Source organism: Eublepharis macularius, chromosome 12 (assembly GCF_028583425.1).
Source record: "Eublepharis macularius isolate TG4126 chromosome 12, MPM_Emac_v1.0, whole genome shotgun sequence".
Lineage (NCBI taxonomy): Eukaryota > Metazoa > Chordata > Lepidosauria > Squamata > Eublepharidae > Eublepharis > Eublepharis macularius.
In genome coordinates, this window is record NC_072801.1 from 38,377,211 (window position 1) to 38,479,955 (window position 102,745).

General features: G+C 45.0%; 3 protein-coding genes across 4 annotated transcripts; all 3 read right to left on the reverse strand.

The window, feature by feature from the left end:
* Positions 1 to 812: 812 nt before the first annotated feature.
* Positions 813 to 5,707, reverse strand: GJD3 (gap junction protein delta 3). The gene is made up of 2 exons (XM_054995388.1): positions 5,627 to 5,707; positions 813 to 1,729 (listed from the first exon to the last, which is right to left on the reverse strand). Exon 2 carries the CDS (start codon positions 1,722 to 1,724, stop codon positions 813 to 815), a length of 912 nt encoding a protein of 303 aa, XP_054851363.1. The 5' UTR covers positions 1,725 to 1,729; positions 5,627 to 5,707.
* A 5,939-nt stretch (positions 5,708 to 11,646) lies between these two features.
* TOP2A (DNA topoisomerase II alpha) lies at positions 11,647 to 46,106 on the reverse strand. 2 transcript variants are annotated; one of them, XM_054994812.1, is made up of 35 exons: positions 45,905 to 46,106; positions 42,872 to 43,021; positions 41,968 to 42,058; positions 41,350 to 41,413; positions 39,340 to 39,485; positions 38,492 to 38,589; positions 38,038 to 38,250; positions 37,731 to 37,904; positions 36,792 to 36,893; positions 36,030 to 36,167; positions 35,729 to 35,867; positions 35,245 to 35,402; positions 34,535 to 34,660; positions 31,974 to 32,084; positions 31,751 to 31,856; positions 29,254 to 29,363; positions 28,594 to 28,686; positions 28,091 to 28,205; positions 27,247 to 27,368; positions 25,376 to 25,524; positions 24,897 to 25,128; positions 23,898 to 24,032; positions 23,594 to 23,794; positions 21,911 to 22,106; positions 21,378 to 21,469; positions 20,647 to 20,802; positions 19,726 to 19,809; positions 17,655 to 17,852; positions 17,302 to 17,404; positions 16,973 to 17,110; positions 16,739 to 16,880; positions 16,069 to 16,133; positions 13,944 to 14,054; positions 12,978 to 13,177; positions 11,647 to 12,255 (listed from the first exon to the last, which is right to left on the reverse strand). In XM_054994812.1, the coding sequence occupies exons 1-35, from the start codon at positions 45,935 to 45,937 to the stop codon at positions 12,115 to 12,117; spliced, it is 4,632 nt and encodes a 1,543-aa protein (XP_054850787.1). In that variant the 5' UTR covers positions 45,938 to 46,106; the 3' UTR covers positions 11,647 to 12,114. The 2 variants fall into 2 exon arrangements, with proteins under 2 accessions (XP_054850787.1, XP_054850786.1); XM_054994811.1 differs by having other exon boundaries at positions 13,938 to 14,054.
* Positions 46,107 to 47,507: 1,401 nt separating this feature from the next.
* LOC129338268 (collagen alpha-1(XV) chain-like) lies at positions 47,508 to 91,621 on the reverse strand. The gene is made up of 24 exons (XM_054992345.1): positions 91,453 to 91,621; positions 90,604 to 90,716; positions 82,374 to 82,484; positions 80,562 to 80,630; positions 72,034 to 72,102; positions 68,797 to 68,853; positions 67,797 to 68,024; positions 66,407 to 66,757; positions 64,733 to 64,825; positions 63,574 to 63,615; positions 61,667 to 61,693; positions 61,423 to 61,518; positions 60,745 to 60,789; positions 60,191 to 60,271; positions 58,165 to 58,206; positions 58,025 to 58,052; positions 56,697 to 56,749; positions 55,134 to 55,268; positions 54,670 to 54,732; positions 53,238 to 53,300; positions 52,531 to 52,599; positions 51,210 to 51,404; positions 49,696 to 49,817; positions 47,508 to 48,438 (listed from the first exon to the last, which is right to left on the reverse strand). Exons 1-24 carry the CDS (start codon positions 91,607 to 91,609, stop codon positions 48,225 to 48,227), a joined length of 2,523 nt encoding a protein of 840 aa, XP_054848320.1. The 5' UTR covers positions 91,610 to 91,621; the 3' UTR covers positions 47,508 to 48,224.
* Positions 91,622 to 102,745: the final 11,124 nt, after the last annotated feature.

Sequence of the window (102,745 nt, forward strand, 5' to 3'; positions counted from 1 at the left end):
TGTGAATGCTCCAAAACCCCTTTACATGGAAGCCACAAACATGTACATCTAACTGCAGAAAAGCACCTTGAAAACAAGCACAGGCTCAAGTATGAAGGAGTAAGGGTTCTCAGTTACACCATTTGTTTTGCTGCACCGAGGTCCAGCAATAACTGCATTGCCAATTCTCTCTTCCTCTCTGGAAGGTCCAATGCTATGGCACCATAATTTGATCATCTACCCAAATCAGCAAGACAGCAACAGCAAACGTTTCAGAGGAGCTTTTCTTTGTCTTCCATAACATTGTGATGCCTTGGTTTCACCTCTGCTCAAAAACAAAGCAAATTCCTTTTTATTGCATGCTTTCTGTTCTCAAAACAAAATTTAATCAGCACCAGCCCAAGTCAAAGAAATTAAACTACCCCTCTGCTTGCTTTCCTCCCAGCTTTCTTACTTCTGGAGATGAGCAGCCTCCAAAGTTTTTGCTCATCCAAGGAATTTGCAGATCCAACGGGAATCTTGTGCACTGTCCGAAGAAGTCACTTCTGCGTTTTTTACTGGTTTTATCCCCAGCAATAGCCCAGCACTAGCATCTTGTAGCTTACCAACCCAACTTCTTACAGGCTCCATCCTTTGAAATGCACCTATAACAGATTTGTCAGTTGTTCTTGAAATGAAATGGATGCAAAATGCTGAACTACAAAGGACTGGAGCCTTTCTCATTATACACCGGAATGGACCAGATATAGCATGCTCAGTTCATATGCATGATTATTCCAGCCTCAGAAATTTCCAGCTCATCCAACAGGCAAAGTGGCAGCAGTTCCCATATCTTACACTGTCAAGTCGGCTCTGGCACAAGAGCGAGAAGATCTGCTGCTCTTGGTGGAGCTTTTGTGATGGAAGTGGGCTGGGGGCTCATAGCGGTTGGGAATCCCATCATGAGCTGGCATACCATTGGCTCCGTCGTCGGTCGTGCCAAGAAAGTGCTGAGATTTTTCATGTTTCTGGTTGGACCAATTGTCCTGCTGTTCATAAGAGGCAGAGGCAGGAGGGGCGATAGTGCGGCGTCTCCTGCACCGGTCCTTGAAGAAGAGATGCGCCAACTCCACCAAGCTGAGCAAAGCTGAAACCAGCCCCACCATGAAGTAGAACTGGATGAAGATGGTCTTCTCAGTTGGCCGAGAGACAAAGCAGTCAATCAAATGAGGGCACATAGGATGCTTACAGATGTACTGGTATCCCACCTGGAAGCCATAAAGCATCCACTGCCCTATAAGGAAGCCGATCTCTGCCAAGATCCTCACCACGACATTAACCATATAAAAGGTTTGGATGTTTTGGCTGCGTTGACTGGGCTGGAGCTTGAAGCATGCTTGGCCCTTCTGTCCAGCCTTGTTAGTCTCTCCCTCTTCAACTTCTTCCTGGCTACGGTTAATCTTTGTGGTCTGGTGCATGGAGTAGATGACGAAGAGGACGGCTGGGGCAGAGAGCACCACAATGTGAAAGACCCAGAAGCGGTAGTGGGAGATGGGAAAAGCCAGGTCGTAGCAAATCTGCTTGCACCCTACCTGCCGCGTGTTACAGTCAAATTCTTCCTGCTCATCGTCAAAGACATCGCTGCCCACTGTGGCCAGGATTAGGATGCGGAAGATGAGCATCACCACCAGCCAGAAACGTCCTACCATGGGCGAGTGCTCCTGCACCGCATCCAGAAGGGAGCTCAAGAACCCCCACTCTCCCATGGCTGCTGCAAGGAGAAAATGCCCATGAATACAGAGGCTATTTTGCCCACATCTGCGCTGCTGTTAGAAAGTTCTCATGTTTGTTAGTGGACTGCACAAAGACTGCACCAGATGTTCAGTGGGAGTTTTATGTCTCCTGGACCCACACATGCCCTTTTCTCCTCATAAGTGGTAACGTACCCTCCCCTCCAAACAGGGCCATTTTAGGAGGAGAAAATGTCATAGAGGGGAAGGCTGAAGCCACTTCTGTGTGCTGCAGTCACAAGGAGAAAAGGCTTGTGTGAGACTGGGAGGCAAAAAACTCTCACCTAATGTCTGATGCAAAGACCCCATGAACACGAGGAACAATCACACCATACATGCAAACATGGAATAACATTGAGGACTTTAACAAAGATTTTGCAAATAATGGTTAAGCACGAGGACTGCCTTGGGCTAGTTGTTTTTAAGGTGTGCCACAACTCTCTGTGGAAGCAGGAATTTCTGGTATGTCTGGCTGTTGCATAGACAGGAATCCAGCCTGAAGTGCTAGCCCCTCCATGGCTCAGCTCATTGCAATCAATACAAAACCCTACCAAAGCTTGGGGGTGGGGGGAAGAGTGGCATATGTATTGCAAGGTGACAGGAGCCTCTCTGCTTTGGACTATAATTGAGCCAACCTAGCAAATCTGATCAGCCACCAGTTAGCAAGTTTTGTGTTGGATCCAGCCAGAATTTTGTGCTCAATCTCGCCCAACTGTCTTGCTTAATACAGCCCCCCTCCCCAGTCCACAGGGCTTGCGTCCATGCAGGTTCCATGATCCCTAGCGTAGGCTTTTTCACAATCCAAAGGGACCCTTGTCCCTGGTCTTTATCTCCAGCAGAAATGTCAGATGGACCCAACGTGCTAGGAGAGGTAGCCCATCAAAGGCCAGTCATGAAGAAGCTGAAAGTTGGCAGTCTTGCCCAATAACTGTTACAGGAACTACATGGAAGGAGCTTTCCTTTCTCTCTCTCTCTCCAAGAAGCTCAAAGCATCAACCGGCAAGCAACGCCTGAATGTCTGTCCTGGAGAGGGCTTTCCACCCTCCCCACACCCATTCTTCTTCCAAGGCCATTTTAACTGAACAGCCACTGAAAGGGGCATGACCTTGGCAACACTAAAAGAGGAGAGTGTGTGTGTGCGTGTGCGCCCTGCTAGTGAATGTTTTGTGTCTGTTGCCAAGTTATCTGGAGAGGGGGCATGATAACATCAAATAGCTTGATCCAGCGCAGACCTGCTGAATGTGAAATGCTGCTGCGGGCCAACTGGGACAGGACAAGGGACTCTCAGCTGGAGACTGGGTGGGCGCACGAAGACGATCAGTACAGATGTATCCTGTTCTACGAAGGATTCCTTAGCGAAACTGGGCTATTCATATCGATATTTACGCCCAGCATTTCTCCTCAATGGGAACCCACAATGACTTACAACATTTTCCCATCTTCCATTTTATCCTCGCAAAACCTACCCTGTGAGGTAGGTCAGGTCGAGACAGAATGACCAGACCATGGTTACCCTGTGAGCTGCCCTGACAAAGGGAGGATTTTTACTGGGGTGCTTGGATCCTAGCCTAAAAATTGCAACAACTAAATTTATTTTTAAATTATTTTATTTCATTTATACTTTTGTCTTTCTCCCCAATGGAAACCCAAAGCAGCTTACGCCATTCTCCTCTCCTCCATTTTATTCTCACAACTCTGCGAGGTAGGTGTGGCTGGGAGTGTGTGGCTGGCTCAAGGGCACCCAGTGAGCTACCGAAGCAGAGTGGAGTTTCAACCTGGGTCTCCCAGATCCTAGTCCAACATTCTTACTACTGTCCCAGACTGGCTCTCCACATTTCTACACACACTGGAAGCTGAGATACAGGCAATTTTAGAGTTAAAGCTAGAGACACATGTCATCCTTGCACCTAAGAAGTTTTACTGAGTCTTTGGACTGGGTAGGTCTCCTGGATGGAGGAAGGCTGTCTTAGAACAGTAACTCATGGGGAGATGCAACAGGAAACCTCCTCCAACAGCAGCTCCTTTTGCCCCTAGATGGGACTGAATGTTGCACCTGTTGTTGTGCTCCAGGAAAATTATAACCCATCTTCTGCAGAGGTTGTTTGGAATGGGACAAAGCTATAGCAGTAGATCCTAGAGAAAGACACAGCAGGTGAGTTTTGTGTTTAGACGGGCACTTTGGGGCACAGGAGCCCTGACTGGCTTTGTTCCATTCTTAAGGCACACTGCCAGCTCCCGTGCTGCAGACTAGCGTTCCTTAGCCCACCCTTTGGGAATTACTGATACTGTGCTAAGTATAGCACAGTACTTAAGTAAGCCAGACAAGAAATGGGGGAGGGCCCATAGATGGGGAGGGATTTGGGATGGTGGAGGCCTTGCCATGATCCTTCTGGGAACGCTGCTTGGCCTAACCAGTCTGCCACACAGAAACTCAACAGGCTTTGTTTTATGGGGGGCGGGGGTGATGCAAAGAATAGCTTTACTGATTGAATTGCTGCCTCTCGTTCCATGGTTGAAGTATAGACTGAAATGTTTTAAAAGTGTTTGAAGTTCTTCCCCTTCTTCTCTTTTTCAGTTTTGATAGAAAATTAACACAACATTAAAGTGTTCTCTTATGACACAGTGAAAATGCACACGTTACACTTTATAATGGTTTCGGCCTGCTCTCTTTTATTCCTTTGGCAGCTACAGCAACAAAATGTTCAGTTGCAAATTAAAGACCAATCTCCACCCACCTGTGGGACGGAGATTCAAGGCCAGGCTACTCTGAAACATGCACGCACGGTCCCACCTCCCTGAGTCATTTCTTTGACATCCCCTCAACCCTTCAATATAGTTCATCTTTCCATTTTACACCCGAAGCTGGGAAACAATTCTCATTTCAGGGTGGCACCCACTTCTGCTTTCCTTCCTTGTAGCAAAGGAAACAGAACAGATGACTGGTTGAAATAAGCGTAAATCCACTTTTTAATTCTGCATATTTAGCATTTCACAATACTGAAAGATTAGAAAATTTAAAATAAACTATATTGGGCTCTGGCTGCTGCCCTAGTAGAACATTTTATATTCAACGTTCTCAACGTGATGAAAAAGACTATTAAAAGCAAGTAATTCCCTCTGTTGGTTTTTATTAATTAAACTGTATACTCATATTTGAGAGAACTTTCAGTATTAAAAAAACCCCACCCGTTTGATGCATAATTGCATTATCTGGCATTTACTAAAAGAAGATTAACAGTCTAAGGTTGGAATCATAAAAACACTTTGCTGAGAGTAAGCCCAAGCCAATAAAATGAAATTTACTTCCAAGAAGATCTACTTAGGATTGTTTCCACATTAATTGACAATATCAATGCACATGTTGCATATCAGTAGCCATTTAGCTAGTTCATAGCACAATAAAATTATAGTTGTTTGCATACAGTTTCATTTTCTTAGCCTAGGACAACTCTCTCGAACCATTGGGGCAATTACATATCTGTAATTATATTTCTTTTAAAAAGAAAAATAAAGATTGTTTTTAAAGTGAGGCTTTTACCAGTATTTATTTTGAACAAAACTAATCACTTCTCAGTTCAGCTGCTCCTTTCAATTATGTTTGATGCTTCATTCTCCTGTATTTCTCTTGCTTCTAAAAAACGTACAGAATACTTGGCAGGTTTTTTCCCCTTCACGTTTCACTGTCGCCCTGTTCACTCGTCTGGAGTGCTACGAGCACCTTTGGGCAGAAGTTTTCCTCCAGCCCTGGTTCTTTCCCCTTAGACCTCAGCATCCTTCCCTCCATCAAGTGTCCCTCTCCCTCACCTTGACAAAAGAGGGAATCCTATAGGATGAACAATGCCTGGAATCACTGAGTAATTTTTTAAAAGTTCACTCACCCTCTGCCAGTTGAGGGCCACAGCCTGATCCTTATGGGCACTTCTCTCCAGCTCTTCTTTTCCAAGAGGAGATGCAAGCGGGTGTCCAAAAGTTAATGTTGGATGTGCAAAAATCCATTTCCCCAAATGTTATCACTTTTGCTATGCACCATTGATCTACCCAGAATGTGGCTGCAGTTTTCTGCAGCACCCAGAGGAAGCAGGGTCCCAGTGCCTGCTGATCTCTCTCCTCTCTGCTCTACACCAGCAGCTCCAGTTCTGTGGGCATCTTTTGTTCTCTCTTACTAGGACAGTTGCATGCAGTGGGGGGGGCAGGACCTTCCCTCTAACTCTGCCTGTGCACTTTTAAAGTGACAGGCCTGTCACTGACTGCTGTGTGGCACACCTCCAGGCTAAGAGGATAAGCCACAAATCTTTGTGGAGAGGGGAGACCCAGTCTTATTTCTTTGGGGACCACAGGCATGAGTTATGACTATCAAGCCCTATCCTTTAAAAAAAAGTAATCCACCATTAAAACTACAGCACAGCATAACAACTATGGAAAAAATAGTTCTAATGCCTTGTAGTTGTATTCCTCTTTTTCTTTCTGTTCTGAAGCTCTTCTTACCATTATTTAGACCAGGAAGTGTCTCAGAAGGCAACTGAGGACTTCCCACTGTTCCAAGTTATCCAACTTTCCCCCTTCCTTCCCTTAACTGAAGATGGATTATAATCAAAGTACACCACTGGTCCAGCTAGCAGAAACATCTTTCCCAATCTAGGTTTTTTTCCAGTGGGGATCTTGGGGGACGAGCATTTCTATGCCACCTTTCCTCTCAAATAGAGTCCCCAAGCCAGCAAACATCAAAACATCTCAACATTTAAAATAAAGTGTGTGTTCACACACACACATACACACAGAGTACAATCATATAAACACATGCAGTGTGATCTTTTAAGCTCCTGGCCTCTGAGTCACCACACAAACCACCCTGAGAATCTATTAAATCGCTGATGAAAGATTTACAAAGGAAGGGAGTTCAGAGAGCACAAAGGTTTACAAGAACTTCTGAAGAAGTCTATCAAAGGGCAGGAAATGGAATTCTTCTGGAAGTGAATTCTCTTGATTTACTGTCAAGGATATCCATTTCTGCTATGGATTTTTTTAAAAAGGAATGATTGTATTTACAGTGAAATGGTAAATAATCTCATTGACTTCAATGGATTTAAAAGGGAATAACGGTGTTCAGGAGAGGACCACCAGTCGAACAGCAGTTTATGTCATAACCAAACACATTGACTTCAATATGCTTACACTGGAGGAGTAACCCTGTATTAGAGAGCACTATAAATCAGCCAGATTAGTTAAAACCCTTGGATTGCCTAAGAAAGTGGTATTAATTTGGCATCCCCTAAAATGTTATTTTATAAGGTAAGTACTTCGAAAAACTGCAGATTACAAATACCTGTTTAGAACAGCTCCTTGCCCTCCCAATACAGGAAGGAATTTCTGTTCCAAAGAAAATTCCTGCTGTGAGAAATAGAAATTTAAATCCAAAATGAAAGGCCCCTTTTATTTCAAAATTTGTTCATATAAGGAGCTATGCAGATGTAATCACTTGATTAACCACTAAATTAAAACATACATTATTTAGTAGGATTCTGCTAATGTATTATTTTTGCCTTCTGTTTGTAAGCCAGTCATAATGTATTGTATGAATTATACTCTCCCTCTTACATTGTTTTGCTAAATTTTGTAATCCACTTTGAGTGTTGGGGAGAAAGGTGGACTACAAATGAAATAAGACATAAGCTATAAATATTTGTATAATAGTTTGAAAAAATCACATCCAAGCCCTGGCTGGCATAACTGGACTATGATGGGAGTGGCTAAGCCTTGACCTGGCTTTCCAACTAATTATTGGGTCAGGGTTCTTCAGCCCACAGGTTGGAGCCTTCAGATGGGCTATGACCTATGAGTCCCTGTACAGCAGCTTTGTGAACCTGTGCAAGGGCCAACCACTTCCCACCCCACCTGTTGGTCCTCCAGTGCTCCAAGTGTGCTTGAAGTGCAGAACTCTCATTCCCCCATATGTGAGGTCACAACCCTGGCTCCTCCTCTTCCTATCACATGACTCTGCTGACCTGTCATGTACTTACAGCTCCTCATCTCTAGCATGCACAACTAACAAGCCAGGAGCCAGACTTGTAACTCAAAAGTTTACTCCATTTTATTTAAAGAGCGGTCCCTTGAAAGTCCTCCTTGAGATCACAGAATTTTCAGCACACATTTGATGGGATCAGTTAATTCTCAGTACCTTAACTCCTTCTATGTCCCCAAACCCCTGATTAATAATTCCCAAGTGTGGAGACTCTCTTAAGAACTAGTGCGTGTGCGTATTGCCACCCCCCGCCCTGCAGTACACCCTTCAGCACAAACAAGCTTGATTTACAAGCCAGGTAGCCTTTTCCATCCACCCTATAGCATAACTTTTGGGAGCTCACATGCCCTGACTGGGAGGGAAGGCATCTGCTTCCTTCCATAAACATGCTCATTCCCTGTTTAAACTTGTTTCCACCCATCCCCCCCTTTCTTTCCTGCAGCTGGAAAAAAAAAGAAGGCAAAAAAAAGGGGAGATTGAGAACCAGGCTGGGTTCTCCCCAAAGTTGGCAATGCAAAGGGAGGAAACATGGTTGACTGGTTGTAGCAAATAAACCTGGGATCCTCAACATGGGGAAACTGCTCCCATTTAGTGGCATGGAATTGGCAGTGCCCTCAGTTCTTCCGCAATTTCTGTCTAGCCTCTGCCCAGCTTTTGTTGTTCACTGTAGCTGCCAGCATATAGATTAATAGGAACCGTGGCAAACAGTGCAGCAGCACAGGTACACGTCCCGCCACCCCCCCCCCCCCAATTGCCACATTGGCAGCTAGGCCATAGAGGGTCAGAGGGTCTTTCTGGGTAGTAGGTCAGCAGACAGGTTGGCTAGTTGCCCACTTACCTGAGTAATGGTTAACTAGCGGCCTATATTTCTGGCTTCAGTGCCATGGCTGAATAGTTGTTCTTCTGCTGGCAGGGCCTTGCCATATGGTGGTCTTCTGAAACCTTGTTGCTATCTGAAAAAGGCAGCTTCGATGCTTGCACCTCCTTGGCAGAATGAATCTGAAAGCTGTTTCTGCTCCAATTTGCAGCCAGCACTGGGCTCTTTTCCATGCAGAATAAGGCTTCCTACCAGGAGACAGCTGCCATAGCACATGGAGGTGCTCAGCCAAAATAGCTGTCAGCAGCTGTTTGTGCCACCGTCTAGTGGGCAGTTCTGCCATCTAAAAAGAGGGGAGCGGTTGGTGACTTGAGTCGTTAGTGTGTCAGCTGGGACCATTTAAGAGGTCATGCTAGGCCTCCCTCCCATCAGTTCAGAAGTGCACCTCAGGGAGTTATGGCTATTTGCCAGCTATCTGCTGTGCCCTGGCTTGGATGGCCCAGAGCAGCCTGATCTTGGCAGATCCTGTAAGCTACAGGGTTGGCCTGGTTAGTACCTGGGTGGGACATCTCTCTTGCCTTGAAAACCCCATAGGGTTGCTATAAGTCAGCTGCAATTTGATGACACTTTCTTCCAGCACTGTCTATACTGCAAACTTGATACATACTAGAAGCAAGTGCCTGGTTAGCAGGGAAAGGTACTGAACTTCACAGCCTGCTGAATTTGAACACTGGATACCTAAAGAATCTGATGTAACTTGAAAGCTTGCTTCCAGCATTTTGATTAGCTGGCCCAGTAAAGGATACCAGTCCACTAAACTGCTATAGCCCACCCCCAAAATTGCTTTATAAGAATCACTGGCAGCTGCATGGAGCCAGTGACTTACAGTGTCATCCTAAGCAGATCTATTAAATCCCACCCTAGTCCTATTCCATAAGGCTTGCCCCCCAGAAACATTCTTAGGATTGCACACTTGCCAACAGCTGGCTCATTCAGCACTTTTTTTGAGGCATCCAGAGATTCTTGTGTCTTGTATCTGAGAGGCTAAGATAGCTTGCTCAGATCCATTGAGGGAATTCCCCTTCAAGAAACACTGCCAACTGTATGTACATGCCATCATCGCACAACTTCCAGAACCATACATTGCTTTAAAAATCTGGGTGGGTTTTTTGGGGGGAAGCAACTCAGAAGCCTTTAAATAGTATGGCACAGGGAGGCAGAAAAGTGTTAGTTGACTCTATGAACTTATCCCTTTCCGCCCCCACCCCAGTGGAAAATCTGACAGCTCTTACCACACTTGACAGCTTTCCAATAAACACTTTGGTCTAACTGATACAGCCTTCTGGAATGCCATTTTGATGAGCATGAGGGAAGGAGCTACATTAGTACCACAACCTAGACGCTGAATATCATGTCAGGTCTTTGCATGCAAGATGATTGGATCATTCAAGTCATTTCTAAGAGGGGAAAAAAGAATGTACCTGTCTTGTGAGTTCCCTGTAGCATTCCATACCAGGTCTCTGAGCCTGGAGTTCTTGCACACCTATAAAAGGTCTGAGTGTACTCTGCCTCAGCTCTCAAAAATCCAGAGATCTGTTCAAGGATGATGTGTGGCTACAGCACAGAATTTGTAGCATAGATTTTCAGCCACAAGGAAATGCGGGGATAGTTCCCTGCTTTGGTCTGAAAGGATCTCAACCCTTGTTTGAAGTAGGGACTCAGGGGAATCTCATCCCACTCCCTCCACCCAGTGCCCCACCCACCAAACAACAATTCAATTCTGTGCCTTGCCTCTTTTGTTCCCTTCTACTTTAGCACCTGGGACAACATCCCACTCTTAAGTCACTACAGGATGAGCAACTGTAAAAGCTTTGTTAACTGGAAAGATTGGTTAACCAGCATGCCATCGGAGCAACTATGGGAAGGTGCTGGTCAAGAGTCACCCAAGTCCCTTGCCCTCACACTGGCCAAGTGAATTAGGCAGCTTCCAGGAAAAAAAACTGTTAAATAGCAGCTAGAAGGAATGAAGAAATGCATATATGAACACATTTTAAATTGAGCAGAACAACAATTTATCCTGAATGAAAGAAAAACTGATCCTGAACGAAAGAAAAACCAGTTCTTATCTAGTGAACTGCTGTTCTGATGGGACAGTTCATTCTCAGTTGAGTTAGGTTCTGCCTCCTGGGATCAGGAGGTAAGAAAAGCAGTTTTGCTTTGTATTTGGGGGCCTCTCTTTAAACATTCTGAACCTCTAAAAACTTTTTTTTCTTATTCCATCATCCTTCCAGGATTTTTTCTCTCAAGGGCTTGTAATGGACATTAATGAGATAAGTTCAAGCTCCCCGGGGGCAGCAGGCTTGCATACACACTCGTTTAACTCCAGACAGAAAACATGAGTGGAAAGTTAAGAAAAGCCTTTCTATTGCAGAAGACAAGAAAGTCAAGGGCAGCTGCATAGCAGGCCTTCAATGCTCTTTCAAACGCTCCCACAGGAAGCTAGACTTCAGAGCACTTCCTGCACATGAACGAAGTTGAAAGACTTGTGCAAGCCACCATCGTACATCTTCATTGCCTGAACATATGAAAAGCCTCAAGAAGACCACTAGTCCGTTTAGGGAACCCTGGCTTTAGGAAAATAATTAAGCCTTGAAGCAGGAGGTCCAGGAACCTTGGAAATTTCCCAGGTGGGAGAATATAGCCCAAAGCCCAGACAACAACCACAAGGGATAGTTGGGTGCCACCTGGACAGCTCCTGTTTACTTCCCTTCAAATCTACTATAACAACCTTGGAATTAGCAGGACCACTGAAATATGCAAAAAGAGTATCCTTGTGCAAAATGTCACAGAAAACTAGTTTCCGGCAGCAATTGTTTGGTGTTAATTTCCAACAGACAAGAACTCTACAGATTTTGTGCATCTCCTCCCTTCCCCAAATACCAGTCTGCCAATGAAACCTGTAAATGAGACGGGCTTGCCTTTTAGTTCACAACTATGTAAGAAACCTCATTTCAGGAGGCACAGAAGTGAACACATATTTATAAGTGAGCAGAATTCCCAAGTATAGTCCTCCAGCAGAAAATAAGTTTATTAAACTAGTATAAAAGCAGTGGCTGGAACAGTGTACAAAACCTTGCAGAAAATACTTACACAGAAAGACAAAGAACAACACAGAAAGACAAACAACAGTGGCAAAACTTTGTGTTGGCTATTGCAAACTCTTGGCATATTGCTTGAAAAGCAGACACCACCTTTCAAATAAAATTAAAGGAGAGAGACATTTCCCTTTCCTTCACGCATGGTCACCCTACTGTGTTTTTATCACTGAAGTCAAGTACCATGTTTTGATGCCTCTTGCCAGAACAGCTTGCATTTTTTTAAGGAAAGGGATAAAAGGGAGGCAAGCTCTTGGCCCCCTGCATCTGCTAAAGAAGAGTTTTAGAAAGCCATGTTCATATTCACATACGATTGTGCAGTCTCCTAGTTTCCTTCATGCAAGCAATGCTGAAAGATGTATATATGTTTTATTTTCACATTTCATCCTCTGATTCTTCCAGATACTGAACGGGCTTCCTGGCCCGCCCTGGCCTTTCACGGGCTACAGGTGCAGAAGGCAAATCGTCATCAGAACACAAATCAATAGAGAATGATTCATCCACTGCCTTGGACTTCTGAAAAGAAAATGAGGCGGGGGGAGAGAGAAGAGAGTAAGTTCTCCAGTGATGGTAGAACGTGAACACACAGACTTAGGGTAAGCGTAACTCCTCATATAGGGCACAAAGGGTCACCATTTAATCTAGGCAAATGTAATTAGGGATTAACGCATAGTTCCCTAAAAAAGAAAATGTAATGATCTCTCCTTGGCCTATAAGCAGTCTATAAGGTGGTCAAGCATTACGCATGAGAAAGAGCTAGACAGGATGAGGAGGTACCCTGTAACTTCATAACTCAGATGAAAGCTGAACTTCCATATTTTATGAGCATCTTGAATTCCTTACAGCAGTGATACCTGGTAGCTCTTTTGAGCAACAGCTTAACACTTGCCCCATGTTTCAGGAAAGCAGGAAAGAAAAGGCCCCTATAAGTGGAATCTTTAACCTGGTCTAAACTCGAGCAAGTTCTTTTTCTTTATATCTTGGTTTTCGTCCCAAGGGGATCTAAAATGGCTTACAGAATGAAAAATACAATGGAAACAGGCCGGAGAAGAGGGTAAAAGGCTTCTGAATGTAGACAGATACCCCACACACATGCACATTTTTTCTTGGGGATCCCAGAGACAGGCAAAACTCCAAAGTTATACATGATAAAAGGCAGTACAGTGACCAAAAAACTCCCAATCTTGCAATATGGGGGTGGGGGGGGGGGGGAGTAACATGATGTGAAGCAAACAAACCTTAAGTGCTGTTGACTTTTTAACGACTTCAAGGTCAGCATCAGAATCCTCAGAAGAAGAAAAGGCAGGCTTCCTTTTGGTGGCCGTCTTGGCCCTGGAAAGCCCAGGCTTTTTGGAGGCTGCTTTATCTGCTGTTGCCTTCTTGGGTTTCAGAGCTGCCTTTTCCTTGGTGAAAGCATCCACAATTGTAGGCTGATTATCTAATACAGCAAAAAAAATTGTTAGATATTTGCTCTTTGTAGCTTTCTAGCAAGACATGCCACAGAAATCTTTTTGAAGCTACATCTCCCTAACAAATTCTGGGGAAGTATCAGGACAGTATTTATGACTTGAAGAGTTCAACATTACAAGCACTCCCACTAAAGCATAATTTATGTGGCAAAGGATTTTGTGGGAGGGAGCAGCACAACTGTTTAGAGGGAGGTACTGCCCTTCCCTTTGTATTGCTGTTGAATGACAGCTGTAATTCCACACTTTTCAACTGTGGAAATGCAGTAAGCAGCAGTCACACAAAATGGTTACTGTAATCAGTGACAAACTTGACACTAAAATAACTATCCTGCAAGATGCAACTGCCAAAAAAGTTTCCCCCATAAAGCCTTAGTTTCTACCTGTTGAACAAAAAGCACCTATTCACTTTCTCCAAGGCAAACCAACCAACTACAATATAATCAGCTTATGAACACTGAAGGCTCCAGTTAGATGTGGCCTTTTAAAGAAAGCAAGTTTCTAGGCCATATCATTAACACTGGTATTAAAGGCTAAAGTTACAAAATTGAGCTGGCTGCAAGCTTCTTGTTCCCTCTCTTGCCAAAAAGTCATGCAAAACCACACCAACTTAATTTATTGTAAGGCATGTTGGAAACAGGGAAAGCAATTATTCTCTGGCCACCAAGGCCAGAATTAGCAATTTATTCAAGTGACAGAAAACATATACGAGAACTTCAGCAACAGTCCTACCGTCACCTTTTACTTTCTTGGTTGGACCTCTTTTTCTTGGTGCAGGTTTTCCTGCCGTACTAGTAGAAGGCAAGGAAGAGGCTGATGTAGCTGGCTTATCAGAGTCCAGGATGTCAACTTGAATAAAGAAAATCTTCAGTAATTAAAGAATTCTAACATTTAAAACTATGCAATCAGATCAAGCCAAGCAATTGTACACAAAAGTGCACAATGAACATGGAAAGGGTTATCTTTTTTCCTGAATTTAGGAGAGCCGTGGTGGTGGTGATTATGACACATCCCTACAGTAAGCCTGTAGGGGGTGATGTCTGCCAGCTCACTGCAGACTCCTTCCTTTTCATTTGCAGCTTCTGAGGGAAATGCTAAACATCCAGTTCCCAATACAGAAAGACTAGAGACTGAAAGTGGAGAGAGGGGGACACAGATGAAGTATAGAGAGAAGTGTGCTCTACAGAATGGAGAATAGTGGAGGGAGGGTTAACGGAGAGGTGTTTGGAGAAACCTGAAAATGCAGGCAAGACACATACAAGTACTTAACTGAGTTCTTTAGTCTACAGACCAGACTTCCTGGCTATCTTTGAAACTTTGGCTAACAGCAGTGTTTTGGCAGCACCCCAGTAAAAAGTCAGAATTCAACTGGGTGGTGCTCAACCGCTCCTGCTGAACACCCTTTCAGTGCAAGATAGTGAAAACATCGTCAGCCCAGTACTTCCTGCTTGGCACCACAGCCTAGCTGAGAGCCTTGTTATTCCAATATACATACACCTCCTGACTAAGAACCACATTTTTGAAGCTCCCTTAGATCCTTGGGCCTTGCACAGCCAGAGATGAGAGAATCAACATTTAATATCAAACCAGAGCATCATGTGATGAAATGGGATTGCTAGAGGAAGCAGTGTGACTCCTGTGAGAACTCCTGATGCTCCAAGCCCCACTGTACACCAAGTCCATGATCAGTAACTAATCCTTGCGGGACAATAACTCAGCCTCCTAGGCCACTCAAAAATATCCTTCACATTGTAAACTTATCAAACTCAAAAAGGTAAGGCAGCCTCATCTCCTGACTCATCAGCATCTTCCCAGGCTGAACTCTAGTCATCCTGAGCCCTGCCATTTTGAATTGGTTTCCACCCCTGAACCTTTTTTCATAACTAACATGAAAACAACAGAACCCCTTTTTTATTCAGTATAGGTAGAACATGATCTAATTTCTCCCTTCAACGTCTACCTCGATGTTCTACCACCCCTCCCCTCTTCTCAGCTCCAACCTCCTCACTTACCTTCGGATGGCTGGCCCTACAAGTCCTCTGAGCTCCCTAGTTCGCACTCCCACCCTCCCGGGGCTCCTTCCTCTCTGCTCCTACCTCCTTTCCCTCCACATTTTTGCACACCTCCCCCAAACCTTGGCCGTTTTAACACACCTGTAACCCTCCGGAAAATCGTGCACAACTCACAGCATGATGGCTTCTTCATAGCGTGATTTCCTGTCATGACATCATTTAATGGTGTGATTTCTGACATCATCACACCACTAAACAGGGTCATGATGGGAAATTGCACTATGAAGATGCTGTTGTGCCGTGAGTTTTGCGTGACTTTCTGGAGGGTTATAGGCGTGTGAAAACAGTTCTTCTCCATACACAGGTGGTTTTTCTTTGACAAACCACATGGGAAGAACACATTCAGTTAGGTGAAAATTAATTCTAATTGGACACTAGGATTCTTGGGAAAATGAACACTTCCATTAGGCTAAGTCAATTGTTAGGCCTATTAACTGCTGAGAAGTGCCATCTGTGCTTACCACTTAGGACTGATCTGTGCCTGAAGGCAATTTTTCTTCCTTTTCTTTCACTACTCTGAAGCTCAGTTAACACTTTGTTTAAAGCATTCTCCCCCCCCCCTCCCCATTTTCTTCTAGGCTTTGCCAAGTTTCTCTTGGAGCCATTGATTCAGAGCTACATATGTAGTAACACTTACAACAGCATACCCTGACGCTGGTCTCCATTTGGTTACAGGAAGTGCCCAGGTCCAGGGCATTGCTCTTAGACACTCAAGCCAAGCTAATGGGACCTGACAGATTCTTGCTTTGACACACTGAACTGAGATGATGTCAGTGGGGTGATATGCTTACTTGAGATGGAACTCTGGACTGTGGGTGCTTTCCTTTGTTCTTTGACTTCCTGTTTGTTGGCTTCCCTAGAACACAGATTCAACAACACATTTAATCTCCATTCCCCCCATCATTTTATGTGCTTCAGAAAGCACTCAGTACCTACTCCACACCCAAATTAGGATTATCTATAATACAATGATTGAACACTGGATCTCAGAGGAACACTAGGATAGAAAGAATTGGCTTTTCTATAAGACACAAAAGAAAACATACTAATGACTTCCATACAACTTTCGTTTGGGAGATTGGGATAGCTCAACATCACGCTGTTGAGTATACTTAAATCAAAACAAGGCAGCCAATTAACTTTTTCAGGACCAACCAATATTTGTAAGATTCATGTGTAAGATTCAGAGTTCCACAGAATTTGTCATCATACTTTAACAGCAACGGGTGGGGGTGGGGAAGAAAGCTGTTTCTGGAGGGCCAGCGCTAACTGGAGATATATTTTTATCCCTTGTGATTTCCTTTGTGTACCATACAACTCAATGAAAATTCTGCGCAACATAAAAGCCTGTACACTGCTCTGTAAATACTGGCTGGGCCTCAGAAAAATTTCTAACTGTATTTGAGTCTTTTTCTAATGGGCTAAAACAATGATCCCTTTTTATATACTCAAGACACTCACTTAGAATCAGCCTTTAGCTTTGCAGCAGGAAACTTCAAGTTTTCTTCAGAGACATCCTCATCCATCTCCTGAACCTCAGGTTTACAATCCACATCACTGAAGTCTTCTCCTGAACTGGAATTGAATGCGTGCAATGCTTTTTCTATTGATGCAGAACATTTAGAAAAGAATGTTAACAGTCAAGATAGCACGTTCTTGGCCTCTTTCCCCAAATCTAACACTTTATAATCTTACCTGCTGCTTGGCGACGTGGTAGGTTTTTAGAAGGCAGAAGCTCTATGTTATCCTCTTCTGATTCTGAATCAGACCATGGGTTTCTTTTTTTCTCTTTTTTTAGTGGCTTGAATGGCAGAATGGATTGTTTCTTTGTATCTGGAAATAAAAGACGTAGATCCGAACGCAGGGAAAAAACCCTGAGAAGAATTGGACATAGTGCATGTATTTCAGCTTCTCCTGTCCTTTGCAGTTATACAGGACATATCAATATCTTTGGAACAAACTAAAACCAAGTTCTAAGGAAGCAACAGCGAAAAAAAGTAAAGACTCCCGTGAATAGGCCTTACCCAGCTCTGTTTTAAATTTCTTTGTTAATCTTTGTTTAAGATCTGTTGGTTCTTTTTCAGACTCTGGTGACTCTCCTGGATCCCCATGCTCAGTTTTTTCACTCTAAAAAAAAATTAAGCAATCATCAGAATGAAAGGGCTAAAAAGAAGAAACAAAACAAACTTCCGGTGTTTTGGTCACTTTAAAAACTACTGCAGGAACAAATCAACTCCTTTTGCTTACTTGTCTTCCCCTCACTTGGCATTCCCATTTTTGCTGTTCCCATAACATTTTTTGTACAACCAGAACACGACTGTTCCTATACATCCACACACCCCAATGCATTCTAGAGGCCAACACTTCAAAGTTATACCTTGATTTTTCTTTTTAATTTCTTAGTTGCATCCATTTTCATTTCCTCAGTCACGCGGGGGACAACCCTCCTGCCATGTGGCGAAGGCATGACTTCTTCCAAATGCAGTTTCTTTACTTTCACCTTCCCTCCTTTCCCTTTGATGGGCTTGCCTGTGGCTCCAAGCATCTCCTCCTGTTTTTCCTTGGCTTCTAGGTCCTAAAGAGAACAACAGATACGAAACATTAATTGTGAGCTGAAACAGAAAAAGGCACCAAGTGTCTACACCATGGCTCATTTTTAGAAGGGGCAGTACACCTCAAGATAATTGTAGCTATATTTTTTTTTAGCCTGCCTACCAATCTGTTGATTCTCAAGGCAGTTTACAATAGTTTAAACACACACACGCTGCAACAAATAACAACAGAGTTACACTTCTCTAAGTCCATTTAAGCCAACTGTAAGAGTCAACAAAAGCAGCATGAATGAACAGAAGATGATCTCACATGTCAGCAAAGGCAACTGAAAACAACAATAAAACATTTCTACCTGGCCTTTAAAGGTCAACAGTGTAGAATTCAAGCATATAACAGTAGGGAGGAAGCTCCAAAGACAAGGCATCACTGCAGTGCAAGCCTTGCTGCCTCCTGCAGCTGCCCAGCACTCTGGATCTATTGCACTTGCCCATCAGGCTTTGGAGGCAGCATCACAGAAGTTTCATTTGGGTGGCCTAACTTTGCTGTGACCAGTATGTAGATGACTGTGGCCAGATCACTCCTTCCAGAAAGAGCTGCTGCTGCAAACTAGCTGAAGTTGATAAAAAAAACTGGTGCCATGTACAACATCCTGTGGATCTACCTAGTGTGTGGGATCTAACACAGCTTCCACATTACAAGCTTGTCCCTTTGAGTACAACACAACTCCATTTACAAGATTCTCAGCCCGTGGTTACACAACCAACAACCCATCCTGTCAGAACTAGAGTTTCAATTGAGTTCCCCTTCCCTGCTCCAGCCCATTTTCAATGCCAGGCAGCTGTTTTGAATCCCACAGCCCCATCTGAACCTGATGAGTTAAGTTGCAGGTCATCCAGGCAAGGAAGCGTTCTTTGTCTCTGTCATCTGAGGTGATACAATAAAACCCTGCAGGACCACATGACAAATACCATAGGGGCCAAACTGCTGCCTCTCAGCATAACCTTCTGGAGAGGTCAGCTAGGTAGTAACAGAACTACCAAAACACAAAGCACCCATTTCCTATGCTAGTCAGTTGTCCCGGCAGATGTCCCACAATGACATAAGTTGTTCAGAAGTCTGGGGGGGGGGTGATGGCTATAAGCAGAGTTGTGCCCCCCTCATTCTCTCAATAAGTTATCCATTAAAGCTAACCAAGGAAGTTGAAGCAAATTTAAAAAATTAACACTAGACCATTCATATTTCATGCAGAAAGCCTGGAGTTGCAAACCACCACCCATTTGAGGACTTTGTCACCCAAAGATGATATTGGCAACAGGCAGATAGACCTTAACATCATTTGAATCCAAAGAAACCAGTATGTGTAGTTGAAAGCAGCCCTTCCCTTAACAGAGCATTAGCTATCATCTGGACCAAACCTTCCCTGTCTGTTGATGGAACAATCGAAGCTGGACATGAGTTGAGCATGCAGGCAAGACACCCCCACCCCAAGCAGTCTGTCAACACTCTCAGGCCACAGCAACTGAAATGTGTCTAATTTCCAGCTCCAAGACTGACCTCTGCTGACATCCTATTGTACTGCAAACATGGCAGTTCTTAAGGTTCAAGTCGATCTGAACAATTTTATTCTTAAACTGTCTTGCATTTAGGACTGGTTCCTATGCTCTTCCTGCAGACTTTTCTGCTTTATGCCAACTTAAAGCCTTTTGCTTCAGATGGTTCTCTCCAGTCTTCCTACTAAAGCTTTGGACCCAATGGGGCCACAGAACCTTGTGCTGAACATACATGTAGATACTATGCCCAACGTAAGTATGAAGAATGATCAGGAACCAATAGATACAAGGTAGAACTTGACCCATCACTTAGAAACCAAGAATCTTCCCCAAAGAGTCACATACATCAAGAGCCTCAACAAAGGCTGCAAGGTCTTCTTTCCATAAGTCGTCAGGATTCTTCCTTTTCAGATTTTCCAGCTCAGCTTCCTAACAAAGACCAATGAGAAACAGCTGAATGTACACTCAAGAGTAGAGGTGGGCCCAGACTGGGAAAACCCACTGGTACGCCCCTTCACACCCAGAGCCCAAACTTGCAGAGAATCGTCAGCAACCTCTCCTCCAGCCACCCTCCCAGTTTGGTCAAGATTGCATTTCGGACATCCGAGTTACAGACCTCCAAAGTGGCCGCCCTCAGGAAACTCCTGTAGATACTGGAGTCGCAAATGCCAATTGACTTGCATTGGCTAGGAGCACCAAAAAATTGCAATGATCAAAATCAAACAGAAAAGGTGAGGGAAGAGCTCCCTCACTCACCACACAGACACCTTCCCAGCTGTTGCCTAGGAAATTAATTCTTGCTTCTTGCTCACATAGAGAAGAATGGGAGCTCTCTGGTTGGCAGGCAGAGCTGCCTATCAAGATGTTGAGGACTAAGATTGGTGTTGCCATGGCTGCAGTACGCCCACCCCTCCGCTGCCTAGGGAATTCATTCCTGCTCCTTGCTCCATAGAGCAGAATGGGAGCTCTCTGCTTGGCAGACGAAACTGCCTATTAAGCTTTTAAGGGCTGCAAAAGGTCTGCGGACATCCTCTCCATTGCCTAGGGAATGGATAGATCGATGCTAGGATGTCTGGCCTTACAGACTGGCCCAAACGGACCAAAATTCATGAAAAGCGTGAGTCCCACGAACTGTGTGTTTACAAACCATGAACCAGGCTGGGCTGTGCAAAATTTTGGCCCATTTTCCGGACTGTGCCCACATCTACTCGAGAGTCTTTAATTCTAGTGCCTCTCAAGCTTTTGCCAAACAGCCACTTCACCTACTTTGTCATCCCGCTGCTTGCACAGTTCGTCCTTTTTTTCCTTAGTTAGGTACCAGAGAGGCATGTTGAGGAGATAGTTAAAATCTGGCCCAGTGGCTGCACCTGATTCGTTTTCCTTCCCACTCTCTCCATCTTCTTCTGTCTCCTCATTCATATCCTGGAGTTGGGGGGGGGGGGGGAGAAGAGTGATGAAAATGAAGCCATTTATTAAAATTGAGGAAGGTTATGCTAAAATAGTTGCTGAAGCTGCTCACTATTGGCAGCCCTCTCCTAGTCTTGTGAATTATTGAGGCAGTTGCGCACTCCACTTGTCCCTTTAACTATTTCCACTTCAAGTCAGGAAACAGGGGTCACAGCAGATTTCTCAGCTCTTCGTTCCAAGCCTCTCAGCCACAACTCTTGAGCCCAGAGGTGAGGCAAAGCAGAGACAGCAACACCACCACTGTATTAGCTGCCCAGGCAGCAATGAGACTGCCCTGTCTTCAGTGGTTAAGATGAGATTCATGATATTAACTGGAGAAGAGGCTTGCAGCTCGCCAACTGCAGATCCAGAAGTACTGCTAGCAGTCCAAGTGACTGATTAAGTTCTACCTCCTCAAGGACTGAGCTTCCCTCTGAGATCCAAGCTTTCCCCCAGCCTCCAAGAATTTTGATGACAGAGACTTTAAAAGACAGAAATAGTTGTAAGCAGCTAGACTAGTTAAGAGACAGAGGCAGAGATCTCTCCAGTACCTTCTGCTGGGACTCTTTCCATCTCTTCAATGGATCAGAATCATAACCCCTCTCAACAAGGATCTTTATTATTTCTTTCTTGGGCTTGTTTTCTAGGAACAAAGTCATTTAAAGATCACCATGTGGAATCAGTCCACATGAACAAGCTCACACAGAACCAATGTTTGTCATGAGCCAAAATTAAAGCAAACATCAATATAGTAAGGATAGCGAGTTAGGGACAACATTGATGACCCACTCACATTCCGTGAACAGAAAAGCAAAATCCTATATGCTTAAGTTTCCCACCTCTTGCCATCAACTGCCTCCCTCTCAGGACACAGTATACAATATAGCATGTAACATAGCAGATTTCAGAGTTGCATATGTTTCTTCTTTCTGAGTCCCACTTTTATGAGGTGGGAAGTGGATGGGTGCTCTGGAGCCTGCCCATTGGGCCTCAACGGAAGGGATCTTTCCCAATGTCAATTGCCTTCAAGGAAAGACATGAAGCTTTACTCTGAAATATTACTTAAGAGTGAATTTTGACTTACCAATCACTATAATGCCCTTTATTTTCTCCAGGATGAAGCGAGCCTGATTGCTTAGCTTTGCAGATTCTGCACCGAGCATTCCAGCAAGCCAATCTTTTCTTAAGACATAATAGCGCAGCCTGAGCTCATAGAATTCCCGCAGAATATCTTCTGCAGTATTGTATTTCTTCAGGCAGCCAACGTGGTCAAATAGTACCTAAAACAAAGAGCAATATGCCATATGTTTAAAACTAGGAGCTCAGACATGTCTTGTAGTGTGGCCTGTTCATGCATTTGATCAAATAAAAAGATCTTCATCACAGCTATGAGCTTCTCTGTGGATGGCTGTCAAAGGGCATACCTGGGATAATGTACTTGATGTAACCACCTTTCTGCAATAGGACGAAGACTTCCTAATTTCACCCTCAAGTCTACATACAAGCATTTGTCTGTACTCTATTCTCTGAGCTTGAAGAAAATTAAAGATTTTTCTTCTAGTTTGCATTGAAGCAGCTAGTAAGTTTGCCTGTAGATTTCTCTTCTTGCAATGATTGTCCTATACATGCTTGTTTGGTAGCAAACCCCAGTGATTTCAACCAAAAGCAAAATTGCATAAAGTGGCATGCTTGAAGATGAAAATTTAAGAGATCTTAATCTGGAGGAGGAACAGGGCAGATAGAATATGTGTTCAGCCATTCTAAAGTTAATGGAAATAAAGCATTATACGCAAAGAATTTTTAACAGAAAAAGTCATCCTCCTAGGGGGTGTTAAAATTATATATATAATGCAGAAAAAGCCATCCTCCAGTACCTGAATCTGACATCCCTTCCACCAGTCACAAGGATAAGTTAATAACAACAACAACATTTGATTTATATACCACCCTTCAGGACAATGCCCACTCAGACTGGTTTACAAAGTATGTTACTATTATTATCCCTACAACAAACACCCTGTGAGATAGGTGGGGCTGAGAGAGCTCCTAGAAGCTGTGACTGACCCAAGGTCACCCAGCCAGCTTCAAGCGGAGGAGTGGGGAATCAAATCTGGTTCTCCAGATTACAGTCCCGTGCTCTTAACCAGTACACCAATCTGGTTCTCAGGTCATCCCTTTTTTTGTATTCACTGGAAAAATCTAAGCAGCAAAACCACAGAAAGTCTTTGAAATCCAGCTCCATCCTGGCTTATTAAGTAATCACATCTACAGTATTTTAAATATTTCGCTGAGCACCCAAATTTTATACATTACGTAAATGCTCACTGATCTATGTATGCCTATTTTGAATGCCACTGATTATTATTATTAATTTTTCCTTCAGTCGTTAACTGTTTTATTCATGTTCTTTGTAATGTGTTACTACTATTACTGTTATTACTATTATTCATAAATAGTGCTAATAAATAGTGTTACACATAGTTTTGGATAATGTCAAAAATTAACCAACTTAAAATTGATTTCGATTCAAACTGGGAGAAAACAGTCATAAATCTGACCATAGAAAGAGCTTGTATAATTTAGATGCGTAATGGATTTTACCACCAAAATACCAGACACAAAAACTTGATAGCAACAGCAGAAAGATGGATATATAAACTAATGCATACAACACTTACAAACAAATCGACACTTAAATTACGGTTTATGAAACAGGATTATGCCAGCCCTCCTTGTGGCTGCACAAGGGTTGCTTCTGCCTTCTTACCATGTTGGTACAGGCAAGAGAGGTCTGTAACTTGAAGACTTTGTGGACACCAGCTGCTTCCACTTCTGCCAGCTTTTGCTCACTCAGTTTTACTATGAATTTAACTGTGGTGTCTGTGTGGTATTCTTTGTAGTCCGTTATTAATGGGGGAGTCTTCTCTGTGCCATTCAGCATAGGCTCCAGAACCTGTTCTTTATACACCTGGGTGAAAAAAGAAATCACTACATGTCAGATCAGAGGCCCTGAAATGTATGAGTCTAAATAGTTTCAAGACAATAATGTGAAAATGAGAGCAATATCTTACCTGTGTCCATGTCCGAACAGGAAGCTCAGAAATTTCAATGGTGGTAGAATCAAGAATAGATACTTCCCCGTTGACAAGGTACTGTTGCTGACCTAGTTCGTCGATTGTCCCTTTAAAATTCTTGTAACTAGGATGCTAAAACATGAACGTTTTAACATGAGTAACGCAAGCAAAAAATACAAACAGAGCATTAACTTAGTACAGCGTGATCTCACTCCAAATTCAGCAAGACAATCCCAACCCCTTGCCATTTTGGTCACAGATAAGAGCAGGGTTCCTCAGTTTTGTGTCTGCTAGTACTTCCTCTGCTGCCCACTGAGCTTTTCAAAAAGTGGGCAAGACCACTGTAAGGCACAGCTTGTTATTGGCTGCTGCAAGTCAAATGAAAGTGTTTCCGGTTAGCTGCAACAGTAGCTGCAGCAACAGTAGGATTAGCAGGAGTAATAAACACTCAGGATTATGGTTCCATCCCCCCCTCCATGCTTTCCTCCCCCCCTTTCCCCTTCTTATCCTCCCCCCAGGCTCTTCATTTCTTTTTATTCCCCTTATTTTACAAAGCAAGAAGGAAGGCATTGTATTTGGCTTCACCTCCCATGGCAGCCATTTTGGGGTGGCATTCACCACCCCCTCTCAAAAGTTTAAAGTTGCCTGCAGGATCAAAAAGCATAGGTAGTCTTGGATCAGAGAAAGAGGAGAATGACAACAGAAAGGTTGTTTGGGATTTATAGAGAAGGGATGAGGATAAGGGACCATGGGGAAAGCTTCATGATACTTCATGTCACTGACCGAGTTTTGCATTTACAAACCTGCATACCATTTAAAACTGCTACTTCATGAGGATTAAACATACATGGTTTACTGTTTTTTAGAATGGGAAGAAATGTCTCATGGCCTTGGAAAAAAGCCACTGAAGATCCCTCTTTGGCTCCTACCCCTTTATTTTCCTTCTCCCATTACTCTTTTTAGTATGATATGGATGACTATTGCTTTTTTCATTACCATTGGTAGCGGATCCTCTCCATCCAGCAAGCGTCGAATGTTGTTCACCACTTCTCGGATGTTATAGTTGGGAACCTTGCACGACCAGCCTGTCCCAATGCCCTCGGCTCCATTGATTAGAACCAGGGGGATTATTGGAATGTACCACTCAGGCTCAACACGACGGTTGTCATCAAATAGGAAGTTCACCACATTGTCATCAACTGCGGGGAATACCAGCCGTGCTAAAGGACTAGAAGAGTGGTTTCTGGTTAAGCTGCTTGCTTGAATCAATCAATCCTTGTACAGGACCACAGCTGAACTGAGATTTTAAGGACAACTTTGCCAGGCTTCCTGTTCCACTCCCAGAGTGGAAACACAGGCCCAGCAGGCTCATTTTAAACCACTTCTGTAGCTTTTCAGTAACATTACCAATACCGTCTCCCTACACCCTCTGCAGTCCAAAAAAGATGCTCTTTGGACAGGGGGGTGCTACTAACCTGAGCATTGTGAAGATGTATCGAGGACTGGCAGAGTCTTTTCCACCATGCAGCCTGGTGCCAAACTGACCAATGGGTTGAAGCAGATTAAGGTTGTTGCTTCCCACAAAGTTTTGAGCCAAGTTGATAATGGTCATCATCAGGGAGACCTGAAACAAACCCCACACAAAACCTGAAAGCACAGCCAGATCTGCAATGGAAGTGATGCTCTCAAAATAATGGCACTGGAATATGAGGCAACCTTTGAAGATGTGGCAGAAGCAGGAAACTAAGTCAAAGAAAGCAGTAAGAAAGTACCACAAAGGAAGATTAGCCTGGCCAAGATGACCAATAGCTGCTGGAAGCCTGTTTGCCCATCTCTTCCAGGAAAAACAACCAGTTCCATACAGGAATGGTAATCCACCTTCAGTAACTGCTCACAGGATTACTAATAGATAAGAAGGTAATACTCTCACAGCAAGGAGGAAAGACCATTGCTTTGTTCTTAAATGTGAGGTTTCAAACTGTACACACAACTAGGGGTGTGTGCTTCGGGTTTCCGATTCAGGTTCTTGCAAACAGCAAGAAAGGTTTCAAACATCCCACCTCGCCACTTTTTCCACCTGATAGGAGGGGGAGGAGGGAACCCCCTCTTCCCCCTCCCATTGAGTGAAAAAAGCAGGGCAGGAAGTTTGAAAGCAACACTTTTCTTGCCATTTGCAAATGGCAAGAAAAGTGCTGCTTTGAGCTTTGGTGTGCTCCATAAAGATTCCCGAATCTTTTGGGCATTTAAACACCCCAATCCCAAAGTAGGAAACTTGAATATTTTTCGAGTGCACACCTCTACACACAACATAACACTTCTGGAATAGAGATCATAACATTTATCAATATATCTCATTCCCAATGTGGCCTATCCGCAGATAATTTAAATCCAGAGATTGGGGTGTGGACAGACAAGAAAAACCCCAGGTGTGCAGAAAAGACTGAAATCTTAAAAATACATTGTGGGGGTTAAAATCCCTTAAAATGATTAAAAGGAGCCCATGTAGCTTTAAGGAACTGATGTCCTCCGTGGCCGTTGGTAGGTAACCGCAACAGTATTGCCAGCCTTCAAGCCTTCATTTCTGCCAGTAAAAAGCAAGGGGAGGAGGTCAGGGCCTTTTCTGAGGCTGTTTTGATCTTTGAGGGAAGACTCATCAGGGTGAGGCCTGGAAGCAACCACTAGGTGATTTGCTACCAGCTAACTTGCATAACTCACCCAGGCTCAGGTACTTGCTACTGTTCAACAGCAGCCACCTGGTGATAGCCAATGTTGTGCAGTGGTCAAAGTTTCTGACTAAGATCTGGGAGGTCCAGGTTCAAATACCCATTCTGCCATGTAATTTCACTGGATGACTTTTGGCCAGTCACACACTCTCAGCCTAACTTACCACACAGGGTTGTTTGAGGATAAAATGAAGAAACAAATGATGTATGTAGCTTTAGGTCCCCATTGTGGAGAAAGGCAAGACATAAACAAAGTAAATAAATAATAAACAGAGCTGAAGATAAGGAGGGCAGATAAAAGGTAGGTTGGTTGATGGGTGTGAAGGAAAGAAGGAAGCAGGGAAAGGGGTAGAAACTATGGGGGCTGCCAGGGAACGGAAAGAGGAAATAGTGAGGATGGGGAAAATGAAATGCCACTAGCAAGTCCTTGTGCACCCCTTGCTTGTTATAACATTAACATTGTAGAGAAGATAAGGCAGTCTTGCTTGGGATCATGCGAACACACTAAGTGCAGTAAGACTAGAATAAAGTTGGTTCAGTCAGCTTGTACTAGCCCCACCTGGAAGCTTTGCTGGTATTACTTGCTGCTCTGGGGTCTCTGTCTCCACCCTTGTTTTACTTACCTCTCCATGATGATAAGCAGACATCTCTGCTACTGATCCAGCCAACTGAGCAACCTTCACCTCCCGTTTGTCATTTCTTTTGAAGCAAGTGAACAGAACTTTCCTCTGACCTGGTTTCAGTCCTGATGGGAATGATCAACAGGTTGCATTAAATCAGCCATTAACTTCTTTCTTTCCTTAGTCTGCCCCACTTGGCCATGCCTACTGAAACTACTATACATTAAAGGAATAGGTGGGATCCCTGCAGGCTTAACTGGTAAACTGGGTTATCATCTTGGCAGCCTAGGTAGCCAATCGACTTCAACCTGAATGTGTTCAGAAACCCACCACCACCAAGACACTACACTCATGGCATTGACAGGAAACAACGGGTTAAGCCCTCCTCCTGGAAAAGAAAAAGAATCTTCACTGAGCACATTGCTCCTTGGCGAGGAGCCAAAATGCCAGAGACGCCTGTGGACCCAAGGAGAATAGTATTGGGGGCCAGAAGAGTCAGCAGAAGAAAAATCATGATGAATAGGGCACCCATGCTCAAAATCCATTATAAGAAGTCATCCCCAGCCCATTATACAGCACGCATTATAGCAACCAAGTATTACTGAACCTGTAATTGGCTAAATGCCAATAACTTTCTACCTTTTATCAGAATAACTGATTTTTCTGTTAGAAGCTTTCTAATGCACTGTTTCTGTTTTGGGCAGAAGTGTTTAGCTATTAGATCATTTTATTCTAATGTCAGTTACTTTCCTTTTTGAACGGGTCCATCAAGAATATAAGATACACAAAATTTACAATGCAAGCAAGGTTGATTTAGAGTAAGGAATCTACATAACAGAAAACTCACCATCAACCAAGGAAGGAATGGATCGCTCATTGTCCATGTTGGAGAACAGAATAAGTTCTTTGTTGATGAAGCTATTGTAAGTCAAACAACTGGTCATTTTTCCATATAAATAATCCTGCATGGCAAAACAGTTTAAGTTACTATGCTTTCTTCTGCCATTTCCCAGTTTGCTCCCTCTTGTCTGCCTTGATCTACCAGTGTGACTGCTCATAAATCCCCTTGTGAGTGCCATCAGCCCATTCTTGCATCAAGTCCTACAGTTAATGCACGTTCACAAACTACTGTCACACAAGCTTACCACAGAACCTATACTGATTACTGGAAAGGCCATGAGAAGGCTGTTTTTTAATTTTGTAAGGGTGTTACTTTCTAGCCAAACAAGATGGACCTTCACATTTACACATACAGCTCACACATATTCTTATTTGAACATAAACCTGGCCTTTTTGTAACTGTTCTGCAAGAAGCCTATGCTGTTCCACAGGCACTGAAAGGTCACGTACTTCTGGTAGGCCTTGTAGTTTCCGTTGCCTTCGATCCTCCATGAAGTTTGTCAACCATTCCTTTCGGTCCTCCACCTTCTTTTTGCTAAAGGCCTAGGATATCACAAAGCAAGCAGCCATTTTTAGAGACCAGTTTGAACTTTTCTTCATGTCCTCACTTTACCTGGATGACCACAGGCATAAAATCAACAAAGTAAAATATCTCTCCAGTTCAAGAGACGCTTGTTGCATGTCACCTACAAAGTCAATTGGGAGCAATTTCAACTAATTTGTGATCCCTAAATTTTCCATGGACTTAGGTTGCCTTAAAACTAGAGAACTTGTTACAGAGCCAGGCACAGCTATTAGGTGCACCCCACAGCACGCAGGGAACTTATACAAAGTAGTACTGAGGATTCCATTCTGGAAGGTCCTGGACCCACTGGGCTTGTTTATACTGCAGCCAAACAACACACAAATAGGCAGCTATGGATTGCACAGCTTGTACAACGTTTCATATCTACATATTAGAGGCTATACCATGCCAGAACATTTCCCCCCAAGTTGTGCCAAGGCACCTCCCCCTGAAATGTGAGCCTGGGTAGGACAGTTTAAATTCACGCACAAGCACTTTGCAAGAGAAATCCCCAAGCAAAAGAGAACTAGGAGCTGTTACTCTACCAGGGAGATAGCAACATCATCTTCAGGGCCAGAGTATTTGAAAGGTATTCGGTGCCTTGCCATCTCTGCAAAGTACTCTTTTGCCTCTTTTGATGTGCTGGTACCCAGACCTATGGAAATGATGACAGATACCCCAATGAGACATCTAGATAAACCAACACAACCTGCTTATCAAGCTTTTCATCAATTTTTTCATGGGCTTTCCACAGAAATGCAAATTCCTCTTACATGGAGAAAGAATTAACCCAAACACAGCACAAAGGGGGAAAGGAGTATTTGTTTCATCTGCATTATGAATTCTTCGGCACAATCGTCTTAATTTACTAAATACCATGGAGCTCATACTCAGATTCCAAATCCAGCTATTAAGACAGTGCCATAGACTAGTGTGATGGAAACAACCTTCACCATGCATACTGAAAGGCAATCCATCAAATCATTTCGCTTGGCACAGCTGCAAATTTGCTCTACCTCAAAAAAAGGAGCCAGATTACTGCTCCAAAATACAGGCTGGGACTAGAGGTGTGCCAAAAAATAAAAAAATCGGGTTTCCTACTTTGGGAAACCCGAAGCAGAAAAAAAGTCAGAAATAAGGGATTCCCCAAGCGGCAAGCTGCTTGGGGAATCCCTTGTTTGACCCGCTTTGGTGTGCTCTGTAAAGATTTGGAGCACACCAACAAACTACCCCTCCCTGCTTATTTCACCCGATGGGAGAGGGAGGAGGGAACCCCCTCCTTCCCCTCCCCTCCAATTGAGTGAAATAAGCTGGGGGAGGGGGGGAAGAGTTCAAACCCAACCGAGAAGATCAGCTGCTTGGTGGTTGTGGCCGGCTTCAAACTCCATCTGGGTCCCGGGGAAACCCCCCATGACCCAGGTGAAGCACGGAAGGGCCCTTTCTAGCTGGCTGGAGGAAGGGGAGGGGGAGAGAGTCTGAATGGAAGAAGGTTGCAAACGGCATGGGGAACCGCTTGCAAACGGCGTGGGGAACCTTCTTCCCTTCAAACTCTCCCCCTTTCCAGCTGGATGGAGGAATGGGGAGAGAGTTTGAAGAATACTCCCCAGCAGGCTGCACTCAGCCGCTTGTCCAGGAAACCCTTGACAAGTGGCTGAGTCGGGGGTGAAATGTTCCTCTCTCTGCCACTGCGCAGCAGCAGGGAGAAGGGCATTTTACCCCGGCAGGCTGCACTAAGCCGCTTGTCAGGGAAACCTCAGCACAGCAGCATGGAGAGGGAAATTTAAACCCTGGCAGGCTGCACTCAGCTGCTTGTCGGGAAACCCCCGACAGACAGCTGATCAGCAGTTTAAATGTCCCTCTCCCTCCTGTTGTGCAGGGGGCATGGAGAGGGACATTTAGCCCCTTGACCTGAAACTTCCCGAAGCTACACAAATAGCTTCAGGAATCTTTGATTCGGGGTTCCCAAAACAGCCCCGGTATGCTGGGGCCATTTCGGAAATCCTGAATCTTTGCGAATCAGTTCCGATTGGGGTATTTTTCCTGAATCGGAAACCCGAAGCGCACACCCCTACTGGGGACAAGTTCAGTTCCAAGACATTTTATGGACTTGGAGTGATGATGATGATGTCATTCATCAGAATTCCTTCTGACTTTGCCTCCAGTAAGTGCTGACAAACCGAGAGTATTACGGATCCAATGGTAAAGCAATGCTTTCCCAGTAAGTGCCAGCAGCCCCTGTAGTGCTGCTGCTTCTGTCTGGTGGAACTGCCTTTGTAAACACAACAGTCACCTTAACCCCCTGCCCCCTAAATTTGCCAGTAAACAAACATCTTCAGAGGTAACAGTGTTTCATTCAGCACTCCAGTCAAAAAGGTTGCTGAGCCTTAGACTCATATGATGCTGTAGACAGAGGGAGGGGGAAAGTCCCCCAGTTCCACAGAAGCTTCAGTATTGGTAACAGTACTTGTCAACAGAGTGGCTAGAAAACCTGTCAATGATAAGTGCAACAGCAGAAGACACTGAGTTGTAGCCATCTGGACCAGGCCACCCAAAAGCCTACTCATATCTAAAGGGTGTGTAAGATTTCTACAACATGCTCAAATTGGGTCTCTAGTGCTAATTCCCTCAGAACAAGAAAGTTTCAAAGAAGACAGAACAGCTTCTGAGTAAAGCTCTCTGCATACCTTTGACATTTTAGATGGGGTACCAGAAGGCTAATGATGATACTTTGAGCTGACCCTTGGGGTTGTTTAGGCTAAGTTAAGTGTCCTAAGATCCCCCTTTTACAGTTCCCTTCCATTTTAAATACAACACAGTAACTGAGATAGACGGTATCTTCACATTCTCTTTATATTCCAGAATTTATAAGGAACAGTATTTGTTTCCTAAACAAAAACCATTTATAAATCTTATATAACTAGTTGACATCCATCAGTCTCCCAAGTGGGATATGTTAAAAACAGTCTATTCCAGTCTATTTTAAACAATGAATTGGCTCTTATTTGGCTCATTTGGTACTACTCCACAGATTTTTAGACAAACCTTTGTAGTACTTGATTTTCCAGCTTTTGTGGCTAGGAACGTTGGTTTTCCACTCTTCAAATTCTGGAATACTATAGAAAGCAAGCTCTTCTTTATTCTTGGAAGCCTATGATGTAGATCAAAGTCAGACTAAAGCATTTGAGCAGGTAAGCATTAAACAAATGAAACTGAAGCAGTGTGTTCACACTTGCTCAACATTACTTGAGAAAGGAAAAAGGCTCACCTTTACAATGGGAGTAATGAATTCTTCTAAGAAGCAATGCTTTAGTAGAGAAGGCCAGTTATGGTGTATGAAGTTAATCAACAAGCCTTTGATATGAGAGCCGTCTTGATCCTAAAATATTTTCAGAAGAGAGATATGACCCACTGCTTCTCAGAAGAGAATAGCAAGCTTGCCTAACAAAAGCAGAGAGGTCACAGCCATTTAGAAACCAAGCTTATAAAAGCTGAAAAACTACCCAGTGTCTACTCTTATACCACCTTATCACCCTTACCTTAGTTGCCGTAAGTTACCTTAGTTGCATCATGCTGTGTAACAGTAAGGTAGTTTGATAGGGACTGTCAGTATGCCCTAGTGATAGCCTTGGTCCCAAGTTCAGCTGCTAATTCATTGGAGTGGCTTGGACAAGGGACTCCCCCTGCCACAACCTCAGATGGAGTAGGCAACCTTTAAAAACCTATTTGCCTCGTTACTATACAGTGCAGAACAGCATCCAGGGAGCAGCATCAGCAGAATCACAGGGTGGCCTAAACCTTTTTTACTTTAACTTTCTAGCCCGTATCTAGAGAAGATGTTCAGCTCCATTGGCAGTTTTTGAAACAAGCAGGAAGTCCCTTCTTTCAGTTAACATTGTCGCATGCATTCATTTCAAGGTCTATCAGTTATCCTCGCCTGGAGGGAATGTGGTCTTGCCCTCATGAAGAAACCCAATAACACAGAATCTAATCCTTTGTTCCTTAACTAATACACAGATAGAACGTCCTGCTTTCAACAGAGGAGGCAGGCTCTTGGTAGGTGCTCTTCTTGCAACCCCACCCCCATTAAGAGAACTACCTGCATAAAGAATGGGAGCAGACAGTGAGAAATCAGACAGACTGGGCAGCCCATTCTTAAGCCTTGGGCCAAATCCACCCAGCATCCTCTAGCAAGTAAAGGTAAAGGAAGCATGCAACAGCACATAGTCGAGCACAAGCTGTGCACTGCTGTGAAACTTTCTCACTTCTAGCAGGGCTGCAAATGACATGGACCATTCACTCCTTAGCCAAACCCATCTCCAACAGTCAGGGTCAGAAAATAACCCCAAGAACTTCCAGGTTTAGATCCACTGCTCTGCTCTTTACAGGCTGTTTCCTTAGAGCCAGCGATGGCTCAAAGAGGTCTAGAGCATGGGTGTGCACTTGTAAGATTGCCATTTTAATCAGAAAATTGCTAAATGCATTATTATTATTTTCATTAAATATCAGAAGTATAATAATCATTCCAGAAATATCACAATACTCCCAATATTTCCCTTCTTGATATCCCATATGAAACAAAATTTTTGTAAGGACCCACCAAGTAGCAAGAGTGGGGAAAAAGGGAGGGAGAGAGAAGAAAGCCCACCACCACCCCATTAAACTTTAAAAGAGCCATTATTTTCAGTGGAAACAACTGGCCTCCTAACATCAATCCAACGAAGGCAGCATTGACTCTCGAAAGTTTACACTCTGAAAATCTTGTTGGTCTATAAGGTTCTACTGGACTCAAATCCTGTTCTACTGCAAAGCAACATTGCTTCCCACCCAAAACTATTTCTAAACTCCAGTTGTTGAAAACAATGTCCCTTTAAAGAACTATTATTTTCAATGGTGGTCGTGGTGTGTGTGTGGGGGAAATAGATCTGAGGCCAAGTCTACCTGCCACTCAAAATACCTGGCAGTAGACTGGGCCTCCATCTTCAGATGCCAGGTCTACCACCCACTGAAACTTATGTCCCTTTAAAAGTTAAAGGGGCATTGTTTTCAATAGCCAGGGCAGCAGCAAGCTGGACTGCAAGTCCCCCCCCCACCTCCATTAGTAGAAGCAGCAGCTATTTTGGCTGCCATTAATAGGCAGCAGACCTGTCTCACCAAGAAGCCAGGTCTACTGTCCATTATTTAGAATTATCCCCAGCTGGTCAGAAGCAGTACATCTACCATTTAAGCTTAATTTTCAATTGGAAGATCTGGACTCTGGAGACCAGGTCTACCCCACCATTGAAAATAATGCCCATCAGGAATGCCACCCACAGTATTGGATATTGCTGATCAAGTACAGGAACTATTGGACATTGTATGGGATCAGCAATATCCGATTGCATACTCCGAGTGCATAGTCCTAGTTTACAGGTGATCCCATTCTGCCAGTATACAGGGCAAAAGCTTCCATCCTGCCTTTGTAGCAAGAGACCAAGGCAAGTACTAGTTACAAGTCGGGCCTCTTTTTGTAACATCTTTTCCCACTCCACCACTCCCCCTTCTAATGAAATATTAAAAGCATTGATGTGATACAGGGGTTCCCAATCTGGCACCAATGGTCACCATGGCACCCACTGACACCTTTCCTAGTGCCCACTAAGTGTTTTTAGAAAGCAGATATTATATTATCTTCATTGTAGTCTTCTATTCCAAGAATAATTTGGACCATGACAATATTTAATCAGGAAGCCCTGGAAGGACCCACCAGCTAGTGCTATTAGGTGACTAGCAGTGCTGTTGTCAATACAGAGTGCAAGGAGAGCTGTTTCCCTGTAAGAAGTGACTAACCTGATCTGTCATGATCATTATCTTTCCATATCGCAGGGTCTTAAGTGATTCTGCATCATCATAATTCTTCTTATACTGCAGACCAACAATCTTGATAAGGTTGTTAATTTCAGCATTCTCCATTATCTGAAACGACAGGAATTTCCCTCTCAGATTTGTACACTGAATGTACCCTGGATTCTCTCACTTCTTTTCACACAGTTAACCATTAGCAGCTAGTTTTAAAGCTCCTGTCTCCTCATATTTGTGTCTTGCTTGGAATATGTATTACTACTTGCATTGCTTAATGCCCCTGTGGACTTGAGGTGCTGACATGTAGGGTGCAGTATGTTTAATGTTGTATTTATACAATTGCTAACAATGTTTTAAATTGTTTTTATGTATTTATGTTGTAAATCTGCTCTGAGCCCACTTGTGGAGAGAGTGGAATATAAATTAAATAAATAAACTCATTCTATAGTGTTCCAAAATAAATGTTGCACCTCACAATCCTGATTGAACCCCTTAAGCTGAACGTAACAGTTACTAGGGCTGGCTCTAGAGGTTTCAGGCCGAATTGCCAAGGGCCTCATTTTCACCACATGTAACTGCTGCAAAATGCATAACACACGTTCACTTCCCAGTTACTTTAAACAGGCTTCTGAAGCACCTAAAGCCAAGTCCTAGTCAAGTTGCAGCCACAATGTTTTTCCCAATTACTTCCAACTGACCTGTTTATGAGAAGCATCCCGGACATTGAGAAGCTTTCCACGCAAGGGAAATACTCCATATTTGTCCCTGCCCACAATTCCAAGGCCAGAAACTGCAAGCGTTTTGGCCGAATCTCCTTCCGTCAGAATAAGTGTACAGTTGATGGAGTTCTTACCCCCTGGAAAGAAAAAATGTACCTTCAACATCAGCTGCTCCGTTTAGCAGAACACATCAAGACTGGTCACACCAAGATTAGAATGCCAAAAGCACATCTTTCCTTCACGTTCTGCTGGGGCATAATTAGCAAGGTGTAGGCTTCAAGAGAGCAGAACTTGGCTGCTCTCTGCCCTTCTTCATATGTGCTGCTGCCTTTCTGAGGCCAGTGTGCAGTCTACATGAAGCAACAATGCCAACTCTGTAAAGTCACCCAACAGGGCAGCCTACAGCTAGAATCTGGAGTTTGGGGCTAAGTACTGTGGTTTGTAACAGCCTTGGAAAACATACCAGCATCGTTGGCATCATCCAGTTTAGGAATTCCTTTAATCCTAGTATGTTTCACCGCAGAACACTTCTTGTTGAGTTGTGTCTGAGCTTTGAAGTTCACCCAGTTCAAGATGTTCTCTACTATGCCGCAACCAACTACCTAGAATGCAAAGTGTTGTGTTTGGGAAGAAGTCTAAAACATACTGTCCTGTTGGATTTTCTGCTACTTCAGTCAGAATTTACTCTGCATCCAAACTAGAGGTGCAAGTCATACCCACTCCCTGATTAAGGAACACCTGACAATGCACCTCACAGCACTTACCCCTTTGATAAACTTTTCACTCAGCTTGCACGTGGAGCCAAAGCTCTTTGCTTGAAGTGTCATATTTTCCTTTGTCTGAGAATCGAAAGTTGGATTTTCAACCAAGGCGTTTATGAAGATCCAGATATGATTCTTCACCTAGAATTCAAATGTAGGAGTCATTGCAGACTGTATAACATTAACTTATTTGACAATCTCATCCCTCCCCAACCGCAAGGTAATATAAGCCTGCCCTCTCAAACAGACACATTTACAATTTGGTGGGCTACTAACCATTAATAAATAATCAATACCAAGATTACAAAGTATGTCTACCAAGACCATGCTTCAGCTTAAAAGCATGTGCATGTCTTGCAAAACCTGACTGGGTGGAAGGTAACAAACAAGATGTGTTAGAACAAAATATTGATGAAGCTGTGTTATACAAACTCAGAAAGCCATTGGTCCATCTAGTTTAGAACCATGTATTATGACTGGCAGCAGCCTACCATGATTTTAGACACAGAAAAGTGTTTCCAAACATCTACTACCCAAGATCTTTTAGCTGAAACTGTCTGAGACCTCAAGCATGCATTTGCTCTACTCCAGTGAACCTCTAACATATGAAGTGGCAGTTATATCATGGCTCCATCTAGCTCATAATCACAGTCTATCCTGACTACCAATCATCTGGTTGACCACCGAGCAACATCCTTCTTCTTCTATAGAGATGCAAAGGAAAGTAGGACTCCTGTTGCAAACAAGCAGATTTGGGCCTTGCACCTGAAAGGGCTTCACTCCAACGCCAGCTTTGTTCTTCTTCTTCACCACCTCAATGAGCTTACTGACAACCTGGTCAGCGACGTAGTCCACATGTCTACCACCCTGTAAAAAGAAAGCCAAGGATTAGCATAGCTTCTTTGACAGCTCACATTAGAGCAACGCAAGGGGTTTTGACTAGAATCCAATACAAGACCATGGTGCGACTAGTCTAAAATGTTTTTAGATTTCGACCCCAAGCTATTTTATGAGCGGAGAAGGTTCAGTGTTGAACCTTTATTGAAAAGGTAAGCCTATTTCATGACTTCCGATGCAATCCTATACAACAGTTACATGATACAAGACCACTGAATTCAATGGGCGTAGTGTAATTCTGCATAGGATTGCACTATTTTGATTAACGTGGTTAAATAGGAAAAGGTACAGTCAAAAAGTCAAAAGAGTTTATTGTCTATAGCCATAAGCCGTCACAATTCACCAAACATTGACTAATAAACAATTAAGAGGAAAAGGTACAGGGCAATGGGATCTTTCGTCAGTGCTATTTCTTGTAATATGTATTTAATTGGTTTCTGTTATATTAAAAGATGAAATTCTGAGTGAACAAACATGTCATTTTCCTTGCACCACACCATGAATTGTTTTTATTTACACACACACACACACACACACACACACACACACACACACACACACAGAGTAAAATGTTGCTAATTTTATGCCCCATGCGTAAGCAGAGACTCCCCCACATCATCCCATCAGTGGGTATCCAGTTTTGTAGTTTTTTGTCACCCACACAGGGGTGAGCTAGTTTACAATTACATAACAAGGATGCAGATAATACAATTCAAGGTCAGATGGGGGCATGGGAGAACTCACTGGGAAGGAGATCACCAGTAAATACAGTTTACATTGTGTAAGCACCACCCTCCAACTAGTTACCTTTGTTGTAGCAATGCTATTGACAAAGCTAACTTGCTGAAAGCCCCTTTCACTCTGTGTCAGGCACACTTCCCACCGGTTGTTCACTTCCTCATGGATAACTTTCAGCGGGTTGCCTGTTTCATCCATCTTGTCCTTTAGATATAGATCTACATAGCTACGGAATCCTTTGACCTGTGGAGGCAATAAGTCGTTAACTCTCTCCATATCAAAAGTTTAGTTCTACCAAACATATCCACACAGAGAGCAGCATCTCTACCCTCCTGGATGAAAAGAGAAAGGATAATATTAGAATCTATTCACTCACTGGTAGTTTCTTTCCGTTCAAGAAGACTTTGACATCTTTAGCAGCTCCTGCCACGTCATAGGCTCTACGAGTCATGAGGGCCACAATGTCTTTGTCCAGGACCGTCATTTTAAATTTTGACAGATCTGGCTGGAAAGTGATGCATGTAAAGTCCTCCTCATCAAAAAATTTCAGTGTCATCTGCCCTGCCTTAGTCATGTTGTCAGTCCACGTCTAAGGAAAGAAACCAAGAGCATTTAAAATTTTCAAAGACAGAAAGAGCCAGATGAATTTCTTTAGCTATAGATTAGTCACTAGAAAGGGAAGAAATACAGCACGAAGCTTGCTGCTTTGACTCCCTGAAGTTATCCACTCCATGCTTTTCAGTAAATATATTTAAGCACGGCCATCGACCAGTCATAGTTGAAACAGAACATGCTTCAAGGTGTATTTGTCTTTACAAGGCCTCCCATACCTGCTTAAAGAGCTTGTGGTATTCTTTGCATGCAGTTTCCACTGTAAATCTGGTACTGAAGATGTTGCAGAGTTTAGCTCCATAACCATTTCGCCCACCTGAATAAACACCACCTTATGTTAATTCCACATAATAAAATGTTGTAGAGCTTAGGTTTTATGAAGAATCTGTTTCTGCTTCAAGTAGGATTAATACCCAAACAGTCAAATCTTCAATCTACTGCACAAAATCAACTTTTGACAATGTTTTGTGGGAATGCCCAGTTTGTATAAGATAATCTGTCCTGTATCACAAAGCAATTTATGAACTATGTTTGACCACCTTCTTTGAAGGGGAAAACATTATCTCTTGCCTACTTCAGTTCTCTCTCCTACTCATTTACCTCAGTTTTGGGCCAACAGACAGAAGTTAGCACACTATATAGAGCAATATATATTAGCAAAATATTTGTAGTGCTTTCAGCAAATAAGGTAGCTGGTGTAATTTTGATTGCATATCTTAATGACAGTCCTTAGTATTTCATTTATTTAGATCTGCATTTTGCTTGTGTACACAATGAAAGAAAGATTAAACTGTAGCAAAAGGGTGCAATTTGCTCCCTTAAGTGCATCCCTATGAATAAACGAGAGTGCCTAGAGCACATTAATGAATAGTGCACAGAACAAGGGCAGTGTTAATTATTCTGGAACAATGTTTGAACGTGCTCACCCATGTTTGCAGTAGGAATGCTAACTGGCTAAAACTTCCTGCAAAGACAGAGTTACAATTTTTCAAAGAGCTGGTCTCTTAAGCCTTCTGTTCAGAGCCATTTTTGGATTGATTAGCAACTTCTATTAGTGTTCTTCTACCTGTGACTTTCTTTTCATCGTCGTCATAGTTGCTGGAGGTTAACAGCTGTCCAAAAATAAGAGCCGGCACATAGACTTTTTCTATTTTGTGCTCTACAACAGGAATCCCTTTTCCATTGTTCCACACAGAAATCATATTATTTTCCCTAAAAAGAGAACCAAACTCCTTATGAATTTCTTATTCAATTGATAATACTTTTTTCTAGAGACTTAAAATCCCAGGAAATTTTGAAACTATGGGAAACCCCATCTCCACCCCCCCGAAAAAACACAAAAACCAGAAATATATGCAATACTTCCTGTTAAACCTAAACACCAAACCAAATATTTTTGCTATGAAACCTTTATAGTAATACTTTAACACCACAAAATACATCTTGTATAACTTAGCATATAAAATTGTTTTAATTTCATTTATAGAATACAACTGTATAAATGCTTAGAATTCTATAAGCAATTATAAATATACTCGATACTAAAGCAGGAGAAGGTGCAAACTACTGCACTATGCTATCATAATACATTTTATTCATTTCAAAAGGGGAGGGGGGAGAAATTTCATAAACTTTTTCAATGCTTCCCCAGATTTCCCAGTTTTTCATTGGAAAGATTGAATGCTATACATTTTGAATGATAAAACTTTGTCTTAAAAGCATTCTAAAAGTTAAAATAATATTCATAGATGGTTTTCCACACCCTCCCCATAAATTCCCAGAACAAAAAAAATCCTCAGACTTTTTCATGCTACGCATGTTGATTGAGAAAAATCGTCTTAAAAAGCATTTCACTCATTCCAAAAGAAAAAAGTTTCAAAGTTTTCAGTGCTCCCCAAAACTTCCACTGTAAAAATGGAAAAAGTCCTCAGATATTCATGCTACACATTTTATTAATAATAATGATGATGATGATGATGATAGATTTATATATCGCCCTTCAGAACAACTTAATGCCCACCCAGAGCGGTTTACAAAGTATGTTATTATTATCCCCACAACAATCACCCTGTGAGGTGGGTGGGGCTGAGAGAGCTCCAGAGGTCACCCAGCTGGCTACAAGTGGAGGAGTGAGGAATCAAACCCAGTTCTCTAGATTAGAGTCCCGCTGCTCTTAATTACTACACCAAACTGGCTTTGAATAAGTAAAACCTTGCATTTTAAAGCCTTGAATTCACTTCGAAGAAAAAATATTTCACAACAATGAAAAGTCCTCAAAATGGAAAGGAAGTCCTCAGGGGAACCCTGCCTTTACACCTCTACTTGATCCTGTTGCCCATGAAATGCACAGGTCCTTTGTAAGGCAGAGAGCAGCAGGAAAATAGGATACCTTGGCCTTATAAGGAATCTATGAGTTCCACACTGGGCTGGGAAAACTCTGAAGAACTACAGGCATTCAATGTTTTCAAGGCAGAGACTCCCATTTTTGCTTTCTCTCAGAAGTTCTGGTATAATTTAAAATCTGATTTGTACCTATTACTATGTAAGTCAATTAAGTCTGCAATACCTCCTACTCTCCAGTTTAATGAAGTCACAAACTGAAGACAGACTTTGGACTCTTACATTATGCTCAAAACATACTCCCCATATCTTTTTGAAATAAAACATCCAGCATGATGAATGGAACTTGAAAGATTGCTCTAATTTGTGATAATTTGGTTGGTGATAATAAACAGATATTGCACCGCTTGGAATGTGTAAAAGACATGAAAAACACTTTCAAGGGCAAAGTTCTTATGCAGAATGTCTGACAGACAGTAGGGGGAGCTCATATTATCCAAGCCTGCAATTCTTAAATAGTTCTAAGGGACTCTATCACCCCACAAACACGTTTCTGACCTAGAAGAATTACATTATACAGATTACATATGCTTGAATTGAGAAACACACAACAGTCTTCATAATGAGCTACTACATAAAGTTTGAGTTAGGGCTGGATGAACTTGTAGATCCCACAGCCCATACCTATGTCCCAAGAAGCGGAGAAGTAGCAAAAGGAAAACAGAACACTACTTACGGATTAATCGTAATTTTGATACATGACATGCTCTTATCTCTTTGCTTGTTATCGGCAGCATTAACTAAAAGAGAAAAGTAATATATACTGAATTATCAAGAAATCAGTTCTTATTACATTTTTATACTACCCTTCCTCCAAAGAGAACCCCCCTCCTCCACTTTATTATCACAGCCACCCTGTGAAGTAGGGGAGGCTAAAAAAGAATGACTAGCCCACGGTCATCCAGTGAGCTCTGCAGCAAGTGGCAATTTGAATTCAGGGTTCCCAGATTCTAATCCAACACGCTTAATTAGCACACTACTGCTGGCTCGCAGAATACTTTGACCAAACACTGCAACCCAATCTCAACAGACCCTATCATTCAGTTAGCCTTCCGAGATTGTGCTGTTTGTTATTGTAATTCACATTTTATAAACAGGGAACAAAGCTGAGCTAGGAACTTTTCCAGCCAGCAAGTTTATGACCCAATTGAGGGATTTCTCTTCAAGTCAACCTTGAGACCAAATTGCAAACCCTCTACATTTTGTTCTGCTCATCAATAACTGAAACCAGAAGCCCAATCTACAATGTTTATCTCATCATGATTTTTTCCCTATTTGCAGCATCTCAACATACCTAGGATTTCATCAAAAATTTTATAGAGACCAGGTACAAAGGTAACATCCCTGAAGTTCAGTCCAACGCCTTCATCAAACACCCACATTTGCTGAAAAGGTAATTACAAATAGTAACTTGTTTAAGATGGAGAGAAGAGGAAGAAAGTCAGAAACACAACTGCAAGACAGCTAACAAAACGTCAGCTATTACATTTGTTAACTCAACAGCATCTTCCTGACTACAAGACTTTGTGCCACAATGAGTTACCTGTGCTTCATGTTTTCTAATGTCAGTCTTAGAATTACTTATGCTCTGTTTCAGCATTTCTGTTTTGGATTTTGGTAATGCTATGTCTTGGTAAACTTGCATTTATTAACCCTATGGCATTGTTTATGGAAATGTCCTTGATATTGACTGTACTAATCTCACACTGTGTAATCCGCCTTGAATCTCAGTGAGAAAGGTGGACTATAAATGACAAACAAAAGTCTGAAGTACTCTTAACTGGCTTTCTTGTATGAAGATTTTTTACAGTTACTTCTATAAATAATCTCAACAGTTGCCATTAATTCAAAATGATTTTGCATGCTTTGAACTGCCACCGTAGCACATGGCTTGGAAGCTCAAGAAATTTCTCAGGAAAAAATGTGTGTATTAACTCTGCCACGGAGTCCCATACAGAAAGCACTGGAAAGCAGCATCTCACAGTTGTGCCCATCAGTCATGGATTCCATACGTTCCATGGACAGACTTGCAGGGATCAATAGAGGCCACCCTCTTGAACTTCCCAAATGAGAACTATATAGTCAATCCTACATGTAAGGTGCAGAAAGGCTAACCAAACTGAGGAAAAGCTTTCTTCTATACTGCGCAACAAACCCCAGTATCTTCCCTCAACACCAGCCACAAAAACTTTACTTACCTGTGTTACTTGTTCCACAGAGCCAATGTATGTATCAGGCCGGAGCAATATATGCTCCAGCTGTGTTTTCTTCTGGTAGATTCTTTCAACAGAAAGCCTTTTGGCATTCTTATTCTTGATCTTATCCACATTGGGATTTCCATCCACTGGCTAAATTGAAGCAGAATACAAACTTTAAAATGAGTCTGAGAAATTACAGCAAGAGTGGAAGTGTAAACACCTACAGCACAACTCAAGAAAAAGAGGTTTTGTTTGAGAACTATTCCATAAACCAGGAGTTCCATGGCACTTTAAATATTGTAGTGTAAGCAATGGCTTTAAAAAGAAATTATATTTATGAAGGTGAAATCCATCAATGGCTATTACCCATGGTGACTGAAGGGAGCCTCTGTACACTGGAAGCATCTTTCTGAATACCAGTGTCAAGAGGCAGCAGCAGGAGAGGGTCTTGGCCTATGGGCATTGTTTGGCCCTCCAGGACAACTGATTGGCCAGTGTATGAAACAGCATGCTGGATTAGATGGACCACTGGTCAGAGTCAACTGAAATTGAATCCCATGAAGATGGAGGTCCTGTACTTGGGCCATGGGCTGTTGGGTTTGGGAATCCAGCTCCCAGCCCTTGATGGTGTGCCACTCATGCCCATTCTGACAGTCAGGAGACTGGGGGTGGTTTGGAATGCCTCCTTATCAACGGAGGCACAGATCACTGTGCTGCCAGATTTGCCTTCTTCCACCTGCTTTGTTCCTTATCTCATGACCCATGACTTAATGACAGTGATCCAAGCAACGGTCACCTCCACAGTCACCATGGGTAATTCGCTCTATGCAGTGCTTCCATTGGATCTGGTCTGGAAATTGCAATGGGTCCAGAACGGGGATGTCATACAGGGCGCATATAACACCTGTCAGCTGCACTGGCTCCCAGTGGAGTTCCAGATTAGGTTCAAGGGGTTGATTTTAACCTATAAAGCCCTTAGTAGACTGGGACCAACGTATCTGCAGGACTGGCTCTTACCATACATTCTCCAGAGGGTGCTTAGGTCAGCTGATGAACAACTGCTGGTGGTCCCTGGCCCCAAGGATACTCATCTGGCCTCGCCCAGTGCCAGGGCCTTTTTGGTCCTGGCACCAACCTAGTGGAACTCTCTGTGGAAACTAGGGCCCAGCATAATTTATTATCCTTTTGCTGGGCCTGTAAAACAGGTATGCTGAGGTTGGAGCATGGGCAAGCTTCTTTGCTGGCCTCCTGTTGAAGGGGGGGGGGGATTGTAACCTCCCCTCCCCCGGCTGCCTGCTGACTAGCCATCTCCCACCTCATAGGAAGTATTGGGTTGAGTTTGGCAATATGAGCTGCTGTGTAGAGTTGCTGCCTTCTTGTACTGCATTATATATTTTAATGTGGTTTTATTACTTAATGTTACTCCCTCTGAGCCTGCTTGCAGGGAGAGCTGCTTATAAATCTAATAAATAAAATAAATAGATCAGTAGGCTTTACTTATGTGGGCATTTGTGAGCTTATGCTCACTTTGTCAAATGCAGTATTCATTTTGGTGGGCTGAAGCTCAAAGTTTATACCACAGCCAATCAGTTTGACCTTAAGGTGCCACAGGACTCTAGTTTTTCACTTGTTACAGACTAACAAGTTGCTCAGTTAGAACTTCCTAACAGATAAATGAAAGGTTCAAAAGCCTTGTGTGAATACTAGTTATTGGGGAACAGGCGTTTGCTTTCATCTCGTTTATAAAGCTTTCCACTCAGTCACTGTTAGAAACAATGTAAAAAATTTGACAGACTTTTGATTGGATGCCATAAGGCTCTTCTTCTGTTTTAGATAGTTAATTCATCCAGGCTAGAAACAGCGGTGAGAGACAGAGTGTGTGACAGAGAGATGCGAAAAAATAAAGGCTCAATACAAAGTTGCAGAGGAGTTAGCCGTGTTAGTCTATGGTAGCAAAATCAAAAAGAGTCCAGTAGCATCTTTAAGACTAACCAATTTTATTGTAGCATAAGCTTTCAAGAATCAAGTTCTCTTCGTCAGTCCAGGATCACAGAGGCCCAGTTCAGATATAATATTGCTCAGGGGCCAAGTCATAACCTCTTGCTCCATCCTGCCCTCATATGAGAGCCTATAGATTCAAGGATAAGAAATCCTGTGTTTGGGGAAGGGGGAGCAAGATCTAGAACAGAAAGAAAACCCGGACTACCAATGTGGTATAGTAGCTGGGAGTGTTAAGCTAGAATCTGGGAAAACCCAAGTTTAAACCCCCGCATTGGGACAGCCATTTTCTCTCTAACCTTAACACCCCTCAGAGTTGCTACAAGGATAAAATGAACAAAGAACTATCACATACACTGCCCTAAACTCCTTGAAGGAAGGCAGGCAGGATAAGAAGAAAAATGTACAAGATGGTTTAGAATAATTGGTGTCTTTTTTCTTTTTCTCCCAGTTTGGGAGTGGACAGGAGAAAAGCCAGAGATCACAAAGGCTTGTTTAACAAATGTGTGGCAGGAGAGTTAAGGACAACAGTGGCCACATTTTACTTCATTTATACCTGGCTCAATACCCAATGGGGACTCAAAGCAACTTACAGACTAGAGAAGGGAGGGTTGGGGAGTGAGCTCAGTGGGGTATAATGCCATAGTCCACCTCCAAAGCAGCTGTTTTCTCCAGGGGGACTGATCTCTGTAGTCTGGAGATCAGCTATAATTTCGGGAGATTTCCAGGCCCCACCTAGATCCTAACCCGACACTAGATCACTTCGGGAAGCCTCTACTTGAGTATGAAACTTTAATTGGAAGAACTAAACGAAAGGAGGAAATTACAGCGGAATGGTACGGTGAATAAGAAAGTATATATTAAATAAACAAGGAAAGAGATTAGTGATGGAAACAGAAACGAGGGGAGAAGCGGGAGCAAATCAGAAGATAATAGGGAGTAGGGTATTAAATGTTAGATTTTCCTTAACAGGAGTGGGGGAAACGATGGGGGAGGTGAAGGGAGAGCCCAAGGGGCGGTTTGGAGGCGACTCACCTTTAGCGGGGGAAGGGGGCTGTCCAGATCCATGACGGGGTTCTGAGAATGGTGGGTGGAGGAAATGAGGGTTCCCTGAGGAGAACTGATAATGCGGCGGGGTGGGGAAGACAATAAGGACTTAATGAGTACAAAAGTGCTCAACAGCGGCTTGACGAACTGTCTTTCTGAGCCAGACCAGACCCGCCGGCTAACAAAGCGGCGGCGGCGGGAAGAAAGCTTGCTACCAAGACGACTTAAAAGAATCGCTTCAGCCCGCTCAAACGCACCGGCCAATCGACGTCGAGCTGCCTGACAGACGAGCCAATCGCAAGTCCGGATGGGAATGTGGGCGGGAAGAAGTGGAATAATTCAGCCAATTCCGACGAAGTAGGCGGGAGAAACATAGGTGGGCATAGTCAACCAATCTGAGCAACAATCGAGTGTTCAAAAAAGCTTATTGGCCAATCATTTATTTCTGTTAAAAGCAGCCTGTATAAGATCGTGTTTCGCTGCTCGGTAGAGTGATGACGGGCGGCATGATGAGCCAATGTGCTTCGAAGCCAGTGCCATTCTTTAGGTGATGCTACACATGCGCACGTTGCTGTTTCAAAAGTTCCAATATTTCATAACAGAAAATAGGGGCTTCTTTGTATACTGCTCACTTTTTGTAACTGGTCCCCCTACCCTTCACCAGTTCATAATTCCATATTTGCTTGCTAAGGCGGAGCTTGTTCTTTAGGTTAATGATATGTTACTACAAACGCACAATTATACTAGAATTTTTTTTAAAAAATATCGAGGTCCTTCATTCACAGCCCTTCTGTCTCCTTCCCCCCCCCCACCTTTCCTCAAAGGAGCTCAAAGTAACATACGTGTTTGTTTTTGCTCCTCTTCCATTTTATCCTCAAAACAACCTTGTGAACAGAGTGGGGTAAGGTACTGGAGATTTTCAGCATGCGCAGCGAAGCAATTGTTAGGAGGAGACCTTCTAGCGTTCAAATACAGTAGAGGAAAGCTGAACAGGCTCAGAGACGCTGGCTTTTGCGATGATGCTCATGAGTGATTCCCTGATTCAGCAGAGAATCTAGATTTGAGCATGGCAACAATTAAACCTTGTCTAGCTGCCATAGCAGATTTGAGGCCTGGGGTGTGTGTTGTCCTTTTTCTCTATGCTTTCTTTGTCGAGCCTCAGACTGCCAAAAGAAGAAGGTAGTGCAATCCGATTGCCGCCGCAAACCCCCCCACCCCGCACCTTCTGCTTTTACATGCTGCCTGAGCAAGGATACTCCCTCCTCTGCAAATCCTCCTTAAATAGACTGCCCTTCCAATCTCCTCCCATGACTGGCTCCTCCCCTCCACTTTTTCACCTGACCAGAAGCCCTGTTTCAGCTGCAGCTGTCTCCTGGGTTGCACCCTTGCCTTTCCTGCAGCCCCTGTGACAAATTATCTGATAGGTGCTTGACCAGCATAGCTGTACCCATAATGCAATGATGTTATCACCTGAATTCATCATTAAAACCAATTAAGGGAACAAATCATGGGAACTGTAACCCACTAAGGAGCACCAAAATAATATATATCCTCTACAGAAAGGTGAAGGTTTGTTTCATTTTTTAATTTTTAGTCCTGAGATATTTTATTACAAAAAAGGCGGCTAATGCAAAAAAAAAATTGCAAAACAAATCAATTGAATGAAACTCATGGGAATGTGGCCTCATTGCTGGGACAACGGGAATGAATTTCCCTGTGTTGGCAACATTGTGCTCACGGACTCATTGCCCATAAGTGCTGTGCGGCAAGGCAGTTAAAACTTGGTGGCAATGGAAATGTGACTAGCAGTGCCATCCTAAGCAGAGTTACACCTTTCTAATTCAATTGAAGTTAATGGTCTTACAAAGGGTATAAATGTTGCATAGTGCATAAGAATTCACCATTCCCTTGAAAATACTATCAGTATATCAACATCTGCATTCAGAAGCACCTCCTTGTAGGCATTCTTTCGCAAGCAGTTAAGGATGAACAACTGGACAGTGGTAAAGGAGCATCAGTCTGGTTGATTTCTCACAGGAGAACAATATATATGCTGAAGCAGTAGAGAACATAAACATCTTTTGTACTCGGGTAGTGTGAGATGCTTCTGCTAGACAGACTGGACAGGGGACATTGCTGTGATGCAGGCCACGCACAGCTTTGTTTCCTCAGGAACTTTTTTTTCTGACGTGGTGTGGAAAAGTAACTTCCTCAACATTTGAGGAACCAGGGCCTCTCTCGCTTGTCTCAGTCATGGCTTGGAAACAACCAGATCCTTCCAATGTTTCTTATCAACCTGATACCACGTTCACCACATGTGCAGGTATCGGGAGGCGTTCTCCATACACAGGACGATCAAGGCATCTGAGCATCTGTATGTGCCCTCTGTGAGGAAAGTGCCCCTAGCTGGTGATGAGGCAAAGCCTTCTGACTGGTTGGATGCTGACCGCCAATTCTGACAGTTTTGATGTTGCGAATGGCCTCCCCGTTGCTTCATGCCATGCCAGGCTTCCTTCTGGGGCCTGAAGGTTAAAAAAAAAAAAAGCATAGCAGGCAGAGGAGGTCAACCACATTGCATAAGAAGGCATCCAGATAACCTGAACACCCTTAGTTTCTCCTGCCTACATCAACCAACTAGATTATGATAGCAATTCTGTTCCGTGCTGAGGTCCTGAACTATGTCAAGTTTAAGAACAAAATGATAATTTCATATTTTGGTAAATTTTTTTGCAAAAAGAGGTGCCTTATACTCTGAAGTTCAAAACTGTAGCTAATTTAATTAGCTCATACATAAATCCGGCTCTGATAAACGGTGCTGAACGCTTTTCACCCTTACTCTTTACCATCTTACCAAAAAAAAATTATTTTTGCCTAGATGGTTACTTATGGGAAATCAAGCTATGGAGAGCTAGGCTGGAGACAGGGGAAGGTTTTCTACTTTATACTCAATTGCCACGGGGACTGTTAAAAGGAGATCCTAGATTCCCTCTTTCTATACCAGTGATCCTCAGCATGGCTCACAGGTGCCATTAAGGCTGCCAAGTTTCTCAATGTAGTCCAGCAGAGGGAGATCTCTTCCCCAAAACAAATCATTAGTCCTGGCATTCCTCTACCTCATTGGAGCACAAGGTGCTTCAAAAGTTTGGCATCACCTTTCTTCTTGTACTGAAAGCACCCACTGAGAAACAGTTGTCTCCTTATAGGAGGATACTTGTCTTCCTATTTCTGGTTGGCTGCCTCCATGGCTGCCTCCATGGCAGCCATTTTGTGATTGGCCCCAGCATCCCATGGCAGCCATTTCGAGGTGATTCCCACTCTCCATTCTCAAAATTCTGAAAGTGTACACAGGCTCATCATAAATAGGGACCCCTGTTCTATGTGATCGGGCCAGTTTTTATTCACCACACATGGGAGTTACAGCCATTGTGTCTTGTTTAATCATATGCCGTGATGGTAATACATATAGTATCTTTGCTGTAAGCACATAAACAATATCTAGTCTCCCAATATTTCTTACAATGATCCTGTAAGATCATCACCATAGGTGGCTGTGACTGCAATGGCTGCCTGACTAAAGATTCCCAGAGAATTCAATAGTGGAATTGAGTGCTGAGCACCAGGCATTTGCTGGCTCATGCTATTATACGTTCCTGCCTGCTCCCTCCTGATGCTCCTTGTTAACCCCCTGCTTAATGGGGCAGCTGGTTAATGTATTTAGGGATGATCTGTCTATACCTGTGATATAGTCTCAAACTTTTCTTCTCCCTGGCTGTGCTTACCACATAGGATCTGTCATGACATTATGCCGGCTGAAGGTGTAGATAGGAACATTCAGGGAATTGAAGTAGGAAGCACCATTGTTACTGAAGAGGGAACTCCAGCTCTTAGCCAACAGCTCACCCTGGAGTAGAAATAGTATCAAGTTGGTACATGATCAGTGGAATCTATAGGTCACACACTAATGTTTCACAGCCCCATGCCATAGAAATTCAGTAGCCTGGCCCTCAGAAGTAGCATTCAGGCCCCACTCCCTCTTGGCTAGAGTCCTCATGTGTCAACATGGTGGCTTTTCTTATAGAACAGACAAAAAGGAAGCCTAGCAACTGCCCATCAGAATCTCAGCCTCCAAGTCGGCAACTGACTCAGAGTTTTAACTGATGAAGATCATACATCTCCTATCTGTCCATAAAATACAAGTTACGGGGTTGTGCAGAGAAGGAAGTGAGGGTTTCACCATTTCCCTTCTGCTCTGTTGCCATAAACATAACCAACTTCCTTGCTCTTAGCATCTTCAAGGAACATGTCCTCCAAAAACACATCTCCTCCCCTCTCCCCAAATGCTAACAATCGGGTCACTTTGTAGAAAAAGAGCTGGAGGAACTCATTAGCATAACTCATTAGCATATGCCACGCCTCTTACCATTAGCAGAAGTGTGTCATTAGTATAACTGATTTGCATATGCCACACCCCCTGATATCACCTATTCTAGCTGTTTTGGACCCAATCTTGCCCATTCAGGGCCAAAATTGGGCCCAAAATGGTCAGGATCAGGCTGCTGATGAGCAGGAGAGTGGGCGGGGCTACCTGACACCTCACCTCTTTGGGGAACTGCCGGAACTGTGTTCCAGCACGTTCCCCCTCGAAATGAGCCCTGCTAACAATGAAGTGAGGAACCCAGTTTTGATTAGTGAAACCAAGTGGAGATTGGAGGAATAAGCACATGGCCCTGAGGCAACTGAAGCGTTCATGTACCTGCAATGCACAATCTTTGACATGTCTGTTGTTTCCCCTTAAAGTTAGTTGTGCAATTGCTAGGCAACCCCCAGGTACCTCTTCCACTACCAGTGATCAGGAAGTAGGGTTCTCAGGTCCCCCTATCCTCCTGGTGGGAGGGGGGGACTCAGCACTCACCTTTCTTCTTTCCTCACATGTTCATGCTCTTGGTGAGGCATGATGATGTCACTTCTGTGAGTGACATCATCGTGCAGGCCTCGGGAGTGTGCCCGTACTTTGCACTGGGTCAATTTGGGACACAAACAGGGCATTTGGGGCCCAAATTGTCCCAGTGCGAAGTGTGGGAGAGCTCCCAAGGCCTGCATGATGATGTTACTCCCATAAATGATGTTGTCATGCTGCACTGAGAGCAAGCCTGGGAGACCTGTTCCCTCGCCTTTCCCCCCGGCCATCCAGGTGAGTGGTGATAAGGAGCAGAGGGTGGGGGTGGAAGACCTGGTAATCCTATCAGGAAGGATCTCTTTATCAAAAAGACGACCACGGAATTTTGTCACTAGCCTTCAGGTTGACAACAGGCCGATCTCTGTCGGTTCTTTTCACAATTGAGATGAGATCCTGAGTGGGTGTTGCTAGAAGGGCCCGGAAAGTTCCATACAGCCCTGCCTCTTGTGCTTGCCGATAGCACTGCAAGTCAGCGCCGCGGATCCCATTCATGTTGCCAGTCAGAGGGATGTTGAGTGCCACTAGGCGGAGCTAGAAAAAGGACGGGTTCGGGATAAATATGTCACAGGCAAAGAGGATTCCATTTATTAGAGGGCAGAAATCAGCGCAGCTCCTCAGTCAATTGGAGGGGTATACAGACATTGGCAACCTCCATTCCTGCAAAGTCCTCATCAGGACCTTGAAAAGACGAATCCACACTACAAATTAAAACTACCTTCACTTAGCTATCACAGCTCCATGCGAAAGAACTATGGAAATTACAGTTCTACATCACATGGAGAATCATGAGGAATCTTGGGGTTCAGGGTGGCATTAGGAAATCCCCATTCCCATCATAATTGCACAAAAGGGTCAAGATCCAGGTCTTCTTTGTTGGTTCCATCTTGTACGACGTGAGGTCTGCTATTCTCTATTCACACCTTTCTCAGTAGAGGCCCCTGTTTTATAGAATGACCTTCCTGAGTCAGTCGGTTAGGAAGGTCTACACTTGGTTAGCTTTCTGGAAATTCTATAAAGCCAACTTGTTTAAAGAGGGCTTTTCATAAAGGACCAGGCACTTTGATGGCTTGTTTTAAGAACTGGGTTTTCAGTGAGATTTAAGAGATTTATGGCTAATGAGAGACTGCTCTCTGTTTTAATGAACATTGTTTGGCCTAATGAACATTTCTTCAGATCTTAATGCAAACTATAATCTAACTTGAGTCTCTGCAGGAAGAAAGATGGACTAGACATTGCAACAAATAAAACAGACAAGTAGCTTGTTGCTACCCTACTGATAGGATCACCCAGTTAATATTATACTAGCAACTAGGCCCATTGTAAAAACAATGGGGTCTTGAAAATGGCCTCTGGAGGACCAGGCTGCCCCGCCTGGTCTTCCCACCGCCTTGCCTTCCTGGGTCTCCGGATGGCTGCACTGCCGCACTGGGCCTCCCAGCTGCCTCTGTGGCCATGAAGGTGGCCAGGAGGCCCAGCGCCACATCCCTCTCAAGGTCCCGCAGTGATGGAGAAGGCCACCATGCCTAGATCCTATTCTGGTATTCTAACCATGACATCACACTGGCTCTTAAGATTCCTCAGAATTCTTCCTCCTTAACAAAAATTACAGTTCCTAAGGTTTTATGGGAGAAAGTGTTATTGCTCCTATTGAACTCACAGAAGGAATCCCCTTGGAGATGCTAGTTGGTGCAATTTGAGTTGTCGCTTGAGCTTCATTCTTTTTAACCTAGAAAGACAGAGAGTCAATGATGCTTCTTAATGCACAATACCCACCTAGCCTGAAAAATTTCCCAGAAGCATTGCAAAACTTCCTTTGAGCTACCCTATTACCGATCAGAATTAACTTGGCGTGGTAAAACTGAAATCATGAATTGTATATTTCAGTAAGTATATTATTTAAGGCTATGTGTATATTGCACAAATAAGGCATTTGGTATTATTCAGCATCCCAAGGATTTCTATTTTCCTCTTTTTAAAGCCTACCAAGTTTCTAGTCCTTATGAAGATGGACTATCTGCTTAGTTCAAATCCATATATCAGATCCCCTTTTCTCACCTTATCCCATCTCCAACCAACAGCCCAGAGCTTCTCTTGTCTCTTGAATTTCTCTTTCTCATCCCAGACCTTTGACCTGATCCAGCAAACCTATCCTTCCTCCACACCATCCCTCCTCCACACTCAAACTAAGAAAACTTGGAGGGAGGAGATGGCGCTGGTTTAAAAGGCATAACAAAGGTTGGGGTGGAGATTTGTTGGAGATTTAAAAAAAGAAAGCCGTGGAGGATGTGTCTTTGTGGCACACATCACTCCTATTCTATTAGAGCAGAGTGACAACACACACACTGGCCTAGCTGCAGCTCTTACCCGAGGGGTCACATGAGGAGTTGTGGCTGGTGTAGAGCCCTGGCGTTTCTGCTGTATATGTTCCTCAGGGAGAATATGAAAGAAACAGTTTTTATTAGATTCAGAAAAACAAACCCAAACCCGTGCAGTATTCACTGATTATCTGGCAAACTAGGAGAATCAGGTTAACTGTAGGATAAAGGAAGTGTCAGAGTTTTGTTCCATTCTTTGCATTAAGAGAATCTGACAGGCTTCACCACGCGACTTATACTGCTTAACAAAAAGGGCTAAATGATGCAACATGTTGTGCAAGTGTGCCTTTTTGTTTTGCTTTATTTGTTCTACTAGGAGCATACAGGACCACTGGATCCCCACTGTCAGGATGGATTCTTGTTTTGCCCCCCTCTGGCAAGACCAAGTATTGCCGACATTTTTTCCAGCTTTTTTCTGCAATCGTGTGTTGCATGCTGTCAAATCACTTGACTTATGCAGTCATAAAAGTAGAAGCTTTTGTTTCATTTTGCACAACAGACTCATGCAAGGCTAAGATAAACGTCTCCAATAAATTACCTCTAGCAACATGCATGTTATTACAAAGGGCAATGTATGCGTATAAGAAAGGCTACATACAGAAAGAACTGTTGCAGGAAAGGCAGAGTGCCCGCACTGTGTTCACTGCAACACTGTTGGATCTCTGCCAGTTCCTGATGTCATGAACTGGGTGGGGGAACAAATAGTGCCCCCAGTTACAGAAGAGAGTAGCAGTTCTTTATGTATACAGAAGAATCTGATGGGAGATATTTAGGAATACCAATGAGATGGGGGGGCATGTTAAGTCTGCTATCTGCTCTTGGTGACTCCAGCTATAGAGAAACAAGCCTGCTCTTACCTGCAGAGTTCTCTCTATGGGTTACTTAAACCACTTTTTCCTGACTCAAAATTGTAACTCCTGCTTCCTGTATGCATAAGCTGCTTTCCCACCCATGAGTGAAGAGATGCAAGATCTCTGTCACTTTTCCCTCTGCTGGGAGAAAAGCATCTTAGGAGAGGAAAAGTGTAACACACACTTGCCTGACCTGCCTGCCCTTCTTCTGCAGCATATCAAGGCTTTTATGGCTGCAAAAGACCCCCAAAAACCCTGCAGAGGAAAGTAACACAAAGCATTGTGCAGTATCTCTTTTGCTCCCAAGGCAGTTTACAGAAAGGCAATACTTGCTAATCTCTATAGAACTACTTGTTCCTGAAGCTAATGCCAGCAAGGTCCTGAAAGATACCATTATGCTTTTGTTTTGCAAAGGGTGCAAGTTCTCATTCCTGTGTCCTGCTCTTCATGCAAAAGACATAAACCAGTTCTTGCTATTGTTATCAGTGATCTTTCCTGCTGCAGTAAGAAATGTCACACCTGAGCAACAGGACTCATGAACATGCATTGAGGCAATCTCAGAAGCCTTACCTCGTTTCTTTCCGTAGACACTGACGGGTCATCTGCAGCCAACAGAGGGTCAGAATCCTCGAGCTGACCAAGAGACAAGAACAGATAGTTTAGAGTTGAACTGAATCAACATTGCAACAATCATTTGCTCTCATATATTAAACACTTAAATAGATTTGCCCTCAGAATTGTTATAGCCAGATAACTCAAGCAAGTGAGCCAAGCTACACAATTAAAGCCCCTCCCCAAGAGGGAAATGGGAAATACTCCTTCTTGACCTGAAATCTGTTTATTTTTAATTTCATTTTATTTTACATCATTTATACCCTGCCTTTCCTTGTAATCAGGCATAAAATGAATCCGAGCAATGCACATCTACAGAGTCAGTAAACAAAATGCTTTACATTATTGTACATCATTAGAACCTCCCCCCACCCCCCCCCACACACACCATATACTCATTCCTAGTTTTAAGCAAATCCTACCAGAATCCTGCTCCATCCTTTGGGGGTCCGGAAGAAAGCTTCATTCCCTTCACTGACGTAGACCAAGCTGCCTTCAGGAACGGAAGAGGTGGATTTGAACATCAGCTCTTTAGATTTGAAGACCAAGGTGGAGCGCTGAAAGGTAAGGCAGAGGAGACACATTCAGCAGAAACTTCTCTAAAACTTACCTAACCTGAATTAGGACTGTCGTCCTTGTGTTAATAACTAGCTATTTTATTCTACAATAGCAACACATGTAGAAATATTCTTAGCGCAAGGTACACAGTTACACGAACAGTTTTTGTTCTTATAAAAGATGGCCACTGAGATTTTCCAGTAGGGCCAACAGCATCACCCCATCTGACCCCACGGAGTTTTAGGTTGCGAAAATGGTCCAGGGGAGTCACCTTTCCATGTGCCCTGTGTTGCCATAAAGAACACCTGCACACGTGGGAACTGAGTTCCCAGCAGGGAATTCACAGTGAATGTCCAAGTGAAAGCCCTAGTGGAAGACCTGGACATGAACTGAGGTCTGTGTAATGTGTAGCTTGGCTGTGTCACGTACTAAAGAAATGCTAAGCAGACATGCCCCATAAGTCAGAGCCAGGACACATGAGAGCATGGGCCCTGTTTTTTTCTGACAGCAATATCCACAATTAATATGGGCCTCTTTCTTTTTGACTTTAAGATGAGGGCTTAATACAAGGTTATGACAGACATGATGGAAACCATAGGAGGTGCATCTGTCTGAAAAAATTAAATGCCATAAGTACAACTGTTTCTGTACCATGCATCTGACCATGCATCTGACTAAGAGAACTTGATTCTCGAAAGCTTATGCTACAATAAAATTGGTTAGTCTTAAAGGTGCTACTGGACTCTTTTTGATAAGTACAACTGCAATTCACACTAACAGTGGGCTTTTCCATACTAAGTTTTTTCTACAGCTCAGCTTCTTAACTGCATTTGTTTCCCCTCTCCCTTACACAAAGGATTGTTTGCCTGGTGTGTCTGAAAAAAACAGGAAAAACTCAAGGGAGAATCAGGAGAGCAATGACCAAATGCTACTGTGTAAGCATGTGAAGCTGCTTTATAGTGAATCAGACCATTTGTCCATCAAGGTCAGTATTGCCTACTCAGACTGGCAGCAGCTCTCCAGAGTTTTACGTAGAGGCCTTTCACACCCTCTGCTACCTGACCCTTTCAACTGAAGATGCCAGGGATTGAACTTGGAACCTTCTGCATGCCAAGCAGATGCTCTACCTCTAAACCACAAAAGAGGGGGAAACCAAAGCAGTTAAGAAGTTGTGCTGCAGCAAAAACTCAGCGCAGAAAAGGCCAAAGATCCCTGGCCTTCATCACTTGTGTTTTGGCCCTTATAAGTAGGAGGTCAGGTTAGCCAGGAAGCCTACATCACCTTCTGACCTGGAACACCCCCCCCCCCATTCCTAATGTTTGGGACCTGACAGTAGTTACAAGGGGAAGAGTGCTAGGCAAGTGGTCAGCTCTTTACCCCAAACTTGCTCATAAAGGCGATAACCACAATGCAAACCAATGACACACCTTTAATCCATTCTGATTCCCATCAGAAGAGTCTTTTGGAGGCAAGTCAGCATCTGCAAGGAAGGAGCAGGCCAGAATTACCATGTGCTCTTCTCCTTCCCTTCCATTGTACCATGCAAATATCTGGGCCAATACAGAAGGATGAGGAGCTTGTCCAGTGGAGAGACTTCAAAGTCCTTCACGTATTCCTGTCACTTTCCATTGGTATCGACTGCATTAAGATGCTGTTTGCAATGAGAGCTATTCAGACTCATTGCAAATAGCATCTTGATGTGCTTGATAACAGTGGAAAGCAACAGTGTTTGGTGGAGGGGAGTTCCTCCTTACTAACTCTTCCCAGCATTTTGATAGCTCAGCAGCGCAGGAACCATGGCCTCCTTAGCTTCAGCCTAATTGCCAAGCTTGTACTGGGGAGGATGACGAAAGAGTGGCCTTGGAGTTCTTTGCTACATAAGCCAAGCAAGCATTGTCTCCTCGACTTAATCTCTCCTTCCTTCCAAGTCTGATAGTTGTTCATTCATTTAGAGCAGGGGTGATCTTTGCCAATGAGCAACAGGGGCAGCTTCCCTGGGCTTCACACTGGTAGGGGCCCCTACCTCCCACAGAAGGATGGGAAAGAATACAAAGAGCAGGTTCCTGCTGCCATTTGTGTTTGCCATGTCTAAGGCTCAAGCAACCAGCTGCAGAGGAAGTGGCAGCTCCTGCCACATAACATGTGCAGCAAACATGTTTGTATTTGTTATCCACCCTGAGCCTGCGAAAGAGGGGAGGGCGGAATATAAATATAATAAATTAAATTAAATTAAATTAAATTAAATCTTATAGGGTGAGGGTCTCTTGCTTTGCTCCAGCAGGGTGGCAGTGATTACTGGACTTTTGTCCAGGGCTCCAGAGTCTCTAAGGCCACACCTTACATAGAGTAGAGAACACCACATATGGGTGGAAGAGGAACCCATAACACTTCCAATTGTACATTGTCCCATACATCCAATTTAAAAAAGCATGTGCTAGAGCAGATCTGATCTACAAACTGTTGGTTTGCTACCTCCTATATATGGGAGCAGGGATCAGCAGGCAATGGGGTGGATCTTACCGACTTTTCTGCTGATGTAAAAGTGAGGAGGAGTCATTTAACCACCAAACAGGTTATGCTGGCAATCCTGAGATGCGCATGGACAAAAAACATATGCATGGAAGCTGTAGTAAGGAGGAGAACTGGCTGAAAAAGCTGTCTGGATCCAAACCAATACTTGGAAAGCCACACAAAACAGACACTGATGAAAGTTTCAAACATAAACATCACCATCTGCAGAGAGGAGAGGTCATACCTGAATCCCAAGATGAACCCAGGATCAGCTGGTAGGAAAGAAGTAAAGAATGCTACATTAGCCAAGTCATATCAATCACACATAACATGTGCAGCAAACAACACCAGATAAGAGTCACTGATAAAGTGAGACGAACTTACTGGGTACTTGCAATGTGGCCTTGCTCGGATGGGATACGCTCTCTGGAAAGAAAAAGAAGAAGCTGGTGCCAAGCAGTCCTGAAAAAGGTGGGAGAGGGGGGGGATACAGGCTAAAGTACAAGGTAGATTAGGTGCCCATAACTTTCTCAGGATCCCTGTGTTGGAAGTGAAAGACAACATGACGTCTCTTTGCACCAAGTACCCCAGTACTGTAGAGGGTTCCTGTAGAGCCAGTAGGTAGAAAGGTCAGATGATCCTTCTGTATCCTTTCCTTTGTTCTGCTGTTGTCTCTTTGATCTTAGATAGCTAATCTCAGGTTCCTTCCTTCCATCTTTCTCCTCCTTTGATCTTTCTCTCCAACCTCCAGGACAACAACATGTGCTCTCTTAATCTCTTTACATCCTATCTTTAGATTAATAGGTAGAATGCATCTCTTCTTTCCTATCACAGAAGGGATTGCTTTAACAATGAATAATATCAATCTATTTCCTAAAGCAATAAGCTTCATGTGGACTTTATTCTAAAGCAGCTTGCAAACAGCCAGCGCATGCTCTTAACGTTACACAGCACACACAACTCCTGCCAAATTACTGAGCTTTTCATAAACAGTTTTAGGGAGCTTTGACTCTGGAAAGTTCATACCTTTGAAATCTAGTTGGTCTTTAAGGTGCTATTGGACCCAGATCTTGCTCTTTGATTGTAGACCTACATGGCTACCCACCTGAAATTGGTTTGGACAGTGGTTGTCAAAACTTCTTTCTTTCCACATTGATTGTCCATAACTGGATTCAGGTGACTGAACACCAACCTTCTAGCTCATATGCTACCCTCTGTCCCCTCTTTCCACTCACATGTAGCAATGCGTTTGGGCTTCTGGATTCCTGAGAAACCAGTTTGTTGTCACACCCAAATCGGGCAAAATGGCAAATCTGTGGTTTATTTTTTCACCTAATCCAGGTGACATGGCAGATAGTTCCTCAGGAATCAGGAAAACTTCAACCACTCTGTTACATGGCTTCTCAAGGCTCATTCTCAGACCAGAGGTTAGTTGGTTTGCCTGAATACAGCCTGAATGTTGGAGGTTCTAGGGCATGTTCCAGGGTACACCCTGAGTTCACAAGGGGCACCAGTCAAGCTTATTTGGTCTTACTAAGGAAATGGATAGTATGGCCCATGCAAACTGACAGCTTGAACTTGAACACATATAACAGCCACATCTAGCCACACATTCCAGGGAAGGTTGGTTGGTAGTAGTGATCAAGTTGTCTTTCAAGAATAGGTCATTAATGATCCTCTCATGATAAGCACCCAAGGACCAAAGATGTTCCTTGGACTAGTTTGAGATCCACTGATTTAGGTGGAAGCAACCAATGTCAGAACTTGTAACCCAAAATGACAAGAACCCACTGTCAGCCCCCATTAACTTTCTGGGATTATTACTGGATTCTTATCATGACAAATTTGCTGAGATACTGAGCAAAGCAAAAAGCTTTCAAAGTTTCTCCCCAAGGGAATTTCACTAGGATGCAAGTTCACATCTCCCCAGCTTGTTTGGATCCTAGGAACAAAGGAGCTCACTGGCTGTCCCCAATCATCTCCTAGTACAGGGTTAACCTCCAGCCAAAATATGGCCAGTATTAGCTGATAGTAAGGAGAAGAGACCAAGCCTGGTACCAAGGAATCTGCCTCTGAGGGCTTAACTAAGATAAACATGCTTCTTGCTAATCATAGGGGTAAAAGAGATGTAAGGATTGGGAAACTGCAGAAAAGAAAAAAATGGCCAGTGGGAAAAGGGTTCAGCACAAAATTTGTCCAATGACTGACATTTTTCCTTCCTAAAAGCAGCTGTTGGGGTTTAAATACACAGACATGTTTGCAAATTCAAGTTAAGCCCTTCAAATGGCAGAAGAGCTAGGTCCCTGGAGTTTCCTAGAGCTTTTTGGAGCCCTCTGCAAAAGCCATGCAGCCATACATACAGCCCTCTACAACAGCTGCAGTCCTACACACTGGCAAAACTAACACTTACGTTGAGATAAAAAACACCTGGTGGTCCAGGAGGGCCTGGGGGACCTGGCAGCCCAGGATTTCCGGGTGGGCCGGGAGGACCCTAGAAGGGAAAGGGGAATGGTTAGGTTCATAAAGCACATCTTGAAATGAAACCATTGCAGGCAAACAGCTTGCCTGTGCAAAAAACTTAAGCCTCCCTTAACAGATCCGTCAAGTCTGTTGCTCAGAAAGTCCCACAGATTGGAGACCCAGTTAAGGAGCTTGGTGTCATGCATTTGGACAAGATGCAGAGCCCCAAGCGGGAACTAGAACCTAGAAGGTCAAAGTGGCACAAAAGTATAAAATAAAATGGGTTGGATCTAGCCAGTTTCTTCAAATCTCACTCACTTCCCCCTCCTTATTGCATTCTCCTTCACATATCGCTTTGGTCCCTTTAAGCACAACTTTTTTGGAGGTCAAAGTGGATTCCCTCCTCATTTTTCACTGGCAGAAAAGTTGGTTGGATCTAACCCAATATATATTGAAAAACAAACCAACCACCCAGGATCTTGCAGAAGGCTGGAATTGGCTTACATGGGTGACAAGCGCACTGTAGAGCTCCGGGCTACCTTTGCCATTCTGAAAAAGAGAGAAAGGCAAGACTCAGTATCCAGAAATTGTCCCTGGCTGGTTTTGTCCAATAATCTTTTTATGTCATACATTTCCTTAATTGTATGTTTAATATTGCGAGGCCAGTTCTTTAATTCAGTTATCCCATGCATAGGACCATAAGAATTAGCCTCATGCAGATGGAGAAATTGAGACCAGCAGTCTATATAAATGGCAGCTCACATGGTAAAACGCTGCAAACTGGGCAGCTTTAGCCTGCAGGTGGATGCAGAAGATCTGTTGTGTAAATGCCCTGAAACTGAATACCTTTTAGTTTCAGCAAGGATGCCTTTCTATCTTTAAGGGTTTTGTTTTTTTTAAAAAAAGGGGACATTCAGACCTATAATAAACCTATGTCCACAACTGTCTGAAATGCTACATGCCGTATCAAGTGACCTACTGTTTTGCATATGGAGTGGTTCTAACTGACCATCCCAAGGCCATGCCCAAAATATTTGCCAGTACTAGAAGCCAGAGAGAACACTCGTAGTGCAGTCCTGTGCAGAGTTACTCTAGTCTAAGTCCATGAACATCAATAGGCTTGATGTCCTCCTAGTGTCAGACTATCTATCCTGAAAGGGACACAAACTTCTCCAGATGTACCTCTTGGTAGGTAAGAGGCACCCAGGAGTCAGGTGGGCCCTTGAAGTCTGGGAAACGCATCTCAGTGCTCGTTCCCCCACAGCAGCTGCGGCAATCCTGTGTGAGAAAGCAGCATTTTTTGGTGGGAGAGGGAGAGCACAGAAGCCGAAGAAGGGGATTAAAAGCAAAAGCAATTTATCATTTCTCCACCACAGTGCCTTGAAGGCTAGGGGTGGGTTGGTGGTATTTTCTCCCCGGTACGCACCAAATCTCCAGGGTCTCCCTTTTCACCCTGCAAGAAAAGAAAAAAACTGGTTGTCAAATTGCAAATCTTGTTTTTACTCTCCATTACTAAGTAAGCTTCAATACAGGCAGTTCCAGAAAGGGTATGCAAAGCCTACCTTAAATGGGAAAACTATAGAACCACATTAGCAGGGACTGTCATGGTGCATCCAGGGCTCAGCGACAGTAAGGACTCCTCAGAGGATGAGGTGCCCTGTGTAACCAGCCCAGAGTCGACGGGAGCTAACCGGCAGGAGGTGGCGGCGCAGGCATGCCAGGGCCTACAGCCAGAAGCTGGGTCAGAAGCACCCCCATCCTCCAGTTCTAACCCAGCAGATGAAGGCCAGCTGGCTGCTCCCAGTCCTCCAGGATCATCACCACCCTCTGGTGTGCCATAGGAGAAGACTAAATGCAGAATTACAAGCAAGGAGGTGCAGTGCACGCCTTTTGGCTCGACGCCAGTTGCTTGCCAACAGTGGAGGTGAGTCTTTACAGGGACTGTGCCTGAGAAGTTAGCTGGGTGCGTGACAGGTGGACCTGCAGACTATAAAGCCTCCAGAGAGGCGCTTCAGGACATGGACGCAACATGTATGTTGAGATGCTGATCTGCCGACACAACCAGCATTGATTACTGGAAGAGCTGCCCTCAGCCTGAACGACTCTGAATTTTGGATATCCCCTCTCCAGCTTGTTATCTTAAGAGACTAATTGCTGAAAAACCTGACCTCAGCCTGAACAACCTGGCTTTGGAACTTCCCCTGGCCTTGTTATTACGAGTAACTGGAAGAGATATTGTAACCTGATACCAGAGCCCAGCAAGCCAGTACAGGGACAAAGTTCACAGGCCACCATGCTGTTCTACCGACAAACTCCAAAAACAAAGGTGGTATAAGTGTAAGGCTTTTTAAAAATTAGGACCAACTTCCCTAAATTGCAGCTTGAGGTGGGGGGGAGGGGATTTGACTAAAGACTGCAGCTAGGGTTGCTAACTCTGGATTGGGAAATTCCTGGAATCTAGGAGCAGAATTTGGGAGGAGAGAGTTCAGTAGGGATGTGATGCCATGGAGGGCTGCTCTCCAAAGCTGCCATTTCCTCCAGGGGAAATGACCTCTGTAGTCTGGAGATCAGCTATAATTCTGCGAGAAATCCAGGCCCCACCTGGAGATTGGCAACCCTACCTGCAGCACTATGACCCAGGAAGTTAACCCTTTCCCTCAGAGGCGCTGTTTGCCCTGTAGGTAAAGTGTCTCCATCTTTAAAAGAAAACAAAAGGCAGTGTAAACAATTCTGCCTTTCCCCCTTCCCAACTCAGGAGGGAAGAGTAGTTCCTTTGTCTTTAGTTCCTACCTCCCTGGTCCTAGCACCCACCCAGCCACACGGATCAGGAGGAGGATTTCATTTCAAATGGTTTGAGGTATGTTAATTTCTTGAGAAATGAGCATTGCCTTGCAGAAAGACCGACAACTGGATAGTGTGCACCAAAGAACAAATTGCTAGAAGAGAAGAGTGGACCCATTGGTCAGACTTTTCTCACAGCCTGTGCACCTATTAGAGAGGATATACTGGGGAAAAGGGCAGAGGGTAAAAAAAAAGGGACAGCTTATAAGGATATGGGTGCCTTGGGTGGCAGACCCAGAGTCAGCTGAATCTCACCAAGATGGTGCCACACATGTGTCTTTTGCTCAGGTATCATCTGAAATGCATGTACTGCTGACTTGGAGGAATTTCCTGCACTACTTTACTACTGCTGCTGCTGCTGCAGGAGGAGACCAACCAAATGGGGAAGCATATGTGATAACCAGTGGTGGAGGGCTCTTCTTTCTTCCCATCCGTTGTTGTTGTAGAATGCTGACACTTGGCCCTACAGTATGGTGTTGTGTTCATACTCACCTTGGGACCTGGAGAACCAAGTAGTCTTGGGTCAGTAGTACACTATTAAGAGAAAAGAGAGACAGCATCACTGCAAAACATTCAGAATCACCTACATGCCTTGAGAACTGGGCTGTGAATTCTATGCAAAACAAATTGGCTACAGAGAGATACAAACAGCCAGTTTGTAGATTTATATTTCACACAATTTTGTTTTGCTTCCAGGTTCTATATTACCCCCGTCCCTTTAAGAAATGGGATACTCTCTTTTGGCAATTATAAGCCTGCAGAAGAAAGGGAAGATGGAGACTGTTTGCAGATAAGATATCGGTCAGGAAAAAAATAGAAAACAGCTGTGAGGTAATTAAAGAGCCCACAAAGAGCTGCAGATCAACCAAGAGTCTCTCTACACAAGACATCTGGCATCTGTTATTCGAGTGTTGGGTGATGCAATGTTTCCTGGGAATTGTAGTTTTAAAAGAGTCAGGATCGCTGTGGAGAGGAAGGTTAAAAATACAAGCATAATTAGATTAGAAGCATTTTTATAGCGTAGTTTATCAGCACAAGCCTTTAGGGCCCCACCCTCTCACTCTGGGTGGAATCTGCCAGGTCTTAAAATAAAAGTTTTCAAAGACAGAGCAGGGTGAGATTGTGGGGGTAGAGGAACTTGCAGTTCCACCCAGAGTGTGGGGGGTGGGGCTTTTATTTTAAGACCTGGCAGATTCCACCCAGAGTGTGTGTGTGGGGGGGGGAACTAAAGGTTTGTAACCATAAACGACGCTAGAAAAATGCTTCGAACCTGATTTTGCTTGTACTTTCAACCACAGCGATCCCAAGCAACTCTTTTAAAACTACAGTTCCCAGGAAACATTGCATCACCCAACACTCGAAGAACACATGCCAGATGTCTTGTATAGAGAGACGCCAAGTCTCATTCTTGTAGCTGAAATGTAACCAGAATGTTCTCATGTGTTTTCATGCACATATCTGCAATCATGAGGGCTAGAAAGTTGCTTTTTTAAAAGCAAAGGAAAGACAACACATACAATCCTGCTTTCCCCCCTGCCTTGCCTCCTTTGTTGCATAAGGTGTTAGTATGTATACAGGCAACCAATCCCAGAGGGGTATGGGGGGGAATTGATTCATATGCAGGCTCAGGATTGGCTTGGTTCCCCCTTACCTTATTCTCACCAGATGTGCTGGGGGACCCTGGGGGGCCAGGCAGACCCTGGGATCCCTTTTCTCCCATCAGGCCTCTGTCACCTTTCTGGCCCTGAAAAGATAACACATGTGCAGATTGTTGTGCTAAGTATTCAGAGAGCAAGCTGTATCAACATTTGAAAATAAAAACTCTAACGAAAGACCTAGACTAGCAGCTGCTGTAGGCTTCTGGTGATAACATTCCCCACCTCCCAGCCTTTGACTCAAGGTGTACTCAGTAAACATTCTGCATCACTGCAATGTAGCTGCACAGTTGCCACCAAATAGAACAAAATGGGAATCAAATAGCATTTCTATAAACAATGGCTCTAAAGCATTAAATAAAACTATTTGTAAAACTCATACACTGGGCAGAGGAAGAGGAAGAGTATGATGTGGCCCAGCTTCATTCAATACTTAACACGCTAATGTCACCACCCTTGTTAGGATGGGGGGGAGGGCATGATTCCATGGCACAGAACCATAAGGATCTGCAACACACTTTCTGCAGACAGAAATCAAGGGCTAAACATGCCCTTATGACACCCCTATATGACCCCCCCTACCCAAACAGGGCAATAGCAGGATTTGAGATGGAAATTGGGATCAACAGTGCAAGAAGGGGAAATTAACCCCCCCTTCCCCCCACACACACTTCACTTAGCACCATGGTTCTGGTCGGACACCCCCTGACCTAGCTTTTAGTCTTTTCAAATGCCATGAGAGATCCTAATCATAGTTTTTTCATGTCATGTCTCATTTGACAGGGGGACACACATTGCAATCCTTCCATCCCCTCTGGGGCCTTCTCAATGGAGTCAGGGTCAGCCAGTGTAAACAGCAGGTTTTGCTTCCTGAACAAAGGGACTGAGGCAACTGAACCCCCATCTGCATCGCCCCATCTGCATAGATCTGTGGTGGATTCTCTTATTTGGTGGAATGCTGAAGTGTGACAGAATGGGAGGAACTAATTTTTATGCAGTCCAACTGCAAGCAAAATGCCTGTAAGTATAGTGGAAGTGTATGCTGAATAAGAATATATATATAAGAAGAGGTCCACAGTATTACATATCCGTGCATATGCAAGATGAGGTATAATGCACAATATATATCTCATTAGCCTCTTCTTGCCCATTGTATTAAGTTAGCTTTCTTACCATCCCATTTTCCCAGTGCTGGCTTCCCATCTCTCTCTAACGTTGACAATTATGGGTATATTTATTTATCTTTTGGGGAGGAAGTCATTACTCATATTAACTTTGTGTTAGAATATTCACTGGTTTTTGAGGATTCTTATCTACTTTTAAACTATTTTAAACTATTTGTTTCTTGGAGGTTAAGCATTAGTTATTGAAAATGGACCTTCCATGCCCTTCCTACAGCCAAAAGATATATACTACAACACTGGAGAAATAAATGCCCACCTTCTGTAAATTAATGAATCAAGGACCTTACAACTCTATCAGTATTTGAATGTATGGTGTATAGATGACAATTGCATATGGACTTAATTTTTGATATTTTGACACCTTTTACACATACCTATGACTATCGTCATATTTTTATTTCAATTTTGCATGAAGATTGATTTTTAAAATAAAAATAATTTAGATAGACAGAGACAGAGATATATTTAAAATACAGGAGTTGTTACCTTGGGCCCATCTTTTCCTGGAAGCCCTTCAGCTCCTGGAGACCCTGCCTTCCCAGGGAAGCCTGGAGATCCTGGTAGCCCCACATGGCCTGGAAGCCCCGGAAGTCCATCAGGGCCTTCAGGTCCCTCTGCTCCTGGTGGCCCTGGGATACCTGGTGGCCCAGTTGATCCTGGTGGGCCAGGCTGGCCTGGTGCACCAGGGAGGCCTGGAACACCTTGTGGACCTTCATGCCCTGGGGCCCCCGGAGGTCCATGGGGGCCTTCATGCCCAGGGTATCCTGGCAGCCCAGGGGTACCAGTGTGTCCAGGCAAACCCTGAGGTCCGGGAGGGCCCTGCAGGATGGCGTCTCCCTAGAAAAATCATGAAATGACAAAAGATACTTTCAGAAGTTGAGGACAAACAGACCCAGCACACCTGGGAGGCTGGTAGCTCATGTGCCAAGTTCTCTACCACTCACAAAGATTAGAGTCAGATTCACAGGAAGAGATGAAACAGAAACATCTGCTGTGGATAACTAACTATACAAACACTTCCTAACCTGTACTATATAATAAATAATAATGAACAACAAAATATCAAAATGGATTTTTTAAATATTTTTCAGTGCAAAATAAGGAATTCATAAAGTGCAATAGTGTCCAAAAGTCCAAAGAACATTTCCAGCTCAAACAGTTACAGAGGCTCCCAATCACTTATAAGTTGTTATCTAGACAGCTCCTTTAAATCCACACTTGATAACTATGTAACCAAAATTAAACTAGGCCATCTGGACTTAGTCCGTGAATATTTGGCTATGAACTCCACCAAAATTAAAGTCCACAAAAATTAAGAATGGGAGACAAATGTAGCTCTGGAGAAAAACTGTAGTTGGAATGCAGGGCTGCTCCGTGGCCCTACAGGCAGCCAGTTTGCGAGCCTGTTTCAGTAGATGTCTTTTTCAAGGAATTTGCAGAGCCATCAGTAATTCTTGCCATGTAATTCCTATGTCAGTTACATTCAATCAGCCCTTGGGATATGGTAGATCACCCCAGCATCTCCAATCCTAAAAAGACCCTTTGTGGCCTTAGCAGGTGTTGACCTATGCCAGCTCCCGATTCCAGCCCTGAAGGTGTCTGTTTTTGGCTTGGTAAGTCAAATTGTTTATTACTGAGATAAAGCTGGCCCAAACGCATAGTAGAATAATGCATGCAAACTGAGTTTGGGAAAAGCCAATCTGTTTAGCAAAAATATTTGAAATTTCTTGGAGCAGAATTTGAAGGGTTTTAAAAATGTGTGCTAGTAAAGCACAACCACTTTTAATCAAGAATTTGGTAATATTCCCACCTACTGAAAATAGATTGCACAATCCACCCCCACCTCCACCCATTCTCACTTCCCCCAAAATCTCACCTTTTCAGATACATTGTTTCCATTCATGGTACCAGTACAGCCTGGGCTTCCTGGAATGGACAGGCCTCGTTGTTCCAGAGGGCCTGGTTGTCCTGGAGACCCTGGTTGTCCAGGAGACCCTGGTTGTCCGGGAGGCCCTGGAGGTCCAGGAAGGCCTGTACTGCCTACTTGCCCTCTTTCCCCAGGCAGTCCTCTCTGCCCTGGAAGACCTTGATCACCCTTCTCTCCCTGTCACAGAAAGAGGCTATGATGAGAAGACTCAGGGACTTATGAGGAGTATCTTGTGATGAGATTCTTTCTTCTAGGAACAAAGAACGTGGGGTAGAGTTCTACGTATCAGGGCATTGCTTGATTGCTTAGACAATAACCAACTGACTATATCAGGAGTCCTCAACCTTACTGAGCCTATAGGTAGGAGTGGGAGTAAGCTTGACAGAGATCTCAGGATGTTGTGACATCACTTCCAGTGCCATCACCCAAGTGGCCTACTGTAAGATTCACTCCAAACTCTATGGTGAAAACTACAAAGTTTTGGGTGAATCCTAGACCAATGCATCTGGAAGTGATGTAGCAGCATCACAAGATCAGTGTTTTGTCCCCCCCATTCCCCCCATTGCCCTATTGAGTGTTGGGAGGGGACAGGGGAGCACCAGGGGAGTTCCCCCACTGGTGATGGGACAATGGCAACCCTACCTGTGGGTTTTTGTGGAATTTGTAGACAGGGAGTGGTCACTAACACAAAGTGGCTGGTCTTTCACATGGGGGTAATCACGAAATGGCTTCCAAAGGATACTATGGCTGATCACAAAATGTTGGGAGGTTTCAAGCCAAGCATCCTCTGAAGATGAAGGCTGCTGTTTTCAAATGGGTGTTCCCTCCAGACACAAAGGTGATGCCTCCTGGCCTCTTCTGAAGCCCCCCCGGCTCCACTGACAAGGTCCCCTAAGGCAACATTTGAAGTACAACAACCCAAGAGAGTGAGAAGAGACTGGAAGGGTACCTTTGAACCTGGAGGGCCTCGCACTGCTGGACAGATGCACTGTGACAGGTTTTTCATCTAAGAAAGAAACGGCAGAGTCACTGGGTGTTGGTGGTAGGGGAAGGATGTGAGCCCAAACTAAGATACTTAAAAGATATTTTTATATCCAGTTTATTCAGTCAATCAAGTAAATATCACCCCAAAATCCAAACTAAACAGAAATAGGACAAACACAAAGCAACATTTGCGTTGGAAATAGCAGCATCTTTGTCCTGGCCCATATGCATTTTAGAATTGGTATTCCAGCACAGAAATGTGGTTTTCATACCATCTCAGATGGCAGCAAATTAGTCCTAAAGCATCTTCTCGAAGAAAGATCAGACTTTCAAATCTTAGAGCCAAGCTACAAGTGACGAATTACACTTGCCTGGCAAGTGAACAGACTCACGTGTATTCGTCCCTGTTCACTTGACATTCACTTGCTCTCTACTTGATCAAGTGATCAGCAGCCACTGAGCAAGTGAATAGCAAGTGAACAGGGAGGAATACACGTGAGTCTGTTCACTTGTCAGGCAAGTGTAATTCGTCACTTGTAGCTTGGTTCTTAGTTTACTTTTGGCAGCCAAAGATCAGAGCAGTATGAATTTGGCTGCTTGCAAGAGAAGCACTCAGGAGCACTCCCACTGAGTACCATCTCAGCGCGCTCCTCAGCCCGCAGCCGCTGCAGGACAGCCAGCTCAGCGGCCAGCGAGCTGGCTGCCCTGTCAGCACAGCAGGCAGCTAGGGTGGCCTCCCATGGACGCAACGCAGGCTCTCCTTGGAGCAGTGCTCCATCCCTTAACAATTATGCCCTGCCCTCATGATTCAGGCATGCTCGCCTCCCTGCCCCTTACCTGGCAGCCCTCCAGTGCAGCCGCCCACATCGCTGCCACCAACTTGGCGCACTCCTCGGCCAGCAGCCTCTGCAGGAAGGACAGCTCAGCGCCCAGGGAGCCAGCAGCCCCGTCAGCATGACAGGGGCCAGGGGGTGCAGGCAGCCTCCCATGGACACAATGCAGGCTCTCCTGCTCAATGTGGCATGGTGCCCCCTAAAAATTACGCACCCAGGGCGACCGCCCCTCTGGCCCCCTCCCACGCTACGCCACTGGGACCCGCTCCACTGTTTTAATTTTGCTTTCACTCAAGCTCCAGTACAAGACATATGTGGAAAGAAACACATTGGGGTGGTGCAGAGGGTGGGGGGAGTGGCAGGGAAGGGTTTGAAGTTCTGGCCCTGTCCACCTGGCCCTTTTTTCTGATAAAAGCTGACTTTACCTCCACTCCCTATGCAATCAGAGCAAGATTTGTATTTTGAAACACACAGATCTGGTACTATCATGTCTAACAGGCTTAAGTCCTTTTTGGAAAAGCATTTGCTTTCACTTCCAACGCTTTGTTCTTTTTCAGTTACAACTTTTGTTACATGCATGCTCTTGCTTTTGCTGTTACATTCATTTCTGTTTCTGTCAATTTCAACTGGAAATGTTTCTAGCAGCAACTTCTTTCTTTCTCATCCAGTTTGGATTGTACTTTTGCTCAAGGCATCCTCTTGGCTAATCTTTCAGGCAGACATAAACAAGGATCTCAGTTTTTATGGGCAACTAAAGGCAAAATACATGGCAATGATGAAATAAATGACATTTATTTGCAGTTATTTCCATTACCATGAAAAGCATAAAGAGTGCGGCTTTTTCAGTTCATTCTTAAAAATCATTTTGGAAATGAACACACATCCTGAACTTCTTGCATTGGCATCACTGCTGGGCCTAGCTACAGGGCATGGTTGCTGCCTGTATGAGCTCATTCAACACAAGACCCGTGCGGTGACTAGAATGGCAAAGATTTAAGCCAGAACAGGGAAGCGGGGTGGAGGGTGGTGACCAGGGCTTTTTTTCTGGGGAAAGAGGTGGTGGAACTCAGTGGCCTCGGAGAAAATGGTCACATGGCTGGTGGCCCCGCCCCCTGATCTCCAGACAGAGGGGAGTTTAGATTGCCCTCCATGCTGCAGCGTGGAGGGCAATCTAGACTCCCCTCTGTCTGGAGATCAGGGGGCAGGGCCACCAGCCATGTGACCATTTTCAAGAGGTTCTGTAACTCCGTTCCACCCAGCTGAAAAAAAGCCCTAGTGGTGATACTAGTGACGCTCTGTCAGAAGAAGCCAAGAGAGATTTCCCTTAATCCTCCTCTGCTCTGCCAGCATTTAAGTGCCCCGTAGCACTGGTGCTTTACACAAGAGGTTTTGATGGCTAGACTGACTCTTTCTTATGATGGTGTTGCTATGGCTTCTCTCCTTTCTTTCTTGCAGGCTCTTCACCGTATAAGACACAGATTAGTGCTCTGTCTTTTAAACTGTTTTGTTTTCAATTGCTTTGTTCCTCATTAGTTGCCCTTGAGACTTTATAAAATCCTAAAGGAGGACATAGATAGGTTTACATATTTTTCTCCCACAGTGGGACCTAGCATTGCCAGGTCCAGCCCCTAAAAGCTCTGCTGTACTGGTAAGCACTGCAAAGGAAGGACGAGATCATCTTTCTGCAATTTTCCACTTAATTGCAATAAGAAAATCCACACACTGGTTGATGTTCAATGTTCTGTGCAAATCTTTTGGGATCTGGACACAATATCCTGATCCCCCGTTATGAATGGGCATCCACGAGCTCTAAGCACAATGTAGTGGTTAGCGTGTCGGATCAAGATCTGGATGACCCGACCTTGCCATGGAATCTTGCTAGATGACCTTGAACCAGACAGTCTCTCTCAGCCTAACTTGCCTATCAGGGTTGTTGGTGTGAGGATAAAATGGAGGAGTGGGCGATATTGTAAGCCACTTTGGCTACCCATAAGTGAGAAAAGTAGGGTATAAATATCTAGATCAATATACCAAATAAACGTCACTCTAAGCATTTTCTGTGGTGGCACCTTGCCTCAGGAATGCCCAAGGCTTAACAGGGCTCCTACTTTACTTTCTTTTAGGCACCAAGCCAAAACATATTTTTACCCAGGCTTTTGATTAGAGGTTTTATCTTAGCAGATTTTTAATGGTGGCTTTTTGCTGTTGATGTCCAACGGCTTGTTTTTTTAATGACTTGCTTTTTATAATGTGAATTATAAGCTGTCGCAAGCAAGACTCTAAAGAGGCAGCATAGAAATACCATTAAATAAATAAATATGCACATTTGATAATTTACCTTAATAGACTATACCAAAATCCTGACCTACCTGTGCAGCCACCGAATCCTTTGTGACTGTGTGTCGGTGAGCTGAAGGCGTAAAGAGCTTGGATGCCATCTGGAATATAATTAAAAAGTAGTTAAATAATGGACTATTCCAAAAGGCTTGCTGAAATCAGGTCTCTTTCCCTCTGTCACAGAAGTTTTCTGATGCCAGAGTAGGTATATTGTGGTGGAGGAAGTCACAGATATTGTGCAAAGCATACATGGTAACTTGAAGACCATTAGATTTGCAGGTAGGGGCAGGATGTAGGAGAAGAACAAGTAGGGACTGAGGGAGAAATGCTTATGAGTGATCAACAGCCAATAAGATGGCTGGCAAGAGCAACATGTTTATAGGGTGGCTTAGTGGAACAGAGGTTCCACATAGTGCCACGCAATGTTTTCTCTAGTTCTTTGGCTAAATTTCTCCCACCATCTTTTCCTGGATGATGGAAGATGCTGTTGTCTTGGGGGAGAAAGTGGCTGATGCCTCCTTGGCTATCGCTTGCCAATCAACAAGAAAACAGAAACACCACAACATTGCAACACACTCTAGGACAGGAGCACCTGATGGATTTTAGCTCAGGTTGTAATTGTATTAATGATGTGTTGTTTTTTTGGGTTGATTTTTATATTTTAAAAATTAGATTTTATAATGTATGTTTTAATTTGTTAGCCACCTTGGTGGCCCATAGGAGGGCAGAAAGGCGGGATATAAATTTTCTAAATAAACAAATAAAATAGAGCCATAGACAAAGACTCTTTAGAGGTCTTCTCAACAGTATCCTTATCACTCTGCACTCAAGTTACCAAACCATTTTTAGGGCTAGAAAGAAGTAAATGCCCTTTGTAGAGCAGAGATGTCTTACAGTAGTGGCTGGCAGCTTTTGGTGGCTTTGATCGTTTATTTTGGGGGGTGGGAATGCTTGTTGCTGGGGTCACAGAACACAGCAGAGATAGATTAGGTGTACAAATAATCTTTTTGTCCCACTCATGATTTAAATGTTTGAAAACTCTCCCAAGGCACAGGGACAGTTCATAATCTAACTCTTTCACTGAAGTGGAATGGATGTGTTCATTTCATTTTTCTATAAAAAGGATCTCAGGGACAAAGTAAATGTGATAGCGTCTTTGTGTCCACCACAGAACTGCCACCACCATTTTGAAGTGATTTAAAAAATGCCACAAGGACCTAGTCCTTTGGGCCTGTAGCATGTCAGGCTGAAATTCTTACCCTCTCCCCTCCCATGCCTTTACAACTGTCAAAGTAGCCAACCACCCGGTGGCTGTTTCAGCACTTGAAAAGGCATGGGAGGGTTGGAAAACAAGAGTACCTCAGCCCACTCACTGCAGGCCCAATCATGATTGGGCCCTTGTAGTATTTTAAAAATTGCTTTTAAATGGTGGCAGCATCCTTAGGGTTGACATGTGTCCGGGGTCTGAGCCCCAGCCCCCAGACTTGACAAGAGGGAACAGCAGGTCAACTGGTCAGCCAGCAGACAATAGGTCAACCGGTCTGACTGGCAAGCAGAGGGGGCAGCCGGGGGACAGCAGGTCAACCCCTCCCATGGGCAAATGGAGCCAGAACCTGCCTGTGCCAGGGGCAAGGGGCAAAGGCCCAGAGCCTCAGGAGGCAGGGGGAGACAGAAGGAGGCCAGCGAGTCCCACTCCCCTGGGGAAGGAAAGGGGACTAAGCAAGGCAGAAGGGGGCAAGGGCAGAGGGATTGGGGGCCCAGCAGTCACCCACCCAAAAACCTTACCTGAGGAGGAGAAGCAGCAGCAGCCCCAACAACCCAAAGCCACGCCCCAGCTAGAAAATAGTAGCCTGGCCCAGGAGTTGCCAAAAGCCAAGCCACTCCAGGTGGGGCTATTGGAGGCACTCTGCAGGAAGCCCTGGGCAACCAGCCAAGGAGCCGCAGCTGGACCCACCTTCAGCCATCAGCTCAGCCAGGCAGGCTGGGCTGCTAGCCAGGGGACTGCAGCTGGACAGGCCTGCAGCAATCAGCCAAGGCAGGGAGGCTGGGCAGCCAGGGAACAAGGCACAGCTGGTGCTGGTCAGTGGGGCCAGATCAGCTACCCCAGCTGCGACTGCTTGGTGCAGCCCAAGACCAGGCTGGAAGAGGGGTGGGGCAGTAGAAGGAAGCCCTATAAAAGCTGGCTGGGAAGAGCCCTGTGGTGGTGGGTGTGAGTAGGGAGTGATGATGTGGAGTGAGAGCGGTGCGATGCAAGCGTGGAGGTTTGGAGGAGAGCTCTGGGAGGAAGAAGTGAAAGAGGACGCAGAGGGTAAGCAGGCCAGGTTGAGCAGGCCAGCGAGTGGACTGAGAGGGAGTCTGGGTGAGGTATACCGCCCCTCCTTCCACAGAGCAGGGTCCTGCAGAATCCCTGGCCCCCCTATGACGTCAGGAGCAGACCACCCAGTGCCACGCCCAGTGGCAGCGGTGGCAAGCCCTGACAAGTTGGTGGCCCGTACGGGGAGAGACGTTCCGACGCAGGCGCCAGTCAAGGGGCGGCCTCCCAAGGCCGCCGCCCCAGCGGAGCTTGGACTGTGGCTGGAGGAACGCCAGGATAGGATGTGGGGAAAGCTGGAGGCAGCCTACCCAGCCGCTCCAGTGGGACTAGCACAGACAGCGGAGCTGCGGTTGCAAGCCAGCGCGCTCACAGAGGCCTTGCCAAGGGTTTGTGCCCTCGTTTGGGAAAATAACCCACCGCCTGGCAAGCAGGTGCAGAGTCTATGCGCCACCGTGAAGATAGGCCGGCTGATCCTACAAGCCCTGTTAGACTCTGGGAGTGCAGTCTCAGCAATTCGGCCCCAGCTCCTCCCAGCTGCTACCCCAGTGCACCGCTGGATACCGGTGACGGATGTGATGGGCCGCACCCAGCCGTACCCTACGGCCCTAATCACGATAGAGTACCTAGGGGTCTGCCACCAAATGGAAGTTGCCCAGTTAGCTCACCTACCCGTGCCAATGCTGCTGGGAAGAGATGCCCCGGGGTTCTTCAGGCTCCTCCAGCAGGCAGCGAAGAAATTGGGAGGAGACACCCCATGGATCGCCGAGTCTCAGCTGAAGGCGGCAGGGGAATTGACAGACCCCCAAGTTGCCACCGCTCTGCAAGTGGAGGAGGCCGACGACCCGGGAGAGGGTCCCTCCACCAGACCAGGAGCAGAACCACGGACTGGAGACCCAGCTGGGCCCCCGGCCGATCGCCCATTCTGTGACGCCCAAGGGGCAGATGAGTCCTTGCAGCGCTTACGAGAGACGGCAGCTCGTGAGGAGGAGCTAGTGCGGGATGAGCGGAGGTCCCAACGGCTCCCGCGCATCGAGAAGCAAGGAGGGGTTTGGGTTCGCATAGCTCGCGCCCCAAGTGGCCAGGGGGAGGTCCGCCAGCTATTGGTGCCGACTGCCTACCGGGCCGAAGTCCTCCGCACGGCCCATGAGCATGCGTGGGCCGGGCATCTGGGGCACCACAAGACCCTGAAGAAGATCCTTGAGCAGTTCTACTGGCCCTCCGTGAATGCCGACGTGAAGGCCCACTGCCGCTCGTGTCCCACCTGCCAGCGGGTGGCAGCCCGCCGCCCACCGAAGGCCCCCCTCTCCCCACTACCCGTCATGGGGACGCCCTTCCAACGCATCGCGATGGACTTCATCGGACCGCTGCCACGCACACCCCGGGGCCACCGCTTTGCCCTGGTGATTGTGGACTACGCCACACGGTTCCCTGAGGTCATCCCACTGAGGACTATGCAGACCCCAGGGGTGGTCCGGGCACTGTCCAAGTTCTTCGCGATGGTGGGGCTGCCGGATGAAATCTTGACAGATCGAGGAGGCCCGTTCCGTGCCACCGCCATGCGCCAACTCTGCCAGAGTTTGGGGATCCGGCAGGTGTTCACCTCGGCTTACCACCCTCAGACAGACGGTTTGGCAGAGCGGCTGAACCAGACCATCAAAGAGGCCCTGAAGAAGATGACACGGGAGAAGCCTCATCAGTGGGACCTGTACATCGACCCACTCATGTTTGCCCTCAGGGAGACCCCGCAGGCCTCCACTGGCTTCAGCCCGTTCGAGCTGCTGTATGGGCGCAAGCCAAGAGGGATGCTCTCCCGGCTGACAGAACGCTGGGCGCCCCAGGCCAGCAGCCCTGCGCCCACCACACGGGAGTACATAAGCCAACTCCGTAACCGGGTGCAACAGTCCCAAGCCGAGGCGAACCGCAGACTGACTCGCACCCAGGCGAAGCAGAAAGCCACCTACGACCGGGGTGCACGGATGAGGGCCTTCCAGGTGGGAGAGAAGGTCCTGGTGCACCACTCGGTATTCCCCAGAGAGGAAGGGGACCCATGGAGGGGCCCCTACCCGATTCGGAGGGTGCTGGGCCCCACTACTTACGAAGTCCAGTGCGGGGTTGGCCGGCGTCGGCGGAGGACCCTGCATGTGAATCTCCTGAAGCGGTGGCATGAGCGCCCAGAAGAGGAGTGTGGCGTGGCTGAGGACCCGTTAGAGCTTCCTGACAGTGAGCTGCCATGGACCTCCGAAGCCCCGGAGTTCGAGGAGCCCAAGGTAGACCCCCAGCTCGATCCAGCTCAACGGGCCCAGCTACGAGACCTCTGTGCACGGGTTACCGGGGTCTTCTCCCGCAGGCCGGGCAGCACCAGCCTTATTCAACATGCCATCCCGACCAGCCCGGGGCAGACAGCCCGGGCTACCTGGCGCCCCATCCCCAGGAAGCGGTGGGAGGCAGTGGAGAAGGAGACAAACGAGATGCTCTGGCTGGGTGTAATTGAACCCTCACGAAGTGCCTGGAGGAGCCCGATAGTCCTGGTGCCCAAGCCAGATGGGACCACCCGGTTTTGCATCGACTATCGTGAATTGAATAAGGTGGCCCAGTTCGACGCCTACCCCATGCCCCGAGCAGACGTGCTGGTGGACCACCTGGGGTCCGCCCGCTACCTGTCGGCCCTGGACTTAACAAAGGGCTACTGGCAGGTGCCCGTACGGCCGGAGGACCGGGAGAAGACGGCCTTTGCCACCCCCCAAGGCCTCTTCCAATTCAAGAAGATGCCGTTTGGCCTGCATGGGGCAGCAGCCACCTTTCAGCGGCTGGTGGACCAGGTGCTGGGAGAGTGCCGGGCGTATGCCATGGCGTACATTGATGATATTATTATCTTCAGCCCTGACTGGCCCACCCACCTCCAACACCTGGAAGCCGTCTTAAGGGCCCTCCAACGAGCTGGACTAAGGGCAAACCCAAAAAAGAGCCACCTGGGGTTCCAGGAACTCCAATACCTGGGCTTTGTGGTCGGGGGAGGACGAGTCAGGCCACCACCGGACAAGGTGGCCTCAATAGCCGACGCCCCACAGCCCAAGACCAAGAAGCAGGTTCGGCGATTCCTAGGACTGCTGGGGTATTACGGGCGGTTCATCCCCCACTTTGCCTCCCGAGCGGCGCCACTGACGGACAGCTTAAGGAAGGGGCTGCCCAACCAAGTCCGGTGGACCCCAGAACTAGAGGCAGCTTTTAAGGACCTGCGGTTAGCCCTCTCCAACGCCACGGCCCTATGGAACCCGGACTTTGACCAGCCCTTCACACTGGCCACAGACGCCTCGGACACCGGCCTCGGGGCTGTGCTGACCCAGGAGCGGGATGGCGTGGATGTCCCAATTCTGTTCCTAAGCCGGAAGCTCCAGCCCGCCGAGAAGCGCTATGCCACAGTGGAGCGGGAGGCCCTAGCGGTCAAGTGGGCGGTGGGGGCCCTGCAGTACTACCTGGCCAACAATTCCTTTGTACTGCTGACAGACCATGCACCCCTGCAGTGGCTCCATCGCATGAAGGCGCACAACCCCAGGGTGCTGCGGTGGTACCTCTCCCTCCTACCCTTCCAATTCACCATCAAATACCGCCAGGGGGCACGGCATGTGGACGCGGACTTCATGTCCCGCATGTTCGAGGCGGAACCGGACCCCCACAACTCAAAGCCAAGTGGGGGTGTGTGTCCGGGGTCTGAGCCCCAGCCCCCAGACTTGACAAGAGGGAACAGCAGGTCAACTGGTCAGCCAGCAGACAATAGGTCAACCGGTCTGACTGGCAATCAGAGGGGGCAGCCGGGGGACAGCAGGTCAACCCCTCCCATGGGCAAATGGAGCCAGAACCTGCCTGTGCCAGGGGCAAGGGGCAAAGGCCCAGAGCCTCAGGAGGCAGGGGGAGACAGAAGGAGGCCAGCGAGTCCCACTCCCCTGGGGAAGGAAAGGGGACTAAGCAAGGCAGAAGGGGGCAAGGGCAGAGGGATTGGGGGCCCAGCAGTCACCCACCCAAAAACCTTACCTGAGGAGGAGAAGCAGCAGCAGCCCCAACAACCCAAAGCCACGCCCCAGCTAGAAAATAGTAGCCTGGCCCAGGAGTTGCCAAAAGCCAAGCCACTCCAGGTGGGGCTATTGGAGGCACTCTGCAGGAAGCCCTGGGCAACCAGCCAAGGAGCCGCAGCTGGACCCACCTTCAGCCATCAGCTCAGCCAGGCAGGCTGGGCTGCTAGCCAGGGGACTGCAGCTGGACAGGCCTGCAGCAATCAGCCAAGGCAGGGAGGCTGGGCAGCCAGGGAACAAGGCACAGCTGGTGCTGGTCAGTGGGGCCAGATCAGCTACCCCAGCTGCGACTGCTTGGTGCAGCCCAAGACCAGGCTGGAAGAGGGGTGGGGCAGTAGAAGGAAGCCCTATAAAAGCTGGCTGGGAAGAGCCCTGTGGTGGTGGGTGTGAGTAGGGAGTGATGATGTGGAGTGAGAGCGGTGCGATGCAAGCGTGGAGGTTTGGAGGAGAGCTCTGGGAGGAAGAAGTGAAAGAGGACGCAGAGGGTAAGCAGGCCAGGTTGAGCAGGCCAGCGAGTGGACTGAGAGGGAGTCTGGGTGAGGTATACCGCCCCTCCTTCCACAGAGCAGGGTCCTGCAGAATCCCTGGCCCCCCTATGACGTCAGGAGCAGACCACCCAGTGCCACGCCCAGTGGCAGCGGTGGCAAGCCCTGACAACATGAAGATGCCATCACATCTCGTTCGGCTCTCTAAGGCATCTGTTGGATGGAAAATTTGCCCCCCCCCCCAATAGTGCATTGCTAAACAGAGTTACATATTTTTGAATTCATTGAAGTGAATTAGCTTAGAAGGGTGTAACGTTGCAGAGGATGGCACTAGGAATAACCTAACAAACTGGCATGGAATTTGGGAACAAACCAGAGGTGGACCTCAGCCGAAAACTTCGTTTCAGTGTGAACTCTTAGCCCCGGAGTAATCAGTAAGGGAAGTGGAAGCCTCCAAACCTGCCCAGAGCACTTTTCTTCATCTCTAAGAGCTAAAAGAGAAGACTTACACGAAGAGGCGCACATGAAGGGAGCTGAGTTTTAAAAGAGATCGGAAGGGTTTGTCAATTCCCCCTCTCTCTGCTCAGGTTTGTTTATTTCCTCTTAGCCTCTTAGAAGGGGAGGTGAAACTGACAGAGCCTTCAGGAGGCAAAGAGGAAATTAACAAACTCTCTGAGCAGCCATTTCCCTGGCTCTTTAGAGAGGGGAAATTAACAAAGCCTTCCAATCTCTTTTAAAACTCAGCTTTCCGGCTAACATTGCGACTCCCTTCACGTGCTCCTCCTTGTGTAATTTGTCTCTTGTAGCTTGGCTCTCAGTAACCAAGGTGACATATTACCTGTGCGCCAAACCGCACAAGACTTTAACAAGTTGAGTCTGCCTTTCCCAGATCTGGCTTGCTTTCCCTGCAGCTACATAGTGGGGGTGGAGGGAGGAAAACATCCTTTTAAAACTCGGAGGGGGGGCAATTCAGTTCAGGACAATGACACAGAGGGAAGAAGGGCTTGCTTTCTGCCATATTCTGCATGCTTCTATGACTGGGTGGAGGGAGACTGGGGTGGGGGAGTTTTGTATCTAAAGTCATAGTGTTTAGGCAGGCAATGGGCACCTCTCTTTTTAGAAAATATCCACTGATAGCAGAAGTTTCCAAATCCTAAAATAAAAACTAGTTTTTTTAAAAAAAGAATAAGTTTCTAGAACTTGGGGCTGTGCAGAAATGGAAATGGAAAAAGATGTATCTGTCAGTGTATCCCAAATCACACTGTAACATAGGAACCTTTTGACTTGAAACTTTAGAACAGAAGAAGAGCACCACCAGTCCAGATCAGAGGCCTATCTAGTCTAGCATCCTGTTTCTCACAGTAGCCAACCAGATGACCCTGGGAAGCCCACAAGCTGTACACGAAGGCAATAGTTTCCCACTGTTGGTGCCCCCTGTCCTGAAGTGCACTGTCTTGATTAAACATATTTTGTGTATCTTCTTAAAGTCTTCATGGAGGCTCAGAAATATTTCACAAAAGGTGTGGCAAAAAATATTGCCACATTATAAATAGCAGGCCCTCCTCCTTCAGAGATTCACTGATAGATTTTTCAAGCATGCTAAGGCAAGATGGCTCTCACTGGTGCGGCCTACTAGCTAGACTGTACGATGTGGATTCTCAGATTATGAAGTTCAGAAATCCTCGCTGACTCACTTCAGTCCTCTGTTGGGGTATGTCTGTGGTCACTGCAGGGAACAACGATTTAGCAGGCTCTCCTGTTCTCTGAAAAGTGAAGAAAGGACTTAGTTAGGACTCTATGGGCAGAGCATTTTCAGGGGGAACGTGGGGGAACGGAGTTCCGGAACCTCTTGAAAATGGTCACATGGCTGGTGGCCGTGCCCCCTGATCTCCAGACAGAGGGGAGTTTAGATTGCCATGGCACAGAGGGCAATCTAAACTCCCCTCTGTCTGGAGATCAGGGGGCGGGGCTACCAGCCATGTGATCATTTTCTCCGAGGGCAACCCACTGAGTTCCACCACCTCTTTTCCCAGAAAAAAAGCCCTGTCTATGGGAAAGTGCTTTCTAACTGGGTGGAAAAAGAACAAGAAAAAGTTCCTGACTGAATTAAAATAACAATTCTCTAGATCTTTCATCACCAGGGAGGGGTTTTTTTGGTCTGTTCTTCAAGATTAACCTCTTTTGATGAATCTACTCTACCGATTCAAACTAGTTTAACAGCCATTTCCTCTCCACAGAGAACCTTGGAAATTGTAGTTCTGTGAGGGGACAAAGGGATGTCTACAAAGACCATTATCAGCACTTCTCCAAACTACATTTCCCAAAATTCTTTGGGCAAGGTCCTGACAGTTAACACTGTTACATAATCAATATACATATTTAATGTAGCTATTGGGATGGCAACATAGCTATGGCTCAGTGGCAGAGCACCTGCTTGGCATGCAGAAGGTCCCAAATTCAATCATGGGTAAATCCAGTTAAAAGGATCAAGAAGTGGGTGAAGTAATAGGCCTCCACCTGAGACCCAGAACAACCACTGCCAATCAGAGCAGACAAGACTGACCTTGAAAGACCAATGGTCCGACGTGGTGTAAGCTAGTGTCTTGTGTTCATGTGTCTATTAACTGTACTTTGGGGTTTCTATGTCTCTTCACTCTACTAAATTGCCTGGGGAAGGGAGTGACCGTCTGACTATAGAGCCAGTTTAGTATAGTGGTTGAGAGCGCGGGACTCTAATCTGGAGAACAGGGTTTGATTCCCCACTCCTCCACTTGAAACCAGCTGGGTGACCTTGGGTCAGCCACAGCTCTCCAGAGCTCTCTCAGCCCCACCCATCTCACAGGGTGTTTGTTGTGGGGATAATAGTATCATACTTTGTAAACTGCTCTGAGCAGTTGTCCTGAAGGGTGGTATATAAATTGAATGTTATTATAATGTTGTTATTATGTATAGAGTGGAATCACAGATTTAAGGGCTAACTATACATTACAAAGTCCTTAGGCTAACTCCAAATCTGATATGAGACTTTAAGCCAGACATGCACTCTAGTTCCTTGCTTGGGAACTCAATTTCCAGGCCAGGTTTGTCAAATGTCCCCTGGCAACTGATGGGGGGCAGGGAAGACTTTACTGGGCATGGGGGAGGCTTGCTGGCAACATTGTCATGTCACTGGTGATGTTACTATGTTGCCAGGTCCACTGGAACTGGTCTGGCATTTGAGAAAAGCTATGTTTTTTGCCCAAATATCTTCACCTGGTGATGTGTTGATGTTCGTTCCAGGCACGCAGGGAGTGATGCCATCACATTGCCCGGCCTTACCTCCGTTTCCTGTTTTCTTTATTCCAGCATCCTGAGAGGTGGTGGGAAGTGCAGGCTGTTGGGGCAGTGGTCCCCTGCCCCCAGCAGGGTCCTGACAACCCTATTCTGGGCACATGGCTGTCCAATTTAGGACTGCAAGGAGACCCCAATAGAGCAAACAGAACCCGATGAGGCACCAGAGTGGTTACCTGGATCCTTAGGAATTCACCCTCTTCTTCCTCAGAGCTGCCTTCAAAGATGTCAGGAATGGGGGATGTGATATCAGGAGACACTGTCTCTGTAACAGCTGCTGAGGTGGCCTGGGAGGGCAGAGAGAAAAGTAAGAGCCGTGCTGCATGCTGAAATAATATGGATTCCAGTCCAGCATCCTTATTAAACAGGCTTGTGCTGCTTCACACATTAAGCTGTGCATGGAAGAACTGAGCCTGTTCCCTAATAGCTGAGTGCTACAGCCCTTTCTGCTGTAGGAATACAGGCAGCACTTAATTTCTAAGCAGTGGTATTGATGTTCAAGTCCATCTGGAGTCATAATTCAAGAGCTTTTTATCTTCTATAGTCTTGGCATTGAAAACATGGGCTGGAACAAGCACTGTCTGAAAGGAAGCTTTAAACAAAAGAAAGGGCCAATCTGAATAAAATGGCTAGTCAGTCCACGGGCTCCAAAGTGCAGCGTGGCATTTGCCAAGGTTCTGCAAGCCGGTAATAAACACCATCCCAACAGAGATGCTAGTTTTCCTGTACCTGGGACACACAAGTATGAGGCAACAGGAGAGAATGTTTGGTTTGCATTAACTTCCTCTTGTGGGTTCAAAGACTCACGGCCAGGCTACAAGTGACGAATGACACAGGTTGGACACTTGACAGCTTCCCTCAAGTTTTGATGGGAAATGTAGGCAGCTTGGTGGAATATTGGACAAATGACAGTTGAAAAGTTCATTGGACAGCAGTCGGAGAGCCAAGCTGTAAAACCAGGACGCCTACATTTCCCATCAAAACTTGAGGGAAGCTGACAAGTGTCCAACCTGTGTCATTTGTCACTTGTAGCCTGGCCCTCACTGAAGATACTTGATCGGAGGAGTCTCAAAATCTCAGAGCTGAAAGTATCTATTAATGCAGCATATTGGTAATCAAAATATACAGGAGTAGTTCAAGGTATTTTGTTGCCCCAAGCAAGGCACATCTACCACCTCCTGGGCCTGCATTACTGCTAACCAGGTCTAAGCCATAGCTTGGATCAAAGGTTGCCAGGCTGCCCGCTTTGGCAGACAACCTTCCTGCACTGGCCTCTGCCACTGCTCAAATGAGCAGAGGGAACAAAAGGGAATGGGGAACGATGGGGAGTACTAGACAAATACTCAGAAGTGACATCACACTACGAATTCCCCCAATCTCTATGATTTTTACCATAGAGATCAGGAAAATTCCTGGAGCATTGTACAGCATTTACCCTGAAGTAATGTTGCGGTGTTGCATGATGCTGTTTTTGTCAGTCTCTGCCCTGAAGGTATGTAATCAGTCATAAAGATGGGATCTTCAAAGCCCCTTGGCTTACAAATGCAAAATCCAAAGAAAACAAATAATCCCAATATTAGAGAATCCTCCTGTACCTAGACAGTCTAACAGAATCATAATTGTTCAAATAGCCCCTTGATTAGCAGGAAGAATGCCTGTCATTGGCAAATGCCTACTCTCCCCATCCCATCCCAGGGAGGGCTTTTGAAAGATGCCTTCTAAAAACCTTGAGAGTGCAAGATACTAGAGAGTCTATTCTTTAGGTTACCACTTCCTTCCCAAACTTTGTAGACTTTTACAATGAAAGAGCCAAATTACACCAAATTTCAGAGGAAGAAATCAACAAAAAATGCCTGTCTGCATAACTAAAAATATGCAGCTTCACATTACTGATAATCGACATGTTGATTAATAGTCTGTACTAGCGACCCAAATACTTGTTGTGCATCCTTTCTTAAGAAGTGGCACACACAAGCTCTCACAGTAAGAAAGACAGTGTGGTGTGGTGGTTAGAACGTTGGACTAGGATCTGGGAGACCCAGCTTCAAATCCTCATTTTGCCATGGAAGCTTGCAGAGTGACCTTGGGCTAAACACAGACGCTCAGCCTAACCTACCTCACAGGGTTGTGAGTATGAAATGGAAGATGGGTCCCCACTGAGGAGAAAGGTGGGGTATAAATGAAATAAATACAATAAAATAAATAAAATAACAAGTAATAAATACACACAAGAACATCCTGCATGATTGTTTTAGCGCCCTGGCAAGCATGGTTCCCGTTTGGATTACTGGCTCATCTCTGTTATTTCCCTTTCTGTAAAGCACCTCTAAGAAGCCCTTCAGTCCCATCATAATCTTGTCCTGCCACTTCCTTCACATCCTGGTGATTCTAGCATCCCACCTACCCCTCCAATAGATCTGAACTTAAAGAGTCTATTTTCTTTGTTAAAAGAGACATATTTGGTTCTGTACTGAACCACACTTGCTCTCGAACCACAGGCTGCAGACCTCTGATCTAGAAAGAAATCTTTGGGTTTACAGAGGGGAAGGGATACAAGTTTGCAGTAGACATGCACAGGCAATCTTGTGCAAGAACACAAAGGCACTGTGGAGCATACCCACTTTCCATTCCACATAGCTGGGGAACTTAGTTTGGACGCTTGCTACCTTATTATAGTATTCGTCTGTTGTTTCTGTTGTTGCACTTTAATCAAAAGTGCAAGCAATGCCTCAGGCAGTGATTCTTGGTGTGAAAATACACGTGTTACAGCACATCTATGAAGGGTTGAAGGTTATGGAATCCTGACAGCCAGAGTAGCAGAGAAGACTCAATAATCCTCATTTGTACAAGCAGTCCCCAAACAAAATGTTGCTTTCATAGGCCTTTCAGTAAGAAGCCAGCTCTGAGGGCTAATCCCTCTATCTCCATTTTTATTCCATGCAGGATAGCACACGTGGTTCTCCCTTCCTTCACAATTTGGCCTCATGACAACCCTGTGAGGTAGGCTTGGCTGAGAGAAAGTTCAATGGAAGATCACCCAGAGAACTTCCATTGAACCTGGGTCTCTCAGATCCTGCTCCAACACTCTATACATTATGCAACACTGTCTCTTTAAACTATAGGAACACTTTCCAAAGAACAGAATGAGGATTTCTCGCTCACAGACAGAAATGGACATTGGAAAAGCCTCACATTCTGTTTTTGCCACTATCGTTAGAACACGATATTCCTTTTGGAAAACGTTTGTCTTATAGTGCCTTTTAAGCCCATTTTTGTCTGCGTGGGAGAAATTTTTATTCTCACCTAGCTATAATTGTCTGTCTAGTCCTTTTATTCCAATCTTCCTCTAAGAATCTCAGAGCCAAGCTACAAGTGACGCCTTACACAGGTTGGCCACTTGTCAGCTTCCCTCAAGTTTTGATGGGAAATGTAGGCATCCTGGTTTTACAGCTTGGCTCTCTATTACAGCTGTGAGACCAGGATGCCTACATTTCCCATCAAAACTTGAGGGAAGCTGAAAAGTGTCCAACCTGTGTCAGGCGTCACTTGTAGCTTGGCTCTCAGACAAGGTATACAGTTCTCCCTTCCCCATTTTGTCCTCATAAAAGTTCTGTGAGGAAGGTTAGGTTGGGAGAAAGTGACTAGACTGAGGTTGCCTGGGGAAAGTGGGGATTTGAACCTGGTTCTCCCAGATCCTAGTCTCACACTCTAACCACCACACCACACTGGTTCTGAATCTGTTTGTTAACTCAGTACTAATAAAATTTATGTAGCCCTTCTCAGTGTTTGCAATGCTTCACATACAATCCTGACCTTACAATATCCTCAGAAGCCAGCATTACTAGCCACTTGCTCCAGATGAGGAGCCGAGCCTAGGTGAAAAAAATGTGGTTTGCCTGGCAAAATGTTAGGGTCGGTTCACTTGTCTGTTCACTTGACCCTGCTTGAACTAGCCCTTGACTGCTTCAAAAGCTAATATAGCTATTGCAGCAAAGGAGAGCCTTTAGTGAGTAGAGATAAATAGCAGCTCAAGCAGGCATTTAAACAAGAGTGTTGTGAGTATTTGTGTGTGTCTGTTTCTGAAATGTTGGAAGGATCTGGGTATCCTGTGGGGAAGAAAACCATTGCATTGTCATAAAAACAAAACTGGGAAAAAACCCCAGAGTTTTGTTTTGTTTTCAAACAGAGAGTAGAGTTAGTCTCTGAGAAAACGAACATGCAAAAAGGGATTCTGGGCTTAGCCCAAATTTCAGAAGCATCCTTCTGAAATTAGGGCTGGGGTGGGGGAGAGATGAACCCTGGCCCTTAAAAAGTCCAGGTCACTCTGCCACAGTGACCAAGGCCTTGTTGCGTCTGGGTCCTCCTGACTGCTGATAAGGTAGCAGGGACTTGGTGGCAGGGGAGTGAAAAAAGAGAGAAGGGGAGGGGAATGCGTCTGTAACTGAACGGGGAACCTGGCCTTGGGACTTTGGTCTGCATCTCTGACCTCAAAAGCACACACAGAGATTAGGAGGATTCATCTCCTATATGGAGCCTGGGGCTGCCAAGCAAGTCTGGAGTGGGCTGGGGGCAGGAGGGAAAGAAGAGAAGCTATGGAACATGTCTGCAGGGAGAAAGGAGAGTGGTACATCTCCCAGGAGACTTAGGGTTGCCAGCCTCCAGGTGGTGCCTGGAGATCTCCCAGAATTACAACTGATCTAGACTCCAGATGACAGAGATCAGTTCCTCTGGAGAAAATGGCTGTTTGGGAGGGTAGATTCTATAGCATTATATCCTGCTGTGATCCCTCCCCTTCCCAAACTTTGCCCTCCTTTGGCTCCATCCCCATATCCCGAAGAATTTTCCAACCCAGAATTGGCAAGCTTACAGGGGTTGTACACGCACACGGAGCTGCCCCACCAATTCAAACACAACTGCTCCAGACCTATAAAACAACCAAAAGGTGATTTCAGAAACTGGGTCAATCCAGGTTTGCTTCTGTGCAGACTTGGCAGGGAGATGTAGCCAGGTACAGAGAGCGTACAGGTGTACCCATTTGCCGCACTTACATTGTACATTTTTAGATGTGCACCTGATTTTCTTTTTTAATTGTAAACCTAAAAATGTAACATGCAAATGTAGCCCTAAGGGCAGCTTCACATGTGACATTACTCCTGCATAGACAAGAGGTTGGATCTAGACCGCTTTTTCACGGTCTTGTCCCTTTCTCCTCCCCATCCCGCAGGGCTTTTGTCTGTGAAACTCCCACATTCCCCAGCATAATCCTTTTGGTGGTCAAAGGGGCTGCCCTCCTTCCCTGCAGAAGAGCTGGTTGGATACAGACCACAGTTTTTATGTAGTAAAAGAGGCAGGGGGAGCTACATTTTTCATGCCTTTTTCCATACACAATACTATGATGCTTTAAAATGTATAGGCACATACATAACCACTTCCTCAAGACCGACCCTCAGTCTTAAAGCATACACGTGCAAAAGAACCACCACTCTTTTGAACTTTATTGCATGTTAGAGATTCCGTCACTTCAATGCATACAGAAAAATCACTAATCTTTTGCCTATGTGTTCACAATCTGTGATGTGGATTAAAACCACTCTTTTGTCTTCATGCGTGTGTGTGTGTGTGTGTGTGTGCACGCGTGTATGTGTAGGGGGGGTAATTCACTTGTTTGCTTTTAGAATGTCAGAATTGCTTTGCTAGATCAGCTCAAAGGTCAATCTCGTCAAGTATTAGGTTTCCAAGCGTGCCCAGACAGATGTCCCGAACTTCTTTGGCTGTAAATGGCAACAAAGATGTTAAAGGATAACTTTTGGGCATTAGGCGATGCTTGGCTATGTGCCATTAGAACATTTAAGATATGGGCATGATCAGAGCAGACTTTGTGATTCTGGCACCCCAGATAAAACTCAAGGATGGGGCTCCAGAATCACTGCAGGATGGCAGCCCCACACCCCACTCCGGCTAATTGCCCCTAGAGTGTCACTGAGGGCCAAGCTACAAGTGACGAATGACACTTGAACGGCAAGTGTATTTCTCGCTGTTCACTTGCCCTCCACTCAATCCACTTGCCGTTCAAGTGTCATTCGTCACTTTTAGCTTGGCCCTAAGACTCCAGAGATTGAGGCAACATTGGGGATCAGTGGTAAGGTGGGAGGGAGGGAGAAAGCCAGCCAGCCAGCCTGCCTGCTGGCCCAGCCAGTCTCACAAGGATGGACACTCTCCTCTCTGTGCCATGGGGTCTGTTTGGGCTGCTGCCATGTGCCCCCCTTCCAGCTGACTGCTTTGGGTGAGCAGCCAAGCTGGCTAAGTAAAGTCATGGTCGCCACAGTGGTGGAGGTTTCAGAGTAGAATGAAGTGGTGGGCTAGAGATTTAACTTAAAGGGATATTTCCCAGTGGATCCCTGCCCTAGAGGGCCACTGGTAGCCAGGAGCAAGCCAAGCCAAGTCCTAGCAATTCTGCCAGTGCTTCAGGGATTACTTAGCTTTGATCTTTCTACAACAATGATAATAATCATGATCACCTCATCATTTGCCCGCTCCCGCATTGCCACCAGTTTCTGGGAGGAAGCAATGGGTCAGTTAATGTCTGTTACTGGTGCCACTGAAGTCAATGGCCCCTGAAGCACTGGCTTGCACTGCTGCAGGGGCCACTCCAGGGCCAGTTTAACTTCCTAGTCAACTTCTGGCATGGTGGGAGCAGCTGGCATGGTAGGAGACCCCCAACACCCTCCTCTAGGGTATGGCTCAGGGCAGCTGCCCTGGATGCCCCGTGGCTAAGGCTGCTCCTGAGCATGATAACGCTGCCATTAACCAGCAGGTACCAGAAGTACTAACAGAGGTGCATGTTTATGATCATGTAATATAGACAGTTGCACCGTCTCTTAAGTGTATGCAGAAAGGAGAAAACTGCCCCCTCTTAATCACTAAGTGATTTAGTGATTAAGATAATTAAGTGGCTGATTATTCCAGAGAGCACAAGGGGATGATCTTGTGTGCAAGCATTGCCCAGTGCCCAATATTTGGCACCATGCTCAACAGACATGCTCAGTCAGAGACAAACCCAAACAGCCACAAGATGAAAAGACCCAAAGACAGAAAGTTTTTGCTCACATTTTTTTTTGTTTTTAATGGTCTATTTTATCTGTATATTGATAATTTATGTTATTTTAAATGATTTTATGGTATTGTTTTAACTTGTCAGTTGCCTTGATCAAGTCTCTGGAGAAGTGGCATATAAATTTCCTAACATGAATAAATATGTACCAATGAGAACAAGAACATTCTTCAGGCGCATACTTGACTTTTTTTGTACAATTTTATTCTTTCTTCCACTATGCACTTCCGCATTCACACTCAAGTTCCAAGACATTTTCAACACACAAAGTCTAGGGTTGCATATTTATTGGGAGCTGGGAAATGCCCCAGTACACCCCAGTACCAATGTCACTTCAACTATGAATGCACATGAGCCCCTTCCTCCAGCCCTGTAAGCTATTAGCCCTATTACAATGAACACACATACATCCTGCCTGTACACATGTACATCTGTTTGTAAGAAAGAGCTAATGTGTGTTCACTCTATGAAAGAAACCAAGGGGCCAGTACATGGATAAATGTAGGGTTTGTATCACACATTTAGCTATACGTGCATTGACCGTAACATGAGAATTACTCAATGCACATACAAAAAACAATCAATTGAATACTGTACATGTATTGCACATGTGTTCAATACAACATGTGAACAGGGCTACTGTCCCTCTTCTTGCCGTCAACAGCAATACATGGATGAGTGAATAATGCTGGCTTACAGGGCTGTTGTTAAAATTACCTAGAGAATGTTAAAAACTCTTACTCAAAGTATGCAATAATGCTAAGCTTTGTAGCCAGTATTCACCCTCACCAAAATGTATGTGCAGCTCTTCTCTGCAAAGAATTTATATACCCTTCAGAACTCTATTTTATGTATTTTCTCAATGTAATGCCAGTGTGTATTTTCTGTCTGTGTAAAATATGCTCTATAAAATCATATAAAAGGGCAAAAAATATATTTTATCACCCCCCTTCCTTGGTTTTAGCAGCTGTGTTAAAATGAGCAGGCGATGCCTGCCTCTGGATACAGAACAGGAGTTAAGCAGCATCTTTAAAAGACTCGTAAGATTGCCTTCTAGTCCGCAAGAGTTCTTGCTGGGATAAAATCTGGGATAAAGATAAAAGACCTCTAGTCTCCCGACTGGTTTTTGCTGCAATGTAGTCGCCCCTCTGGACTTAAAAATGTGGGTACCCTCCCAGTCCCCCTCCCCTCAATTTGCAAATTTATCAAGTTATCGCTATAGATCACTCGAGTCGGCACCATTGTCTCTCACCCCACCCCCACCATTCAGTGACCACACAGCAACTGTTTACTACCTCTGTGGTTGTGAGAAATGTGGGTGCCTCCTGTGTGAGAGGGTCTGGGGCATACCAAAGAGGTGGCTCGCTCAGGATCATCTTCTCTGTCAGCTGCACTGTTGATTCTTCACCTAGGAAGGCAAAGTGAAACCCGGCTAGGAGCAAGTACCAGATCAAAGCCTCCAAAAATTCAAAAGACACTGTTTCAATCAAGTCCTTGCAGTTCAGAGCCATCCCAAATCAAAGAAGAACCAAAATTGGTATTTGCCTGACCGTCCTTCTGTTCTTCCTTCCTTGGTGCTCAGAAGTAGATTTATGTGGATAGCCTAATGGCAAACCTATGAGGTATACTTGGCTTGTCCAAGGCCACTCATTGAGCATCAAAACTGAGTGTGTCCTCCCAGTCAAAATCCACGCTGGCTCGCCTCATTTCCATTGGGAAGAATTGTATTCCTTTAATAGTGGCAGTACAGCCAGATATCCAACACGCTGAGCTCCAGCCCCCATTATGCTGCTGCCATATGGAAATTTAAAAGAGCTACACATGATTTCACCTTCAGGCAGGGAAAATCTCCACCTGTTGAATTCCTGCCAGTCACACCACTGTGTGATACAGTGAATCTCCACAGGGGGTGGGGAAGGTAGTTGATACAATTGCAGGCTGTCAGCCTACCCTTGTACCTTGGGCTCCAAACCACTAAGCATACACACTCCCCTTCCATCTACAGCCAGAGCCATCTTCAGCAGCATACACTGTTTGCTTTTTACACGGAGTCTTGTGGATTCTCCAATCCCATTTCCCATTGGGGAGTTATTGAGAGGAAGGGAGAGAGAAAAGGTTGGTTACCTGCCTCCTTTGGCACCTACCTGTGGTGGATGTGGGTGTCACAGGTGTAGGCGTCTCAGTGGTACCCCCGAAAAAGTCTGTAAGAAGCCACTGAGCAGCGGTGGGGGGAGCCAGTCCCTCTAACACCAAGAGAAGGCTGTAGCAAGCCCATGGCCAGCCTTTCCTCAAGGCCCCCATGTCCGTCCCTTGCAGCCCTCCAAGTCCTGGGCAATCACTCCTCTCTCTATCAACCTTTGGCTCCTCTGAGCCAAGCTCTTTTCAGCCAGGGAATCCCGCCCACTGGACATTTTTTTCTGCCAATCAGAGGGCATCTCCTGCCTCCCTTGAAAATTAAAACAGGAGTCCAACAAAATCCAGCACTGACTTTCACAGGTTAGAGCTCGCTTTCTTTATGCAAAGAGTGCTGGAAAAAGCAATCCCCTGATCTGACCTCAATGCAGATCGGGAAGCAGAATTGTAATGTGAGATGCTTCCCACCATGCATGTCAAGGGCAGGCTTCTCACTTCAGGATCATTAGATGGGAAACAGTGAAGCTGCACTGTGGTTCCAGACCAAACTGCATAAGAGAATGGGTGTCAAACTTTTTGAAGCAGGACTCACTTCTAAAAACTTTTTGCACTTTCCAGCTCCTCTTGCAAAGTAACTCCATGCTACTCTTCCTGCTCCCTAACATAAAATGCAGGAATCTCACATCAGTTAACACTCAGCAAGTTTATATTTGTTCCATTGTCCATGTTTAATGTTTCCAAGTATATATCATACTAGAGAAACAGGGTGTCTCATGGCCATTTTGTGCACTTTGCAGAATTCCCCATCTACAAGGGAGATTTTGTAGAATCAGACCCCCATTTACCATGGAGCTTGCCCACCCAAAGCCTTCTCCCCAGACCGACTTCTTCCTCCTCCTCCTCCTCCTCCACCCCTGATTAATGCTAAAATAAATGACAGAATGACTATTAGTTGCTGCAGAATGACTATAGGAATCTCTTGATTTTCCTGCATATAAAAAAGAATGAAAAAAGGGAGGATTGCTTGCTAGGAAGGAGCAGTCTCCAAATAAAAAAAATTCAGAAAACTGAAGAGGGATTATACACCTACACAACACAAATACTGTTATTCAACATACACACTTACTCATTTGCTGAATTATGTATCTCCAAGCAAGCTTCGTATTTGGTCATAAAAATGTATTTTGTGGAAAAGTAATATTTCTGAGTATCTGATCTCCAAAGGCTAGCCCACTTTCTTACCCTCCCCCCCCATTTTGACAATTACCAGCACATCCTGTGAATGCCCCGTGGCGCAGAGTGGTAAGCGGCAGTATGGCAGCCCAAGCTCTGCTCATGACCTGAGTTTGATCCTGGCGGAAGCCGGGTTCAAATAGCCGGCTCAAGGGTGACTCAGCCTTCCGTCCTTCCGAGGTCGGTAAAATGAGTACCCAGTTTCCTGGGAGTAAAGTGTAGATGATTGGGGAAGCCAGTGGCAAACCACCCCATAACAAAAAGTCTGCCAAGAAAACGTTGTGATGCGACATCCCCCCAAGTGTCAGTAATGACTTGGTTTTTGCACAGGGGACTACCTTTATCCTTTTACCTATGAATGTAATACATGTATCTTTAAATCCCAGCATCAGTCTGGGAAACTGTGTGCTCTCAATTAGATGTCCCAGATGTGGATACATTTGTGTGCGGTGTTCACACATTACGTATTTTGCTGCAGGAAAACCACTGGTTTGTCACTGTTTTCCCTAGCAATTGCAGTATGTAGACAGTTCCAGAGACGAATCTTCCAGCTGCAGGGGGTCGTGGTGGTGGTGGTGGAGGATTTCTGTCTCACAAGAGCTCAAGGAGCTATGTATGGGGTGGGGGACAAAAGTTAGCACTGGGGCAGGGGAATGAATCTTTCTTCAAGGATGCTTGGACAACATCAACATGTAAGAGTGAATCTTCTCCATTCATCCTGTGTCTCTGTCTACAAGCTTGCTTCCTATTAAGACTAAACAGTGCTCCTAAGTATCAGTGTGTGATAAGGTCTTGGTGGAGTGAGAGGTACCTGTTTGGGTTTGGAAAACAGCTCAAGGCTGCCATGAGTCAGGGATGGAGGAACACACTTCCATATCCCTTGCTGGGGCGATCAGAAGTTTGTGAATGCAGGCTCCAGGAACCAGTTAAAGATTAATTTTTCCATGCCAGACAATGCATGAGTCATTAGATACATGATAAAAGCACATTTCTTACAGGAGGAAGAGTAACACTTAGCATTTATAGAGGGTTTGCAATGTTCAAAGCACATTGTGTGCAGTCATAATCCTTACAACAACCCTGTAAAGAAGGCCATTCTCCCCATTTTGCAGAAAGGGGGACTGATAACTGATTGTCTAACACCACCTAGTGTGTGTAGGCCTGAACTGGGATTTGAAAGAGCAACCTCCTGGATCATAACTCATTTTCTTAACCACTATGCCATGCCAGCTCTTACATAATTCCTTCTTTATATATATGCTTTATTTAAAAATATACTATTAAACAGAAAGTATGATAGTTTAAACATATTTGTATCAAATTTAAGACACATGCAGATTTACTTAATCGTTATATTTTTCATTGAAAAGTACACCAATAAAGGCCAGCATTAGGGTTGCCAGCCTCCAGGTGGGTCTTGAGTAGAATTAACATGGAAAGATTACAAGACCGTCTAACGAAATCACCACTTCAAAAGTATTTTATCGTATTAATTGAATGGTAATTGATACGATAAAATACTTTTGAAGTGGTGATTTCGTTAGACGGTCTTGTAATCTTTCCTTGTTAAGCCTCCAGGTGGGGTTTGGAGTTCTCCTGGAATTACAACCAACTCCAAACTACTGGGATCAGTTCTGCTGGAACTGGCATTAGGCCACACCGAGGGCCCTTCCCTCCCCAAACTCCACCCTTCCACAAGCTCCACCCTCCAAACCTCCAGGAATTTCCCAATCCTAAATTGGAACCCCAACTATAAATGTTCATGTTTACTTCCACAAACAGGTTTGGACCCTATCAGCTTTTCTGCTAGACAAAGGAGGAGGAGGGGATCCTGCTGACCACCTGTGCCAAGGATCACAGGACAATGCCCCAAGGGATGGGCGTTTCTGTGAAGAATGGAATTGGATAAGATGAAGTGGAAAAGATAGTAGGATCCATTCATGGGCATAATTAAATAATATGACACTCCGGATTAGGTATATATGAGCAGACACCTATGAAACTCATGGGGGGGGGGAATCCCATCCATCCCCCCACCTTCTCTTGTTTGTCTTGCCCCCGAGACTCTTTTCCCGTCCCCTTTGCCCCCCACATTCCTGTTCTCCTTCCAATCCAGCGGTCTGCCTACCCGCCTCTGTCCTGCTGCTCAGACCAACTATTTGTCTTCCTCTCCTCTGGTCTGAAGGAAACAACGACCGTGTTAAGTAGGTCTTCCTCTCCCCTCTCCTGCTTGCCTGCAGCCACCTGTGCCTATCTGGTTTAAGTAGTGGCTCACTCCCTCCTCCAATGTCTGCCACACTGTGCAGATAATGTACAAATATTTTGTGGGGGGTGGGGGGTGGGGTTGGAATTTAATGTCTTCTTCTTTTTGTGAACTATCACATTTTCCTGCAAACCTGGAGGGTTCCTCACATTTGCAGAAAAATGTCCTTCTCTCTATATGATCCTGATCCATAGATTTAAGTATCTGCAGATGTGGCCATGTTGAGAATTAGATATTCTGATACCAGTGATCTCTTTGGGGGACTGATTTATTTCTTCATTAATATGTCTATTCCATTCTTATTACATTGGCCAGAGGAGCTCAATATGGCACCTAAGGCTCTCTCTTGTCTTTTTATCTTCACAACAGTTCTGTGAGGTAGGGCAAGCTGAGAAACAACAACTGGCCCAAGGTTACCCAGCTGAGTTGCATGCAGGATAGTTGAACCCAGATTTCGCCAGCCCTAGACGGATACTCTAACCAGTGGCTTTCAGTGCATGGTATATAATTTAACAGAATTTACATAAAAGAAATTCCAGATCAGCATTTTCTAGCATTCCTTCCAGATAGCCCGACAGTAACATAATCGGCTCACTGGAAGAAATTTACAGGACATACCCTTTCTATTTCCAAATTGTTCTTTTTGCACATGTCTATTTTGTTGCCTGCACACATGGCATGCTTCTCCCTCTCCCTCTCCCTCTCCCTCTCTCACACACACACACAAAATGCACAAGCAAAACACACTGCCTACCAACAAAATAGAATGCTACCTAGAAAGCCAGTGAAGTGTAACGGTGGAATCTTGACCTTGGAACCAGGTTTAAATCCTGCCATAAAGCCCACTGGATGATTATGAGTCTTTCATTGATATACCCTATAGGGTTAGCCAAAAATCGTGGGGTGTGGGCGGGGGGGGGGGGGAAACAGTCTTGAGATCGTTGAAAATATAAATGTAGTAAAGATCTTAGCTGGACAATGTGCTTATTATTCACAGCAATCGGTAGTCACTCAGTACATGTAAAGGTTTTTAGTTTATGGGTATAATTTGTATCCTTACTATTCCAACAAGAATTCAAAGCAGCTTACAATAAATTTCCAAATATGTCCTGCTAAAAAAAACCAAAAACAAATATTTTTAAGAAGCAGATAAAGAAGCACAAGTCAGTTATAAACATTATTGCCGCAATCTGAAAAATCTCTGAAAGACCCTAGTGCATGCAAAACACCCATTCATTTTGAAAGCTCTCTGGGAAAGCCCAGAGCTTGAGTTATAGGCTGCTTCCACACACGTTGGATAATGTACTTTCAATGCTCTTTAGTGATCATTTGGGACTGGGTTTTTGTGTGTGGAACACAAAATCCACTTCTAAAGGGTAACGAAAGTGCATTGAAAGTGCATTATTCAACGTGTGTGGAAACGGCCATACTCTAAGCCGTGGCAGGCAACAATACCTCAGGGCAGGATCCTCTGTTCCCCCCCAGCTTGGTAGCCCTAGAATTGCCTGCCAATCAGAAACCCCACTGGGAAAGGGCCTTGCCACCTTCCTAAAATATGAGACAAATATGAACTCAGAGGAGGTACAGGCAGCACATCAAAGAGCCAACGTGGCTCCTGAATCACTGAGTATTACTGATTTAGCCTGCTCTTGTAAGGAAGGTCTTCCAACCCCCTGGATCACTTTTGCGCACCTTGCCTAGCTCTTCAATATCCTTTAAAAATGGGGCAGCCAGAACTTTATCTTTATTTGAAGTAAAAACCTTCCCCTTGCTTGCAAAGCATGTGGACGTTGTAAATTTCTGGTTGGCTTACCAGCTGAAGCACCATGGGGGGAGATATGGAGGAAAACGGGGAGTTTGGCCGGCTGCAGTTTGTCAGTGCTTAGGAAACTTCAAAGCTACACCAATCTTCCTCTGGAACCACAGTATGGCTGGGAAGATGGGCACAGATGTAGTATCCATAGCTACAAACTGAATTTAGCTAGAGCAATCTGCAGTGCCCATGTGTTCGCCTCTTCATGTTTCCCTTCTTCAGTGCTGCCCTCATGTGAAATTTTCTGAAAGTGCACTGTTTGAAGTGGCAGCAAACCCAAAGGCCTTGTCCCAGGTCTTATTTCTACTCTGTAATCTTTAGAAACTTGAAAGGCTGTTAACTTTTATATTAAAGGAAAGATAGATAAATGCCCTCCCCCCAAGTTTACTAACTGCAACTTACAACAGATATGGTTAAAGAAAGGTAGACAGCTGCACTGGCTATGGCAAAATCTAAAGGCCACATCATGCTTTTTAACAAGGCTAATAAAAAAAAACACAACATAGGAGGGCTTCCAGGTATAGTGGGTAACTCCTAGTGACAGATCCTGAAAACTGAGCAACAAATCTATCATAAAACCATAGTGTTTCTGGTGAACCCTAGAGAGTCACACAGACATGATGACATCACTTCTGGGTTTGCCCTAGAGGGGAGATGATGTCATGCTGTTGATGCAATGAGGCCCCACTATGTCGCTGCCTCTAGTCTCTTGTCAGGTGCCAGCCACCATCTGGCAACCCTACAGCACAGTGTGCAAGTTTTTGAGTTCTCCAGAACCCTTCATCAAGCTAGATGTTATTTAAAGTTGGGGGGAAGAGGAAAAAAATCACTGAGGCAATAATCTTAATATCTCTTTTTCAGAATTTGCAGAAAGCTTTGCTGACTTCAATGGGCTCAGGTTATGGCTAGTATCAGGCTGTACCCTTGGCATGCCAGGAACTAGAAGCAAAAAATGTTTTCATTTGGATGCTTACACCAACAGTTGATCAAATGTCTCTGTGACACCTGACAGAGAACATAGATAACTTAAAAGGCTGAGAACAGAGGTAAAACACAATAGTCTTCACATTGATAACACTGAAGATTCACTTTACTTGGTACACTGCGTAAAAAGTGAATGAAAACAAACTGTGGTATTACCTAGTGAAACTTCCTCACTCCTTTTTTCTTTTCCCTCTTTTCAGGTTAGGCTCTTCCTCAGGATCCTAATTCACATTTTCATCCCCTTATGTCTACATATGGCATGTCCCTTGTGATGCATGTCCCTTTGCTTTCTAGGTAATAGTAACAGCAGTTCATTACAGCGGCTATTTGCGTTGGACAGTCAGTCCCAGCTTGCAAGAGTCAAGCCATAACACGTCAAATGTCACACCTGATTTTTAGAATGTGATTTTCCTTCAACAGATTTTGGAGGGTTTGTTCTCAGATGCCTGCAAGGATCAAGGGCAACTTTAATGATTCTGGGTCCCTGGGCGAAAATCCAGGATGGGGCCTTAGAATCAATGCTACCCTCTCCACCCCCACCAAGGCCATGCAAGTGGCAGTCCTCACCCACGCAGCAGGAGTGGGAGCCAATGTGGGCAAAAGCTGCCTGCCTGAGTCCCAGATGGGGCAGCCACAGGCAGCGGCAGTGCGATCCTCCTTCTCTCCCCTGTCGTCAGGCTGTGGGCTGATGCACCACTGCAAGGCCTGAGCCAGCTGCTCTACTGGCAAAGAGTACCTTAGGCAAGGGATTTAAATGCTCAGAGCCCAGAGGTGCTGCAGTATGTAGAGTGGTTAGCGTTGGACTAGGAACAGGGAGCACCTGGGTTTAAACCTCTACTCTGGCATGAAGCTGAGGCTCCATCTACGCCTACAAAGTCTTCATGTTTGTTGGTGAACAACACAAGGACTTTGTATCACACTTACAGTGGGAATTTTTTGGCCTCCCAGCTGTAAGCTTTAGGGTTACCAGCTCTGGACTGGGAAATTCTTGGAGATTTGGAGCTGGCATTTGGGGAGGGGCGGGAGCTCAGTGGGGCTGCGATGCCGTAGAATCCACCCTCTGAAGCTTCCATTTCCTCCAGGGGAACTGATCTCAGCCGTCTGGAAAAGATTCATAATTCTGGGGGATCTCCAGACCCCCCACCCCCCAGATGTCAGCAACCTTAGCACACTAGCTCTTTTCTGTTTGTGACTACAGCTTGCTTAGCCTCTCCTCAACACTGTTTATGCATCTGCAAACCACCCCATGGAGCTGCTACAGGCTCCCTTGTAAAATTCTTGTTACTTACATGGCTACACACACGTTTCAGAACTTTGACTCAGGGCCAAGCTACACATGACGAATGACACTTGAACGGCAAGTGGATTGAGTGGAGGGCAAGTGAACAGGGAGAAATACACTTGCCATTTAAGTGTCATTCGTCATGTGTAGCTTGGCCCTCAGTCACTCTGGCCGTTTTCACTCAACTTACCTTGTGGAAAATAGCGAAATCTCGTGCAAAATGTTGCGCAAAATGTCACAAGAAGATGCTGTTATCATGCGAGAAGACGCTGTTATCGCACAAGAAGACGCGATAACAGCGTCTTCTCGCGTCATTTCGCACGAGATTTTGCTATTTTCCACAACAAGGTAAGCAGTGTGGAAACGACCTCTTTCTCACCGGAACTACATCACATGGTTGTTGTGAAGAAAACCAATGGGGGTGCTCTCTATGTTGCCCTGAGCGCTTGAAAAATAGAAAAATCACAAACTATAATGTTCCACTATTGCCAGGACTCATTTTTTTGGACCAATGGGACAATTGTCAAGTTTGCATACCCGCAATAAAGAAAGACCTTATTGCTACTCTACTAGTGGCTGCAAAGAGCACGATTGCCGCTCTTTGGAAGTCAAACTCCAGCCCTTCAATAGACAATTGGTTTGTAAAAATTTGGGATCATTTCATCTCAGAGAAATGACACGATAAAGTCTTTCAAATCGAGCACTTCCCAAGAGTTACACACTTTTTAGAAAAATGGCTCCCATTCCTGGACTACCTTGAAATTAACAGATCCCATCCAGGCTTAAACCAGTTTTATATGTATGAATATGTGTAAGTCTTCTTCACGCTCTTCTTCTGTGGTTTCTTATGTTGTGTAACACATAGCTCACTCTCTTTAAGATATTTACTAAGAAATTGGTATAAGTTATTGCAATTTATTGTACTGTATTTTATCTCAGAATTTTTTGTATTTGCCACGTTGTAAACTTTATTTTCTGTATTCAAGTTTCAAAAAGAAAAAAAAGAAAAATAGATGGGATAAAATGCAATAAAATAAATACATTCTTTTGGCATTTCAAGGCTGTTTGACTTGCCTAGGTCTACCCAGGAAACATCCTTTAAATCCACATGAGGGCGCCATGCCTGAAGATTTCAGAGGTTGGCGATATTTTCCTGTAAGTAGAGAATGCATGAAAATGATATCGCTATGCAAATGCCAGGGCGTACTTATTTCCCCTCTGCATCCAGCCATTGAGCAGCTTGCTGGCTCAAGGTACCATATCCAGTCTGGCCTAGAGAAGGAAAGGAGGATGGGGAAATATCAGAAGGGGTTTTTCCTCCCTCCACAAAGAAACAAAACAAACAAGGAAATAGAAAAGAGAAACACTCTCATTTGGGATTTTTTTTTTGGTAAGACGGGGGTGGTGTCTGTAAGTCTGTCTGGACCGTGTGTATATCTTTATGCCTGTTTAATGCCTAGGGAAAGGCTCTAACACAGGGGGGAGGTGAGTTTGCTGCCAACTCCAGATTGGGAAATCCCTGGAGATTTTGAGGGTGGAATCTGGGGACGGTGAGGATTGAGATGGACTGGACCTCGACAGGGTATAATGCCATAAAGTTCCTCCAAAACAGTCATTGTTTCTGGTGGAACTGTTCTCTGTAGTCAGGAAACCAGTTGTAATTCAGGGAGATCTGCAGGCCCTACCTGGAGGTTAGCAACCATGATACACATTGGAATAGAGAATGCAAAAAGTCTCTCTCTCATTATATTTAAATCCTACCTTTCCTTCCAAGGAAATCAGACTTGCCTAGGTGGGGCTTCTGAGTAGAGGTGTCAATCAAATCTTGATATTGGAAAAAACTTTGGAACGTGGACAGGGTAAGAGTTGAGCCTTTTGGACCTGGCAAGTGGAACCAGGACACGTATGAGGCCAATTGCAGGTGTAGTTTAGGGTACACGTGGCACAAAAACTTTCTTTTTTCAACCCCCCCCTCCACTCCCACATCTAAGAGAAATGAAAAAGTACAAGGTCTTGCACTTTGCTTTTCTAGCAGCTACATTGGAAGAAATGGCGTGGCATTTTGGTCAGCTGGTAACTTTGATCCAGGTACTGCCCATTCAAAAGGTTCAACTAAAAGAGACACAAAACATTTTTAAATTGAAAAAGCAGCTGTGGGGCCCCTGCAATTTGGATTGGGGATGCAACACATAGAGATTGTGTTTTAAAAGACTTTCCTGTGCCATTTTCCTAATAAAAATCATACACACACCATGTGCATTTTCTTGCCCCACAGTGGTTGGGGGTAGGCAGGTATAATATGGGTCCTGGTTTTTTTCTTTACCAAAATTAATAGCAGCTGAGGGGGGAGAGCTTTCTACAAAGAAAACCGTATGATCAAAGACCTGCCACGTCTTGTCTAGTTGCTTGCAAAGATTCCTTCACTTCAAAGGTGGTCCGGTGACCAGATTATTCTGTAGGCATGAACAATTCATGAATATGTTGTTTTCATAATTTATACGAATAAATCCCAAACTTTGTGTCAAATCAGGCTAGTGTGTCATAAGAAAAAAAAAATCAAAGGCTTCAGAGGAGAAAGCTGTCTGGTATATTTTTGAGTGATTTGCTGTATGGATGTTAGTGAAGCAGCTTTTCAAGTCAACTTGTTTATGGGGCAGGTAAATTCAATATTCAATCTTTCTGGATTCCAGGGCCTTTGCGGGGGTGGGTGGGTATGTCTCAGCAATCAGAAGTTTTGGAGACTCTAGTTTATAAGAAAGACAAATTCATACAGAGAGGATCATGATTTGATCTCTCTTACAGGAAGGGACATTATCTGCAAAGATTCACAGTGGCATTCAAATATTGCACACCACTTGGCAATACCTCTCTCTCTCTCTCTCTCTCTCTCTCACACACACACACACACACACACCCTTGCATAGAGTGGAGACGCTTCTGATGGAGAGAGCACCTTTGCACCCCAAGTCCCATGGCTTCATTCCTCTAAACTGCCCTCCTAAACTCACTTTCCTATAAAAAAGGAAAAGACTGCTGAGATTTTGTTAACCTGCATTTGTATGCCAGCATGTAATTGGGTCCTTTGAACCATGTATTTTGCTGGAGAGAGGGCAGAATAAAGAGTATATGGATAAATTATGGCAAAACATGGAATGTGCATCCGTAGCAGCAGAATATGAGTCCAGTGGCACCTTAGAGACCAACAAGATTTTCAGAGTGTAAGTTTTCAAGAGTCAGAGCTATGTGCTGTACTCTCTTCTACTGTGTGTATCAAGGAGGAATGTGTGCATCTTATCATAAATAAAATGTGCACACCCTTATAAGCATTCTGGGACTCACATGCCTCTTCTTTGGGAGAGATGTATAAGATACCTCTTTGTACAAGCATTACCTGAAAGCAAGGAAAGGCAATGCACAGGTCATGTAAGCCCAATTTCCACTTCTTCTGTAGGAAACTTGAGAGACCAGAATTCATTACTGCAGGAAATGATGATGGTTGCTAGCACAGACTTTAAAAATGATTTTAGGCAAAAAAAAGATGCACCTATTAATCACTAGCAGCTACAGTCATTAAGAACCGAACTTCTACAATCAAAGCAGTATATCTCTGATTATCAGAACTTGGGAAAGAAACCCCAGGCATGGCTACCTCCATTGTGCTATGTTTATGAGCTGCCCAGCTCTCTGCTGGAGACAGAGTGCTGGGCAAAGCGGCCTTTCTGGCCGATC

Excerpts from the sequence above, each read along its gene's own strand:
- LOC129338268 (XM_054992345.1), bottom strand. The coding sequence starts at position 91,609 with ATGGGGGCCTTGAGGAAAGGCTGGCCATGGGCTTGCTACAGCCTTCTC. Across the intron at positions 80,631-82,373 it reads GTGAATTCCTAAGGATCCAG|AGAACAGGAGAGCCTGCTAA; the intron begins GTAACCACTCTG and ends TTCACTTTTCAG. Across the intron at positions 61,694-63,573 it reads TTGGTTCTCCAGGTCCCAAG|GGTGAAAAGGGAGACCCTGG; the intron begins GTGAGTATGAAC and ends CTTTTCTTGCAG.
- TOP2A (XM_054994811.1), bottom strand. The coding sequence starts at position 45,937 with ATGGATCTGGACAGCCCCCTTCCCCCGCTAAAG. Across the intron at positions 23,795-23,897 it reads CTGTTCGGACATGGACACAG|GTGTATAAAGAACAGGTTCT; the intron begins GTAAGATATTGC and ends TTTTTCACCCAG. Across the intron at positions 19,810-20,646 it reads GCAAGCAGCGGGATGACAAA|GAAGCTGAGCTGGAAAATCT; the intron begins GTAGGTGAAGTG and ends GGTCTTTGTTAG.
- GJD3 (XM_054995388.1), bottom strand. The coding sequence starts at position 1,724 with ATGGGAGAGTGGGGGTTCTTGAGCTCCCTTCTGGATGCGGTGCAGGAG.